This window comes from Biomphalaria glabrata, chromosome 18 (assembly GCF_947242115.1).
Source record: "Biomphalaria glabrata chromosome 18, xgBioGlab47.1, whole genome shotgun sequence".
NCBI classification, from domain to species: domain Eukaryota; kingdom Metazoa; phylum Mollusca; class Gastropoda; family Planorbidae; genus Biomphalaria; species Biomphalaria glabrata.
This window is the reverse complement of record NC_074728.1, coordinates 2083556-2202341: the sequence shown is the minus strand read 5'-3', so window position 1 is coordinate 2202341 and position 118786 is coordinate 2083556. Positions and strand designations below refer to the sequence as shown.

Genomic DNA, 118786 nt, shown 5'->3' with positions numbered 1-118786 from the left:
GGCCGGGAAAAGCGATGACATACAGTTACTGGAACTGTCACAGCAGATCTACGACGAAGGTCAAGTGTCAGATGATGAGGCTTCCAGAGACAACGATTGTTAAAACCATGGTGTGAATGTCGCACGATTGAAGTTTTCATATTTGTCTAATAGTCGTATTTTTTAGGTGTACGCATTAGTTAGCATCGAGCGTGTTTTGTTGTCAAGAATAGTGTGTGTGTGTGTCATTTACGTCAAGCTTAGTTTCCCGTATTGTTCTTTTAGCGGAGAGGGGGGCGTCCTGGCTGTAGGCTCCTTCTCCGATACACTTTTCACTTGTTTTCTCGTTTTAACAGTATCTTTTTTTTATCTTATCCTTAAAAATACAGACGTTACTTCAAAAAAAGAAGATGATTACGCCCTACGCGTTATGCATCTAGTCATACATGTTAACCAATGATTTAAATTCTGCCTAGGCATTGGATTTCCTTGCTGGCTCAGGCAACCCATTACATGCGTAAGGGCATAAATTACGTAGTAGGTAAAGACATAAATGTATTAATTAGGTTGATATTTCAGTACGGCTGTCGTTACTGAAAGTTTTGTGATTTAGCGACATCGCTAGATCTAAGTTATTCTTTCTTTTTTTTTTTTCAGGGTGTTAGGCTCGGGGCTACGAAGGAGTGTGTGGTTTTGAGTTCGCCCTTGGAGCCGTGACTGACCACTTGATTAGTTTGAGCCTTGCATTTTCGTGCTGTGGTATTTGGAGACACCGGGCCGTATGGCCGGAACTGAGTGCGTGTGCGTGAAGTGTGTTCATTAGTACAATTAATAATTCATTAACTTATTATCACATTATTTGTACATATTCTGAATATTAAGTATTTGTATTTAGTATTAAATATTGCTATTATTCAACGATCGTTGAACAGTTTTTTTTACAGTTCGGTTATTATGCAACTTGGTTTGCTGCTGTTTTTTTTAATGAATACATTAGCCTGACGAAGTGGGGAACCCGATTAATTTCATCTCCTAGCTAAATCCGTAAAACCCATCTTGACAGTGTAGGAGCTCATTACGCCAGGGCCATCGATTAAAACAGGCTCCTGTACGAATTAAAAAAAAAATACATATTATATGTGTTGTTCTTAAATAATACCTATGTTATAAACGTAACAATGAATGGAAATGAATCGAGATATGCCGTGTATAAAATCTTGTAAAAGTCGGTGGCTCTGAAATTGTCACTGATACGTTGCATTTAACACTGGCGAGCCAGGTTTTTAAATACTAATAAATAAATAAATAAAACAATGTAAAAGGTACTCTAAATGATAGTATGTATTTTCTGTTTAATTATTAATTACAAATTCCAGATTTGGGATTATATTTACCTGTTAAGATTCATGAATTTATAATATAACTTGGTAATTTTAAAAATTAGTTTCATTCTGAGATAGGTATAGTTGTTCTCTAAACAAAATAAAAAAAAAAGAGGAGATTGACGAGTTAGAGATGCATGGATACAAAATGGACGACATCATCGAAGAAGGGTTTAAGCAGTTTTTTCCCAGAGTTTTTGATAACGCCGAGTGATGTATTATACAAAATTGCACCTGGAGTTGGATCTGTTTGCTATGGTTATTCTCTCTTGCTTGCATGGAGCAACAATTCAACAGAGCTTTTGGAGATGTCCATAAATTAGTCAACAACGTATTCTGGTTCCAAGCTCACTGTGGCATTGGCTTGTACATTTACTCTCGACGACATATTAGAAAGCTGCTAGCAAGCAGAGCCTTTTTCTACAGTATTTTTGGCACAGTAGTGTTCCATTTAGGTTCTTGCATGGTCTTGGGGACTTGGTCAAGCTCTACTTCCTCGTTCAACAACATTGAGAGTAGCATTCAGTCTGTTAAGCAGTTCTATGTTGCTCAAAGCAGGTCAAGACTATTTACAGTATGTGGACAAGTGTTGATCAGAACTGGATTAAATGTTTCTTTTTTTTTTAATGTGCAATTACTACAAACATTTATGATTTTAAATTGGGCAGTTGTTTGAGACAAACATCTATAAAAAAAGCTAACAAGATCCTCGAAATAAAGAATCACCCTTTGTGTTAATATTTTGTGATTTTACCATCACAAAAGAGATACAAGACACCGATAGCAAAGACAAACAGACACAAACACTCTTTTGTTCCCCTGGCAATCAAATCATTAAATAAGAACAATCTGGTATAAACTTTGTCTTATGTAAATTATGAGTGAGTATGGTGTGAATGTACACTTTGGTTTCTTATAGTTATAATGTTTTTTGTTTGATGTAATGCACAAATTGTAAGACAAATTTCCATGCGGACAATAAAGATTATTATTATTATTATTAAATAAATGAAAATCATGAGGATTTAGGTTTTAGCTTTAAAGACTTAGGATAGGAAATTGACAAGACAGAAAAGGTTTTACCTGACATCTCAGACCACAACTGTATTTATGTGTATATACTGTTTATTTTGACCCTAAGCCTCAAGTATTGTGTGTACATATAAACTTTTTTGTTGAAATGGACATAATACAGTAACTGCTTAATTGATTATTAAAATGTGTATGAAATCTCAGCCATGTCATTTTAATATCTTTTTTTTACAATTTTAAAATGTATTACATTTTTGCATTAATTTACACATTTTAAGGTTACCTGTGTTTCAATTTTTTGTTATACAACTTACTAGTGGATGATGCTTTATTATATAATTTTTAAAAGTCATATGCACTGGTATTCAGTTTTAGATGTGTTAATTGATCATTTGAATAAAGCACATAGCCTCCACTAAAGATTTGTTGGACTAACTTATTTTTTAAAGTTTAGTAACATATAATCGAGGTCTATCAAAAAATATTTTAAAAAGCCAGTAAATTATGTAGTTAATATTATTATCAGTACTTAACACATATGTGTATTTTGTTATATTGTATGTATTTTAAAACATCTCAGTTGAAGCTGTATTGACGGTCTAGCGGCTGTTCCATTTCAGTGTTTTCTCAAGTTATACTGACAAAATGTATATCTCATATCTGGTCACTGTTGTTTTGTTTTATTTTGTTTCCAACTTGTCAATAAACAATGAACATGAAAAAGAAATATATTAAAAGTCTACTGCATCTTCATCTTACACCAACACTAGTTCAAAATATTTAAATATTGAATCATTATGAGTCGCTTTATTTGGACCTATACGAGGGGTACATTTCCTGAACCTAATATTATCATTTATATATATATATATAAATATATATATATATATTCTGTATTCTTAAAGCACTAGTGTGAAAATCAATATTTAAGACACTAAAAATAATGTGATATCCTTCCTTTCCCCCAATCAAAATACGAAATGGATGCATCATTCAAGACCCAGTGCCATTAGAGAATGGGATGAGTCATCCAGGAAGACCTACGACTTAGCAGAGCTTAAGTCACTGATTAGCATGCATGGCTACTAGATGAAACGTGAAATGCGTTGGGTGTAATAATCTTCTCTTTTGAAATAACGTCAGTAATCTATAAGATAAGAAAATTAGATAAATAGGTTAGCAGGAGTTTTGTGTGTGCGTGTTTTTTGTTTTTTTCGTGAGGTGGTTGTTAAAGTGAGCTGCTTGGCAGTTAAAGTAATAGCTTTTAGTTCCAATGAAGTGTAATAAATGGAAGTGTACCTATTATAACCTATGCATGTTTAGCAGCGCGGACCGAAGGGGTGTCAGCTCAAAGGAGGCTGTACAATTTCAAGAAACATTGTTATCTTTACTCTTTTCTCAACACGAAATTTCGATTTATAGGACTTAGACGTAGGCTAAAATAGACCATTGCCTAGTCTGATTTGAAAGCAACACACGACATCGATGTCTGAGGTGAAAAGTGCATACATTTAAAAATAAACTTTTGGAAATTTAAATAAGAGTCTAAGATTTTAATATTTAACTGCAAATGAAAATATTTTCCCCTACAGTAAACAATCATTCCCCAGCCTGTGTGACTAAACAAGCATTCCACAGTCTTTGTAACTAAACAATCATTCCCCAGTTTGTGTGACTAAACAAGCATTCCACAGTCTGTGTGATAAAACAATCATTTCCCAGTTTGTGTGACTAAACAATTATTCCCCAGTTTGTGTGACTAAACAAGCATTCCCCAGCCTGTGTGACTAAACAAACATTCCCCAGCCAGTGTGACAAAAACAAACATTCCCCAGCCTGTGTGACTAAACAAACATTCCCCAGCCTGTGTGACTAAATAAACATTCCCCAGTCAGTGTGGCTCAACTTAATAAAAAAATAAGTTTCCCACCCAGTCTTCGTACTGGCTCTACAACGCCCTAGTGGTAGTAGTAGTAAGTATGGCATTCGATTAGAAGAACCAAAATAATTAAAATATAACTCGAAAAATATTTGTCAAAAATGTATTATTTAAATTAGTAATAAGAAACAAAAAATCTGCCAGCTCATTCTTATCAAATATACACAAATAACAAAAGATATTAAATGAGCGCAAATACTGATGACGAAACTCTTTTGTGTGAGTGTAACTAAAGAGCAGCTTTACACGGCACGAATTATTCTAATTCGAAAGACAAACATTTAGAATGCCCTAGAGTTCAACATTTGAAGGCCCTGAAGGGAGGAACTTTGTTGTTAAAAGTGGCAGCCTAATATAATAACCTTATTAAAGACGCTACTTTAGAACGGCCTTATTAAACAGGTAACCTTAGGAAGCCCTAAAAGGGGGGTAAATCTAGAATGACCTAAAATGAGTAAAATTTAAAACGAACTGAAAAAGACTTCTTAAGTATACCCTCAAAGGGGCAACTTTAGAATGCCGTAAGTTCATTGAAATTGAACGCATGTACCATAGTTTCCATGCTCTTCATAAACATCAAGTTTGTGTGTTTCTTCTATAGTTGATAGATCAACTAGGTATCAACATAAACATCGAAACACAAAAAGAAAGATGTATTGCAATAGAAGCATGTGTGGCCGAGGGGCCAAGAACGCTTGAACTAGGCATGACTGCCTTTCAAGGGGGCTCGAGGCTCGAGACCCGACTCGAGAAAAGTTGTGTCTACTCAGCGCCTAAAGGCAGCACTGAAAATCCTGGCCCCTATACCCCTTCCGTCCCCTACTGGTCTAAGAAATTAGATTGGACCAGAGCGCTCTGATCATGCCATAAGCATGAAAGTTGAGCTAATATATCAAAGCTATTTTTTAAAATAGAAACAATTTAATAACAATAACAACAAAAGAACTACAATAAACATCATAAACATAATAAACATAATAAACATCACAAACATAATAAACTTAATAAACATCATAAACATCACAAACATAATAAACATCATTCACATAATAAACATAATAAACATCTTAAACATAATAAACTTAATAAACATCATAAACATAATAAACATCATAAACATCATAAACTTAATAAACATCATAAACATCACAAACATAATAAACATCATTCACATATAAACATCATAAACATAATAAACTTAATAAACATCATAAACATCATAAACTTAATAAACATCACAAACATAATAAACATAATAAACATCATTCACATAATAAACATAATAAACATCATAAACATAATAAACTTAATAAACATCATAAACATAATAAACTTAATAAACATAATAAACATAATAAACATCATAAACATAATAAACATAATAAACATAATAAACAGGAGTGTTTTCTTTCTGTCTGAAGGAAGCATGCACTTATAATGTGGTTTTAAAAACCCTGCAGTGACCTATATATTGTTTTCACTAATAACCTTATAATAAATACAAAAAGACACAGAAGACTGTAAGAACATGTTTACATTATACACACACGAAAATTGTAGTGTAGAAAAAGTTGATATCTTAAGCCTTTTTCAGCTATTGATTAAACCAGCTTAACGACAGGACTGATAAAAATGTTCATTCGCTGCATTAGGCAGCTAAAAGGTATGAATACAAATGTATAAAGCTGGTGTTGGTTTATGATATCACATTCCACTTATTACTTATGCATGACTAAAGGCATGACGTGTAGGACGTAATCATCTTCTCTTTTGAAGTAACGTCTGTATTATATAAGATAAAATAAGATAAGATACTTAGAAGAAGTATTTCCAGGGAGCCAGCACTGTTAATTTCTTCTTTACAATCCAGTTAAATTCTGATACGGAGGCTCTCTGGTTCGAATCCTGATGAAGACTTGAATTATTAATTTCGGAATCTTTAGGGCGCCTCTGAGTTCCCGCAGTTCTCATAAGTACCTGGCATTAGTTGGAGAAAGTAGAGGCGGCTGGTCGTTGGGTTGGCCACATGACACCTTCGTTAACCGTAGGCCACGAAACAGATGACCTTTACATCATCTGCCCTATAGACCACATGGTCTGAAAAGGGAACTTTTTGTTTAATTTCTACACAAGATGGTGCGGAAAATGTACATGTACGTATATTTATTCATTTAAGTCAAGTGCAGGAATACCCGCTGAAAATGTGTTTAAAATAGCCCAATTTAATTTTAAGGCGATTATATTTTGAAAAACAATAATCATAATGGTCAAAACAGAGAGAGTTTTCACTGTGTGGCCAATTTGTTTTGTATTTTTTACCTAAACAAATTCTTGGAAAATCCCTTAAGCCTTTTTCGAAATGTCGAAGTATCCAGGTTCCAGTCAGTGTTCAACATTTTGAAATCCTAAAGAATTTGCAATCTTATAAGAGGAACTGTAATAATAGGGTGACGAGTTTGATACAATACTTAGCATCTTTCAAATAAGAGAAGTAGGCTAATTGTTAGTTCATCATTCACAAATTTTAGTGCACCTTTGACTTGCGTCCATAAAAGTGCAAATATGATGCGCACTTGTTCTCAACTCCTCTGGGACACAACTCCTCAGCAAGTTCGGACCTTCCAACTGGCATTAAAAGTTCACTTCCTGTCTCCTCTCAAAGTTCACTTCCTGTCTCCTCTCAAAGTTCACTTCCTGTCTACTCTCGGTCATACGTGAATCGACTGCTCGTATCCTTCTGGTGGCGTCTCGTTCACATTGATGGTGCTATGGTCCATCGCTAAGTTGGACAAATTCGGTATATTCATGGTCGGCTCGATGACGTGGATGGGCCCAGCATTAGCGATGTGGACATTGCTGTACATGTGGAAATAAGAGAAAAATATTAGTTAGTCAAATGTTTATAAACAGCTTAAACATTAAAAAAGGCATGTCAAATATGTGTTTATTGATGCCAAGTTTTTTTCGAGATGTAAAATGCTACAGAATTATGGACAAAGCTATATATTAACTCTTTCTCTCCGTAATTATTTTTCTCGTCCCAATAGTATTATTCATTTTGCTCATTTGTATTTCTCTATCCTGTTATGATTAAACTTTAATAACTTTTTTGTTTGTTATCACAAAATGTTATAGTTGGTATCGAATTATAGGGGAATGCATGAACTTTTTAGACAACGCAAATTAAAGTTTATAAATCAAAAAATCCATTTAGTTTAATGGGGGTCAAACCAACGTTGGCATCGTCAATTAGGGGAGAAAGAGTTAAGTTAAAAAGATAACGTTAGTTTTCGTTCAAATTTTATTAGTTTCTGAAAACTATCAGCATGTCATTATAGATTAATTTCCTTGGGATAATATTGAACTATTCACAATTTTACCAGGCTAGCTACTTCAGTTGTCCAAGGTGTAATGTTAACTTAGTAAGTCAAGGCCTGTACTTACAAATGGTACGGACGACTTCCATGTGTGAAGGTGTGATCTGAGCTCCGGCCAAAAGTCGTGCCATTCGTATCATAGCTACCACCGCCATTGCGATTATTTTCTAGCTGCTGTCTGTAGATTAAATCACAAAATTAAACAAGTAAAATATTTTTAAAAATTCTTTATTAGAAAAAAAAAAAAAAAAAAAGTATCTAAAGGGGAAGAACTCCGTCCTTAAAACTACTGATAATCTGAACGTTATTTCCCTTAATCGATATCAAACAAAATAATTATTACCTATAATTAATTCACTAATTAAGTATTTGTGTGTATTGATTTATATTTTGTTAGGTACCATAAATAACTGTATCAACTTGGCTGTACCTAACGGATGGCTGCCTGGTCGTGCGGTTTGCGCGCTGGACTGTCGTTCGGATTTATCGACGGTCGAGGGTTCAAACCCTGCCCGCTCCCATCCCCCGTCATCCTGCGGGAGGTTTGGACTAGGAAGTAATCTATCTTCAACTCTGCAGAAACATCTGCATTATGTAAAACAAAACAGATAGACAAAACGAAAGACAGACAGAATGAGTTGATATCGGCTTTGCAAAAATAATTAAATAATTAGAATCAAATCTGGAATACTATTATCTTCTTTGATATTTATTTCCAACGAATGTATTAGGAGTTATTTCTATTGTAGTATTAAAATGCTTTCATTGCTATACAATGGGCCAACTTGACTAAATCAGCTGGGCTCCCCACTACTAGAATTTCCATTTAAAAGGATAAGAACTTGGCTGTACCATAAGGGACTGTCGTTCAGATTTATCGGTGGTCCAGGGTTCAAACCCTGCCCGCACCCATCCCCCGTCGTCCTGCGGGAAGTTTGGACTAGGAAGTAATTATCTTCAACTCTGAAGGAACATCCGAAACATGTGAAACAACATTTTACAACAAGAACTTGCCCTCCGTGGAGAAGATAGCCAACCCCACAAATTAACATGTCCCTTATAGGGCAGGAGGGAGCCACCAAGAGGCGATTAACACGTGCCAAATTTTGGCATCAGCTAAACTAAAATCCTACCCATCAGATGCCATTTTCTTTTATACCGATGGGCCGGTATTGAGGGACCCCGATAGATCTGGGCATGGGGCCCTTATAGTATACCCAGACCAGCCAGAACCAGGCCGGCTCTCTGGTCCATGCGGCTTCGCTCCATGCTCTATGGACGCCAAATTAACAGGGATAACTGGTTTACTGGAAGAAACTGTTATTTTTTTCCCTCGCTTATGTAATGTGTATGTACAGTTGACCTTTAACCGGTCAGTCGACTGTGCTCTGTCAAGCGTGAAATTATACAAACTTGTGGCCAGCATAATCTCCCTTTGTTTACACACTAGATTGTGACTTACTGACTAACTCTTTGATTTAAAACTAAAAGTCATTAATGCAGTGGTGTAAATGGTGTTAATATCAAAGGTGGATTTGAAAACGATAAGTTTTAATTATTTTATATCAGTGGTTCTCAACCTGTGGGTTGCGACCCCTTTGGGGGTCGATTGAGGATTTGCTAGGGGGTCGCCTAAGACCATCGAAAATATGGATTGTTGTCTACTCTTCTATTGCTGTGTGTTGGGATAGGGGGTCGCGGCAGAGTGGGGGATTGTTAAAGGGGTCGACGAGCATAAAAGGTTGAGAACCGCTGTTTTATATAGACACTCCGCCTTCTTTCCCTAGCCCACCCCACCCTATTGTAGAAAATACGTATCTAATAATACCTATCTAATCAGCGTTAATAAAACATAAAAAAAATTCCCCACCAACACAAGGTCTTGCTACGCACCTCAATGACAAAACTTACATTTGGCCAGGTCTCTGTCCCCTCATAAGGGCGGTAACTTCACTGTTGCTGTTGCTGCTGCGACTGCTGTCGCTCTCTCGGTTGTAGCCCCTTGAGGTCAAAGGTAGCACGGGGCTCTGCCAGAATTGTTTCCTGCGGGAATATTAATGAAATAATTTATTTTATGCAAAAGTCAAGAAGCGATTCTGAACTTGGAATAAAAATAAAAGCTTTAGAAAATATTTTACTTGCAAATCCTAGACAATCATAAGTATATAAAGAACTAATATTTATATGATAAATTTGCCTACGGTTTACAAAGGTGTCACTCAAAGGCCAGAACAAACTTTACATCGCTAGTAAAACTTGATGTCAGCGCTAGAGCACGCCAATTTAGACATAACCAGAAGTGCTCCTATTCGATTGAAAGAGCGATTCAACGCGATGACCCCTTTATGTCTTCAAAACAGGCAAAACGATTGATTGTACGTCAAGAGTGTATCTATGCTTAGAAAAGGAAAGAATTACTAACAGCAAAACAAATAACAAACAAGCAAAACATAAAATACTAGTCGACCGGCGGCGTAGCATACGCCGCTATTTTGCAGGGCCGGTCTTAGGCCACTGCAGCCTATGTGACCGAAGGATCCGCACTTTCATGGAACCCGCGCTAATTCAAGGTGTATAAATTATTGAATTAAACCATTTTATAACTTAAAACAGATTTCCCGCGCACTCCTGTCGATTTAACAGGAGGTGCTGGAAATCTCCCGAAATGGCAAAATATACGAAAAAAAACTTAAAATATACGGAAATACATAGAAAAAAATTGTCATTTTGGGGTGTCATTCAATATGGGAAACGTCAATCCTACGCGCTATTAATAAAACGGCTTTATGCATTAGCCGAAATTGTGTAATCAGGTGAAAGAAGCTTCTCACGCCTCGAACTAATGAAGAATTACTTGATGTCAACAATTCTCAAAGATAGATTGAAACATTTGGTATTGAGCGGGATCTATGTGGGAAACAGAATTATTATGACTTTGATACACGCATGGCTCGTAAAGTAATTATGAATTTTGTACGTATTAAAGAATGAATAAAATGCAGAGACGAATTTATTTTCTAATACAAACTCTTAAATTTGACTTATTGTCCGCTTCCCTACCCAAACTTGGCCCCGCGAAATCCGTTTCGAATAGGGCCCCACAATGCTTAAGTCCGGCCCTGCTATTTAGTGTTTGTAAAATGTTTTACATGTTTGGGGTGTTCTTTCAGAGTTGACGATAGTTTACTTCCTAGTCCAAACCTCACGCATGGGATGGGAGCGGGCAGGGTTTGACAGTCCAGCGCGCAGCCATCCGTAACGAGCTGTGGAAACGTGTTCCCCACCCCCCCCCCCTTTTCTTGTTTTTTTTCGTGGGGTGACTATCCGCAGAAATAAGAGAGTGATCTTTCTTTTACTTCTTATTTGACCTGTTTAGGGAAGAAGAGAATTATATATATATAGATACTTAAAAAACAACAACAAAGCTTTAGGGTACCTATATTAATTCGTTTGGATCAGTCATGTAATTATATTTGCAATAGATCTAGACTAACAATATAAATAAATATTTTTAAAAAAGGGAAAGCCCTGAATTCAAACTCATGAGCCAAGGCGCTAACCACTCTGCTACTAGAGTCTATTACCATGAACATGGAAGATCGTATGGTTATCAACCCTAACCTATTTCATGTTCATGTTTGTGTTCACTAAGCCTGAGACGGCAACCTAATATAAAGGGGGAAGCTCGGTTTATACCACCACTTCAGTGAAGTACTATTTCATCCCCTTGTTTGTAAAACCAAATTGTTAATTACAAATTGTTAATTAACTAATTGGTTAATTTTTTTTTTTATTGATTATTGACTTCTCAGGTAAAAGAAATAATTGTGCGAAATTTCAGCTTGTTTCGAGATCGGGTGTCGGAGAAATAACGTGTATAATCTTTTGACCATAACAGACTGACAGACAGACAGAGTGAGTTGATATAAACTTTGTAAATAAAAGAGAGAGAGAGAGAGAGAGAGAGAGAGAGAGAGAGAGAAGCTTTAAAAAATTAAAAAATTAAACAAGCAAAATATTTTTTTTAATGCTTAAGAAAAATAAAACAAAGCTTATATAATGGGAACATCTCTGCGTTGACAATTATATCAATAATGTAGAATTTTTCACCTTTTCTCGATACCAAGATTAATATATATATATATATATATAATTCTTTCTTCCCTCAACAGGTAAGACGAGAAGAAGAAGCAAAGGAAAGATCACTCTCTTATTTCTGTCTATTTTTGTCTATATATTTCAGGAGATTTGTTTGAGTTTTCTAAAGATTTTAATAATTTCCGGATATTTCCAGGACTTTTTCGTATATTTTGCAATTTCAGGAATTACACAATGGTTTAATTCAATAATTTATACACCTAGAATTAGCGCGGGTCCTATGAAAGTGCGGGGCCCTCAGCGGTCGATTAAGTGCGGAGCCTACTGCGGTCACCTAAGGCCGGCCCTGCAGAATAGCGGCGTATGCTACGCCGCCGGTCGACTAGTAACCTATAATTGACTAATTCGTTGATTTTTTATTTTTCTGTGTGTTATTGTCTCGTGTTTTGCAGGTACAAGAAATAATTGTGTGAAGTTTCAACTTGATCCGAGAATGGGTGTAGAAGAAATCACGTGCACGACATTTGTAGCAGACAGACAAACAGACAGACGGAGTTGATGAAAGCTTTGTGAAAATTCAAGAACCAAATCACAAGTAGAATCAAACTAACAATCTTCAGGTGAATATTTACAGACTTTATAGATAGCATCGTCCGCATAGAAAATATGTAAAATAAAGGTCCCCACTTTCCTGACCTTGCGATCTATTGTAAGGGGGAGGGGAAGGGGGGGGCCACATGATGAATTGGACATTTGTGTCTAGGGACGTGAGGGTCAGGTCGCCAGAACAACGACCACATCCGCTGTTACTTTCCCAAAAGTATGTCTGGTGCTCATTAGAGTTGTGGATCAAGTCCAGGGCGCTGTCAAATAATTTGCATTCCCTTTTTATAAACTCTTCCTCACTTTAATTCTCTCTCCCTCTCTCTTTCTCTCTGTCTCTTTCTCTCTCTGTCTCTTTCTCTGTCTCTTTGACTCTCTTTGACTCTCTTTCACTCTCTCTCTCACTCTCTTTCTCTCTCTCTGTCTCTTTCTCTCTGAGTCTTTCTCTCTCTCTCTGTCTCTCTCTTTCTCTCTCTCTCTCTCTCTGTCTCTCTGTCTCTTTCTCTGGGTCTTTCACTCTCTCTCTTTCTCTCTATCTCTGTCTCTTTCTCTCTGTCTCTTTCTCTCTGTCTCTTTCTCTGTCGCTTTCACTCTCTTGCACTCTCTCTTTCACGCTCTCTTTCTCTCTCTCTCTCTCTGTCTCTTTCTCTCTGTCTTTCGCTGTCTCTTTCATTCTCTTTCACTCTTTCTTTCTCTCTCTCTCTTTATATCTTTCTCTTTTTATCTATCCCTATTTTATCTTTTTCTCTAGATCCCTCTCTCTTTCGATCTCTCTTTCTATCTCTCTATGTCACTCTTTCTTTCTCTCTTTCTCACACTATCCCTCTCACTATCTCTCTTTCTATCTATTTCTTTTCCTCTATATCACTTTTGCTCCCTCTTCTTTCAATCTACATCTCTTCTCTTCATTTTTCTACCTTCTTCCCTCTAACGGCTAACACTAAAAAAAATATAATGCCCTCTCAAAAAAAAAAAAAAGCTGAATTTCAAAAATCATTCCTAGACCCTGAACCCGTCCCCTTGCTATGACGCGTTTAGTTCTCAAGTCTTAATGTCAAATATTTGTTCATGTTGAATAGATCTACTTTCTTCAGCGGTTTCATAACCCTTCTAACCACCACACATTTGTTTGACAAGTCACTGAACTAGATCTATTGTATAGTGCAGTCTCTTGACACCCAGCAGGCTAGTTATGACGTAATCAAAAGCGTTCAAAAATAGTTTCATGACACTCAGCAGTGAAAACTAGAAGACCTATAATATAAAATATTTTAAAAAATCAATTTTCCGCATTATGTTCTAATAATCTAGTGAGCTAGACCTTCAATTGTTAGTTGTACTTCAAAAAAAAAGAAGAATATGGATGCTGTTGACTAGTGTATCCAAATGTATCAACGCTCGCTCTGTGTGTGTGTGTGTCTCTCTCTCTCTATTTCTCTCTCTCTGTGTCTGTCTCTCTCTCTATCTCTTCCCGTCTCTGTCTTTCTCCGTCTCTCTCTCTGTTTCTCTGTCAGTCTCTCTCCCTGTCTGTCTCCCTCTATGTGTCTGTCTCTCTCTCTGTCTCTCTCTTTCTTTCTCTCTCTCTCTCTCTCTTCTAGCGCAAAGTAATGTTTGATTATCAAGTTGTCAACAATGACCTTTCAAAGTGGTGACCTTCACGTTGTTCATACATTTTTACAATCTTCCTCTTTTCATTTTTTTTTCATGTATTGTCTCTATGTTCCATTACATCGCCTCCACGTTTCCTCATATCGATCTTTTACTGAATTTCATCATATGAAAAATGTAAAACTAAAAGTGTAAAGAGGAGACTACTCTTACTTATCTCACTAATCTCACGTTTTAGCGTCCTTGACATTGTTTAACTTATCGTGAAAATCTCCGCTGCAGACGTTAAAATGCGATATTAGAGTGTGACGAAGCAATTTAGAGGATTCTGGAAGCAGAAGTCAGAGATTACAAACATGCAAGAATGCTTCCAAATAAAATCTCTCACTGCGCAAGTCATCAAAAATACCGAGAGTGAATAGTAACTAAAAACCTAATGTATCTCAAAGGGACATGCGCAGTGACCATTACACAAAGTAAACAAAGTAAAGTTTCCCTTTCAGACCTTGTGGACTATAGGGCAGATGATGTAAAGGTCATCTGGTTCTGTGGCCTACGGTTAACGAGGGTGTCACGTGGCCAGCACAACGACCAACCGCCTTTACTTTTCCCCAACTGATGGCAGAGCTGGGTAGACTCAGAGGCGCCCAAGGATCCCGAAATAAAAAATCCCAGTCTTCACCAAGGATTCGAACCCGGGACCCCCGGTTCAGAAGCCAAGCGCTTACCACTTAGCCACCGCGCCTCCGTTACATAGCAAAGGGGAAAAAAATGTAGTTCAGTATCCAAGACCTTAAAACATATATTATGACAAATCACTTCTGTAGAAGGGGAGGGAGGGGGGAGGGAGGAAGGGAGCGAGGGGGTATGTTGAGAGTGAAGGACAGCAGTATTTATTCGTTGTGGATATAAGAGTGTTCTTTTATTTGGTCACCGTCGAGCCTATTATAGTGCAAACAGAGCGTTTGGGAAACTGGGAACTAGGATTGTGTCACGAGGAAGTGTTTAAACAAGTTTAGTGTTACAAATACTGTGCTTATCCTGGTTGAAGACTGAGTCTATCTTATCATCTAGATAGGTCTGACGCCTTGATGAGTAGATACAAACTATTACAACTATTTGAATTACATACTTTGGATTCATTGCGTTTAAATTGATATACATTTTTTACATCAATGTAGACTTATGTTTAAAGATTTTAATAGTAAATATTTAGTTCTTGGAGCCTTCATTTGTCATTAAGTCTTCCGGACCGGTGAGACACCACTAGTGATCCGCTGACAAATTCTTCCCTCTTTTTTTTCTTTTACCTCCACAGCAGCATCACATCTAGCGTAAAGCACGTTCCTACTTTTTATGCTGCCTGACATCAGTTCTATTACCTGCTTCTTCCTCGTTCCTAGTACTGTCCCTTGTAGGAATGACTTCGCAAGTTCAGATGATATTGTACCATAATCGCATGTTTGCGAGAGGCCCCAGTTTTATTTTCTTTTGTCTTTTAATGCAAACTTCTTCATTCCCAATGCTGTCTCCTAAAATGCTACACTGAAACATGCATGAGCATCCCATCTCCATGTTTCACAGTCTGGTTGAAAAAGAATGGAGCCAACACCGAGGAGTGTATCAACACGTTGACATTGAAATACACCATAAATAATGAACATCTAAACGTCTTTTAGGCAAAGCCGTTTGATCAGGTATCTATGTATTGTATAGTTTATATCCCAATGATTAAAAATTAATGATAATATGAAAGAAGTTAAACATAGAAAAGCTTTCCGAAAATCTCTTAAGATTCTTTTTTATCTCAGGTGACTATCTTACATTTTTTTTTTTTTTGGTTGCGTGATACGCGAGTCGAATATTAAAGCGCTTGTCTTTTGGGCCAGAAAGGTCACAAATTCGATTTCAAATAAAGATTGGAATTTCTAACTTTGGAAATTTTCGGACTTTATTAGGTACTCGACATTAGCTGGGGATAGGCAAAAGTGTGTTGGTCGTTTTGCTGGACACATGATACCCTTGTTAACCATGGGCTGTAGAAAAAATTAGCATTACGTCAACTTCCAAATGGTAGGCAAGCCCTGTTCGGAACAGTACTACTGAACATTTGAACTGACCAAGATTTTTCGATCTATACGTTCATTGATTGTAGGCCAGTGTTTCTTAAACTGTGTTCCACGAAACCCCTAGTGTCCCGCCTGACTTGAATGGGGGTTTCCACGAATTACTGGAATTAAGAAGTGGGTCACCACTTGAATTTAATCTCTCTAAAAAAAATTATCAAAGTGTCCCGCTAAATACTCTGACGGTGAGAAGTTCCGCTAAATACTCCGACTGTGAGAAGTTCCGCTAAATACTCCGACTGTGAGAAGTTCCGGTAAATACTCCGACTGTGAGAAGTCCCGCTAAATGTTCCTACTATGAGAAGTCCTGCTAAATATTCCGACTGTGAGAAGTCCCGCTAAATACTCCGACGATGAGAAGTCCCGCTAAATACTCCGACTGTGAGAAGTCCCGCTAAATATTCCGACTGTGAGAAGTCCCGCTAAATACTCCGACGGTGAGAAGTCCCGCTAAATACTCCGACTGTGAGAAGTCCCTCTAAATACTCAGAATCTGAGAAATGTTCCGTTACGGAAAAGGTAAAGCCAAACACCGTTGTAGGCCATCCATTAAAATATTGTATGAACAACTTAATGAGAGTACTTACACGTGTGTTTCACCAGCAGCGAGATTCAATGGAGTGCTATTGCTGCTCGGCAACATATTGGACTGGTTTACCACAGGTACACTAGGGGGGAAAAAAAGAAAAAAATTGAATTGTTTTCATAAAAAAAAAACATTAATCAATATATAAGTCTTTGTTGGTGCAGGGATTTACAATCGAATCGGATATCTAGTTATCTAAATTCAATATGTCTGTGTTAGGTATGTAGCATAAATACAAGATTCTATAATAAATACATGTTTGTAGAATAAATACATGTTTGTAGAATAAATACATGTTTGTAAAAAAAATACATGTTTGTAGAATAAATACAAGTTTGTAGAATAAATACACATTGGTTGAGCAAATACATGTTTGTAGAATAAATAAATTGCAATAGTGGATTAAAGATTTTCTGATAGGGAGAGAACAAACTGTAATAATAAATGGCTCTAAATCAACACCAATAACTGCAAACTCAGGTGTACCTCAAGGAACAGTCTTAGGTCTACTACTATTTTAATTTACATAAACGATTTACCAAATTGCATTAGTTCAGGAACAAATGTCAGATTATTCGCAGACGATTGCATAATAGATAGAACTATAAAAACAACACAAGACACAGATATTTTACAAAGAGAATTAGATGAATTACAGAAATGGGAATCAAATTGGAGCATGTCTTTTCACCCAGTAAAATGTCAGTTATTAAGAGTAACAAAAAACTAAAACAAATTAATTCCACTTATCTTATTCATGGTAAACTAGTAACACAGACTAAAAACGCAAAATACCTAGGTGTTATAATAAATGAAAAACTGTCATGGAATCCCCATATTGATTAAACAATCAAAAAGTCAAACAAAGCATTAGGGTTTATTTAAAAAATTTCTATAAATCAAATAAGAACATCAAACTAAAATGTTATTTAACTTTGGTTAGGCCAATAATAGAATATGCATATTCTGTTTGGGACCCCTCAACTCAAGAAAACATTAAGAAACTGGAACAGACACAAAATAGTGCAGTGAGATTCATAACAGACGAATATTCACATTTGACTAGAGTAACACCTTTAGTAAAATCATTAAATTTAGAAAGCCTTCAGGAGAGAAGGCTCAAAAGTAAAGTAGCAATTATACATACAACACTGAACCATAATCTTCAAATACAAAAACAAAATTTAATAAAATACTCATAAAGACACAAAGATAAACACACATTCCTCGTTCCATATGCTAGGACAAATTTGTACAAATACTCCTTCTTCCCTAGTGCTATTAGAGCATGGAATGGGTTGCCTGAGTTAGCCAGGAAAACCAGTGACTTGGCAGAATTTAAATCATTGGTTGGTATGCATGACTGAATGCATAACGCGTAGGGCGTAATCATCTTCTTTTTTGAAGTAACGTCTGTATTATATAAGATAAGATAGAAGAAATACATGTTTGTAGATTAAATACAAGTTTGTAGAATAAATACAAGTTTGTAGAATAAATACAAGTTTGTAGCAATAGAATTATTTTAAAAGCAACTTCATGGGTTCTCTGGGATTGCAAAGACCTTCCTTCAGGGAACAGTACCAGAAAAATAAAGAAGAAACAGACAGACGAAGCGATGGGAAGACAAAATCAAAGAACGGACGGGGCTATCATTGAAAGAGATTCATATCAAAGTGAAAGAAAGAGAAGTGAGAAAGATGGTCGACAGAGATCATATGTGGTGCCCCAACAGACTAAGCCACTAAACGATATGTAAAGGTATGGACAGCATAAACCATAAACTTTTTTGTGACCCTAATGTTATAACGGGAACGAGTCAGGATGAGACTAATAGTTACAGAAAGCCTGAATACAGACCTTCATCGTCACAACCTGTGGGCATGTTAGACCAATAGCTCGTTGCCACGTCACATGTCTGTACGATCTAAAATGCCCACACGTTGTAACGTTGCAGGTCAGTGTTCAGGCCTTGTGTAATGATGGGTCTCGATCAGGACAACGCGATGAATGTAAGACTTAATAAATACTTACATAAAATTAACATCTTCTAAGCTCTTGGCACTTTTGACTTCAGATGGATTCAGTGGAGTTATCCTTTTAAAAAAAAATTGACCCATTGACAAGAAAATATTTCATTGAACAAGTAATACAAATAAAACATCCGTTCAGAAATAAACATTACAGGAGATGGTTTTTGTATTAGGGGAGGGCATGATCTTACCGAAACAAGAAAAAAACTTTTTAAAAATATATGCAGTGTCTTCGATTCCGAAAATCAAGTATGAGTGCAGTGTTTCTCATGACTAGCCAAAACCAGTAACGACCCGCATATTTTCCCACATCTAGTGCAGACAAAGCATTTGCACTCTGGCGGCCAGTATAAGTTGTTGTTTTTTTCCCCGTCTTTCGCACCTGACCTCTTTTGTTACAAAATTTGAAAATCCCCCCCAGGCCCCCATTGGGTGTCTGAAATTTGTTTTTACAGTAAATATTACGCCATTATCTCATGTCATGATGTCGAATGTCAAAATGCAGGGGCCCCAAAAGAGGTAAATTCCCCCGCGCCCTTAAAACCCCTTGCTACGCCACTGGGTTATGTCTTTGCTTGAGGTGGCAAAATATGTAGGTCATAGATTCGATTACGTGACCACTTGAAATACTGCACTCCGAAATAATCTTCGGACTTGAAATCAAGTCTTATTATTATTATGATAACTTTATATTAAGTCTAGATCTATATCCAAGCACTTAAAAGCCAGGAATGAGTCAATCTCTCGTGGTATCATTTATTTTCCTTGAAGGATTGTTCATGAATCAAATGTTTGAATTCAATGTCAATGTACGAAATAGTTATGGGCCCTCGCTGTTTACATTAAGATTTATTGTAAGAAGATTCTATGTAATAAGCTTTTAATTAAGATTTTATGCAAGAGCATTTTTTGTAAGACGATTTTGTCGACCAATTTTCACTTATTAATTTGGCTTTGAACTAGACAGATTAAGAACACTTACAATGACAAAGTTTCTGAGGCAGACTTGAGGTTCTCTGAGGACAGAAATGTATTCAATGGGAATAAATGTATATAATATAGAAATGCATTTTTATAAAGCTTATATCAACTCACTCTATCTTTCTGTCTATCTGTCTGTCTGTCTACCTGGTAAAATGTTTGTACACTTCCTTTCTCCCTCACCAAATCTCTAATCAAGTTGAAATTTCCCAGAATTATTTCTTGTATCAGAAAAAAAAACAAGATTCGATTATAAAAAAAAAAAAACTTTTGTTAATTAGTTATTGATAATTATTCTGTTTAATTTCGAACAAAGGAAAGAATTCGTAGCCTTGTTAATTGTCGAAGTGTATAAAACAAATCGAACAATGTAACGCCAATGCGAGTTATCACCAATGTGTCCAACAGCATCACGTGTTTATTAAGATAAAACATGTAAATCTGACTAGTTATGGGAGTTTTCAATCATCTTTCGTTAGCTCAACACTTGCCAACATATAGTCAATATGTCAATTGTCCCACAAGGCACGATAAAACCTTGGACATTTGTTATAGCAACATACAAATGGCCTACACATCTCGATCGTCATTTCCCCTCGGAGAGTCGGACCACACAATGATCCATCTTACACCCACGTACAAACCGGTTTTAAAAACAACAAAACCCGAAGCACAGTCCATCCAGTCACGGTCTGACGACGCTGTTTTTAGAACTACAAAGTTGTCTGGAGCAGGTTGGGACATGTTTGTAAACAACCGCCCAGACAGATTAACATAACACAACTGTTAATTCGTACATCCAGTTCTGTGAGAACATAATGATATCAAAGAAGAAAATTAAAAACATTCAGTAATAATAGACCCTGGATGACCAACATTAAAAATTAACATTCTGTCATCATCAAGAAGTACATAGAAGTCTATTTATAAGCGCTGGTTATGAGTGTCTATGTCGATTGTTTATGTGTGTGAATGTTGTTCTCATGTGCATCTATATCGTGCATCTATATTGTTATTGTACAGTAGTTACGCTGAGGTTGTCAATTGTAGTCAAAATGAATTTCCATTTGTTTGGATAAATAAAGTTATATTATCTTATTGTAGTGTAACTGAGTTGATTTTCTGCGTGCGTCCAGCGTGTCTGAAGGTCATGGCCATTGTGTGTGTTTCATGTCCAGTGTGTGTGTGTGTATAGACTGCATCAGTGGTATGCTAGACGTGCTGGTTTCATTCACTGTTTACTGTAGTCTAATTTTGTCGAATAAAGCCATGCTATTGGTATTCTAGTCGTTATCATTTCATTACACTTATCTCATCTTAAATAAGTATCTGTGAATGTTTTGCTCCATTTTCATATAAGGCCAAAAAAAAAAAACGTAAATTAATAGCTTTTTTGGTGAATCCGGTCTAAGGAGTAGAGGAAGTGTGGATGGACTAAATTTATAAGACCTATTGTTGTTGTATCTGCTATGTCTTTTAGATTCTCTTATTAGTTCACATGTTGAGCTTCGCTTTTGTTGGACTGGCCAGGTGACGATCCCCAATCGCCCTGCAGGAGGTTTGGGCTGGGACGTAATACTCTCCCTTTCTAACGTAATAACCTCCCTTTCTGACGTAATAATCTCCCATTCTGACATAATAATCTCCCTTTCTGACATAATTATCTCCCTTTCTGACATAATTATCTCCCTTTCTGACATAATTATCTCCCTTTCTGACATAATTATCTCTCTTCCTAAACGAACATCTGAAACATGTATGAAATAAATATAACTTACCGCTGGATGCACGGGACTCAGTCTCAGACAATGACTCGTCAGGTTTCTTATCGTTAAAGGACGAGGATGGAGTCGGCGTGCGATCCACGAAGACTTGTAATGGCGCTGCAGTAGAAAGCGACAAAGTCGTGCCCAGAAATGGGTCTTTGCCTTCGACACTTGAGAAAGACGGCTCGCTGGCATCATACGTTTTGAGTATCTCCACCGTCTTGCTGTATCCATGTCTTCTGGCGATCATCATTGGGGTCGTGCCGTAAGTGTTTCTCTTGCTGGCGTCAGCTCCTATGGAGAGAAGAGTCTTGACGCAATCGTCGTGCTGGAAGTAGACAGCCACGTGGAGAGGTATCATGGAGATAAGGTTCCCTGCAGCCAGCAGGGACGGCCTCCTGTTATTCGGCGCAATGCTGTGTGGTCTGTCGCCGGGTGAGACCGTGACGCATTGACCTTCGCAACGTTCAACTTTGATGTTCGCGTCACCTCCGTGGTTGACCAGCTTCTGGATGACCTTCTGGTGACCTTGGGCTGCAGCAAGAATCAGGGAGTTGTGACCGTCCGTGGAGGTGAAATTGACGTCCACGCCGTTGTTGCAGAGGACGTCAACGACGTCGGTGTGGCCGTAGTATGCCGAAAACAGAAGCGCTCGTCGTTGTCCTACAGGGTTGAAGGACCTGGCCTTGCACCACTTAAGCAGCATCTCTACGACCTTGGCGTGTCCCATCTGAGCCGACACAATGAGGGCCGTCTGCTGGTTGGCGTTTATGAAATTTACCTCCGCGTCCTTTTTCAGAAGAACATTGACAATTTCATAGTGACCTTTCTTAGCTGCCAGCATCAAAGCGGTAAATCCGGCGCCGTTCACGACTTTAGGGTCAGCTGAGTTCTTTAGAAGCAGCTTTACAGTCTCAGAATGACCGTTTTGTGCTGCCAGCATCAGCGCCGTCCATCCGTTGTTCTCGTTTCTGTAGTTGACGTAGGCCCTGTCTTGTATTAAGCGGCGTACTACTTCTAAGAGTCCTTTCTCTGACGCGATACAAAGTGACGTCCAGCCATCGCTGTTTGATTCCTGAACGTCAGACCCACTGCTTATTAGCTGCTTCACGTTGCAAATCTCGTTGACTTGGCACGCGATCATCAAAGCCGTTGAGCCGGCCTTGTTTTTCGCAAACACGTTCGCCTTGGAGCGTATGAGGAGGCTGACTGTTTCCCTGTGTCCCTTGTGGGAGGCAAACATGAGAGGCGTCCAGCCTATGTGGCTCTGTTCATTGATAGTGCTCTCGTTGCCTTTCAGAAGAAGACTAATGATGGAGTTGTGGCCGAATTCCGCCGCAAACGAAAGCGCGTTTCGGCCGTTGTTATCTTTCAGCTCTTTTTCGGCACCACTTTTAAGCAGAAGAGATACAGCGTTTATGTTGCCTTTAACTGAGGCTGTCATTAGAGCGGTTTTTCCTTTCTCGTTTTTGTGATTCACCAGGGCGCCTTTCTCTAGCAAATATTTCAGCATGGAAATATTGCCATTATCTGTTGCTAATAAAAGAGCCGTGGTTCCGTCTGTTGACGCGTGGTTGACGTCTGCTTTGACTTTGTTGTTCACTAGAGCTTTTACTGTGTCCAGATGGTTATTGGCTGCAGCATTAAGAAGTGCAGTAAACGTTTTGTTATTCATTTCGTTAACGTTGTCTGATTTCTGGAGAAGCTTCTTCACGACGTCGCAATGTCCGTTCTGAGCAGCCAGCATGAGCGCAGTGTCTCCTTCTATATTGTGCACTCTAGCATCAGCGTTTCTGTTCAGAAGCAGCTCAACCACCTTATTGTGTCCGTGGAAGGAGGAGACCATCAGCGCTGTCCAGCCAAACGTGTTTTTGTGGTTGACCAAGGCGCCCTTCTCTAATAACGAGCCTATGATTCCCTTGTTCCCAGAGATGCACGCCACCAGCAAGGCGTCGGATTCATAATCATCCACAGCTAGGACCGGGGATCCCTTCTGAAGCAGAATCTTGACCGTCTTCTCGTGGCCATGCTTAGCCGCAATCATCAAGGCCGTGACGCCGTGGACGTTTTGGGAACCTACATTGGCAGATCTAGAGAGCAACAGCTCGGTGAGAGAATCGTGTCCTTCCTGGGCAGCTATCATTAAGGATGTCCATCCTCTGTCGTCAGCATAGTTGACCAGGCCAGGGACGTCCAGCAGTTGTTGAATTCCACTGATGTCCTTTCTTTTTGTCAACTCCAGCAATTTCTCTCCTTTTTCCAGCCATTGTGATGAGTCTAGTGGGTCCGCCATCTCTAAAGCATCCACTTTTCTTTATATCTTTTATTGCATTCTTGTTGTATTGAGTTGGTCAACCTCAATTTTAAGGAATAGAAAAAAAACAACAATTTTACTGTTAGCAATACTGTTCAATCATACTGGAGGTTAAGTACTCTTGACCTTGGCTTGGCTACCTAACGAGAAGGCTTGAGGTTCAACACCCGAATCAAGCAGAGTTGTGTTTAATGAGCGCCTGAAGACAGCACAAAAAAAACAACTTCTCCCTGTACCCCTCCCCCACTGGTCCACAAATCTGATTGGACCAAAGCGCTCTCAGTACGATATAAGTATGAACGTTGCGCTATAGAAGATCTATAGATATAGATATTCTTTTAACATTCTAGTAATATTTATCTATAATTAAATCAGTATTAAGGAATATGTTTCTTACATAAACGTTAATGCACAATAAAATAAAATGTCTAAATAAATAGGTGTGCTTGTATTTTTGCCTTGAATTAAAACCTTTAGAAAATAATGGTACTCTTTTTTTTAAAATTATATTAACTTATTTATATAAAACGGAAAATCTTAGGCCTACTTATCTTATATGATACAGACGTTACTTCAAAAAAGAAGATGATTACGTCCTACGCGTCATGCATTTAGTCATGCATGTTAACCAATGACTTAAATTCAGCCAAGTCACTTATACTGGTAAAGTTTAAAATCTCATTAAATAACATAGATTTAGAATTTCAAATTTGGATCTAGTATCTAAAGAAATAGAAATGAAATCGTTAAAACATTTGGCCTGTATAACTATTTTATAGTATAGTATATGCTTGACTAACCATGCCGATGTGCTATTTTCTTGTCTGACCACTAAAAAATACAACTAACACTATATTGCATAACCGTTAAACGCGCAAGGGAAAAAAAACAGGGTGGTCTTGTCATTATGGACTGCACACTCAGTACACTGTATAGACCTACACGTGTACGTCTATCTGGCCAGGTTGTTAAAATCAGTCGGACACACTGTCTATTTACTTTCTGGGCAGGGAGGGTGTATAACTATTTTAGTGTAAAGATATATCTACGAACATGCTTGACTAGCCACGCCAGTGTGTTATTTTCTTGTCTGACCACTTCACATTAAGCAAACAGTATTGCATAAGGCTTAATGCAGGGTAGTCTTACAGTATTATCGACTACACACGTACAGTACACTATAGGAATACATGTGGTCATGTGTATGTCTAGCTGACCAGGTTGTTAAAATTAATTGGACACAGTCTATTTACCTTATGGTCAGAGAGGGTGTGGATTAAGATTTTTGTTCTAGAGTTGGTTACCCTAATGCTTTTAGATCTATATAGGCCTAGCTGTTGATTTAGACTAAATAGATCTCAATAATAAGTCTTAAGACTATAAAAGGGTGTACTTGATGTTCCTGCAGTTAAAAAAATAAATAGTGTTTGCCGCAAATGAATTGATTAAAACCACTGAATATTAATTCACTAATCAGATTCCCACTAGAAACAGAAATTAAACACCTCCACGTGGCTCACAAAAAAAAAAAAAAAAAAATTCGGAACAACCTCATTCATAATACTGCATAGAAGCTTTTGCAAAAAAATGTTTAACATTTTATAATACTGCTACTTTCAAGTGCAAATATATACTCCAATAACTTCTACCAGGATCTTACTTACCCTCTTCAAATGCAGACTGTCTAAATAGTTGTTAACTGCATCATTTTTTTTTTTAATAATCAAAGTTATTGATATCACATGACCAGAAAACAGGGAGTGCGTTTCAACCCTGACCACATGTTGAAAAGTTTTACAAATTTTAATTAAACTTTTTAGTTAGTAACTGAAAAAATTAATTAAACTACGATTTTAAGTAAACTTTTTTCTCTAGTTAAACAATGGCCTCAACTAATTTTTTTATAGTTAAACTAAAAGTTTTTAACTTTTTTAGTTCACTTTTGCCAATCACTACTAACCATTCGACATCTGCGCTTTATCAGAATTTTTTTTTTTTTGCAATACCTCTGTTCAAATCAGAATTCATGGAGGAACCTTGGTGAAAAGTAGACTTGGATTTCAAAAACGGCTATAACAATTTTTCTAAAAAAATTAACAGTTGATGTATATCGTTGAGAAAAGAATGACTAGCTATACACTGGAAAAACTCTATTTTGACCTTTATATGTTTCGACTTAAAAATAAAAGAAATAAAAATTTAAAATTTGGCTAGAGAACTAGGCCTAGATCTAGATCAAACATCGGTTTTGAAAGGACTATGGCGTTCTAGAAAGGACTTTTGCATTCGGGAATTTCCTAATGTAAAGCATTATAGATTCAAGAGCTTAACTAATTAATGTTCAGAAACATTGTGCGCCTCGTCTTCCAAGTCTAGATCTAAAGGCCTGACATTGGAATATTATAAAAAACCGATAGCAGACAACATCATATCAGAAGAACAAGCAGGTTTTAGACAAGGTCGCAGCACAACAGAGCAAATCCTAAACCTCAGAATACTCTGTGAGAAATATCTCCAACACCAAGAGAATCTTTTCCATGTCTTTATTGATTTCAAGAAAGCTTTCGATCGAGTATGGCACGGAGCACTCTGGGCGACAATGGAAAAGTACAACATTAATAAAAAAAATAATCAAAGTTATCCAGAACCTCTACAAGGAGGCCACCAGTGCGGTGTACTTCAACAATAATATTGGGGACTGGTTCAAAACCACAGTTGGAGTAAGACAAGGCTACCTACTGTCACCAACACTCTTCAATATCTTCCTTGAAAGGATAATGGAAGATGCCCTCGAGGGCTATGAAGGTACTGTTAGCATTGGAGGAAGAAGAATTACTAACTTGCGCTTCGCAGATGACATTGACGGCCTAGCAGGGACAGAAGAAGAACTAGCTGACCTGGTGATGCGCATTGACAAGACTTCCGCAGCATATGGCATGCAAATAAATGCCGAAAAAACTCAAATTATGACCAATAGCCATCAGGGCTTTAAAAGAGGCATCAGTATTGGAGGTTAAAAGCTAACTAGAGTTAACAGCTTCAAATACCTCGGAGCTATTGTCTCAGATGAGGGAACAAAACCCCGAATTATACATTCTCTTAACCAGGATTTATTCTCGGGGAGAAGGGGGGGAGGGTTAAAAACTGTTCCATGGTTATTAATCTAACATACTTTAATTACTACGAGAAAAATAATCGCTCTATACATTGCATAAAGGAGGTAGTTTAAAAAAAAACACATATTGTTCTTGTTTAAATTCCTACCGCATAGCCGCATCTTCTAATGCTAATTGCTTTTATGTTTGTAAAATGTTTTACATGTTTCGGATGTTCCTTCAGATTTGAAGATAATCTGCTTTGTATTCCAAATCTCCCACAGGACAATGGGGGGGGGGGGAGCGGGCAGGGTTTGAATCCGGGACCATCGATAAGTCCGAAAGACAGTCCAGCGCGCAAACCGCACGACCAGCCATCCTACAATGTCCAAACGCCTGCAAATAGTCCAGCTTTTGTTCCAAAAGTAACGCAATTATTGAGTTTGAATAATTCCATTTTTATTTTTGGTCATTTATACTGTGTTATATTTTTACTTTATTTCTTGGTATTTTCCTGACCAGGGCCGGTTTTAAATAATTTGAGGCCCTCGGCGATGTGAATTTAAGTGTTTTTATTTTTAATGCTTTTCTTGTTTTTATTATTTCAGTAGTTGGTACCTCAGTACTGACAAAAGTATTGCGGTAAATATTTGTGTTCATACCTTCAAGAATACAGTCCCTTGATAATTACTCTCCTCAATGCCTAACTAATTATCAATGTAACCAAATGAACATATTGGCGGTGAACACACTTCAGCGTGAACTTTTTCCAATGTAATATATCCTGAACAATGGAACGTTTCTGTCAAGTCACTCTTAGAAAAGTGTTATACAATGATCCAGGCATTTACTGATCTGGGTTTTTTTCTGCCCTGTATATAGAGCGCTGATTCGTTCTGTTACATCTGTTTGATTAAGGGGCGTGTTACCTATTTACATCCTGATATTTCTTGTTTTTTTTTTTCGCAAAATGTGCAAACCTCACTGTAACATGATGTCTGTTACTTAGTAACTGTAACAATGTAACTCTTGCCTTGTGACTAGCATTGAGAATATATTTAGATTGTAACCTTGTGTATGTAACACTAGGAATGTAACATTAAGAAAAAAAAAATTACCCTTTCAGACCTTGTGGTCTATGGTCTATGGCAGTGGTTCCCAAACTTTTTTGTCTCGTAGACCCCTTGCCATGTTTTCTGATTTTTGGTAGACCCCCTGCTTAACTTATATTGCATTTTTGCATATTCACAAACTAAATTTTTAAACTAATTTCTAACTGCATTGAGTCAAAGAGTGAAAAGTAGCGTAAAGCTACATCATAAGTTAGATAGATCTATCTTTTTTTTACAGATATAATTTAAAATTTAAACCTATTAAAATAACAATTAATATGTATTGCTGAAATCACCATGCACATTGGAAATGTTTTTTTTTGTATGTTCATCATCCGTTTCTACGGATATTGTTTCATATAGGATTTCGTTGTTCTATGAAGTAGTCCTTCAAACATTAAATATTAATTTATTAATTTGCTTTATGTATTATTGTAAAGGTTTTCACAAAGAGTTTCTCGTGTTTTTCTGGATCTTTCACGTTTGGCTCAAATATTGAGCCTGCGGAGCTGTTTTCACTAACAGGAGAAAGGGCAAAGGTGAGTTACTGGCGCCTAAACCAGTAAGCTTCGGGCAGGAGGGATTCATTAGCCTTGGCTAGCAGCCTACCTAGCCGAAGGAAAATAGAATTCAAACCTCTGCTGCTTTGCAGCTATGCATCCAAACATGGGAAAGGTTTCGTGGGTCAGCCCTGGGGAAAAATATGGAGCTGAAGACCATTAGGCAGTTTGCAGCTTTAATGCTCATCCCACTGAGGTGCCCTTGAACTGCAGTGTTACTAAAAGAAATTCATTTCATAATATCCGATGAAGGTTTGTGTAAAACAGTTTTTAAAACTACTCCAAGAGCTGGTAAAATCAATGTTTTATCTACAGTGTTTTCCGTATTTGGCTATAGGTAAAGAGATCTTGTAAAACGCTAACAAACCACCATCTTTTCTATAGGCTGTTGAAGAAAGATTTTGTGAGTCTATTCTGAACTTTTTTCTCACTTTTCTCTTTTTATCAGGGTGGCATCGTCTCAAATAATCAAATAATAATTGGTTTCTTATGGTCATAAAAAGACTCTTATTATAGACAATCACTTATTTAACAAGGAAATAAATAATCAACGCTTTGAAATCAAGATTTCTTTTTGTTAAACATTAGTTACATGTAGACAAAATAAACTATTTAAGTAAGTATTGAAATTAAATACAACTATTTTACTTTTGAGAATAGTACTGGATATTTATAACTAAGGTACAAATCATTTATAAATGTTTGAAATAGTTACATTAATAGGGTGTGAACATTAAGGTCATAGACCCCCATGGACATCTCATAGACCCCCAATTTACTTTTTCACTTTCGTAGACCCATTGGAAGTCTTCGTAAACCCCTGGGGGGGTCTATATAGACCACTTTGGGAATCACTGTTCTCTAGGGAAGATGATGTAAAGGTCATCTGTTTCTTTGGCCTGAGGGTGTCATGTGGCCAGCACAACGACCAACCGCCTTTACTTTTTCCCAACTAATGTTAGGTACCCGTTAGAGCTAGACTCAGAGGCGCCTAAATATCGCAAAATAAAGAATCCCAGTCTTCACTAGGATTCAAACCCGTACCCAGTTCGGAAACCAAGCGCTTTACCGCTCAGTCAATGAAACATTATGTGGGTGATATTGTGAATGTACTATTGACAATTCAAAATGTTTTGTAAAATGTCTTACGTGCTTAGAATTTCTTTTCAGAATTGAAGATAATCTACTTCCTAGTCTATACCTCCCGCAGGACGACGGGGGGATGGCAGGGTCAGGGTTTGAACCCTAGATCATCGAGAAAACCGAACGCCACTCCAGCGTGCATAACAGCACGGCCAGGCAGCCATCCAAGAGTATTACAATAACATTATAACAGTAACATTGTAACAGTAACATTATGACAGTAACATCATAACAGTAACATTATGACAGTAACATCATAACAGTAACATTATGACAGTAACATCATAACAGTAACATTATGACAGTAACATCATAACAGTAACATTATGACAGTAACATCATAACAGTAACATTATGACAGTAACATTATAACAATAACATTATAACAATAACATTATAACAGTAACATTATGACAGTAACATTATAACAATAACATTATAACAATAACATTATAACAATAACATTATAGCAATAACATTATGACAGTAACATTATAACAATAACATTATAACAGTAACATTATGACAGTAACATTATGACAGTAACATTATGACAGTAACATTATGACAGTAACATTATGACAGTAAAATTATGTTAGTAACTTTGTGAATAGATCATTTTGACAGCAACATTATGCATGTAATTATACGTAAAGGTATTCGTACCTAATAATAGTTATAATCATTATTTATTTTATTTATTTGCTAATGGCAGTTATACTAATGATCAGACCTTTGGCTTCTTTAAAGTGAATGATTATTTAACAATTGATAAAAGAACAAATACACTTTTGAAATTTACAGCTGTTAGGAATTTAAAAAAAAACAACACAGAAATATTTACTTTATACACAAATGTTTAGGTTTTATTGAAGACATTTTAGTGAACTGGACACCAACTCTATGTTTTTTATTAACTGAGAAGTCGTTGACAATGTTTTGTGATTCGGTATTGAACAATGCCTTAAAGGTTCTCTCCACCTACAAAAAAAATAAATAATATTGAACTCTATGACAAGGCGGTTTAATTAATTTGTAACTCTAAGCAAATAGTGGAATAGTACCCTGATGTATCAATACATACAGTCCGTAAGTAGAACAGCCTCGTTGTAAAGAAACGCTAACAAGTTACAATGTTCGCCCCTTTACAGATCGCATTTGAATTCTAAATGCGAAAACTTTACTCACTTTTATATACAGAAAAACACACACACACACACATATATATATATATATATATATATATATATATATATATATTATATTATATATATATATATACACACACACAAAACGATGTTGGTTCTACGAATTAAATCGTACAATTTATTCTTTGTTAGCCTTGAATTGGGTGAGTCTGTATTTCGATAGTTGAGCTTTATTTTGTGACTGCTGGCTATTAATAGTGTCATGTGTCTGTCTGTGTCAACATAGTTGGGCTCTATTTATGACTGCTGCCAATTAATAGTGTCATGGCTCAGTCTGTGTCCAGATAGTTGACCTCTATTTATGACTGCTGCCAACTAATAGAGTCATGTGTCAGTCTGTGTCAACATAGTTGGGCTCTATTTATGACTGCTGCCAATTAATAGTGTCATGGCTCAGTCTGTGTTCAGATAGTTGGGCTCTATTTATGACTGCTGCCAACTAATAGTGTCATGTGTCAGTCTGTGTCCACATAGTTGGGCTCTATTTATGACTGCTGCCAATTAATAGTGTCATGGTTCAGTCTGTGTCCAGATAATTGGGCTCTATTTATGACTACTGCCTATTTATAGTCTCATGTGTCATATTCAACTTTCGCTATCGGCGTCGACTTACCTATATTGTTGGCCTTTGGCTGTTATTTGATTTCTTTTTTTGAGAGCTACCTCCGTTTGACTTATCTACATAAGACAGCTCAGAAGCGCCTAAGGCTATTCATTTTTTTTTTCAAAGTAATTGAACGATATGTGTAAATACCAAATCTGTAACATTTACGTGTATATAAGATTAAGAAGCGATATACAATGATGGAAATGATGTATGAACATTTAAAGACGTACCCAACAGGTATACGTTTACTAACAACAGATCAAAGTTATGGAGAGTCAAGAACCTTTAGTATCATTTAGTAAAAAAAAAAAAAGACAATGGTCGAATTTCGTCCCTTGACATACATGCACACATACACACACACACATACACAAACACACACACATACACACTAAAACACACAGGTAGCGCTTTGATAAGATTTTTTTTTCCCGTGATTCTGAGTAGCGTACTCACTGTGTAGCCTTTGACCTTTCCGGGGGGGGGGGGGCATGTCTCTCGTTTATTTTTCAAAAGATTTTGAAAGAGAATCTGCTGAAATGAAATAAGGTGAAAGAATATAAATGATTCGTCTTGTCAATGGCGTAGATAGGAATTGGCCATCATTTGATGGGCCGGAGGTGGGGGGGGGCGCTTGACCTCTTTGGCCCTCTTGCGTTTTGCGTAATATTCAATATTTAATTAAAAAAACAAAAAAACTTTTAAACACTCATTTGGGAGCAACCATCAAGTGGGCGCTCGGGGGATTTTCAAATTTTCCCCCCTCCGCCCAACCTAGCTACGCCACTGCGAGTAGTTAATAAGTGTTCAGGCTACTAATTTAATGCCCAGGAGAAAAATGTAACATCTTAGGTTTAAACAATTTCTTCATGGCATTATGTTATTGGGAGGCGCAGTGGCCGAGTGGTACAGCACTTGGCTTCCGAACTGAGGGTCCCGCTCTCTTTCCTTCTCTCTCTCTCTCTCTCTTGTTCTCTCTCTGGAACCCCCCCCCCCCCCATTTTGTTTTGTTTTTTAAACCTGCGCATTGTAATTTTTTCTGACATAGACTTTTAACTTCATTTGGAAATACTCGCTTCATAATGCGTTCCCGTCTGTAGCTAAACAAAGTTACAAGTGTATTGAACAAACATACTGACCTATAAATGAACTTTTTAAAATATTATTTTTCGGCTACGACCCTCGAAGCGTTAATCTTATTCTTTGTGGCATTTTTTATTTTCAAAGGGAAACAAAATCAGTTGTATTTGCAATGTAGTTATTTTCTATAAATTCATATTAGAATATTTTTCAAGTAAAACATTATTCAAAAAGTTCATAAAAAATTAGACAGTATGCGCGAGTCAAAACAGTTGAATATCTTAAGAGCGTTAAACCAGAGTTCTGTTGGCGTCTTATTCGGACCAAAACAGGCCTACTACATGAGGTCTCGCTGGACATACAAATAATACTACGATAGATATGCCTAATAAAGAAATACTTACACTAGTTGTGTCCTAATTGTCAGTCACACTTCAGTATCGGCCATTGCCCCAACGTTTCTTTATTTCACTTAATTTGACCTGCCTTTTTAATAGGAGGAATAATGACGACCTGCCTTTTTGAAAGGATGAAGAATGAGCTTTAGATGTCAGAAGAAAGCGTTTCTGCAGTGAAGAATGCTAGAAAACGCGTCGGGGCTCCAACGTTTAAGCATAGGGTTAGTGTTTACTTGGTGTCAGGATTAGGGTATGGAAGAAACAACACTGGACTGCAACAATTCAGCATTTGAACAAGCAAACGTGTTTGATTTATTGAAGACAGCTTTTGACAAAACTGCGCCATTTTAAAAGCTTTGTAAATCTTACCACGCAGGAAAAGGGTACACGGAAGATTTTTAAAATGATAAATGATTGATGAAATGCGATCCATTAGAAGATCATCTCATCTCATCTTGGTGTACCGTCAGGGGCATAGACCACCTACCAGATTTGTCCAGATTTTTCGGCACTGGGCGAGTCTCCCTGTTCACCTCCCTTACGTTAGGCATCTTTCCATCAAAAGAGACTCAGATTTTCGTTGTCTGTTACTCTGACATTAAGAATGCAGCTCAAGATGATGTGATGTGACCTACTTCAATAGGGATTGAGTTTCGTAATGACATGTCCGTGTTCAGCAGAAACCAATAGTTATAGGAGGCCTGAACACTGTTCCTGTGACGTTGCAAACAGCAGTTGTGACTGTCGGTGCGTAGGTTATGGTATTATAGCACCAATGTTTAATAAGTGCACAATTTTTGAACGCACTTTCTTTGTTGGCTTGCTTGTAAGTTTATGGAGTGGTTTTGTTATGCTGGTGAAACGTTTTCTTTGAGATTCTTCTGTGTTCCCCTGTTTAGGATGAGTATCTAAGGCATGACTGCATTTCGCAGTTGTTTCGATGCCATAGTGATAGTCTACTAGACCTTTTTAGTTTGTCTTTACTTTTGTCTTTACAGGGAGTTAGTATGGGATTCGAAGTCGACACTAGATACTTATCATACTAGAGTCGAGTCAGCAGTGTGTTGTGTTGTGATTGTGAACATTAATGTGCTACGTAGTGGGACAGCAAGGTGGAGAGATGATTATTGAAGTAATACAACAATTATGTTGTAAAACATGTAGCTACAATGATATTACTTCATCACTTTGTCATCATAAAGTCTATTCATCTCATTAAACAGTTATATTGTTAATATCTCGTTGACTGTTTATTGCAAGCACGAAGGCGCCTGTTGAATGTCAGGAGCCCGGTCAAACGAGCTAAGGCTTTAACACAGCCCTGAAAGTGACCAATAGCTCGTTGCCACGTCACAACGGTTGGGACGTTGGACCTATGACATGGCAACGAGTTATTAGTCGCAACGTCGCAGTTCAGCGTTGACGCCTTCTAACAACTGGTCTCGGTTCTACTGGACTAACTTAACGAGCCTGTTTTTTTGTTTTTTTTTCACGCACAAGACGTCAATAGAACAAGGGTACGTCACTCGAAAGAAATTATAACAGTTCTGACGTACGAACAATTTGAAAGAATCTAGAACCTCAATAGGTCAATACGTATTGAAATGAACAGAATTTTTTATCTTGTTGCCGACGGCTCTCATTAAAGTATTAAGAAAGATTCAACTTAGGCTATAAAATAAAGGTTGTTTAATTTAATCTGTGTGTAAACATTGGTAATGTTGAGGAGAGCGCTGTGGCCGAGAGGTTAAGCGCTTGGCTTCCTAACCTGGGGTCGTGGGATCGAATCTCGGCGAAGACAGGGATTTTGAATTTCGGGATTCTTAGGGCGCCCCTGAGTCCACCCAGCTCTAATACGTACCTGACTATAGTTGAGGAAAGTAAGGGCGGTTGGTCGTTGTGCTGGCCACACCCTGCTCGTTAACCGTTGGCTAAAGAAACAGATGACCTTAACATCATCACAAGGTCTGAATGGGAAACATGACTTTTATTGCTTTTACTGACAATATTCAAAACTAGATTTACAAGAAAACATTAGAAATACCTTTTTTTTAAAAAAAAGACAATACCATAAATAAAATTATAGCTTTTACATAGCACTATTTTCATGATTGCATGCTCAGAGCGCTTTGGTCCAAACTCCAATGCCTTTAGGCGCTCAGTAAACACAACTCTGCCCGAGTCAGGTGTCGAACCTCGAACCCCCTTCATAGGTAGCCAAGCCAAGCTACGTTCAAGCGCACTTAGCCTCTCGACCACGTTTCCCATTATAATTAAACTTATACATATTCAGCAATTTTTTTTTCTCTTAATGAAGGTTACGGTAAAAACACAATGGAGCATTTTTAAGCCGCTCCATTCACCCTCCCCCCCTCATAGTCTACAAGACTACACAGTTATAACAAATACTACCAAAGAAGAGGCTTACAAAAATAGACATTCATAATTTTGGAGTCTCTACATCATATAGATTTACAATTCGAAAATTTACAAAATAGACATACAGCCTAATGATTTACGACATAGTGATTTTACAACATAAACCTAGAGAATTGTAACCTACTTGGTCGGTTCTTCCATAGGCACAACCTGTGGGTCAACCTGAAAACAACGCCAGTGTTAGTCATGTATGCAATTATTTAAAGACCGCATCGCAAACCAAGAGATTAGAGACAGGGTTACTGTAGTGACCCCATGATGACCTGCAAACTGTTGTAAAAGACTCAAGCTAAAAATCTATGGCCATATTTACAACGTCTTCGGGGCTCGCAAAGACCTTCCTTCTGGGAACAGTACCAGGAAAAAGAAGAAGAGGCAGACAGAGAAAGCGATGGGAAGACAAAATAAAAGAATGAACGGGTCTGCCATTGAAATAGGTTCTAACTAAGGCAAACAAAGAGATGAATGGAGAACGACGGTTGCCAAATCTTGCGTGGTGCACCAACGGTCCAACAGACTGAGGGATAGGTGGAGGTAAATGTAAGGTAAGGTAAATGTAAGGTAAGGTAAGGTATACAATCATTAACATGTGTGGTGGCACTAGTAACCTTTAGCTCCTCCAAAGACATCGCTGGGGAGAGGGGTACGAGGGGTTGCAATAACAATGAAATGTAAGAAAAATAAGATTTAAAAAAAAAGAGTTTGTGTTATCATAAACTCAGAAGCGGACCCCGAAGAATCCGCCCAGGCACAATGAATATTAACGCCATGATCTTGTTTTTGGTTGATAACAGTAGTATCGCAAAGAAATAGAAATTGATCTAATCCTAGATCCTTAATAACATAACCCACGGGGAATTAGAAAACGATTCTAAAACAGGAAAATATATTTAAAAATACTATTAAAAAATCAAAACTTATATCTAGCATATTTGTATCAATTAGTTTGGATCAGTTATGTAATTAAATTTGTAACAGAGCTAGACTAACAATATAAAAAAAAGAATTAAAAAAAAAAGTCGAACGACCTAAATTTGAACTCATAGCTTAAGCCTTCTCAGGCTTCTAAAGTCAACACGGTAACCACTCTGCTAGTGGAGAGCTTATGAATATGGAAGATGGTATAGTTATCTATTGTTTCTATAGTCTCTTTCTATTTTATCATGTTGAAAGACGCAGATGACGACCTATAAAGTAGACTAATTCAGCTTACACCACCACTTCAGTCAAGTACAATTTCTTTCCCGTGTTCGAGATACCAAAACAAAGTAATTAATTACCAGTAGTTAATGAACTCAAAAGTTAATTTTTTTTTATTGATTCGTATGTTGTCAGGTAAAAGAAATAGCAAAATTTAAATTTTTATTCGAGATTGGCTGTGGAAGAAATAACGTGTACAAACTTTTTACCGGACGGACAGACAGACAGACAGACACAGTGAGTTGATATAAGGTTTGTAAAAATGTGCCTGATATGATGTACTTACAAATTGCGTTCTTACACGATAAAGAGACTTCTGGATCTTCTGGCAAGATAAAAGTCTTAATGGGAGAGCATTACGATGGAACAGAAGGAAAAAATAAAAGACAGAGAAAGAGTATTTGTTATTCTATTTTTTATTTTTGGCACATCAGCACAATTTAGGGAGGCGCTGTGGCTGAGCGGTAAAGCGCTTGACTTCCGAACCGGGGACCGGGGTTCGAAGACTGGGATTTTTTATTTCGGGATCTTCGGGCGCCTCTAAGTCCACCCAGCTCTGACCTGACATTAGTTGGGGAAAAGTAAAGGCGGTTGGTCGTTGTGCTGGTCACATGACACCCTCGTTAACCACAGAAACAGATGAGCTTTACATAATCTGCCCTATAGACAGCAACGTCTGAAGAGGGAACTTTACTAGCACAATTTAGGCCATGTCGTGCCCGTAATCCCTCAGGGGTTATTTTCCCTTCGTACCACAAGAGCTAAATGTATACAGTTATGTCATTAAAAACACGGTCTATTCACAGTTTAGAATGATTGATTTATAAATGGATCTTTTTAATAAATGGATGGTTTGATTGATAGTTAGATGAATGGATGGTTTGATTGATTGTTAGATGAATGGATGGTTTGATTGATTGTTAGATGAATGGATGGTTTGATTGATTGTTAGATGAATGGATGGTTTGATTGATTGTTAGATGAATGGATAGTTTGATTGATTGTTAGATGAATGGATGGTTTGATTGATTGTTAGATGAATGGATAGTTTGATTGATTGTTAGATGAATGGATGGTTTGATTGATTGTTAGATGAATGGATGGTTTGATTGATTGTTAGATGAATGGATGGTTTGATTGATTGTTAGATGAATGGATGGTTTGATTGATTGTTAGATGAATGGATGGTTTGATTGATTGTTAGATGAATGGATGGTTTGATTGATTTGATTTGATGAATGGATGGTTTGATTGATTGTTAGATGAATGGATAGTTTGATTGATTGTTAGATGAATGGATGGTTTGATTGATTGTTAGATGAATGGATAGTTTGATTGATTGTTAGATGAATGGATGGTTTGATTGATTGTTAGATGAATGGATGGTTTGATTGATTGTTAGATGAATGGATGGTTTGATTGATTGTTAGATGAATGGATGGTTTGATTGATTGTTAGATGAATGGATGGTTTGATTGATTGTTAGATGAATGGATGGTTTGATTGATTTGATTTGATGAATGGATGGTTTGATTGATTGTTAGATGAATGGATGGTTTGATTGATTGGATTTGATGAATGGATGGTTTGATCGATTGATGAATGAATGAATTAATAGAAAATTTGATTGATTGGTTTTCTATTAACTTTTACATCATCAACCTCATCCAGATAGTCCTCTCCATACAAATCCAGATCGTCGATGTCAAAATCATCCAAATCATCGTCCTGAAAAACATAAAGAAGACATTTTAGCAAAAGTAGGCTTTGAATAGTCCAGTCGAATAGGAATAGAGTTTAAGTTTGAGTTTAGGCACATCGGCACAATTTAGGCCATGTCGTGCCCGTAATCCCTCAGGGGTTATTCACCAATCCATCCATTTATAAATCAATCAATCATTAGGAATGGAAAACATTGTAGTGAGGGTATACTTTGAATAGTCCAGTCGAATAGGAATAGACAACATTGTAGTCAGGTATACTTTGAATACTCCAGTAAAATAGGAAAAGAATATTTAAGCAAAATAGGCTTTCAATAGTCCAGTGGATTAGGAATAGACATCATCTACCATCTCTTGAAGAACTTTTTCATGAAAGATGCCTTGCCAAAACACACACGATTCTCAAAGACAACCTGCACTCATTAAACCACTTTACATCAGATCTGTACGAAGTGGTCGTCTCCTTTTCATTAGGACTAAAACAGAAAGATTTAAAAACTCCTTCATTCCATGTTTGGTTAGAGTATTACGAGATCATCTGTCATCATCGAGAAGTACATAGAAGTCTAATTCTTAAAAGCGCTGGTTGTGAATGTGTATGATCCTTCAATGTGAATGTTGTTCATATTTGCATCTATATTGCTATTGTTACAGTAGCTACTTTATGGTGGTCAATTTTAGTCAAACTGAATTTCCATTTGATTGAATTAATAAAAATTATCTTATCTTATTTTAGCGAAGGTAGGCTTTGAAGGGTCCAAAGGAGACGACACGCCTTTTACAGAGAATGAAGGCATCACCTACAAAGACCGCATCACAAATAGATTCGAAATAGGATCAAAATGGTCATTTGGGCCCCATGGTGACCCCTTTATAAAAAAAAACGCAGACTAAAACTTTATTGCCACTTCGCTAGGTCTTCATGATTGTAAAGTTCTTCATTCAGGGAACGTACCACGAAAAAGAAGTGGAGGCAGACAGAGAAAGCGATGGGAAGATAACATCTAAAAAATTGACGGGCCTGTCATTGAAAGAGATTCTATTCAAGGTAAAAGACATAGAGGAATGGAGAAAGATGGTCAACAGATCATGTGTGGTGCCACACCAACAGACTAAGCCTTAGGCTAGGGTTAAAGATTGTCTTTGAACTAAAAAAACATTATATTGAACTGTAGAATACGACCAGCTTTGAGCTTTGAGGCCGCCAACATGTTCGACAATTGATGTTGGTGGTTAATCGAATAGATGCAGCCAGGGCTGGATTTAAGTACGTGGAGGTAGCGGGGCAGGATTTTCGTGGATCCCCCTGCAATTTTTCGAAAGCTTTAATAATCCACTTATGATTGAAAATAGAAGAATTTAGAAGAAAGAAAAAGAGTTCTAAATTTAATCTCACTTTCAATATATATATATATATGTATTGTTAAGGTTTCCGCGCGGTGTTGATTCTTGGAAATATAGCCTAACTAGTGTAGATCTACGTCTGACTGGGAGTAACACTGAACTCAAACTACTTCAGTAACACCGGCGAAAGGCCGAAACAATCAAAATATGTAGTCGACGCTGATGTTGGTCTACAAATATATTTAATAATCAAGAAGGGAATCGTCCGATGTCAGCTATGTCCGTAAATCCGTATCTATTCTTCTGCTCTACAAGAAGCGTCTTCTTTTTAGCGTCACTTAGAGCGTTCTTGTTTTTTAAAGATCTGTCACGTCACTTGTCGCTAAGTAAAACTTTCCCCTCATTCCCGAAACAAATAACTAAATCCTAATCATGTCATAACAACTTAAATATAATATCAATATTTATGTTTAAAGAAGTGTATATTTGTTTAGTTCGTGGAGAGTAAGGCCCTTTATAGACGCACTGTGGTATGTCCGGGGCTGTATTTATTTATTCCGAGCATAATACAAGCGTTCACTTCTAAATCACGAAATTTTTACCAGCCGAAAAAAAAAGGGGGGAAAATAAAAATATTACAAAAAAAAAAGCGTTTCTGGCCCATCAGAATTTGGATATATTTTTATATCTTTTGTGGAGGCCCTTTTCTTGTGGAGTCCCCCCGGGGCTGTAGCAACGCCCGCCCTCACTTAAATCCGGCCCTGTATGGATATCGCTACTCACGTCGTCACGGAAGTCATCCAAGTGGTCGTCTGGATAGAACTTCCTTGTGGTCTCGCTGGCCCGACGGTAGAAAGGGTAGCCCCAATAGTCCTGGACATCCTCGCCGTCATCCACACTGCCCGATGTCTTGAGCCTGAAAGCAGGACCAGGACAACGTGTTACATTAAATGGAGTCTGGCTTATCGTCAAGGGGGATCTAAAGGCTTCTCACTAAAAGATATCTTTCAAACGTCATTTGAATCATCTATATCAGTGCTTCCCTGTGCTCCGCGAAACCCTAGTAATCCTGGGGGTCAAAATAGGTGTTCCATAGCTTTAACTAGCAGACCACCACGCGAATTAATCTCTCTAAACCAGCGGTTCTCAACCTTTTAAGCTCGGCGACCCCTTTTTACAATCCCACACTCTGACGCGACCCCTCCCCCATACACAAATACAGAATTGTAGGATAGACAATAACAATCCATATTTTCCATGATCTTAGGCGACCCCTGGCTATTGGTCAATCGATCCCCAAAGGGGTCGCGACCCACAGGTTGAGAACCCCTGCTCTAAGCAAAAAAAGGAAAGAGTTCCGCTAAATACTTAGAATGTGCGAATTTTTCCGTCGAGGAAAACGTCTGGGAACCACTGATCTATATCTATAAATAAATAAATGATTATGTTACTGGCAAAGTACGACGTTCGTCATTCTAGAGAACTTATCTAATCTAAAGGACTTCAAGCCCCATCCAAAGTTACAAAATTTACACACACACACAAAATACACAGCTTTTTACTACACAAGATTATTTATATAGTTCGTCCATCGTGGTTCGATGATGACCACTTTTGTCATCCAGAGGGCTGAGGGCCCTGCACTGGGGTTCTATGCCTTTACGTGGCTGGCGTTGAGACGGCCCGTGACTGTCCAGAGTCCAGCTTGCTGGCTGGTCACTAAGGACGTACCTGATCAGCTCTGAGACGACGGTCATCACGGGAATGATGAGCAGCACCAGGAAGTAGTAGTGGTAGGTCGCCACCAGGAAAGGAACTCCAGTCAAAGTAGCTGGGAAAGAAAACTGTTTGTGAAACAATTAAAATGTATACAAAGTTGATTATAATACTGCTTCCATACTCTAATACTGCTTCCATACTCTAATACTGCTTCCATACTCTAAAGTACTGTCACTGTATTTATCTATATATATATATCTGTCTCTCTATTTTTCTCTATGTCATCTATCTATCTATCTATCTATCTATCTATCTATCTATCTATCTATCTATCTATCTATCTATCTATCTATCTATCTATTTATCTAGCTGTCTCTTTCTCTCTTTCTCTGTGTCTCTTTCCACGTCCCTTTCTCTCTTTCTCTTTCCTTCTGTCTCTTTCCCTGTCTCTTTCTCTCTTTTTCTTGCTTTCTTTTACTCTCTGTCTTTCTCTCTCTCTGTCTCTTTTTTTTTTGTCTCTTTCTTCTGGTTCTCTATTTCTCACTATCTATGTCTCTCACTTTCTCTCAGACTCTATCTTTCCATCTCTACATTTTTCTCTTTCTCTATCTCTCTCAATGTCTCACTTCTCTGTCTTCAAAAGAATGTTTCTACAAAATGTTTCGCATGAATCTTCAGCGTTGAAGATTGTCACGAATCGATGCTATGACCTCATACTAATTTATTCTAGAAACTAAAGGTCATAGATTAAAGAAATATTTAGATTAGAAGTTTCTGGGGTTCTAGAAAAGACTATTTAAAAAAAGTATAAATTGGGGGAGAGTGAGTTAGTTGTGGTCCTTGAGCTGTTGCAGGTCCTTGAGCTGTTGCAGGTTCTAGAGTTGTTGCGGGTCCAAAATTGTTAAGTCTATGAGTACCAAATATCTTTAAAGTCGATTGTTAGTGAAATTAAAGTTTACGTTAAGAAGATAGAGAAGCTCAAGCCGTTCAGTTGTATCTATATAGTCAAGTGCTATTACGTTGTGTATGTATTATTTCAACAGTTTTGTGAGAATGTATGCCAAGTAGTGCTGTAGAGTGAATGTATTATTTCAACAGTTTTGTGAGAATGTATGCCAAGTAGTGCTGTAGAGTGAATGTATTATTTCAACAGTTTTGTGAGAATGTATGCCAAGTAGTGCTGTAGTGTGAATGTATTATTTCAACAGTTTTGTGAGAATGTATGCCAAGTAGTGCTGTAGTGTGAATGTATTATTTCAACAGTTTTGTGAGAATGTATGCCAAGTAGTGCTGTAGAGTGAATGTATTATTTCAACAGTTTTGTGAGAATGTATGCCAAGTAGTGCTGTAGTGTGAATGTATTATTTCAACAGTTTTGTGAGAATGTATGCCAAGTAGTGCTGTAGTGTGAATGTATTATTTCAACAGTTTTGTGAGAATATATGCCAAGTAGTGCTGTAGTGTGAATGTATGTTTGAAAGAAAAAAGAAGTCTAGAAGTTTCTTCAGTGTATTTGAGTTGTTTTATATTTCCCCCGGCTGGTGATTATGTTTGTGTCATTATATACACATATTGGAAAAAAAAGCGTTGTATCGTAAACACACTATGAGGATAAAGTCATTTCGAAAGTAGGCACTAAAAACAGGAATTGTCTCAAAAACAATTTGCTTCCTTGTCCAAACCTTCTGCATGATGAAGGGGTGGGGGGGGGGCAGCGGGGAGGGTTTGAACCCGGGAACATCGACACGATGGAACCACAGTCCAGAGCGCATACCGCACGGCCAGACAGCCACCCTACTGCCTACTTTCTTCCCTCCCTTTCTTCCTCTAACACTCTGTGTACCTATCTTCCTACTTTCTTCCCTCCCTTTCTTCCTCTAACACTCTGTCTTCCTCTCTTCCATCCTCTCCTGTTCTCTCTCTCTCTCTCACCTTCGATATATCTTTTATCTACTGTTTTTTTCTCTCTCTCACTCAAGCCACCTTCGATATTTCCGATTTTTGTTTTCAGAACTTACAACACGTGCCCAGCTGTTTGTCCAAACATTCTTTGCTGCACTTGCTATAGCACGATCCCCGGCATTCAAAGCCATAGGTCATAGCTGGACATTCTACGAAAACACAATGAATGGTCATAGGTCATAGGTGGACATTCTACGAAAACACAATGAATGGTCATAGGTCATAGGTGGACATTCTACGAAAACACAATGAATGGCCATAGGTGGACATTCTACGAAAAACCAATGAATGCTCATAGGTCATAGGTGGACATTCTACGAAAACACAATGAATGCTCATAGGTCATAGGTGGACATCCTACGAAAACACAATGAATGGTCATAGGTCATAGGTGGACATTCTACAAAAACACAAGGAAAGGTCATAGGTCATAGGTGGACATTCTACGAAACCGCAATGAATGTTCATAGGTCATAGGTGGACATTCTACGAAAACGCAATGAATGGTCATAGGTCATAGGTGGACATTCTACGAAAACACAATGAATGCTCATAGGTCATAGGTGGACATTCTACGAAAACACAATGAATGGTCATAGGTCATAGGTGCCATTCTACGAAAACACAATGAATGGTCATAGGTCATAGGTGGACATTCTACGAAAACACAATGAATGCTCATAGGTCATAGGTGGACATTCTACGAAAACACAATGAATGGTCATTGGTCATAGGTGGACATTCAAACAAAATACAAGGAAAGGTCAAACGTAATATGTTGACATTATGAGAAAACACACGGAAAGGTCAAAACTCAAAAAACATTCTGGACAGACAAAGACAAAACCCTCGACATCAGACTGATGCGCTCCCTGGTCACGGCCACATTCTTATATGCTTGCGAATCTTGTACGCTGACTGCAGATCTTGAGAAGATGATCCTAGCAATGGAATTGAGATTTACAGAAAGATTTCAGGAATCACAAAGACCGCACCACGAATGAAGAGATTAGAAACAGGATGAATACAGCCATTGGACCCCACGATGACCTACTAACCACTGTCAAAAAACGTAAACTCAAACTCTATAGCCACATCACAAAGCCCTCGTGGATCGCAAAGACCTTTCTTCAGGGAACAATACCAGGAGGAAGAAGAAGAGAAAGACTGAGAAAGCGATGGCAAGATTACATCGAAGAATGGAAAGGCCTGTCAGAGAATGAAATTCTATCCAAGGCAAGAGACAGAGAGAAATAGGGAAAGACAGTTGACAGATCGTGTGTGGTACCCCAACGGTCCAACAGACTAAGGGAAAGGTGAAGGCGGTTAAAGGAAACTTATTCTCAAAGGAAAAGTGGGTATATGCGAAGGTAAATTGGCGGGTCTTCCATGGTGTATCGGATACGCTCTTGTGAGAGATCAATAGAAGCTTTGAGTCCCCCTGAGAATATGGATTATACTTAGAGTCTTTTGTAAAAGCTATCTTGGCGGCAGCTAGAAAAGCGATACCGCGGACCAGTGGCAAGCGCCGGTATTTTTAATTCTTAACAACAGTACAGACAATAGTAAAGAAACAGACAACAGTACAGAAACAGACAACAGTACAGAAACAGACAACAGTAAAGAAACAGACAACAGTACAGAAATAGACAACAGTAAAGAAACAGACAACAGTACAGAAACAGACAACAGTACAGAAACAGACAACAGTAAAGAAACAGACAACAGTACAGAAACAGACAACAGTAAAGAAACAGACAACAGTAAAGAAACAGACAACAGTAAAGAAACAGACAACAGTACAGAAACAGACAACAGTACAGAAACAGACAACAGTACAGAAACAGACAACAGTACAGAAACAGACAACAGTACAGAAACAGACAACAGTAAAGACAATAGAACAGGCAAGACTACAGGCGAGGTAAAGACAAAGATAAAGGTGTACAAACAATGTTACAGAAGACAGACAATGTTACAGAAGCACTACAGACAATGTTACAGAAGCACTACAGACAATGATACAGAAGCAATACAGACAATGTTACAGAAGCACTACAGACAATGTTACAGAAGTCAGACACTGTTACAGAAGCACTACAGACAATGTTACAGAAGCACTACAGACCTGTAGAACAATTGAAGGGCCCGTAGGACGGGTTGTAGTAGCCCGGCTCGCAGGTGTCACATCTTCCATTCAACTTGTTGCAGTCGCTTTTACATTGATTACACCTGAACTTGCAGTTGACCCCCCAGGTACCCGGCCAACAATCTGTGGAGAGTTTTATTAACTCTGTGATGTTTTAAGATCTTGAGCAAAGAGAAATAGTTTCACATCAATCAATTCCGTTGGTAAATGAACGAATGGAAGAGTATGTTAATAATCTTTGCAACAAGAAAAAAATCATATTTTTTTAACAATGCATATATTAACTAATTAAGCATACTTGCATCAATTAGTTTGGATCAGTCATGTAATTAATTTAGTAGTAGATTTAGGCTAACAATAATAACTCTGTGCGATTAGAAATATTTGTATCAATTGTTTTAGCTTTTTCAATTTGCTATGATCCTATCACTTGTGTGGGCTAGTTGGAAAAGGAAGGGGGGGGGGGGAGAAAGAAGTAATAATTGTGCCAAATTTCGGCTTGATCTGAGATTGGGTGTGGGAGAAATAACGTGTAGGCTACAAACTTTATACCAGAAAGACAGAATAAGTTCTTAAAAGTTTAGTAAAAATAGTTCTACATCCCTGACAGTTTCACTGTTGAAGCCGAAGAGTTGTGTGTCTGTGTGCCCTAACTTATAGAATGGGGAGACCCTCTCGAGTTTCAGCTGACAAAATAAAAGTACTCTATTGTCGGATTGAGAACACAAAAGATAGTATCCCATAATAGTAAGTGCCATGGTTGTGGTCGTACTTCTATTCAATTCGTACCTTCGTGGAAACTGGGTGGACTTAGAGACCTGGACACGGATCTCGAAAACGGCTCGAACGATTACCCCAGAAACTTCTCAGTTGTTGGGAACAAAATTACTCGCTCGTTGGTCAAACTCAAGTTTGACCGTTAAAAATAGTTAAGGAAAAATTTTAATAAATTTAAATTTGGCTAGAAAACAACAAAATATTTATCTTGAACGGACCGCTAATAAATACTTTGAATGAAACAATTGTTACGTCTCTTTTCATTAGGACTAAAACAGAAAGATTTTAAAACACCTTTATCCCACTTTCGGGCAGTGTTATAAGGTCATTTGTCGTTATCGAGAAGTACATAGAAGTCTAATTCATTGAGCGCTGGTTGTAAGTGTGTATGTGTTACGTGTGTGAATGTTGTTCGTATTTGCATCTATATTGTTATTGTTACAGCAGTTACGCTGAGGTTGTCAATTGTAGTCAAACTGAATTTCCATTTGATTGGATTAATAAAAATTATCGTATCTTAAATGATTCACCGCTATGAAGTAAGCGGATGTTGTTGTTTTTTTTTTTTTGTTTGAAGGTTTCACTTCTATTAAATAGTTTGAAAGTTTCACTTCTATTAAATAGTTTGAAAGTTTCACTTCTATTAAATAGTTTGAAAGTTTCACTTCTATTAAATAGTTTGAAAGTTTCACTTCTATTAAATAGTTTGAAAGTTTCACTTCTATTAAATAGTTTGAAAGTTTCACTTCTATTAAATAGTTTGAAAGTTTCACTTCTATTAAATAGTTTGAAAGTTTCACTTCTATTAAATAGTTTGAAAGTTTCACTTCTATTAAATAGTTTAAAAGTTTCACTTCTATTAAATAGTTTAAAAGTTTCACTTCTATTAAATAGTTTGAAAGTTTCACTTCTATTAAATAGTTTGAAAGTTTCACTTCTATTAAATAGTTTAAAAGTTTCACTTCTATTAAATAGTTTAAAAGTTTCACTTCTATTAAATAGTTTAAAAGTTTCACTTCTATTAAATAGTTTGAAAGTTTCACTTCTATTAAATAGTTTGAAAGTTTCACTTCTATTAAATAGTTTGTTTCACTTCTATTAAATAGTTTGAAAGTTTCACTTCTATTAAATAGTTTGTTTCACTTCTATTAAATAGTTTGAAAGTTTCACTTCTATTAAATAGTTTAAAAGTTTCACTTCTATTAAATAGTTTGTTTCACTTCTATTAAATAGTTTGAAAGTTTCACTTCTATTAAATAGTTTGTTTCACTTCTATTAAATAGTTTGTTTCACTTCTATTAAATAGTTTGAAAGTTTCACTTCTATTAAATAGTTTAAAAGTTTCACTTCTATTAAATAGTTTGTTTCACTTCTATTAAATAGTTTGTTTCACTTCTATTAAATAGTTTGAAAGTTTCACTTCTATTAAATAGTTTAAAAGTTTCACTTCTATTAAATAGTTTGTTTCACTTCTATTAAATAGTTTGAAAGTTTCACTTCTATTAAATAGTTTGTTTCACTTCTATTAAATAGTTTGAAAGTTTCACTTCTATTAAATAGTTTGTTTCACTTCTATTAAATAGTTTGAAAGTTTCACTTCTATTAAATAGTTTGAAAGTTTCACTTCTATTAAATAGTTTAAAAGTTTCACTTCTATTAAATAGTTTAAAAGTTTCACTTCTATTAAATAGTTTAAAAGTTTCACTTCTATTAAATAGTTTGAAAGTTTCACTTCTATTAAATAGTTTGAAAGTTTCACTTCTATTAAATAGTTTGTTTCACTTCTATTAAATAGTTTGAAAGTTTCACTTCTATTAAATAGTTTGTTTCACTTCTATTAAATAGTTTGAAAGTTTCACTTCTATTAAATAGTTTAAAAGTTTCACTTCTATTAAATAGTTTGTTTCACTTCTATTAAATAGTTTGAAAGTTTCACTTCTATTAAATAGTTTGTTTCACTTCTATTAAATAGTTTGTTTCACTTCTATTAAATAGTTTGAAAGTTTCACTTCTATTAAATAGTTTAAAAGTTTCACTTCTATTAAATAGTTTGTTTCACTTCTATTAAATAGTTTGTTTCACTTCTATTAAATAGTTTGAAAGTTTCACTTCTATTAAATAGTTTAAAAGTTTCACTTCTATTAAATAGTTTGTTTCACTTCTATTAAATAGTTTGAAAGTTTCACTTCTATTAAATAGTTTGTTTCACTTCTATTAAATAGTTTGAAAGTTTCACTTCTATTAAATAGTTTGTTTCACTTCTATTAAATAGTTTGAAAGTTTCACTTCTATTAAATAGTTTAAAAGTTTCACTTCTATTAAATAGTTTGTTTCACTTCTATTAAATAGTTTGAAAGTTTCACTTCTATTAAATAGTTTGTTTCACTTCTATTAAATAGTTTGTTTCACTTCTATTAAATAGTTTGAAAGTTTCACTTCTATTAAATAGTTTAAAAGTTTCACTTCTATTAAATAGTTTGTTTCACTTCTATTAAATAGTTTGTTTCACTTCTATTAAATAGTTTGAAAGTTTCACTTCTATTAAATAGTTTAAAAGTTTCACTTCTATTAAATAGTTTGTTTCACTTCTATTAAATAGTTTGAAAGTTTCACTTCTATTAAATAGTTTAAAAGTTTCACTTCTATTAAATAGTTTGTTTCACTTCTATTAAATAGTTTGAAAGTTTCACTTCTATTAAATAGTTTGTTTCACTTCTATTAAATAGTTTGTTTCACTTCTATTAAATAGTTTGAAAGTTTCACTTCTATTAAATAGTTTAAAAGTTTCACTTCTATTAAATAGTTTGTTTCACTTCTATTAAATAGTTTGTTTCACTTCTATTAAATAGTTTGAAAGTTTCACTTCTATTAAATAGTTTAAAAGTTTCACTTCTATTAAATAGTTTGTTTCACTTCTATTAAATAGTTTGAAAGTTTCACTTCTATTAAATAGTTTGTTTCACTTCTATTAAATAGTTTGAAAGTTTCACTTCTATTAAATAGTTTGTTTCACTTCTATTAAATAGTTTGAAAGTTTCACTTCTATTAAATAGTTTAAAAGTTTCACTTCTATTAAATAGTTTGTTTCACTTCTATTAAATAGTTTGAAAGTTTCACTTCTATTAAATAGTTTGAAAGTTTCACTTCTATTAAATAGTTTGAAAGTTTCACTTCTATTAAATAGTTTGAAAGTTTCACTGCTATTAAATAGTTTGAAAGTTTCACTTCTATTAAATAGTTTGAAATGTTTCACTGCTATTAAATAGTTTGAAAGTTTCACTGCTATTAAATAGTTTGAAAGTTTCACTTCTATTAAATAGTTTAAAAGTTTCACTTCTATTAAATAGTTTGAAAGTTTCACTTCTATTAAATAGTTTGAAAGTTTCACTTCTATTAAATAGTTTGAAAGTTTCACTTCTATTAAATAGTTTGAAAGTTTCACTTCTATTAAATAGTTTGAAAGTTTCACTTCTATTAAATAGTTTGTTTCACTTCTATTAAATAGTTTGAAAGTTTCACTTCTATTAAATAGTTTGTTTCACTTCTATTAAATAGTTTGAAAGTTTCACTTCTATTAAATAGTTTGAAAGTTTCACTTCTATTAAATAGTTTGAAAGTTTCACTTCTATTAAATAGTTTGAAAGTTTCACTTCTATTAAATAGTTTGAAAGTTTCACTTCTATTAAATAGTTTGAAAGTTTTACTTCTATTAAATAGTTTGAAAGTTTCACTTCTATTAAATAGTTTAAAAGTTTCACTTCTATTAAATAGTTTGTTTCACTTCTATTAAATAGTTTGAATGTTTCACTGCTATTAAATAGTTTGAAAGTTTCACTGCTATTAAATAGTTTAAAAGTTTCACTTCTATTAAATAGTTTGAAAGTTTCACTTCTATTAAATAGTTTGAAAGTTTCACTTCTATTAAATAGTTTGAAAGTTTCACTTCTATTAAATAGTTTGAAAGTTTCACTTCTATTAAATAGTTTGAATGTTTCACTGCGATTAAATAGTTTGAATGTTTCACTGCTATTAAATAGTTTGAATGTTTCACTTCTATTAAATAGTTTGAAAGTTTCACTTCTATTAAATAGTTTGAATGTTTCACTGCTATTAAATAGTTTGAATGTTTCACTGCTATTAAATAGTTTGAATGTTTCACTGCTATTAAATAGTTTGAAAGTTTCACAGCTATTAAATAGTTTGAATGTTTCACTGCTGTTAAATAGTTTGAAAGTTTCACTGCTATTAAATAGTTTAAAAGTTTCACTTCTATTAAATAGTTTGAAAGTTTCACTTCTATTAAATAGTTTGAAAGTTTCACTTCTATTAAATAGTTTGAAAGTTTCACTTCTATTAAATAGTTTGAATGTTTCACTTCTATTAAATAGTTTGAAAGTTTCACTTCTATTAAATAGTTTGAATGTTTCACTGCGATTAAATAGTTTGAATGTTTCACTGCTATTAAATAGTTTGAATGTTTCACTTCTATTAAATAGTTTGAAAGTTTCACTTCTATTAAATAGTTTGAATGTTTCACTGCTATTAAATAGTTTGAATGTTTCACTGCTATTAAATAGTTTGAATGTTTCACTGCTATTAAATAGTTTGAAAGTTTCACTGCTATTAAATAGTTTGAATGTTTCACTGCTGTTAAATAGTTTGAATGTTTCACTGCTATTAAATAGTTTGAATGTTTCACTGCTATTAAATAGTTTGAAAGTTTCACTGCTATTAAATAGTTTGAAAGTTTCACTTCTATTAAATAGTTTGAAAGTTTCACTGCTATTAAACAGTTTGAAAGTTTCACTTCTATTAAATAGTTTGAAAGTTTCACTTCTATTAAATAGTTTGAAAGTTTCACTTCTATTAAATAGTTTGAAAGTTTCACTGCTATTAAATAGTTTGAAAGTTTCACTTCTATTAAATAGTTTGAAAGTTTCACTGCTATTAAATAGTTTGAAAGTTTTCCTGCTATTAAATAGTTTGAATGTTTCACTGCTATTAAATAGTTTGAAATGTTTCACTGCTATTAAATAGTTTGAAATGTTTCACTGCTATTAAATAGTTTAAAAGTTTCACTTCTATTAAATAGTTTGTTTCACTTCTATTAAATAGTTTGAATGTTTCACTGCTATTAAATAGTTTGAAAGTTTCACTGCTATTAAATAGTTTAAAAGTTTCACTTCTATTAAATAGTTTGAAAGTTTCACTTCTATTAAATAGTTTGAAAGTTTCACTTCTATTAAATAGTTTGAAAGTTTCACTTCTATTAAATAGTTTGAATGTTTCACTTCTATTAAATAGTTTGAAAGTTTCACTGCTATTAAACAGTTTGAAAGTTTCACTGCTATTAAACAGTTTGAGAGTTTCACTGCTATTAAACAGTTTGAAAGTTTCACTGCTATTAAATAGTTTGAAAGTTTCACTTCTATTAAATAGTTTGAAAGTTTCACTGCTATTAAATAGTTTGAAAGTTTTCCTGCTATTAAATAGTTTGAATGTTTCACTGCTATTAAATAGTTTGAAATGTTTCACTGCTATTAAATAGTTTGAAATGTTTCACTGCTATTAAATAGTTTGAAATGTTTCACTGCTATTAAATAGTTTGAAATGTTTCACTTCTATTAAACAGTTTGAATGTTTCACCGTTTGATACTAGAAGAAAACAAGACTGTTAGGGCTGGGAGAAAGAAGGAGATTGATAGAGACTGATAAGATAAACGAGTCTAAACCAGGGAGACAAGACCAGCATCCCATTTGTGAATGGCCCTTATTCACCAATCTTAAACAAACAACATTTAATCACGTGATCTTATTGATAAAACAATGGAAAAAACTGTCACGGGACAACCATCATGAATTAAACATGAGATCGTAAATTATATAGAAGAGATAGAGCACCACGTGGCTAAATGTTGTTTGTTTACGATTGGTGAATGAGGTCCATTAACAAATCATTGAAGTATTCAGAAGTCTTGATTTCTTATAGCATTGTTCATTGTGATGTCCCTTGACTAGCTTAGACTAGTGTACGGAAATAGTGTCGGATTTACACAACACACAAGTGGCGACACAAGATCCTAGCCAGGACAATAGACAGAAAAAAATAAATAAAAGAAGTGAGCGACAAACTAATGTACCTTCAGGACATATTGATAGCCTGCAGTCATCGGGACTAGACTGTATATTGTCTTTAGGAGGTTGACAATTCAGTCCACCCAAGCTTGGGATCGGGCTGTCACATAGCCTTTAGTGTGGGGAGGACATAGAAAAGAGACATAAACATAGTGAGTCATTACTCGTGTATAATGTTGCATTTGCAAATAGTGAAACCTTCTAACTAATCTACATATCAGAAATCGAGATTTCATTGCTGAAAATTTTGTTTTTTTAAATTTCGGTTTGAATTTTTTTTGTTTTTTTTTTTGTTTCAGTTTACATGGCTTAATTGTTGTTTTTTTTTTTTTTTTGTTGTTGTTTCCTGAATTATTTTTATTTTCCCCTTTTTTAAAGATTCATTTTCTTTCCCTTTTTTTTTTTTTAAAGTGGCTTATATAATTATTTATCTCAATGTCACCACCTCAAAGCAAGAGCGTGCCAAAAGAATGGCGACGAGCGCTTGACGATGAGTTGTGAGGACACTACGGCGGCTGTTGGTGCTGGATTGATAGGATGTGCTACGGCGGCTGTTGGTGCTGGATTGATAGGATGTGCTACGGCGGCTGCTGGTGTTGGACTGATAGGGTGTGCTACGGCGGCTGCTGGTGCTGGACTGATAGGATGTGCTACGGCGGCTGCTGGTGCTGGACTGATAGGATGTGCTACGGCGGCTGCTGGTGCTGGACTGATAGGATGTGCTACGGCGGCTGCTGGTGCTGGACTGATAGGATGTGCTACGGCGGCTGATGGTGCTGGACTGATAGGATGTGCTACGGCGGCTGCTGGTGTTGGACTGATAGGGTGTGCTACGGCGGCTGCTGGTGCTGGACTGATAGGATGTGCTACGGCGGCTGCTGGTGCTGGACTGATAGGATGTGCTACGGCGGCTGCTGGTGCTGGACTGATAGGATGTGCTACGGCGGCTGCTGGTGCTGGACTGACAGGATGTGCTACGGCGGCTGCTGGTGCTGGACTGACATAATGTTCTACGGCGGCTGCTGGTGCTGGACTGACAGGATGTGCTAGGCGGCTGCTGGTACTGGATTAATAGGATGTGCTACGGCGGCTGCTAGGGGCTGGACTGATAGGATGTGCTACAGTACGGTACAGATGTTGAGGAGGTCTCTTTTCACCCACACAAGCATTAGGGTCGTCTACACCCGGGTACGCTGTCCTGCCTCATCGTGGCACCCGGGTGGAAACGACCATTAGAGTAAGTGGTTAGGCTAAATGAATGGCGAAACAAAACTACCGTGGGGGTGTCCTCGGGTAGGCGAGAGCTTACCCATTGCACGGAGCGGAGTTGAAAGAGAGCCCTCATGACCCTGTCGATAATCCATGCGCCGTTCCTCAAGGGACTGTTTACACTAATGGCGAGTCCTCCACGGTTAGCTTTGTACAACAAAAGAAAATGGCGGAGGTTCCCGGTGTTCTCGGCCTTCGGCCATGTCTAGCCCATGCGCTCGGGGACCAGATGCATCGGAAATAGCAATGCTTTACATAGGCATTGATTTGTGTCTCTACCAGACAGAACTGTGCGTTCACAGAGGTTTTTTTGTTTTTTTACTGTTTGACGCTCAGATTTTTTTTTTTCAAAATTAGAGCTCGAAGAGCCTTCGGCTCAGCTCCTAGACGATCAAACGGGTCGTCAACAATCTTCAATTTCAATCTTAGTAACACGCAGGCAGAAGTGTTGGACTGATTAGACATCTGTGTTGACTTCATCAAGAGGTACAAATTAACAAACGTCAAGGCAAGATCTCTTGAAATATTTTACGTGTGTCTCAAACAAAAATTGCCAGTTAAATACATTCTACAAATGGCTGGTCCACCTAGTGTGTCATCTTGTCCTGGTACACATTAAAAAAACAATGTCTGTAATGCACGTTAAAATAGTTGCGGTCTTCAATACGAGTGTGAAGCTATTCTCTAGCTTTAGTTATGTACTATGTTCAACTATTCACTTTTCTTCTCGAAATCTCTCTGGTTTACTGTTTTGTTTGAGCTGCTTGCGGCCTGTTTGTGTGTGTGTGTGTGACGCTCAGGTCACTTCGGTCAAGGCAAGACCATGTTGTCCTTTCTATAGCTCTGGTTCACGTTACACCAGAGGTGGGCAAATTACGGTCCGCGGGCGACATGCGGCCCGCCGAAGCGTTTTATGCGGCCCGCGGACAAATAAAGAAATCAGGTGTTCCCACACATTACATATATAAAAAAATCAAATATATTAAAAATAAATAATTATTTATTTATGCGGCCTCCCAGTCCCCAAATTTTATTTTTTTATGCGGCCCTCGGCCGGGAAGCGTGGTCGAGAGGCCAAGTGCTCCTGAACTTGGCTTGGCTACCTAGAAGGGGGCTCGAGGTTCGACACCCGACTCGGGCAGAGTTGTGATTACTGAGCGCCTAAAGGCAGCACGGAAAACCAACTTCTAGATACCCCCTCCCCCCTCCCTCCCCTGCCACTGGTCCACAAATGAGATGGGACCAAAAGCGCTCTGAGCATGGTATAAGCATGAACGTAGCGCTATATAAAAGCTATAATAATATAATAATAATAATAATAATAAAAAGGTTGCCCACCCCTGCGTTACACCGTTGTCATTATAGAGTAAATTGCCGATTGCGACCCATCTCTGATGGGTACCTGACATTAGTTGGGGAAAAGTAAAGGTTGTCGGTCGTTGTGCTGGCCACATGACACCCTCGTTATCCGTGAGCTAACTGAAACAGATGGCCTATAGGCCTATGCTAACGCTAACAAGAAAAGTCGTTCCTGTAAATGTAGTTATCCAGTCTACGCACTGTGTCAGAGAGGCTAAGAAATTCAGGGAGAGATTAGAATTAGATGCAAGTCTGAAACCAAACCTGGTCCTTACCTTGTCCTGATTATTTTCCCAAAACCACAAGGCTTGCTACAGGTCCAGACTGACCACTGACCCCATTGTCCATTCACTAAACACATACAATATTTTATATTATAACATTGCAAAACCTAATACTAGACGCTACATGAATAAAATTTTCTAAAACAATAAAAAAAAAATTATAGATCTACATACTTTTTAAAAAAGCAAAGCTTATATTGTATGTAATTGGCACTAGGAAAGAAGGAGCACTTGTTAAATCAAAATATCTACTTCTTAATACCCAACCTATATAACTAGTAGGAGTAACAGCCATAGAGAGCTCTAGCTCTGAATTAAAGTTTGAAATTAATCTAGATCTAGATCTAGATAGATTCCAATTATGGGCTGCTTCTGACTTCTGAGTTCCTGTTTTCGCCAAGTTAAAGCAGTGCACTCAAGTGCTGGACCTGGTGGATATTTGATGTGGTGTGCATGTGAATAATTGTTGACTTGAATCGCACCATGTATATTGGTCGCACTAAAAGTTCCCACCTTGCGCTTTACAGGGCACATGATGTTAAGATCATCTGGTCGCTCTGGGTGTGTGTGTTTGTGATAGGAATTGATAGGATAAAATACTCAAAATGACACAAAGATAAAGGCACATTGCTTGTTACAAATGTGTACTTAAATATTGTCTTAGTTGATTCAATGTATGGATGACTGATCGTTGTCATGGATGACTATTTGAGTGTTTCGTTACTCTTAATAACTGACATTTTTCTGGGTCGATAGACATGCTCCAATTTAATTCCCATTTCTGTAATTCATCTAATTCTCTTTGTAAAATTTCTGTATCTTGTGTTGTTTTTATTGTTCTATATATTATGCAATCGTCTGCAAAATAATCTTAATCATAATAAGCCTTGGAAAAATCTAGTAAGATAGCATCTATTTGCTCACTATCATCTTAACCTTTTGAAAAATCATCAATTAGTCCAGTTAGTTGTGTTTCATATGATCTACATTTCCTAAAGCCATGTTGGACATTATGTTTGTCTTAGTGGTTTATGATGTTGCTACATATAATGTGTTCTAAGATTTTACATGTGATGCTGGTCTGTAGTTTCCTGGGTCAGATTTTTCTCATTTTTTAAATAAGGGGGGTGACATTAGCTTCTTTCCAGTCCCTTGGTACTCTGCCCTGGTTAAGAGATGCCTGAAAATGTATTTTGAACACTGGGGCTAGCTCATTGCTTAGTTCTTTTGAGTAATCTAGCTGGAATACCATCAGGTCCTGATGCTTTATTCGGTTTGATGTTGACTAATAGTTTTTGGATTCCCTTTTCTTGTACTTCTGTTGGTTAAGAAGAGATCTAATGTGTTTTTTTATGATTTGATCTAAACTTAGGTTGTGTAAAGTTTCTATGAAAAGCTCATTTATGTCCTTAAGGTTTTGGTGTTTATCCATGGTTAGTGTTTTCCAATTGATATCAGGTAGGTTGAAATCACCCATAATCCAAAAAAACTGCATTTTTATTTTTTTTCTTACTTACCATGTATAGACTCTGTTTTGTATATTGTAATTCGAAGCCTGGAAGGATGTCAGATTGAAGTTGAAGAATACTACTTTGTAACTTTGATACTACTGTTTTATTTGATACAATACTTTCATTTTATTATTTATTTTCATGGAAGTAAGCACTTTAATGTTATGCTCACAAAAACACCCCCAGGTGTCAGTTATGATTGTATTTCTTTTTTTTTTATGTGCCTCTCTCTTGATATCCTGCTTAGAACAGCAGCTGATCGGGAAAAGGGACGGGATTCGGTTACACGAGCTATCACAGCAACTTTACGAAGATAGTCAAAGGAGAGAACAGAGCGGTGGTGAGATAGTGAAAAAAAAATTATTAAATCACACATGTATGTATTTTATTAATGAACTCCATCAAGCAATGTAAGAGACTTGATTCTGATACCCTTTTGTGGCCTTCACCGTGACTGCCAAAAGCTAACATCACCAAGGCAATCAAAAATTGCTCTTGACTGGGATAAACATAGACTCTATGTATTCCTAGAGCCACGGAGTCAACATTCTAGCGTTATGGGATCTAATCAGTAGGCCTACGAACACCTCAAACAATAAGAGCTTGGGCCTTAGGCCTACAAACTTGGGAATACGAGTATATAACGTAGACACTTGAAAATACAGTTTGGGTCTTAGGCCTACAAACACAGAAGAGAGGTGCAAGGTCATCGGTCAGAAGACAAGGGCCATCACTCTCAAACTTATGATCCTGCAGAAGACAACGGTCATCACTCTCACACATTTAGACTGTCAGATGTTAGTTACATTCAAACAAACAAACCAAAAAAAAAATGAACACAAAATTGTTTGGTTTCTTTGAAGGTAAAGTTAATATGCATTCAAATTTAAACAATACATTTCCTTCATGATGAAGAAAAAACAAAAGGACATTAATTAGTTGATACAAGTTATAACTTAATACAACAAACAATTGAAATGACTTGTTAAATGAATCAAAATAAATAGCAACAAGTCGTCAGGTATGCAAAATACTTTTTCAATTAGTTTCCAATAAGATAATTGTATAATCATTTTTGCTTATGAAAGAAAATTTGTTAATTTGAAGTGATTTATTGATTTAATGCAGCGTTTCTCAAACTGCAACCCTAACCCGCACTAAACATGCATGCTCTACTGCCTTGAATGACTCATAAAAATTTCAGTATTGACCTGCTCCTTTCCCCTTCTTACTTTATCTGAGCTGTGCAGTTTTCAAAACGAGAACTACTGCATTGTAGACGCCAGGAGAATGCATGGAATTTCTATAGCTCACAATACTGGAAAACAATATGCGCTGAGGCTCCACCCAAGGCCCCTTATCTGGCTGGTCGAAAGTTGAATGCAATTTTTTTTTCGTTTACATGGACAAAAGTTTGAGAAACACTGATATAAAGGGATACCCTGGATGACAATGAAGAAACACCTACAGCTCATTACTAAAGCAAAATACAATTAATAACATAACAGACAGGATGTGAGTTCATAAGACGAAGTGTTGTGATTGCAAAATATCAAACCCAAGTTACCAACATTTAACTAGGGTAATGATGTCAGATAGCAATCAGTTTTTAGACATAGTAATAAGGGGCATTGCCTTTCATTGACCAGGTAGTCAGACAATAAGCTGTAGCCTTAAGTGTAATGGGTCAATATCACATCATGTTCGAAACAAGAGGTATATATAATTTAAACAGAGTTAAGGTCATATCACTGGTCCAATGTAATCATGGGAATGATAATAAAAGAAAGAAGAAGAGGACTATATGAACTACAGTTTTGCCAAATAAAAAGTCTTTCAAAAAAACTTTACTATATGAATACCACATCTTCATCAGCAGCTTTTTTCATATCTTTGGCTTGAATCTCTTGAAATGACTTGAAATTCCCTTTTTTTTTTTTTTTTTTTTTTTTTTTAATTTAAAAGGGATTTTAAAGTTGGCAATTCATTCCCAAGACTCACAGAGATGGCGGTCATGGTGGCTGAGTGGTAAAACCGAGGGGGTCTATATTTTGATGGGTACCTGACATTAGTTAGAAAAAGTAAAAGCAGTTGGTCATTAAGCTGGCCAGATAAAATAGGCCATCGAAACAGGTGACATTTACATCATAGTAGCAGCTATTAAATGCATTCAAATACTCCTCAAAAGGGACTTAGCTCTTCTCATTTTAATAAGCAGAACATTTTTTTTTTTTAAATTAAACATTATAAAAACTAAAAAAAAAACAGCCAAGTCTACCAAATAACCAGCCAAATCATAGAGATTAAAATCTTTATCATTAGAGCGTCAAGCTAACACTTTCTTTGAAAAATACAGATTCAAATAAATTATGGACTAGATGAACATGAAACTGACTGATATATATATATATATATATATATATATATATATATATATATATTTTTGCTTTTACATTTGATACTGTAAGATATAACAAAACAAAAAATAAAACAATAGAATGGGTTCATGGCCATACAGATCTGGTTTAGGACTAAGCAACTATTTTATAAGACAACTACTAGTATCTAATGGTGAAGTTAACAATGATATCAAAATAACTCAGCCTTCTCTTCATGAGATGGTGTAATATCATTTACTAAATATGAGTTGGTTTTATGTCAGACTATCCATGATTTTATACAAAGGACTACAGAAATGCAGTTCAATCTTCATTTGAATAAATATTGTTGTCAGTGACTGGTAAGATTTTGATGACAGCCATATTTTGATCCATAGATTTACAATAATGTTAACAATACTCTAGGCTCAATGAACACAACTGTTTACATATTTCAATCAAGCAAACAAATGCGGATAATTATCTTAAATCTCTTATTAAAATATGGTTACCAAAACTTCTATCCGAGAAATGGTCAATGTTTTAAAAAAAAATTACTTTTTCAAGAATACATCAAATAAAAACATAATATCAGTGGAGAGCTTTCAAATGATACATTCAAAAGCTGTGAATTAAACAATTCTAAACAAAGCAACATATCAATGACATAGAACGCATAAATAAGAACCACAAACTGTCATGACTTATGGATCCTAACTCATCTCACGGCAAAAATACACAATTTTAAAATACAGACAGGCCTTTTTAGACATATTTAAACTATTGTGAAATAAAACCAAAAAAAAATATGCTTAAGATTCTCATCTGGTCAAACAAGCTCCACATACAGAATCAATGCAGAGTCTGGGAGACATGTCGTCATATAGAAATAATGCCAAAAGTCTTAACTACAGATGCAGGGTACAGACTTACAGATCCCGGGTACAGACTTACAGTTCCCGGGTACAGACTTACAGTTCCCGGGTACAGACTTACAGTTCCCGGGTACAGACCTGCAGCCAGGGGAATGGGGTCATCAAAAACAGGGCCCCCCTCTCTACATTTTTTTTTTTAAAAAACATCTTTTACATATGCATTTGAGGGATTTTGGCATGTGGTGGGAAGGCCGGGGGGGGGGGGGGGGGGCACACGAAGCCCAGCTGTCTGGGGTCTAAATTGAATGGCCTGCCTGGTATTACAATCAGTGGGCCACCTACACTGTTCATCAATGAGGCTCAAAACTTTCCTAACTCATACATCCTACACAAATAATCTCAAGCTCAGGATAGAAGAAATAAACAGTCTTTAGAATCTGATTCTGCGCCCTAACAATACAGTGATCGTGTGCAGGTCAAGGCTCCATGAGGCTGGAGGGACCAAATGAGCAAATAAATGAGAAATCAAAAAAAAAACATGGCCAGATATGATTAACATTCACAGAATGTCCAATATGCCAGCACACAAGTTTTCCCATTTTGGCCTTGACTAAGATCTTTAAGGTTTAAAATGACAATGTCTGATGGTAGATTTTGATAGCAAAGAGAAATAAGACGAATGTGCAGAATAAATTAAAGATAGGCTCTTCTTCCTCGTAATATTAAGAAGTTTGTTACATCAAGGTCTGGCAACACTGTTTGCCATTCATACACAAATTGACACACGTAAGTAGTGAAGGGTTAGTATTATGCCAGTAACAAGTGGCAAATGAGGTTCAGACACAATGGTGGTGTCAGAAATGGGCAAATGATCACATTCAAAATTAACATTCTGTCGTCATCAAGAAGTACGTAGAAGTCTATTTATAAAGCGCTGGTTATGAGTGCGTATGTGTTCTTCGTGTGTGAATGTCGTTCGTATGTGCATCTCTATTGTTATTGTACAGTAGTTACGCTGAGGTTGTCAATTGTAGTCAAACCGAATTTCCATTTGATTGGATCAATAAAAGTTATCTTAAACAAATTTTGCCTATGTTCTTTTTTTCTGTGAGAATAAATATTCTCAAATACAAATCTATTTACCTAGTCCTTTTTGTCTGGGTTTTTTTTTTTTTCTGTGGGAATAAAATGTTCTCAAATACAAATCTATTTACCTAGTCCTTTTTGTCTGGGTTTTTTTTTTTTTGTGGGAATAAAATGTTCTCAAATACAAATCTATTTACCTAGTCCTTTTTGTCTGGGTTTTTTTTTTTTTTGTGGGAATAAAATGTTCTCAAATACAAATCTATTTACCTAGTCCTTTTTGTCTGGGTTTTTTTTTTTTGTGGGAATAAAATGTTCTCAAATACAAATCTATTTACCTAGTCCTTTTTGTCTGGGTTTTTTTTTTTTTGTGGGAATAAAATGTTCTCAAATACAAATCTATTTACCTAGTCCTTTTTGTCTGGGTTTTTTTTTTTTTTGTGGGAATAAAATGTTCTCAAATACAAATCTATTTACCTAGTCCTTTTTGTCTGGGTTTTTTTTTTTTTTGTAGGGAATAAAATGTTCTCAAATACAAATCTATTTACCTAGTCCTTTTTGTCTGGGTTTTTTTTTTTTTTGTGGGAATAAAATGTTCTCAAATACAAATCTATTTACCTAGTCCTTTTTGTCTATGTTTTTTTTTCTGTGAGAATAAATGTTCTCAAATACAAATCTATTTACCTAGTCCTTTTTGTCTGGGTTTTTTTTTTTTTTGTGGGAATAAAATGTTCTCAAATATAAATCTAAAAACCAAGTCTAACGACTAGGCCAAAAAGACACAAGCAAACTTGTCCAGCAAGCAGATGCTGCACAAGGATAAGATATGTAAGGAACAATATGAGCCAGCTCACTGTGACTGTTCATGCAACTCAGAATTGTTTTGATATTCAACAAGGCAGGCAGCTTAGAAATAAGACTTAAAACTATGCTAGGCAGAGAGTCCTGGGAAGAGCTAGCTTCTAACGTATGAGACTTGATCATAGCCCAATAGTTTGAAACAAAATAATCATATGGGCTCGACACTTTTGACACACTGCAATGAAAATTTGACTTAAAATATATTTTTAAAAAATGGCACAGAGTACTTTATACTTTAAGTCATAAGCTCTTTTAGTAATTCATGGACTAGTTTATAGAATTTATTAGTGTTAAAAATGCTTTCAGATGAATTTTGGAAATTTCACATTTAATATTATATTTAAGTAACCTATTTTTTAATATATATATATATATATATATATTATATATATATATATCTATATATCTATATATATATATATATATATATATATATATATATATATATATATATATATATATTTTTTTTTTTTTTTCTAATTCCCTTAAAAAAATTAGAAAAAAAGGTTATTACACCCTATTCCAAACCTGCAGGATAGGAGAAATAAAAGGACAAGCAGGACTCAAATTAAGAACCACTCGGACCAAAGTCTTAAGCCTCGACAAAAAGACTCGTCAGACGCTGTAATGCAAAGTGCTGCCTATCATAGAATCTTTCTGAAATTGATGTCCACCTTTGTTTTTGGAAGCCAAAGGGAGCATGACAAATGTACACAAACAAAGAAAACTCTAAAACAACATGTGCCTGATGGAGAAAAGGATTACTGCTTAAACTTCATGCGCTAGTAAGAACTCTTTAGCGGCAATTCTATCATTTTATCTATATATTGTCAATACAATACTATAATGGAGAAAACAAAAAAAAAAAGGTTATCCACAGAAATCAAAACATTCGACTAGATTTTACATAATTTTAAAGAAATAAATTTTGTACTTTCAGTTTCCAAAAATAGTTTTTTAAAAATTCATACTTTAAAAACTAAGTTTTGAACATTAGAAGAAAAGAAGAAATGTTCATGATTTTAAAAAAATTTTCTTTACGGTGACCTTGGCATTTTTTCCGTGACAATGTCAACAATTTCATTCAGTCAGCAATGTAAAAATTTGGCATTTGATTTATTTACACATATATATATATATATTTATGAATGTCCAACAGGAGACAGAAGACTAACGGCATAACAAAATTATGTAACACCAATATGGAAGATCTTCGGCAAACAGTTTTTGTAGTCTGGGTGCAACATTTGGTTTGCCTCAGCCGATAGCGGCACAACATTACCCATCAGGTACACATTTGTAGAGAACAATAATGTAAAAGAAGTGATATCAACGTACATGTTTAAAGATTTGTCATATTAACATGCAGTGAGTGTTGATATCAGCATTCGATGGGTATCAATATCAACATTCAATGAGTGCCCATATCAACATACAGCGAGTGAAGATATCAACATACAGCGAGGAAATCAACATACAAAGTTAATAGTTAGAGATGATATCAACATACAGTGAGCGACAATGCCAGCTTACAGTGAATGGTGATATCAAGGAACTGCGTATGATCTTTGGGGAAAAAAAACAAACCAGTCACTCAATTAAATACAGCTGCAACCAAACACTAACCATTCGAACACCATGACTTTTCAATTATACACAAAGCTCAACAGGTTATCATATACATTATCAATGCATTTTTTTGTATCACAAATTATTCAAGAATCAAACAGCATAATGAAAACATAAACATACAAAAATGTCTGGAACAAAAAATAACATTCTTAAAAGAAAAAACAACAACTTGTCTTTCACACTTGGTTAAATTAGCTTCATGCACACACACAAATTGGACAAGAAATAGAATCTAGACAAACCGTTTTCAAATCTCATTTTTCCTAATTATAGCAAATCTTTGAACAATTAGAGAAATAGAACTGATACAATAGAAATCATTAAAAAAAAAAAATACAATAAATGCATTGGTATTCTTACATACCGTCACAACCAGACCATTGAGGCCCGCTATACACACATCACTTTAGCCAATGACAAACAAATACAGTGATACTATAAAATGAACTCAGTTAATAGGGTCAGCTCCAGGTCGTGTCATAGCCTGTCCAACCTGGTGGAGGTGCTAAAAACACTCTTCTCCCATTTAGCATGAAGCTGACGACACCTCTGTAGGCTGCCCGAGGTACACCAGCCTGACGAAAAAAAAATATATATGTTTATAAGTAAAAGCATTTTTTTTAAAATTCACATTTAAAACAAATCTCATTGTATTTTCATGTGTCAAAGTAAAATAATATCTGTGCAAAGTGTAGTTCTTAAAATTAGATCAAGATCTAGATCCTTTCGATCTTCTCTCATCTAAACATGGCCTAGATCCATGAAATAGTAATACTTTCATAGAGTTGGGCAACTTTTTATTTTTTGAAGGTCTTAAGTTTGTTTTAGGGCTATTATACATACATCACAGTTCCAGTTAGTACCCAAAGAACATTTATGCAACGTTTCATCAAGATTGGTCAAACAGTTTTGATTTCTATTGGGAACATACATACATATGCCTTACTTTCTGCTTTATATTGTTACGTATTTCTGAATCTTCTGGCTAGATGTATTAGTTGGCACACAAATAAAAACACAGCAAAGAACTTGACGACTATACTTTCAGTTTTATCTAACTTTATTGAATAATAACTATAACAATTCGTCACTGTAACATGTAGCGTATACGTCTTACATCGACTGTATCGACTGTAACGGCTCAAGTCCACTCTCTTCTACTGTCTCGCACAGTAGACCACAGTAACGATGACTGTCCTCCTCTTTTCACATGAACTCTCTGGTTTATATACAGTCCCTAATCGTTTGTCCATTATTGCAAAAACATTTCTAGTATCCTCTGGAACAACATGGGAGGAAACATCACATCCTGTCGTTGTTTATACATGTCGATTCCAGAGGACACCTACTGTCACTGTTCATTTGTCACAATGCCCCCCTTCGTAAATCTGTTCGTCCCCTGGAACAACACGTGAGGCACGTCACATCCTGTCTTTGTTTACATGCATAGATTCCAGATAACACTCGGTGCTGTGTCATCTCGCCGGGGTCACACATAGTGACCTCTACCTGTCACTGTTCATTCGTAACAATATTATAGATAATCTATTCTTACCTTAAAGTCATCCATGATACCCAACAATTTGGCCAACTTTTTAAAACTATCTTTGCCGTTATATTCCACTCGGACAACTTTGTCCTGAGGCTGCTCTCCGCTCTTGACTTGTTGGCCAGTTAGGAGAGGAGAACTATACACTTTCTTAATAAACATCTCATCATATTTGGCCTGTCAATGGAACATTAGACAATGTTTATTAGACAAAGACAACAGACCATTGCTACTAATCTAATGTGAATGTACCAGCCTCTCTTAATATTTTGCTAAGAACAAGTTGGCAACTTTTTTAATTTTACTATGATTTATAGTTAAATCATACACAGAGGTATTTTATTTTAGTATAGTATAGTAAATCAGCTACCAATATTATCCACATAAATCCTAGTGTACTGAAGATAAATTAGCATTCATTTGAGTATGCTTGTAGAACTACATAATAAATAAATGCTGCTATACATTAAGATAACATCAGAACATTTAATTTTTCGTACACTTATATAACTATATAATAGTAGTTTTTCTACATGTGAAGAACTGGATAAAGTGACAGTGGCTTACTTTTGAAAGGTAAGAAAGATCCATTTTGGTAAAGGGAACAAACTCCGAGTTGAGCTTTATAAACTTAAGATGTTTGTCAAAGTACAGTCCCCTGAAACAGACGAAATAAATATTAAATTCCCATGTAAATCTGACAGCTAGAGAAAAAGAGTTCATCAATGTTTATAATTAAAATTTAATAAGGGTGTCTTGTGGCCAGCACAGACATCATTAGCAGAGTTTCTTCCATAAAATTCATATCACTAAAGGGTTTGACTAGTCTCATCAGCATTCTGAAATCTATAGACTAACTTACAGTGCAATTACTCTTAGTAAGCAAGAAGCATGTATAATTAGTATTTAAATCTCATACAATATACAGCTTTTAATTTAATCCATTAGCTCCTTCTACAGTCGGGGAATCTTTTCTCATTTTTGTCTTAAACTGTTTCTAAAATCCTCTTTCAATTCAATATACTTACTTTAAACTTATTAAATAAAAGATTTCTTCTCGATCCTAGTCTTGTTGAAAGCGTGATTACAAATCATTGTGGAGATTACCGATTTAATTTTTAGTAAAATTGGGAATATTTTTATTGCTTAATTAATTTTTCAAACAAACAGGCCCCCAAATCAGTGTGTTTAAGCCCCCACCAGGGAAATAAGTATTTTTTAAGCTTTTTTATATTCTAAAGGTATTAAAAGAACATATTTTTGTTTAAACTAGACGTATTCTATTTTTTACATTTATTTGTTTATTGTTATTTGTTAGTATTTATTAGTATTAGATCTTAAGTTTGATTATTTTTTTTAATTATTTATTTTTTAGGATTTTTAAAATTCAGGCTTATCCCTATTTGCTTAGGGCCAGAAAAGGTTTTTTTCCTTACAGGAAATAGGAGCTATGGGTTTAGTATCTTCCTAGAGTAGATCAAAATCTTACTTGCTAACACCCTTCTTGCCAAAAGTACTAGTTCGGCATATCTCTGGACGTATACATTCTCTCCCTTTCCTTTGTTCAGGATGCCGCATCCAATCATCCCAGAATCTAAAATAATAATGAATAGTGTTTGTATTCACCAGGCCAATGATGGCTAAGCTATCATGCTAACTAAGCACCTACAAACATAAGATTCAATGCTAACTAAACACCTACAAACATAAGATTCAATGCTAACTAAGCACCTACAAACATAAGATTCAATGCTAACTAAACACCTACAAACATAAGATTCAATGCTAACTAAGCACCTACAAACATAAGACTCAATGCTAACTAAACACCTACAAACATAAGATTCAATGCTAACTAAACACCTACAAGCATAAGACTCAATGCTATCTAAACACCTACAAACATAAGATTCAATGCTAACTAAACACCTACAAACATAAGATTCAATGCTAACTAAACACCTACAAACATAAGATTCAATGCTAACTAAGCACCTACAAACATAAGACTCAATGCTAACTAAACACCAACAAACATAAGATTCAATGCTAACTAAGACCTACAAACATAAGACTCAATGCTAACTAAACACCTACAAACATAAGATTCAATGCTAACTAAACACCAACAAACATAAGATTCAATGCTAACTAAACACCTACAACATAAGACTCAATGCTAACTAAACACCTACAAACATAAATCAATGCTAACTAAACACCTACAAACATAAGATTCAATGCTAACTAAACACCTACAAACATAAGACTCAATGCTAACTAAACACCTACAAACATAAGACTCAATGCTAACTAAACACCTACAAACATAAGACTCAATGCTAACTAAACACCTACAAACATAAGATTCAATGCTAAATTAACACCTACAAACACAAAATTCAATGCTAAACTAAACACCTACACACTTAGAAGTGTGAAGGCTTACGTTTCAGGCCACTTGGTACTCAGCTCCATCCAAATTTTCTTTTCTATCATCCAACCCAGACCTGGGAAAAAGTCTGTTCGATATAAAAGATCTGAAAGAGAAAACAAAAAAAATGGTAAAACAATACAGAAAACACTGAACAAAAAAAAGCCTATCAGTAAAACCATTTAAATAAATAAGTATAACACCATTTCTGACAACATCGTGTTTTTTTATCCAATAGTTTGTCTTCAAGAAAAAAGTTGTTTTAGTTTACAAATATTTTTTATAAGATAATGTCATATTTTTTTGTTTTATTGCATGAATTTCTGATTTTTCTCTCCTCTAAGATATACAGGCTATTATTTGATACATTTAATTTTTAGCTACCCCGAAAGGGGAAAAGACGCTATTAGTTTTGTGTGGAATGTCTGTCCATCCGTTTGTCCCGTTTAGATCTTGTAAACTAGAAAAGATAGTGAAAATCCTACATCATAATATTTTAGACCTTTCAAAGTTCTGATGCAACGGCTACTTTTTTCTTTTCTGAAAGCGAAAAATCAAATTTTTTAAATCACTTATGCAAGCATTTTTTTCATAAGAATACACCACTTTTACAACTATTCACTATTAATAGTAACAAACACCAAAGGCTCCTTGGTAGGTGAGATAAATATTTACCATATTTTTAACACATTTATGCAAACGGTTTTAGATTTTTTGTCAAAAAAAAATATTTTTTTTTACATTTGTATTGCTAACTTTAGTAAGTTCTGTTATACTAACTACTACATTTACACACAAAAAAATGTTTACTTTATTTTTAAGAGAAAAAATCTATTAAGTATGCATATAAGTTGGACATAATTTAAAACAACAATTAATAAGTAGTTTTTCATATTATGGCGTGACACTATGGTGATAGAATTGGAAACCAAAGGAATTTTTTTTTTTCGGAAATGTTTTTTTCTTGAGTAATAAGTGATTGTCCCATTACAAAACAATTAGAGCAATTATATATTCATTATAAGACATTAGTTATGCAAGGTTCACATCTAACTTCACATTCACTTTCGCCTATCCTTTGGTCTGTGGACCACTGGGGCACCACACAAATCTATCAACCTACTTTCTCCATTCTGCTCTGTCATTTGTCTTTGATAGAATTTCATTCTGATGTTCTTTCTGAAAATATTGAGACCTGCCTTTTTACCTGCCTGGGTGGACCACTTCGGGGGCTGATTTTGAGTTTGTGTCTCCACACAAACTGTCTTTGTAACCTTGTTTTTTTTTCTTCTTTTTAATGACACTTATTTTCAGAGTAGCTTTTCCTTGTAAGTTTATCCAACTCTCACTATAGCTTTTGGTCTTTTTGACCCTTTTCAAATAAAAATATCACAAGTTCTTTAGAATGAATCTGGAGGCCAATGATATCAACATTTGTTTGAGAATCTGGTTGCCTATTTTGTAAACGTTCCTGAATATGGTGGTCCATTTTGTTAATCATTTAGAATCTGATGGTGTCAGAAACTGCCTCTATATAGGTGTTGCCCAGGGTGGTTATGAAGGCCTCTATATAGGTGTTGCCTCTATATAGGTGTTGCCCAGGGTGGTTGTGAAGGCCTCTATATAGGTGTTGCCCAGGGTGGTTGTGCAGGCTCATTGTCTAGAGACTGGATCACTGGTGAGCCAATGCAAGCCCTAGAAAACTCTGAGAGACTATGCTTTCACTGCACACTTTCTCTCTCTCTCTCTCTTTAAGAATGGAACCAACTCATGCATAAAAGTAGTAAAGTTGTGTGACTAAAAACATATGTACATAAGAATCAATGTCTACCCTCAGATCAATCCAAAAAAATAAAACTCGTCACACACAGTTAACTACTACCACCTCCAACCTTGAACCTCTGCACTTGCTCTCCTACTCTCTAACCTTGAACCTCTGCACTTGCTCTCCTACTCTCTAACCTTGAACCTCTGCACTTGCTCTCCTACTCTCTAACCTTGAACCTCTGCACTTGCTCTCCTACTCTCTAACCTTGAACCTCTGCACTTCCTCTCCTACTCTCTAACCTTGAACCTCTGCACTTGCTCTCCTACTCTCTAACCTTGAACCTCTGCACTTGCTCTCCTACTCTCTAACCTTGAACCTCTGCACTTCCTCTCCTACTCTCTAACCTTGAACCTCTGCACTTGCTCTCCTACTCTCTAACCTTGAACCTCTGCACTTGCTCTCCTACTCTCTAACCTTGAACCTCTGCACTTGCTCTCCTACTCTCTAACCTTGAACCTCTGCACTTGCTCTCCTACTCTCTAACCTTGAACCTCTGCACTTGCTCTCCTACTCTCTAACCTTGAACCTCTGCACTTGCTCTCCTACTCTCTAACCTTGAACCTCTGCACTTGCTCTCCTACTCTCTAACCTTGAACCTCTGCACTTGCTCTCCTACTCTCTAACCTTGAACCTCTGCACTTGCTCTCCTACTCTCTAACCTTGAACCTCTGCACTTGCTCTCCTACTCTCTAACCTTGAACCTCTGCACTTGCTCTCCTACTCTCTAACCTTGAACCTCTGCACTTGCTCTCCAACTCTCTAACCTTGAAACTCTGCACTTGCTCTCCTACTCTCTAATCTTGAACCTCTGCACTTGCTCTCCAACTCTCTAACCTTGAACCTCTGCACTTGCTCTCCTACTCTCTAACCTTGAACCTCTGCACTTCCTCTCCTACTCTCTAATCTTGAACCTCTGCACTTGCTCTCCTACTCTCTAACACAAACATCTGACCTACTCTACGACTAAAATCCCACACTCCAGCTCCACCTACTCTCTGTCAGGAGCAGGTATGGCGAGAGTGAATATTTTTCTTTGTTGATATTTTGATATGATAGTTATATCCCTTTGTTTATGTACTCCCAGGTTATGAATGTGAATAGTCTTGAAAGTGTTGTGAACTGAATGAATTAGTCTTCCTTGAATGTGAGAGAAAGTGTGTTAGTCAGTGAGGTCTTGTTCTCAGTTCAGAAGGTTGGACAATTGTTTCCTGGACTGGTGTTTGTTAATGTAATTAATATTTCCTGAGAGTTTTTGTCGCAGTTATCTATGTAGTTGTACAGTGGAATTATTTCACTATCTAATAGCGCCACTTTCATCAATAGGCGATGACATCATTTTCAGTAATTTTATTTTGTGTACTAGCTGCTATCCCCTTGTCTCTTCGTCTTGATTTCTTATGACGTAAAAGAAAACTTGCGTAGTAGATCGTTTGGTTCTTTTCACTCCATCTTGAGCTGTAGAGCCAAGCGGTATTTTGTGAGGGCTTGAATTTCTCCTTGGATCTGATATTGGATAGCCTTATCGTTGTCCTTGGTAGATATTCTTAAAGGATTATCTTGACACCTGTTTAGGGTGAGTTTTATTTCATATTGTATAGTTAATTTTTATTTGGATTCAATCATATTCATATTTTGTAATTAGATTAGAAGATTAGAAGAATCTGTTCTTTATCTTTCTATAGGGTCTCAAAGTCAAGTTTCAGTTTCATGTTTCAGTGGTGAAATCGCAAGTCTCAATTCTAGGTTACAGGATTGAGGTTTTTCATCTCAGGTTTTCTGTCTGATGTTTTACAACTTACAAGTCTGAGGTTCCAGAGTCCAGACTGCGAGTTGCTATATCCAGACCTGGTGGTGCTTTGTGTAGTTGTGAGCTTTGGGATACTACTATAAACTTTTATTTGTGGATCGTCGGTGAACAGTTTCTTGGCTGGAATATAGATCTACGTGTATTGCCAGTTGTTGTCTTGAAAGATTGTCACCACGTGGACAATATTACTGAACCTTATATTTAAGGTGATTATTTTATTTTAAAATACTAATTAAGTATTACTAGAATCTTACTCTAAGTATTGGTTTTGCATACCATACTATATGCACTCCTATTTCTTTATTCTTATAGTTGATCATATGTCATTGTCACTCCAACACAAAAATATGACCTTCTCTATAACTAATAATCATATCACACACTCCAACTCTCCCTTACTATTCCCATGAGCACGTTGACCAGGACCTCACCCCATCATGATACCCGTGGCCACCTTCACAATAACTAGGTACTGTAAAACAGGCAGAATTAAGCCCTTACTAAATACTAAACAAAGAGGGTTTGTGGTAGGTGGCCTATGCTGTAAACATTAAAAAATCTGTTAGCCTGTGTTCTTAACCTATCAGAATCTGGTGATGCTGTTATAGCCTGTGTTCTTAACCTATCAGAATCTGGCGATGCTGTTATAGCCTGTGTTCTTAACCTATCAGAATCTGGCGATGCTGTTATAGCCTGTGTTCTTAACCTATCAGAATCTGGTGATGCTGTTATAGCCTGTGTTCTTAACCTATCAGAATCTGGCGATGCTGTTATAGCCTGTGTTCTTAACCTATCTGAATCTGGTGATGCTGTTATAGCCTGTGTTCTTAACCTATCAGAATCTGGTGATGCTGTTATAGCCTGTGTTCTTAACCTATCAGAATCTGGTGATGCTGTTATAGCCTGTGTTCTTAACCTATCAGAATCTGGTGATGCTGTTATAGCCTGTGTTCTTAACCTATCAGAATCTGGTGATGCTGTTATAGCCTGTGTTCTTAACCTATCAGAATCTGGTGATGCTGTTATAGCCTGTGTTCTTAACCTATCAGAATCTGGTGAAGCTGTTATAGCCTGTGTTCTTAACCTATCAGAATCTGGTGATGCTGTTATAGCCTGTGTTCTTAACCTATCAGAATCTGGTGATGCTGTTATAGCCTGTGTTCTTAACCTATCAGAATCTGGTGATGCTGTTATAGCCTGTGTTCTTAACCTATCAGAATCTGGTGATGCTGTTAACACAGTGCAAGGGTACCTGCTTCTTCAGAAACCATTCCATCTTTGCCATTGTCATTCCAAGCTGACACACACCACAACAGAGGATCTTGTTGTAAGATGGGATATGTAGCAGAGAAGTATTCAAAAAAGTCTGGGGATATATCCAGGTCATCTGGAAATAGAACAGAAAAATCCTTCATTTAAACAAAGACATCATAATATCAGTTAAACAAAGAACCAGCTATGCAGTTTTGGTTTTAAAAGTATAAAACCTAACTAAAGATAACCTAGTACATCCATTTTTGTAACACTAATTGCAAGTTTTGGTTTAAACAGAAAAAGTGTGACGCTCTGGAGAGTATCTTGGCACCAAAGAAGGTATTCATCCCATTCTGATAAACATGATTAAAACACCAATTCTCTGGTGTTATTTTGAAAACAATTGATGCCTTTCTTTAGTGTTATTCAATTTTTTAAACCAATTTGACTTAATCCTTTCGACCCCAGTGGAGCATAGGTCCACAAAGTAGGTCGCCACCAGACTCTTGTGGTTAATTCCCTTCAGTTGGGTCCACGTCCATCCTGTCATCTTTGCTTCTTGGTCTACTGTTCTTCTTCATGTTTGCTTTGGTCTCTAAGCCTTTGCCTTCTCCAGTGATTTCCAGCCTAGAGCCAGCCTTGCTATGCTGTTCTTCACATTGTGTGCCCAATCCAACCCCATTGGCGTAGTTTGTTTTATCGGTGTTTGCTGAGTTGTTTCCCTTAAGCTGTAGTTCAATATTTTGATTGGCCATCTTACATTTGTTAGTGAATAGTTCCCATTTCAGACCTTGCGATCTATAGGGCAGATGATGTTAAGGTCATCTGTTTCTTTGGCCAACGGTTAATGAGCAGGGTGTTATGTGGCCAGCACAACGACCAACCGCCTTTACTTTCCCCAACTAAAGTCAGGTACCCATTAGAGTTGGGTGGACCCAGGAGGGCCTTAAAGATCCTGAAAATCATAAATTCCAGTCTTCACTGAGATTCAAACCCAGGACCCCAGGTTAGAAAGCCAAGCACTTAACCACTCAGCCACCACGTCCACTTATTAGTGAATACTTGGAGCTTTATTGTTAGTTGTTACTCTCCAGGTTTCTACCCAATACATGTTTGTGTTGAAGATTTTAAATTTCATTGTGTTGAGACAGTGTTTTTGACCACCAGATCAGCAAGTCTAGCCTTGTTGGTCTGATTTTTGACATCAGTATGTGCTCCCTTTCTTTGTTTATAATGCTTCCAAGGTAGAAAAAGTTGTCGGTTACTACTAGGTTTTCTCCTTGGAGCTGTGCTGGGTGTATCCTGGGTATTATTTATTCTCATCACCTCTTTTTGTTGATTTTTTCAAACAGTTTCTCCCATTGTATTCCAAATAGAGTATAAGCATTTATTATCACACTAGATCTATACATGTACAAATGATAATATTGCTTCAAATTGAATTGATACATATGAATGACCTGCATATGGTGAGTGCAACATGCTAATGAAGTAAATATTTTATCAGTGACACTATATTGTCACACTACACACAGCCTACACCCACCTTCCACAATGATGACTGCTGAATAGTTGAAAGTAACAAATATCTGGTTAAGTGCCCACTTGTAATGCCTTGCAATCTTGTAGTAACCCAAAAACTTCTTCTGTGGAGTTCCGAGGACTATTTCTCGCAAGTCAGGTTGCTGAAAGCAGAGGAAATGAGACAATGAATCTCAATGTGTCACGAAAAATCTCACAAAAGTATCCATATATCATTAGCATACAAAAGAACTTAAGTCTGGGATAATTTGAACATTCAAGTGTACAACACTTACACAAGAAGTGGTTTGAAAATGTGACATTTTTAAAAAATGTAAACAAAAATCTTTAATTATGTTGTTACTGAGCTCTTTTATGTGGAAGATAACGCCCTTCTTGCAAACACTGAGCAAAGAGAATCAACAAATTGGCTGAAGCTTAAGCCTCATTTGGTCTGTCTATATACACATATTTTTAACAAATTTGGATTAACTTAGAAAAAAAAAACTTAAAAAAAAAAAAAAAAGAGAATCTATTACTAAGAGTGGGCCTAGTCATGTGGTATGCACTTTGAAGTGCGGTCATGATAGTCCTCAGTTCAAACCTCTGCAACCCCTCTCATCCTGCAGAAGGTTAAGGCTACGAGGCAATGACCTTCACTTTTGAAAGAACAAAACTAATAAGACATGTAAAATTAAGGATTATAAATGAGACAGACATGTATCCATCTAATAAAATACTTCAATACCAGTCTGTTACTTAGACTACGTTGTACTTGTCAATATGTTAAACAAATAAGTTTGTTTTGTTTTACATGTTTCGGATGTTCCTTCAGAGTTGAAGATAGTTTACTTCCTAGTCCAAACCTCCCGCAGTACGATGGGGGATGGGAGCGGGCAGGGTTTGAACCCGGGAACATCGATAAATCCAAATGACAGTCCAGCGCGCAAACCGCACGACCAGGCAGCCAAATGGAAATGTTAAATAAAAATGTTAAATGGAAATGATGTATAACTATCATCTTATATTTTCTTGACCAAAGACCAACATGTTCATACCTACATGCGTACACATTAAGGCTTCTAGTTGTAAAAGAAGATTCAGTCATGCAAAACAGAAACGCAAGTTCAATCTGCTAATAACCAGAAGAGCCGCTAGGAAAGACCAAATTCAATTAACTAATGGCTTCATTTTTTTTTTCAGATTTTCTCAGCTATTGATTATTATAGCCTTATAACCTAGTGCTGGCTTTCTTTCCAGCTAAAAACTCATTTTCTTTCCCACACTTAAGAGGCTTGAAAAAAAACAAACAAAAAACATTTGATAAGTATCACTCCAATTATATATTCATTTATCTCCTAAAATAATAATAACCTATTATTCATGTAGATTTCTTGAAATAAAGATTTTGTATATAATTAATGTATAAATTTTGATCTACTTATATGTGTTTATATTGGGATAATAAATGTGAAATAAATTTTTAATGGAACAACAACAACAAGTGTTATGTATATGGTTTTCTTGTTTTTTTTTAAGCTGTTGTTTAAATGTTGTATTTCAACTGATGATATCACAAATGCTCCAATCCTATCTTATAAATAACATGTTCATTTAAAGAAGAAGATAATTATACCCTGCATGTATCTACGCTTCAATATAGTTGTGCATGCTAAGTAGAGAATTAACCTATACTAGCTTACATTGATTTTCTTGGATATTTAACACAACCCAATCCATGCACTAATGACACAAGTGAAGAAAGAGCTGCACTTATAATATGTCCCAGCATATGATATCAGAACTATTTCTATCAACAGTAAAACAAGCTAAGTACTAACAGAACATCTCACAATTTGGACTGACACAAATTTATAACTTTGGAAAGTAGAAAAAAAAAGGTAGTTTTAGAAGAACTCTTCATGAACTATGTTCTAAATGCAAACAGACTAAATCTAGTGTTGTCAATGACTCACTTTACATTAGATCTTAGTGCTTGGACATGAAGCTCACTCACCTTCAAATGTGTTATATTATGAGACACCACGTATTTCTGTATCACCTCAGCAGTCGGAGCATGGCCACAGTCTTGACTTACAATTATCGGGAACTTTGCAGCAGAAGGGCGATATCTGCTCAGATAAAAATACACCAATCACCGACATATTTTAATTAAGTTAAACTGCTTAGTAAAAGTTAACTAAGAAGGAGAAGGGAGTATGGTGGCTGAGTGGTAAAGGGCTTGTCTTCCGAACCAGGGCTCCTGGGTTAGATACTTGAAGACTGGGATTCTGTATTTCGAGATTTTAGAGCACCCCCTGATTCCACACAAATCAAAAGGGGTACCAGACATTAGTTGAGGAAACTAAAGGTGGTTGATTGTTGTGCTGGTCACATGACACCCTCCTAAACAGTGAGCCACAGAAACAGATGACCTTGACATCATCTGCTCTATAGATCACAAAGTCTGTGGGGAAATAATTTCTTAGTCAGATGAGTGGAAACATTAACCACGAAAAAAGAATTTGTTGATAAATGTCTTTGATTTTAACAGTTTACTTTAGGACTTAGGAGGTAGCCATGCATTGAACACATACAAAATTTTGATGCCTTTTATTTGCCTATTTATTTAAACTCTTAGAAAAAAGGTTTTATTTTCTATTTACTTCTAAAATACATTTACTAAGAAAATAAAGTTTGAAGGCAAAGTCACCCCATTTTTTTACAAAATGGCCTTTAGGCCCTGAAAAAAGTAATTTCCCTATAATGTAATGACTTTATTTAATGATTTTATCAAAGTACAGGCATGCACTCTGTGGGAAAACAAGATGGTAGTAGTTTAAGTGTACTTTAAATATGGTGAAATTCAGAAGTTGAAAAGTGGGCAAAAGTTTCACGGTACTTTACTTGTACAGTTCACAAGCATCAAAGAAGTCAAAGTATACCAACTTCAACAGTTGATCCAAGGCTCTGTTGACTGTTACTCTGTCACATGCAATCATCAGAATGGGAAGAACACCGTCTTTGGTGCCAAGATACTCTCCAGAGCGGTACACTTTTTCTGTTGAAACCAAAACTTGGAATTAGTGTTACAAAAATGGATGTACTAGGTTGTCTTTAGTTAGGTTTTATACTTTTTAAAACCAAAAAAAAGCTCAACACAATATTTTAGGCCACAATGAATAGCTGTGTCATGCTGAAAGTATTATTCAGCCACATCTACAATGGCACCAGCTGAGAAGTAATCAAACTCATGGCTTGAAGAGGAAGACTGTTGGTTGTGTGTATGGTTTAAAAAAGAACTATCCTGGGTCATACTTATAGTTTTGAAGAGAAAGACCATGGGGTAATTGTGAGTTTAAGAAGAAAGATTTAGGGTTTGCATTAGTGATTTTAAAAAGTAAATAGAGGGTGACACAAACTGGAACCAACTCCTGGGCAGCTGATCAGTTTTGTTTTATCCAACCATTTCTACAGAGGTCACAGTTTCAATGTTTCTCCACTGCTTTTTACTTCAATATTTATTAGCATGCTTAATGACCTTTAGTTTAAAAGTAGTTGTATAGACTTTTTTTTTCTGCTTGGACATTTAAAGTTAGTGGGAGACCTTGTTTTTAAGACCCAATAATTAAAGGACATGCACTAACCACGATATATATCAATTGTATCAAGACCCACCAATAGTGAACGAAATAAAAAAGAACAGACTACGTTGGGCAGGTCACTTTGAAAGAATGTCAGATAACAGAGGAGCGAAAATTGTATACAGGCAAAAACCAAAAGGCAGACGACCCAAAGGCAGACCCCGAATGTGATGGATTGATGATGTGGAAGCAGATCTGAAGCAGCTTGCGGTTAGGGCATGGAGAAGAAAGGCCCAGGAGAGATCTGAATGGAAGGATGTGTTGAAGCAGGCCAGAGCCCTCCATGGGCTGTAGTGCCACTGGGATGGATGAAATGAAATGACACTTAAACATTTTATCATATCTGCATCTACCTCCTCTTCACCTGCATACAGGTTATGTCAGAATAACAAAATGTATCAAGTAGCATATTCCTTTTGGAATCAAGTTTCAGTGAATTTTTCAACCTTTTTTTTGAGTGTTTAAAAAGTGCTTATAATGGTAAGAGAAAACACTCTACACAATTTCAAATGACAAATAAATGACAAGAAAATAGTGTGATGTCTTCTTTTTGTTTTTAAATTTAAAAAATTGAATAAATCTATAGGAATAGGAAGAAGGAATAGGAAGCTAATTTTGATCTCACAATTCTAAAGTAAATCTGATAAGTAATGGATCTCTTGTTTATTCTTAATTAATACATTGTTTTACATATTATAGATATTTATTTATAAATATATGTAGGACTTAACTGAAGCTACAAACTAAATGTATAAATCATATTCAAACCAAGTCACAAATAAAACAATGGAAAAAAAAAAAGAGAAACTTATTAAAAAAGCGTGACCATAGACCAGGAAACAAAATGGTGTAGACTGGCAGTAACATTAATAATACAAATTGGGTATATCCACAAAGAAACAGACATTTGGATTTTGAGATTTCCTTCTCCTTGGTGGGTAGACAGCCAAAGGTTTATGAGCCCCTCCAGCCCAAAGCTTACTGGTTTAGGTTTAGAAGTCAACTCTGAGAAAAAATTACGAACCGGTGCACCTTATTAGGAGCTTGCACCGCGCAGTGCTTCACCCTAAAAGAAACTGCAATGCCAAAGACCCCAAACTATATCACAGATCTGTTGTTCCTTTGGTCACACCAGCTGGCATTACAAGGGAGAACTACTGTGTAAGCAGCATCATTCTGACCATAACTTATGCCCAGCCATAGTCAGCCCATGACTAAAGGAGGCTAGCAATATTAATTAGGGACTTAGAACCTTCAATATGATAAACATTATCACATTAAAATCAAGCCACAGAGAGGAAAAGAATTTAAAAAAAATGATGATTACAGATAAGAAAAAAAATATATATATGTTAAATTGGATGTTTTAAGAGCATTTTGTTTTTCAAACGAGTTTCAAGAGTTTCTCCATTTTAAACTTTACAACTCTTTACTCTCACAGGCATGAAATTACTTTTTCTATTTAAAAATGTACACTGCCATTACCAAAATTTATATAAAAAACACCAACCAAAGGGCATATGTTCCTTAAAAGCATACATATCTTATAATTGAGAAAGGTTGATATTGTAAAATAGATCTTTGACATTTAAAAAAAAGTAAAAGTTCTCCAAATAATATTGCCAATAGTAGTTTTTCTTTCTATACAAACACTGAGTATTTTTTAACATAATTAGTTCACTATTCAACCAAAGTTCATAAAACTTTTTTTCACTTGGACATTACAAAATATTTATCATTACTTTTAAACTACCTATAAATGCATGTCAATTGCAAAAACAAAATTTAAGTTACTAGCAAGTGTTGAATTATACCATTTAAAGCCCTTTCTGTACAGACTTTTCTTAAAGAATCCTATTTCAGGCAATTCCTTTTGTCTCACTCAAATGACAATGCACATGTTTCAAACCCCAAACTAATTTTTAGATGTAGAAGTAAGACAATGACATTTGCCTCAAGTTGGCAGATACATTTTCTGTATCAAATTCTCAAATGATGTACCAGCTATCACTTTAGTTCATCTATTCTAGCTCTCATTACACTAGATTTATGTATTTAATTGTTTTACAACTTTTCATTATTCCTTCAGAAATGTAGACTATTCTATACAAGCCCAGACAGCAGGGGATGGTAACAGGCAGGGTTTGAGCTCTGGACTATCGATACAACAGGCCCAAGGGCATACCAAGAGACCACATAGTCAGCCATTTTAAGACAAGATTCATAAATATCTGACTGCAGACCATGTGGTATAGAGTTTGGATAACCCCTGCTCTGAAGCCGATGCCCACTTGGTTACATTACCTGTTGCCATGCTTGTACTGAGGGCCTGGGTGAAAAGGCTATTGGTATAATGTGAGTTAAATTTTGAAAAGTTCTAAGACAGTGCTAAGAGTTACACTTACATCTAATATCTGTGAAAAGTAATGGATAGCATACTTTTACCATATTTAAGCTATCAGAGTCCAAAGCCTAATGCAAGCAACAGTTACTTCAAAGCAGTCAAAGATACCAGATAAAAAAAAAAATCCAACTAATGCCCATTAAAAGAAAAAAATCTATTTTAAAAATAGTAACAGAAGTCTAAGACTTACAGATCTTATAACACCTTATTTCTAGCAAAAGTAAAAAAAAAAACAAAAAAAAACAAACCTTAGCCCAAAGACCTTTAAAACCCTTATCTCAGTAATATTAACAAAAGACCTAGGCCCACAGATCTTTAAACCTACTGTCTTTTATGTCCTTCAGAAGCTTCAGACTCTCCAGCAGTTTTTTGTTCTCGGCCAACTGCTTACCCATTTCTCTTTCCAGTGACATCAGCCTCTCTGTCAATTCTCTCTCTTTGTCAGCACCCTGGAGAAGAGAAGATATGAAAACACCAGGATTGTTACATTTGTTTCTCGTAGCATAAGCCAGGGCAACAAACTAAGGCAACAAACCAGGGCAACAAACTAAGACAACAAACCAGGGCAACAAACCAGGACAACAAACCAAGGCAACAAATGGCAATGGACAATGAATACCGTACAGCAGAAGATCTCAAATCAAGGGAAAGTATCAATTCTAACAAGCTTGTGAGGGAAAGTTGCGCAATGAGAGTTTTGACATCGTTAACAGTGATATATTCTTGGTACCCATGTAGCCATGTTGGGTGCTTAAATTATTATTATTGTTATTATTTCAATCTTCCTCCATTATTGATACTACTTTGTGCTCCAGATGGAAGACATTTGATTTTTGCAGGGCTAAAAAGGGCAAAACAATAATCCTATACCTTTTAAAAATAAGCAGATTATCTTCAGTGAAGTCCAGTAGAGCGCTGGAGGTTAGAAAGGCTTTTATCCAACCACCAGGCCTGGACATGGGGCTCTTCACCCTTGTCCTGTAGATTATCAACCCCTTCTATATTCTATAAACCAGAATACATCTAATAGCTACATAAAGTTATCTGCCTCAGATAAAAATGTCAAATGGACAACATCAAAAAATATGAACACAGGTTCCACCAGCAAATGATCACAACAGCAAGCTAGCAAAACTATTTCCAATAAAGATAAATGTGCAATAAGGCTGTACGCTGTTCTTGCTATTAATTTGGCCATGCAATGTTTTAACAACAAATCATTTGGAAGAACTTAAACGTCAGTCTCATCTCCCACACAAGAAGCCAGATCAATTTAAACTGACAAGAAAGCTACAGATGAATATATAAAGTAAACACCTTCAACAGAGCTTTCTTAAGGGTTACTCAATGGAAAAGAATCTTGACAATCTAGGAAGTGTTATAAGAGATCAGTGGAAGACACTGGGAATCATAAACCTTAAGGATGGAAGCAACCAGTGAAGCTGAGGCTACTAGAATTACATAGGATCAAATAAACTGAGGTACCCCAAACAACATCTGTTGGAAATGTGGATCTAGGTTCCTCGTAGATGAATAAATAATATGACTGTGGATCCAGCTTCCTCATGGATTAAAAAATAATGACAGTGGATCTATGTTTCTTGTGGATTAATAAATAACATGACAGTGGATCTAGGTTCATCATGGATTAATAAATAATATGACAGTGGATCTAGGTTCCTCATGGATTAATAAATAATATGACAGTGGATCTAGGTTTCTCATGGATTAAAAAAATAATATGACTTTGGATCTAGGTTCCTCATGGATTAACAAATAATATGAATAAATAATATGACAGTGGATCTAGGTTTCTCATGGATTAAAAAAATAATATGACAGTGGATCTAGGTTTCTCATGGATTAAAAAAATAATATGACAGTGGATCTAGGTTTCTCATGGATTAAAAAAATAATATGACAGTGGATCTAGTTGGTGTGTCTATATTAGTAATAGTTGACACAAAGTCTATAGGACAAGGTCTACTTTGAATTCTACCATAGAGTCAGAAGTTTTACAACATAGCAGATGCAAGTTCTACTGCCTAGCAACAACAAGTTATACCACATAGCAACCACAAGTTCTACCAAATGGAAACAACAAGTTATACCATATAGCAACCACAAGTTCTACCCCACAGCAGACACAAGCTCGTTTTACAAGAAAACCCTGAGTTCTAAATAACAGAACCCATATTACAAGAATACATCCCTCCTCATGATTCTAAAAATGCATTCACAAAATATATCTAGTCTATGTTAATTTGATGTGGGTTTTGTTGTTTTTTTTTCAAAATTTCTATAAACACATTTTAGTTTCAGTCCAAGCTTCGGTCTAAAATCAATATCCCACTGAAAAACCCCAACTCCCAGACCAACCGAAGCTCTAATCCTTTATGTTGATCCAAAGCTATAATATATTGATGTGGCTGTTAATGTCAAACATCAATCAATAAAAGCTCAAAGTTATCTTCACAACTCATGAAGTGACTTTCATGGTTTGTATTGTTTTCATCATTGCAGCAGTTAACATAAACAATCAAACATTACAATAGGATTTTAATTGTAATCTAATTTAGAACAAGAAAAAACATTTAAAAAACAATAATTTTTTGAAAAGACACCACCTACTTTACACAATTTGTAGAACGATTTCTTTTGCTCTTAATAGTTAATGAATGTTAATTTAAAAAAAAAAAAAAAAAAAAGAAAGGAAAATTTTTTTTACTCCGCTCCATTTACTCATTCCCTAGCAAAATTTAAATCAATTTCATTTTATACTTTAAAAAATGTTAATGGTCAAACTAGGGTTTTCCAAGCGTGATCAACGAGCTAGTAATTTTTTTCCCAATGATATAGCCAGTTTCCTCGTCTCGTAGTTAATGCCAACTATCAAATTTCCGGGATAATCTTTAGAGCCTTTTTCGAGATCTGTGTCCATGAAGGGGGTGACTTTTTTTTTTCTTTTTTTTTTACAATACCTGTATTTAAGTCACTCCTTCACGGCCACGAATCTCATATAAGATAAAATATACATCAACTGTCAAATTTCTTGAAAAATCATTAGAGCCTTTTTTGAGGTCGGTATCCAACATAAATATAAATATAATGTTCTAGAATGATTCATTACAAACTTTGTTTCACTTCATATTTGTTGTCTCTTCTTTAAAGTTAGAATATAATTTGTAGAATAATTCAAAGCTTTGCTATATGGTGGCCTGTTGGAAAGTCTGCCCACAGAGCATAATGAAGCCAAAAAGAATCATTTACAATAGACCATTTGTTTGAGGTGATGTGAGCTGCGGTGATGTGGCATGTGACACATGAGGTAAATGTTAGTGGAAAAAAAAAAGGTTTGTTATTCTGTATACACTGTAATATCTTGAGGAATATTACAAATACTCGTCCTTAATCTTTAGAATCGAAGACATTGTCATTATTATTAATACATTGATGAGTATAACCCATATAAATTTGTACCAATTTTCTTTAAGTATTGCCGTAAACCTGTCCCCCCCCTGACTAACCATTTTTTCCACGTGAGAAGTAGGGTGATTTATGTTTATGCGCTAATGACCTGAGCTAGTGAAACTTGAGTGATAATTTTGGATTTCTCGACTGAGGATTTTTTTCCTTTGTGTTGGTGAATCAGGATATGTAAATTTCATTTGGAGATTGTGATATTATTTCTTTTTACCGGGAGTATTGATTGATTATAGTTGGATCGGGCTTCTGCAATCAGAGAGATACCAGCGACATAAGAATCGGTGAGTTATTTTCTTTAGTTCACTCCCATGTCTTAACAGTAATTTATATTTCAGGGCACATTAAAAATCATACTTCAGAACAGCAGTGCAGAGTACAAATTATAGTTCAGATGAGCAGTGGACATTAAAACTAATTTCAGAATGGCAGAGCACTGAAAGATTAATGAAGCAAAATATAGCTCTATACTTCTGTTGTTTTTGGCATCCTTCAATAGTATCGACTATCATCAAACCGAATGCCACCTAGAGCTATACTAATGCAACTACTTGTTTGGGCTCAGTAAGCAGATATCAAAACTGAAGACCTAAAACCAAACTTAATGCTACTTAAGATTTAATAAAAGTCTGCTAGCAGGTTGATTATCCATAAAATGTTCTATACTACTTGGGGGGAATGTAGGAGGTAGGCTTTCATTGTGGGAAGCGTGGTCGAGAGGCTAAGTATGCTTGAATTTGGCTTGGCTACGTTTAAAGGGGGCTCGAGGTTCGACACCTAACTCGAGCAAAGTTGTGTTTACTGAGCGCCTAAAGGCAGCTAGGAAAACCTTCTCCCACATACCCCCCCCACACACACACACACACCTGGTTTATAAAATGAGATTGGACCATAGCGCGCTATAAGCATGAAAGTAGCGCTATATAAAAGCTATAATAATAATATGTGCGAAGTTTAACAAATTATGAAAGTAGAGTATACAAAAATAGGTAAAAAGTAAAACTTAAAAATAAAAATGACAAACGTCAGAAGACACACAAAAAAACATGTCTATACTATCACAACACTGCATTTAACAATGCAATGCTATATATAAACACAAACACGGTACTGCCTATAACAATACAACGCTATACAATATATCTACCTTTGGTTTTGTAACAATAGTGTAGTATGTGATAAAGTTCCATAGCAGAAAGACAATCCCAAACAGCAGCAAGAAATGCAGCCTTTTAATCCTCATGCTGATTAGCCTTGCAGTAAGGCTTGGCAAGGTTACTTTACTTCATACTTGAGACCTCACTAGACAGTCAGTCTACAGAGAAAAGAAAATACTATATTAATATAGATTCACACATTTTTTTTTTTGGACAAAGAATACATTTTGGTAGTCCAAGAATTGATAATCTGAAAAAAAAATGTAGTTTTGATAGTTTGTAGACAGTGACCATCTGAAAAAAATGTGTACATTTTGATAGCCCAAATATTGTGACACTAACTTAAAAAAACAAGTGTAGGTTATATTGTTCATTCTATTTTAAATTCAACAGTAAAAACTTGATGACAATGTCTATAATATGAGTGGGCAATGAAATGTGTTTAATGCAACACTGTTAAAGTTTAAAATATCTAATATGGTCATAGTTATGATGACAATAACACATATATAGATGAGCTCAGACATCATTTAGAAACACGTTTTAAAGCAAAGAAAAATAAATTGCAGTCTTGGGTTTGATTTTTTCTTTAAGATGTCCAATTAGCATGTGAATTTATCTGTTATGGAAGGTGTAGTGGCTGAGAGGTAAAGCGCTTTGCTTCCGAACCGGGGGTCCCGGGTTTGAATCCTGGTGAAGACTGGGATTTTTTATTTCAAGATCTTTGGGCACCTCTGAGTCTACTCAGCTCTAATGGCTACCGTAGGCCACAGAAACCTCTGTCTTCCTCCTCTTAAAAAAAACAACAACTGCTGCTTAACAATGTCCATTAATGATAGTTTTGTAAAAAGAACTTTATGTTGGTCCCTTTCAGACCTTTACTTTTCCACAACTAACGTCAGGTACCCCCATGAGAGCTGGGTGAAGTAAAAATCCTAAAATTAAAAATTCCAGTCTACGCCAGGATTCGAACCCGGGACCCTTTAGTTCAGAAGCGGATTGCTTTACCACTCAGCCTCTGCACCTCACAAAAAGAACTAACAATACTAAATAATCTACTTAAGTAACGATGAACAAGTTCAAACATTTATAAAATATGCACACACAATTAATCTGTTAAAATAGACTGCAGTTATTCAACTTTTCAAGATAAAGTATAACTCTGAAATATATCACGAAATTGATTTATTTTTTACGAAATTGATTTATTTTTTACGTGAGCTCTAAACTTGAAACCTTTGCATCTGTGCACAAAAATTACAATAACTAGATTCAAAGCCAAACCAGGGCTGGAAAACCTCCAACTCAGTTCATATCAGGTGAATTCAGACAGATATCCCAAACATTATGGCCAAAAATGACTGTTATCCTGCTGTGCTTAAGTGTTAGGGCCAATCAAATATAGATTCACATCTATCTAAAGTAAAGATTCAGCAGACATCTGTTTCTTTTGTACTAGGTGTACAGCCTGGGGAGGTGGGGGGACTGGATGTATTGATTATCTTGACAGTAACAGGCAATGGTAGCTTGCAGTGTTTAGTCAACATCCACTTTCAACTTAGTCCAAAATCTACCATTGATTGGTTTGCTTCTTGTTTGCACAACAATCTTATTAGTTAGAGACCTACAAGCTTCAATTTGAAAAACAATAATAATAATAGAAATTTAACTTCATTTAGAAAAGATAGAGACAGAGAATCTGTCTCAAAAAAGTCTTGATTTTAAAACATTTAGTTCTAGTTGTATTTTTTTTTAAAGTATTGAAAACTGATTTCCAAAACTAATCAAACATCCGAGTGCTACTATCTTGGTTCTAATGGTGAAAAAATTCAAAGAATCCACTTGTGGTGATCTAGTTTCAGACCAAGTGAAAAATTGGAATATGTTCAGAATCAGATGGAAAATTGCACAAAGTCAAAGCTAAAGAACTTTTTTAGGGACACCAGACTACTCTGCATACTTAAGAAAGTAACAACTGAAACCTACAGATATATGTCATCTTCATTTACAGAGAATCTAAATCAACCAGACATGACCGCAGTGGACGTGGCAAGATTAAGATTGGTAGAAGCTGGGCTGCATTGGCCATGGGAAATACAGCACTCCTCATTAATTTTCAGACTCAAAGGCAAGCCTTATTATTATTATTATTATCATCATTATCTCCATTTACTCCATTAACCTCCAATATAAAGGGTAGATCAAAGGGGAAGGTAAAACTTTTCTAAAAAGATTCAATATCCAGTCTTAGACAGTGTACAAGGTGTAGATCTAAGCGTCTACAAACTCCACCACTTTTTATGACAACAAAAAGCATCATTCTCTAACACAGTCGACTCAAAAAGTGATCCAATGTGAGCAACAAGCAAAACGATGTCTTTTATAATAATAATAAAAGGATCAATATTTTTTTAGCGCAGCGGCTGAGCGGTAAAGTGCTTGGCTTCTGAACTGGGGGTCCCGGGTTCAAATCATGGTGAAGACTGGGATTTTTTATTTCGGGATCTTTGGGCTCCTCTGAGTCCACCCAGCTCTAATGGGTACCTGAAAATAGTTGGGGAAAAGTAAAGGCAGTTGGTTGTTGTGCTGGACACCCTCTTTAACCGTAGGCCACAGAAGCTGATGACCTTTACATCATCTGCCCCTATAGACCACAAGGTTTGAAAGGGGAACTTTACTTTACATATTTTGTTAGCACTAGAGTTTATCAATTGTATTTCTCATGTTACATTTCAATGTCTGTTATCATTGTGGTATCAAGCACAACTACCCTCCCCCAGTTGTATTTTTAGAGTGTCTTAGAGAGTAAAAGTGTGAATGATGGAAGATAAGACAAATGGTCATTCTGCCGACACCTTGAACAGGTGTTAGATCAGAATCAAGAACAAACATGCATGAGAACAAACAACCAGGAAAAAAATGTTTTTAAAACAAAGCTGAGAGTCCGGGTGTCAAATCCTGCTGAAGACTGGGATTTTTAATTTCAGGATTTTTATGGGGCCTTTGATTCCACCCAGCTCTATGGGATATCTGAAATTAGTTGAGGAAAAGTAAAGGCGGTTGATCACTGTGTTGGCAACATGACACTCTCGTTAACTGTGGGCCACAGGAACAGATGACTTTTACATCATCTGCCCTATAGACAGCATGATCGGAAAGTAGAACTTGTTGTGTAAGGCAAAGAACCACACAATTACTGTCATATCTCACAATACTGCAATATTTATCTCCATTAATTTGAATAAAAGTAAATCACCACTAATTAATTGACTAATGGGTCTACATATTGGTCTTGGACAATAAATAATTGTACAAAGTTTCAACTTGATCCACAGAATGGGAAGTGGGACCAATAACTTTAACAAAATTTGTACCAGAGTTGATATAAGCTTCGTAACTAAAAGAAATAGTCATGGAGTTTGGACTCTAGGCAGCATGACAACATTACCTAAGGAGGAGGGGGTGCGTTATTTGAAAAGTTTCCTCTAAAGTCTAGTTTTTTTTCCCTCATGCAACAAACGTGTGAAGTCAAATGGTAGGAAGCCCAAGATTATAAGATTGTGTGAAGTCAAATGGTAAGAAGCCCAAGATTATAAGATTTGGTGAAGTCAAATGGGAAGAAGTCCAAGATTATAAGATTGTGTGAAGTCAAATGGGAAGAAGCCCAAGATTATAAGATTGTGTGAAGTCAAATGGGAAGAAGCCCAAGATTATAAGATTGTGTGAAGTCAAATGGGAAGAAGCCCAAGATTATAAGATTGTGTGAAGTCAAATGGGAAGAAGCCCAAGATTATAAGATTGTGTGAAGTCAAATGGGAAGAAGCCCAAGATTATAAGATTGTTTAACAAAACAGAACGCGACCTACACAAATACAAGTGTTGAATTTTATCCCCAAACCAGTGTCACGTACTTATAGCCAAGCTATTGGCTTATCCATGTGCGACGGTTTGTCAAAACGATGTCTCGGAATGTTATTGATTTCTATTCTTCATTGAATCTAAAGAGAACAAAATATGATCCGCTCCTAAGCCTTCCCCACCCCGGCCTCTCTTTCTGCGTCACACACACACATACACATCTTGACCTGATATTTTAGCTCCAATATATCCAGTACACAAAGCACAAAAAAAGGGCAGGCTGAAAGCTAGATCAAAACAACACAGTACACGTATGCTAGTTTTCAAGTCAAACAGTGTGTGTCCACACAGCAACTCTTACTAGCCGTACTAACCTTATCAATCAAGATAATGGCGATGGCCCGATACTGGATTTAATTTAAACTCCATTAGCGCTCTACGGCCAAACCAATAGTGTGGTGCCAAGATAAGAGGACACAATGAAGTATCAAAAAAAACAAAAAAAGGTTGATTCCTAACCGAAACGAAATATGTATTTGTAATGCAAATTAAGACCAGACGTAGACTTTGTTTGAACGCAGACACACACAGCCAAGTGCAACACATCTTTAGTGAGAAAAGAAAGAAAAAAAAGTTAGTGAAACCATCAATGACTGCTTCTAAAAACAAAAACAGGCCCAGTTGATCTAAACATCTCTACGAAATAAAAACCAGTTTTGATAGTTCCTCCATGAACGTTTCGCGAGACTGTCTCAAGACCAAACGAAGAACTTTGATGTTGAAGAGAAGTAGAATAGGTTGTTATCAAACCTCATTTAGATTGAGGGGGTGCGGGGTGAGGTGAATCTCTGTTTTTTTTTTTTTTTTGGATTCAGTGTCAACCTTTTCTACTAAGCTTTAGACAATCGATGACCCTAGGTCACTTGTAGCCTACAACAACAAGAACTTTACCTGCGTTGTGAATGTCCACTTCTTTACAAAATTGGGGGAGGGCAGGAAGAAAGAGAACAGTATTATTAAGGTCCAATCTTATCAAGGTCCAATATTATCAAGGTCCAATAGACATGAAAAAGGCAAGAGGACAGGGTTGTGTCACAAAAGAAATCTCGAAGAAATGTTTCCAAACACTTGAAGTGCAAACATTCCTTTGATAATGGACCTCATTCACCAAGAGTAAACAAACACCATTTAGCCACGTGGTTCTCTATCTCTTCTATACAAATTACCCAATCCATAAAGCCTGTCACGTGTTACGTTTTTTCCCCATTGTTTTATCAATATTATCACGTGGCTAAATGTTGTTTGTTTACGATTGGTGAATGAGGTCCATTGATTGCTGTCATTACAAGTCCGCAGTAGTTACTAGTCGTGACTACACTCGACAAATAAGACAAAATATACATTATCTTATTTGAAAGATGAGGGCTCAGCCCCCCCCCCCCCACACACACACCCAACCGAGATTTGCTTCAGACTGTTTCAACCCAACTAAACAGGCTCTGTTCCTAAGGCTGGTTTCTAAACCAATAGTAACAGGTTTAAAGGAAGACGAGAACTAGGAACATCTACAATACGGAAGCTGCTAGCGGCGGAGACCTTCAAGTTAGTCCTGGAATATGGGGGCCCTAGGACGAGCCCACTAGAGGTTGTACTTGTGTCGTAATTAGTGAAGCTCGAGCGGGCAATAAGTGGCACGAAGACCTGTCCAAGTGACAACGTTACGATTTGATTTAGGCCATGTCGTACAACGTTACGAAAGGGGTTCCCTACATGGCATAGAATCCAAGCGCACTTAGCATGCTTTAGATTAGAAGATGCTTTTCATAGAACTACTTCAATAAGGTCGTGTACTGCAATGAGAATCATTTGTCTGTTTTAAAGAGCATCTGAATTGCTCTTATCTTTTACTCTAACCAACAATGCAGGACGTGTAATAATTAGCTCAGTATCCCGAGCCTGCGGTACTTTAAATATCAGACTTACTAGGCGTGAACAGACTCAACAATAAGACAGACAAAATATAGATTAGTTCATTTGAAAGATGCGGGCTCAGACCCACTTCTCCAATCGAGTTTTGCTTCAGCGTTAAGGGCATTAGTGCAGTCTAATGAGTGTCATCGTTGGGAGACGGTTATATGTGAATTTAATGTGGCAATTAGACGAGTAAGCTTATTGGGCTAACTGGTTATGTAGCTAACATCGAAGTGTTTAGTGAACCAACTGGTTATGTAGCTAACATCGATGTGTTTAGTGAATCAACTGGTTATGTAGCTAACATCGATGTGTTTAGTGAATCAACTAGTTAGATAGTTAGCCTCGAAGGGCTAAGTAAATCAACTGGTTATGTAGCTAACATCGAAGTGTTTAGTGAATCAACTGGTTATGTAGCTAACATCGATGTGTTTAGTGAATCAACTGGTTATGTAGCTAACATCGATGTGTTTAGTGAATCAACTGGTTATGTAGCAAACATCGATTTGTTTAGTGAATCAACTGGTTATGTAGCTAACATCGATGTGTTTAGTGAATCAACTGGTTATGTAGCTAACATCGATGTGTTTAGTGAACCAACTAGTTAGATAGTTAGCATCGAAGGGCTAAGTAAATCAACTGGTTATGTAGCTAACATCGAAGTGTTTAGTGAATCAACTGGTTATGTAGCTAACATCGAAGTGTTTAGTGAATCAACTGGTTAAGTAGCTAACATCGATGTGTTTAGTGAATCAACTGGTTATGTAGCTAACATCGATGTGTTTAGTGAATCAACTGGTTATGTAGCAAACATCGATGTGTTTAGTGAATCAACTGGTTATGTAGCTAACATCGATGTGTTTAGTGAATCAACTGGTTATGTAGCTAACATCGATGTGTTTAGTGAACCAACTAGTTAGATAGTTAGCCTCGAAGGGCTAAGTAAATCAACTGGTTATGTAGCTAACATCGAAGTGTTTAGTGAATCAACTGGTTATGTAGCTAACATCGAAGTGTTTAGTGAACCAACTGGTTATGTAGCTAACATCGAAGTGTTTAGTGAATCAACTGGTTATGTAGCTAACATCGATGTGTTTAGTGAATCAACTGGTTATGTAGCAAACATCGATGTGATTAGTGAATCAACTGGTTATGTAGCTAACATCGATGTGTTTAGTGAATCAACTGGTTATGTAGCTAACATCGATGTGTTTAGTGAATCAACTGGTTATGTAGCAAACATCGATGTGTTTAGTGAATCAACTGGTTATGTAGCAAACATCGATGTGTTTAGTGAACCAACTGGTTATGTAGCTAACATCGAAGTGTTTAGTGAACCAACTGGTTATATAGCTAACATCGATGTGTATGGTGAACCAACTGGTTATGTAGCTAACATCGATGTGTTTAGTGAACCAACTGGTTATGTAGCTAACATCGAAGTGTTTAGTGAACCAACTGGTTATGTAGCAAACATCGAAGTGTTTAGTGAACCAACTGGTTAGATAGTTATCCTCGAAGTGTTTAGTGAACCAACTGGTTATGTAGATATAATTGAAGTGTTTAGTGAATCAACTGGTTATGTAGCTAACATCGATGTGTTTAGTGAACCAACTGGTTATGTAGCTAACATCGAAGTGTTTAGTGAACCAACTGGTTATGTAGCTAACATCGATGTGTATAGTGAACCAACTGGTTATGTAGCAAACATCGAAGTGTTTAGTGAACCAACTGGTTATGTAGCAAACATCGAAGTGTTTAGTGAACCAACTGGTTAGATAGTTAGCCTCGAAGTGTTTAGTGAACCAACTGGTTAGATAGTTAGCCTCGAAGTGTTTAGTGAACGAACTGGTTATGTGGCTAACATCGATGTGTTTAGTGAATCAACTGGTTATGTAGCTTACATCGATGTGTTTAGTAAACCAACTGGTTATGTAGCTAACATCGAAGTGTTTAGTGAACCAACTGGTTATGTAGCAAACATCGAAGTGTTTAGTGAACCAACTGGTTAGATAGTTAGCCTCGAAGTGTTTAGTGAACCAACTGGTTATGTGGCTAACATCGAAGTGTTTAGTGAACCAACTGGTTATGTAGATAACATTGAAGTGTTTAGTGAACCAACTGGTTATGTAGATAACATCGAAGTGTTTAGTGAACCAACTGGTTATGTAGCAAACATCGAAGTGTTTAGTGAATCAACTGGTTATGTTGCAAACATCGAAGTGTTTAGTGAACCAACTGGTTATGTAGATAACATCGAAGTGTTTAGTGAACCAACTGGTTATGTAGCGCAAAAATCGAAGTGTTTAGTGAATCAACTGGTTATGTAGCAAACATCGAAGTGTTTAGTGAACCAACTGGTTATGTAGATAACATCGAAGTGTTTAGTGAACCAACTGGTTATGTAGCGCAAAAATCGAAGTGTTTAGTGAATCAACTGGTTATGTAGCAAACATCGAAGTGTTTAGTGAATCAACTGGTTAGATAGTTAGCCTCGAAGTATTTAGTGAACCAACTGGTTATGTAGCTTACATCAAATGTTACAAACAAGGTCATGAAGACTAAGAATTAAACAACTAAAAAATGACGAGGGGGGATAACTAACAATGTGCTTGATTTTAAAATAATACTTTAAGAAAAACAAATCTTAGAAAAATGTTTCCACTCAATGGACGAATACTTGACTTAATCCTGTGCACTCCCAGGGGAGCATAGGGCCGCAACCACACCTCTCCACCGAACTCGGTTCTGATCAGCTTTCTTCATCCATGCCATTCCAGTACCCTCAGCTTCACTGATGACTGACCTCTTCCAGGTTTCATTGGGTCTGCCCACTTTCTTCTTTCCTTGTGGGTGCCAGTCAAGCGCCTGCCTTGCAACATTGGTAGCTGGTTTTCGCAGGGTGTGTCCTATCCAGCTCCATTTTCGTTTTGTGATGTCTTGGGCTATGGGCTTTTGTCTAGTTCTCTCCCACAAATCGATAGCAGTTATCTTTTCTGCCACCTAATTTCTAACATCCGGCGTAGGCATCTGTTAACAAAGGTCTGGAGCTTTTCCATATTTGTTTTAGTGACTCTCCAAGTTTCTGAACCGTTTAGAAGGACAGACTTAACGTTTGTATTATAGATTCATATCTTGTTGTGTAGAGATAATGCCTTAGAGCGCCAGATAGTTTGGAGAGTTGAAAAGGCAAACCTAGCTTTATTGATCCGAATTAGTATATCATCATCAGCTCCGCCATCTTTGGACGAATACGTCCGTGCATATTTATTGAATCAAACCTTCCCTATAGTAAAAGAAAAGTTAGGCGAAATCACGCATCCGGACCCTCCACCCACCTGTCCACAAAAGAGATAAGACGAGAGCGCACTGAGCCGAGACCATACTCAAGGCCTCCACACTGACAGCTTGTTGCCACGTCACAGGTCTGTGCGCCGTGCTAACGGGCTATGCGTTTAAGCTGCCCACAGGTTGCGACGTAGCAGATCGAAATGCAGGCCTATCACGATTGGTCTCGACTGAGCACGCCATAAGCAGGATTAAACGCGCTATACTAAAGATGTTTTTAAAAAAAAATCATTAACTAAACAAATAGGCTTGAGCCTACAAAATGTGGACAACACCGACACTAGACTCCTATGTTTTAAAGTACCCAATTTCGTATCGACACAGATCTAAATAGTATTACACAAAACTATCAGATCATCAGCACCAAGGCATAGCTTGAATAAAAGATTGACACCGTGAACAAACTTAGCCCATTAAATGGAACACATTCGACACTTGTGTACGCATTCAACTAGGATGACTTTCAGTAACAATTATCTTTCCAATAGGAATCCCATTCTATTCTGAAGAGACTCGCGAGCAGGATTAGCTACTAAGATATTTTACTTTCACGATATATAATCTCATTTGTTCGTGCTGTAAAAGAGGAAAACCCACTTGACAATACACAGAGAGAGAGAAAAAACACTTGTGGATAAAGCCAGGCAAGTGACACTGAATGTTTTTTGTAAATAAAATAAGAGGTATAAAACTAATATATGTTTAAAGCACTGCTAACATCGTCATACCACTATTTGAATACGACAGAAGACAAGCAAGTGAAGTTGCCCTTTCAGACATTGCGATCTATAGGGCAGATGATGTTAAGTTCATCTGTTTCTTTAGCCAATGGTTAACGAGCAGGGTGTCATGTCGCCAGCACAACTACCTTTACTTTCCTCAACTAAAGTCAGGTACCCATTAGAGCTGGGTGGACTCGGGGACGCCCTAAACATCCAGAAATTCAAAACTCAGTCTTCACCGAGATTCGAACCCAGGACCCCAGGTTCGGAAGCCAAACGCTTAAACACTCGGCCACCGCACTCCCGACAAAGGAAAAGCAAGAGTAAAAATGTTCATTTTCAATGTAATACGTTTTTTGTTTATTTTGTTACTGGGCCCAATCCATGGCACGCCCACTGTAAAGAGCTTTCAGCTCAGCCCCAAAGAGCAGGCTGGAGGAAGAAGTCTAAGCTCAGCAGGAGCGAATTCCAAACCTCTATGATGAAAAAGTCTGCAAACTGTTTTGAATTAGTGAGGGGAAAACGCGGCACCACTAGAAGCTTGAGAGGGCTCTCAGAGGCGCACGTGAGTAATCAGTTCACTTAGGTACAATGTCTGGCCACCACATTTTGTAATTGTCGAGAGTTGAGTCATAGACGCTTGAAACCTTTGGCCAAACGAAAGCTTCCTTCCTTTCATCATTATGGATACACTGATGACAAAGTCGCAGAGGGAAGGCCGAAGGCCGAGCACACCGAGGACATCCAACGTTTTCCTTTATGTATCACACTGACCTTGCGGGTGTCCTCAATAGAACTGCCCCTTGTTGTCGGGGGCTCTCTTTTCATCCCCGATCAATGTTTCCAGGCAACAAAACGGAAGTCTTATTTTGTCACCATAATGGCTTAAAGGTCTCCTCTTAGGGTCATTTCCACCCGGGCGCCACGTTGCGACTGGGTAACGTAGCTCAGTAGTCTAGCCACCAGAGAACTATAAACGACTTCCTGGGATGCGCCCAGGCTGTCGTCACTGCCACACACAGAATGCAGCACTGTGGTCCTGACTTCGAACCCTACCAGCCGCTGTCCTCTGGAGCCATGCGTAATAACAAGACATTATGAATGTACATCTATCTTTTAATTTAATCTAACGCTGATATATTAATTCGATTTAATAGATGCATATTAATTAATTAATGAAATGGGGCGCAAGCCACAGCGTTAGCGCTGTGCTTCTATTCCTAGCGGGAAAAAACGAGAAAAAAAAAACATACATACGATGATACTGTGTGAGACATGCGACTCATTACTTAAATGGCATGCCTAAATAGTCAACTCATTTAGTCATTTAGCCTGGCCAGCGGGCACGGTATGTGTGGGTAGGGAGGGATGAGCGTGCAATTCAAGTAAGTACCAACAGCTTAACTGTACTAGCAGCCCCATCTCCAGGCTGTCTTAGCCCTAATTACTATTGTGTGTGTGTGTGTGTGCGTATGTGTGTGTGTATGTGTTCATGTGTGTGTGTGTACAATACGTGAGTGAGGTGAGTTTAAACACGACCTACGACGAGGGTTCCCGTCTTTAGCACGAAATTAGGTGACCCGAGGGAACTGACTGACCTAGATAAAATCAGTTTTTTTTTTTTTTTTTTTTGGGGGGGGGGGGGGGGGTTCGTTCAATAGGGAAACCAAAAAAAATAGCAAACGGTTGAAATCAATATCAAAATATATAAATTAAAGGCAAAGTTCGAAATATCTTGTGGTAGATTAAATGCTTAGAATTTGATGTAAATTGGGAAATTACTTATCAATTATCTACTTGTTTAGGCATTATCTCATAAATTACAAACCGTTACTTAAAAAAAAATATTTTTTTTTAAGAAATGGCGAAACGTGTACCCAATGTTGGAGGACACTAAGTTTTTTTAAGAAATGGCGTAATTTTATTTTTTCGCTGTTCATTTTTTGTTTACTTCATAAGGGGTCATCAAATTCACTTCGCCTGGGGCATCCAATTGCCCAAGGCCGGCCCTGTTCGCGATGACCCATGCACGTCGAGGCGCTTCAGCGTAAGACAGCATTCCATTTGCTTATTGTTGGTCTTTCTCCATCCCTTTAATGTGATCCACTTTGTTCAAATATCCTAGATACTATCGGCTTGACCCAGAAGATCAGAAAGCCACTTCATCGATAACAACGAGCCATCTGTTCATTAACACGGCCATGCGATAGGAGGGTGCAAAAGAAAACGGCTAATTAAGTAACTTGAATCTGCAGCACAAATATCACTGCGTGGTGGAGGAGTCGTGGACACTGCCGGTATCCAGCAAAGACTGATAATTAACATTGAAAATCGATACATTCAACAAGTTTTGCTTTAAGGGGAAACAAAAACCAAGTGTATTGCGTAAACAAAGAAAAACGTATATAGTGAGCTGTGACCATGAGACCTAACCAACAAATGAAAGACATGTAAACTAGAGTAGTTCTAGAATGTCGATACAAATGATGACTAGTAAAAGTCAAGATTGTTCGCAACAAGAAGATCCCCAACCATTTTCCCTTTTCTTCCTGATGTAGATTATCTTCAACTCTGAAGGAACATCCGAGACGTAAAATATTTTACATACATTTTTATTTTACTGTCCCTGGTGTACATACAAATATCCACTGTCCTTCTCTGAGAGATAGCTCTATAAAACTTAGTGCAGCAGTTAAAATATATTTGACAATTGGATAGCTGCCCGGTCGTGTGGTATGCACTATGGACTGACGTTCGGTGGTCTCGAATGTCCCGGGTTCGAACATTGCCCGCTTCTATCCACCGTTGTCCTGCGGGATGTTTGAGCTAGAATGTAACTATCTTCCGAATCTGAAGGAACACCCGAAACATTCAATTCAATACAATTGTTTCTCGAAGTGTTCAGTAATGCACAAACTACGACCCGCTGGTTACATCCGGCCTCTAAACTTCTGCCCACAATCGCGTTAGGAAAACGAAGAGCTTCAGTTGCATCCTACAAGACGACTATGTTGTTTCAGATATGTATATGCCCTGTGGCTCTGTTCTAAAGACAGTCGAAACACGTAGAGACATTTGCATCAGTTCTTCTCCAGGGCACTGCCTTAAAGTGAACCTCGTTAAAGCCAAAAGTCATACAACTATATGTCAGTAACTCGAAACATGTGTTACTGCAGTGGTGCTCAAAGTACGACCCGCGGGCCGCGACCTGGTTCTATCCGGCCCGCTGAGACGTCAGCACAAATAGTAGACAATCCCCCCTTTATAAAAAAAAAAGGTTAAAAAATGTATTTTTACAAATGTTAGGGCTCTCACTTTTCTCTGATAGGTTTGTAACATGACCTTTATCATTTTCCGTTTACGAAATGGGACTCTAAATGTAGAATTTACCAGCAAAAGTGAACGGATCTTTGCTATTGAAACACGATAGTATGCCAACATATTTGATTTGTAAAGAAAATGTGGCTGTTTAAAAAAAACAACCACATGTATAACAGTATTATGAACAAATATGACGGCACTCTTGGTATGAGCCGCAAATAAAAGATTGTTTAACTACTTCTAGAGAGTGGAGGATTGATGGGGAAAGTTATGAAAAAGAGAAAAGAAAATGAGTTGGTGGTAAAACTAGCTACAATGTTGCTCCCATTTCAAGTAGAGAAATGAAGCCACTTCCCGAGGCGTAAAAAAAAAGAAAAACTTCCAATGTCTACTCATTAATGTAAGTTTCTAATCAAATAGTTTCAAGTCAACTTCATTTCGTTTTTTTTTTACAACTATGGGGAGCGTGCGTGTGGTGGGGGGAGGATTCCTCCCACACTTGACGCGTCTTCAGTGACAATATTTAGATCTAACAGGCCCTCGAGGACGCGAGAGTGCAGGCTCGTGCTTTTGACACGTGTCTGAAGAGCCCCGCTTACAAGGACAGTGTGAGCAATCCCTACACCAGGGGTTCTCAACCTGTGGGTCGCGACCCCCTTGGGGGTCGATTGACGATTTGCCAGGGGTCGCCTAAGACCATCGAAAATATGGATTATTATTGTCTACTCTTCTATTGCTGTATGTGTGTGTGGGGGGGGGGGTCGCGTCAGAGTGGGGGATTGTAAAAAAGGGGTCGCCGAGCTTAAAAGGTTGAGAACCGCTGCCCTACACCAACTCAAAGCGATGAGAGTAACACGCCCGGGAAGTTCATCATAAGACAGCCATCATGTTTATTAAAATACACAGAATCTAGCTCTAAATCACCAATGGCCTGACAAACAAATACCCCTGCTTTAATGTTCGGTCGAAATCATTATGTAAGGCTGTGTTGTGTTTTTTTTTAGTTCAACCAGAAAAATCCAGATCTAGCAAAATATACCTAGCGATCGAAACAAAGGATTTGGGAAGCGCTGGAAAGGTTTGATAGCTCATTTCACACAGACAGACACATAGACAAAGGACTACTTTTTTTTTTGATCGAGATGGCTCTCTGTGGGACAATGACAACTCCACAAGCAGAAATCGATGCCACACAGTCTACATCAAGGGAGATACCAGGAAGTGATTGTGTGAATATGCCAGCACTAAATTAATCTAGCAAGGTAAATATCACCGCCCAGACACGCACATGCCATAATAATAGTTTTTAAGGGGGTTAGGGTTGTGCCAAAAAAAATGAATTAAGTTTTATATTCTACAAAAAAAAAAAAAATTTTTAGTCCTAATGTCATTCTGTCATCTAAAAAGCTTTAATGGAATCATGGATAGGAATAACACATGGCTAGGATTTCACATGTTTATCCTTATAATCTAGACCAGCGTAGCTTGAACTGTGTGGCGCACCCCTCCCACACCCTATCACGACCTGACAAAAGGTGCGCGACACCATGACCAAAACAAAAGGTGGGGGCGAAGACGGTCAATTTATTTTCAAGGCCATAGAAAAAAAAAAGTTGTTCGTAGTAGTTAAAAGTCTACGTTTGGAGATTAGGAAATAAAATGACATTACCACCACCAATCACCTATCACATAGTCTGTTGAACGGTTGGGGCACCACACATGATCTGTTGACCGTCTTTCTCCACTCCTCTCTGTCCCCTCCAAAGTTTCATAAATTTAAAATATTTGAAGTTTATCTTCTAAGTAGGGCCTTAATAAAATGTGAACCCTTTTCGCCAGATCTGAATGAAACCAGATCGGCTAAAAACTTTTTTCTTTGAAAAAACAATAAATGAAAACGTCTCCTCTAACGTGATTATTCTAGACTTTCTTATGCCAGAGCGGTCGAATTTCTCCCGACAGTGGAACATTGTTGTGTTAACTATTGCGCAACAACAACAAAAGTCCACGATAAGACGTCTTCCTAAACACATGACGTCTTAGTTAACATGAAGATAATCTTCATCGATCACGCCCATTACAGATGTACGTATGCTATATGTAGCTAGACTGTACCTCGCATAACAGTATTGGTCAGTGCTGCCTCAGTCTTTACTGAGAGACCTATCTGTTTAAAACTTTTTTGTTTAGATTAGTTTGTCCTTTTAGCTGTCGTGTTTGTAATGTTATTACAGCGCCTTGAGCCTACATTTTGTTTGTTAACAGCGCTTTATAAATAAAATTATTATTATTATTATTATTACTACACTCAATTTGACCTGGGTATTTTTACAAAGCTTATATCAACTCTTTCTCTGTCTGTCCGTCTGGCTAAAGGTTTCTACACGTTATGTCTCCCACACCCAATCTCAGATCAAGCTGAAATTTTGCACAATTATTTCTTTTATTTGGAAACACAAGAATCAATAAAAAAAAATAATTAACTAATCAATTAACTATTGTAATAAATTACTTTGTTTGGTATCTCAAACAGGGCAAAGAAATAGTACTAGACGGAAGTGGTGGTATAAGCTGAATAAGTTCCCTTTATAGATTGTAGTTCATGACTTTATTACACATTTAATTACAGGACTGATCCAACTAAGTGATACACTTAACATAAGATTTTTTTTTCTTTTTTTTTTTTTTTTAAGTTTTTTATTTTATTTTGCTTGTTTTTGTATAGGAGATGAATAGACGACGGGAGACACGTCCATAGCGGCGAGTACCACACCTTTTGTTTAACCTTTATTCACATGCACTCTTCTTGCTATGGGACAACGCGAGATGTATACGCCAGGAGAAAGAATTCCTGAAGCTGAAAACTTAGGAAAACACTTGGCGAATGGCTCATGGCTGGCTGAAAGGGGAGCCTGTTGCCTCAATAATACTAGTTTACAGAAAGAGCCTTTACACTACAAAAACACTTTACCATTATCTACCAAGCACTATTTCCTAAAAATAAAAAGACATAATGAACTAGCTGAACAAATTATCAAAATCTGGATTTCAATCATATGGTGAATTTATGTGAAGAAAAAAATACAAAAATTGTATGTCTTTTAGTTTCGTATCTTTTTCTTCAGATTTTTTAAAACCGTCCCAGGCTCCACTGTGAGAGCTTACAGCGTCACCACCAGATGGCTAACAGGAGGGGGGGGGGTGATTCTGTTCATCTCGGCTGAGGGGAAAAAAGGGAGGACAATACTGATCTATGGCGGAGAATTGGCATATGTATTGGGAGCCATTTGCAAAATAATTGGTCTTTAACACAAAGAAGGGGGAGGGGTGAAGAAGTACATAAATTAAGCACTTAATCAACAGATTATATATCTCGTCTGTTTCTTCTAAAGCCAGTAATTCAATTTTCAAAAAGATGAAAAATATTCAAATTAATCAAACCATAATAGATTTTATGATAATCCTTATTTCAATTCTCCCGAACGAATATTTCAACTATATATATAAAGGCGGGGTTCTCAACCTTTTGTTTTGTCACTATGCGATGTGGTCAGAGTAATAACACTTCTCACAGAATAATCCTCTCTATTTGATTAATTCTGTTTTATTTTAGTATCTCTAAAGAAGGTGTAGCCTGGTATGAGATTTCATTATCAGAATATGAGATGCCTTGTATGTCTAAGTACCGGTAAGTCTACGATTATTTTCTATCCTACTCTATAGTCCTTTGTTTTTGGTAGGGTTCAGGCGAAAATAACCTTAAACTGTTGCCCCAGTGCACCAAATATGTTAGACTCGAAGTGAATACATGGCTGGAAAAAAACTCAATTCAGTTCCAAGCAGGGGAAAATAGTTAGCTATCCCAAACATGGAGGTAAATGGCTGCTATCACGTGACAATAAAAGCATGTATTTCAATAAAAAAAGAAGGGGGAGGGGGGACGACCTGAATTCGAACTCGTGGCTCAAGCTTCCTCAAACCGACAAACTGCTAGTGAGGTGCTTATGAAAATAGATGATTGTATACATTGTTTATTTCGAACTTACTTAAAAGCGGCGACCCATAAATTGGACTAATACAGCTTATACCACCACTTCAGTCAAGAGCAATTTTCTCTCCAAAATAAATAATTACCAATGGTTAATTAACGAACTGGTAAATATTTGTTTGTATTGATCTTGTGTTGTCAGATAAAAAATAATAATTGTGCGAAATTCCACCTTGATCCGAGATTTCGTGTCGGAGAAATAACGTGTACAAACTTTTTACCAGACAGACAGACAGAGTTGATATAAGCTTTATAAAAAAAAGATACTTGTTTATGTGTTAGGATCTTTGTAACATACGGATGATTTTCATTTCAGTCAACGTAACTATTAAACTCTAGACACGTCGCTCTTAACTCTTTCTCTCCGTAATTATTTACCACATTCTGGTGGAATCAACGCTGGTATCGTCAGTTCGGAGAGAAAGAGCTAAGTTATAACCTAAACACATAATCAATACGAAATCCGATTGAGGCGAAGCGCACAGTTACTTTGCAATGAAGACACCTCGGGAGGATGAAGAAAAAAAGGAAGGACTACAGTAACTCTTTCATGAAAAGAGTTACAAAGAAGGAAAAGAGAAAGACGATGGGGGAAACCAATTGGATAATGTTACAAGAACGTAGGAAGCAGTAGGCGCTAAGAAGAAAGCTGGACATGTTTTATTTAAAGCCTGTAAGGCATTAGGTAGAAAAAAAAATGAAATAGATCCCATAAGTAGATTGTCAATGATCCCCGAGTGATAAGTAGAGAGGATTGGCCAAGAAAGGGGTGAAAAAAGACAGCTTAAGTCAACTTCAAGGCAAAGAATCAACGAAAGTAAACATCAATTATAGTTTATCAATTCAATAGAAACCAATCTTCTATTACATACGGTATCGAAAACAAAACAAAAAACTTTCGCTGTATGGGGAGGGGAAGAGAGGGAGACGCCGAAAACAATACATACACACACATACAAAGTCATTGCGGATAGAACAAACTATAATTAAATAATACACACACACACACACATACAAAGACATTGCGGCTAGAACAAACTAATTTGGAGATGGAAAGGTGAACAATGAGATTTTCTTGCCAAAGTGGGTGTGTGATGTGGCCAACAGTAGTAACCCACCGCAATCAGACCAAATGTACGGACTGAGAGGTAACCGAGAAAGGAAATCTCAGACCCAACAGGCTGAAGTGTCACACCAAGCCCCAACAAAGAGAGTGTGTATCCATAGATTTGTGATAGCATCCCAGTCTAACTTCGAGACTTTGATATTCAAACACGCGTACACAAATTTCTGTCTCCGTTAGTGAACTTTGTAAAGCACAGACCAAAGAAAGTGAGCGGTCGACTAATCGCGCGTTATCCGCGCCACCTACTGTGTTAGGAAACCGCGTGACCTACCTTTGTCCAGGTCAGATGACTATCACCGAAAATGACTGAATTATAAAGCACCGTAAATCACCAACATAAACACGCCAGGGCCAGGCATGAGAAGTCCTTCCAGCAGCTACTTTAATATGGTCTCCCGGCGTGGAGGGATATCATTGGTCATAGAGCTAGGGGACAAAACCAAGGGTTCTCAAAAAAATATAAGAAGGTCGTCCTGAAATTATTTGCCACTGATATGTCACATCTTTTTGTAAGCGAAGAGAATGCGCTGTAACAGTGTGAGTGTTGGAAGAATGTTAGTGTTACAAGTGTGTTAATGTTAGAACAATGTCAGTGTTGGAAGAATGTCAGTGTTGCAAGAATGTCAGTGTTAGAATAATGTCAGTGTTAGAATAATGTCAGTGTTGCAAGAATGTCAGTTTTGGAAGAAGTAAGTGTTAGAAGAATGTCAATGTTAGAATAATGTCAGTTTTGGAAGAATTAGTGTTAGAAGTATGTCAGTGTTGCAAGAATGTCCGGGTTAGAAGAATATGTATTAGAAGAATGTAAGTGTTGGAAGTATGTCAGTATTGTAAGAATGTGTTAGGTGTGTCAAATTGAAAGACTGTCAGTTTTAGAAGTATACATCAATGTTGGAAGAAGGTAAGCGTCAGCATTATGTCAATGTCAGAAGTATGTCAGTGTTGGAAGAATTAAGTGTTAGAAGAATGCCATTCCTGGAAGTATATCAGTGTTATAAGTACATGTCAGTGTTGCAAGAATTATGTCAGTGTTATCTTATCTTATATAATATAGACGTTACTTCAAAAAAGAAGATGATTACGTCCTACGCTTCATGCATTTAGTCATGCATATTAACCAGTGTTGGAAGAATTAGTATTAGAATAATGTCAATTTTTGGAAGAATTAGTATTAGAATAATGTCAGTTTTGGAAGAATTAGTATTAGAATAGTGTCAGTTTTGGAAGAATTAGTATTAGAATAATGTCAGTTTTGGAAGAATTAGTATTAGAATAATGTCAGTTTTGGAAGAATTAGTATTAGAATAATGTCAGTGTTGGAAGAATTAGTATTAGAATAGTGTCAGTTTTGGGAGAATTAGTATTAGAATAATGTCAGTGTTGGAAGAATTAGTATTAGAATAGTGTCAGTTTTGGGAGAATTAGTATTAGAATAATGTCAGTTTTGGAAGAATTAAGTGTTAGAATAATGTCAGTTTTGGAAGTATGTCAGTGTTGGAAGAAGGTAAGTGTTAGAACTAAGTAAGTGTTAGACCTATGTCAGCGTTAGAAGTATGTCAATGTTGGAAGATAGTGCAAGAAGAAAGTATTTGAAGACTAGCAGAGTGACTATAGGAGACAAGGACTTAGCCTTTGCATTTCTTGTCTCAAAGATATTTACTAAAAAAAAATGCAAGCATTCTTTAAACAAACTTCTTAAACCTTACACACCAGTGAAGGGATTAATACTAGAATTAAAGGCTCATACAAACCAACCCATTTAGTAGTAACCTTTAAACCCGTCTCATAATCTAGATCTGCCATTGTGCTAAACATTCATCCATGTTCAACAGCTCAAAGGGGAGCAATGAGATGGGAGTGGACCTGAAAGAAGTCTTGACTAGAATATTCAACTGTGAGCAACTCCCCCATCTCTTTTCTTTTATTCAGTCATTAATTAACAACCAATGAACATCAGGATACACAGGCCAAGCTATTTAATGTATATATATATACATATATATATATATATGGCTCCTTTTGTCTCGAAAGGCAATGGATGCGCCCAAGTGAGTCACTGGTTTTGGCATAATCTTGAGACGGGGCAGAATCTGGTGTGGCTAATTCTAGAACGGCAGACTTTGCCACAATTCGTACATGTGTATGCCTCTGATTTAGGGCTAGCAGACAGGGCAGCTTTCTTTTTTTCCCTCTTGATTAAAGCCGCTTCAATTCTTTTGTTCTCAGCAAGGGTTGTCTCAGCACGCACAGTCTGTCTCCATGCACTCCGGTCTTTGGCTATGTTTTCCCACATACTTTCACTGATGCCTGAGGCTCTCATGTCTTGCTTGCAGACATCTCTATATGTTAGTCTTGGGCGGCCCTTGGGTCTGACTCCTTCCACAAGCTCAGCATATAAGATATCTTTCGGGATTCTACCATCTGGCATGCGGGTGACATGTCCGAGCCAGCGTAATCTCCTTTGTGTCAGGAGAGCATACATGCTGTTCATATTGGCCAATCTCAAAACTTCCTGATTGGAGACATGGTCCCTCCAAGAGATGCCCATTATGCGTCTCAGGCAGTGCAAGTGGAAACTATTCAATCTGTGCTCTTGGTACATGTATGTTGACCAGCTTTCACTGCCATAAAGGAGAGTGCTCACAACACAGGCGTTGTAGACTAGGATTTTGGTCGCTGTGGTCAATTTACCATTTTCCCAGACGCGCTTGGAGAGTTTTGCCAATGCTGTGGTAGCTTTTCCTATCCTTTTTGTCAGCTCGATGTCTAAGTCTAGGTTACTGACAATTGTTGAACCCAAGTAGGTAAATTCCTGCACCACTGAAAGGGTGTGGTTCCCAATTTGTATTATAGGTATTTCTGCGACGTCTTGTGCCAGGATTTCGGTCTTGGAGAGACTTATAGTAAGGCTAAACTCTTGACAAGCAGCTGCTAAGGCGTTCACTAGCTTCTGTAGACCTCCTTGTGAGTGAGATACGAGTGCCGCGTCATCGGCAAACAGCAGCTCCCTTATCAAGATACGACGCCTTTTCGTTTTGGCTTTAAGACGTGCCATGTTAAAGAGCCTTCCATCGGATCTGCTATGGATGTATATTCCGTCTTCCAGGGATTTAAAAGCACTGGATAGTACGACTGAGAAGAAGATGCCAAATAGTGTAGGGGCCAGTACACATCCTTGTTTTACACCGCTCTTAATGGAGAATGGCCTGGAGGAAGAACTTTCAAACTGAACGGTGCCCTGCATATCTTCGTGAAAAGCTGACACTAGTTTTCTTAACTTATTTGGGCAGCCGATTCTCTCTAGTACAGCAAACAGACCGCTTCTGCTAACAAGGTCAAAGGCCTTGGTCAAATCAATAAAAGCTATGAAGAGGGGCTGCTTTTGTTCTCTGCTCTTCTCCTGTAGCTCAGAGCTGCACGTAACAATGTCCAAAGAGTAGCGAGACAATGTGCTAACAAATACTGGCTGGAGCTATGCGAAGATATTCAATCTTGTGCCGACTGTGGTAACATAAGAGGACTATATGAGGGCATGAGAAAAGCCTTTGGACCTCACACCAGCAAGTGTGCTCCGCTCAAGTCAAAAGATGGCTCAATCATCAGCGATCGTGCGCTGCAAATGGAACGATGGGTAGAACACTATGCAGAACTCTACCAGATTGAAAACGCCATCTCACCAAATGCTGTTTCCAACTTCCCATCACTTCCAGTTTTGACGGAATTAGACGAAACGCCCTCAGTAAAGGAGCTGAGCATTGCCATTGACATGCTTGCACATGGGAAAACACCCGGAGGAGATGGCATTCCTGCTGAAGTAATTCTGGCTGGAAAACATGCCCTAATCAAACCACTCCATGAAGTGCTAAGCTTGTGCTGGGAACAAGGAATGGTCCCCCAGGAATTGAAAGACTCCAACATTGTTACAATTTATAAAAATAAAGGCGACCGCTCTGATTGTAACAATTACAGAGGCATCTCACTGCTTAGCATAGTCGGAAAGGCTTTTGCTAGAGTATTACTAAAGCGATTACAGATCCTGGCAGATCGTGTTTATCCAGAGTCGCAGTGTGGCTTTAGGGCAGGAAGATCTACAACAGATATGATTTTCTCTCTGCGGCAGCTACAGGAGAATATATACATACATATATATATATATATATATATATATATATATATATATATATATATATATATATATATATATATATATATATATATATATATATATATATATATATATATATATATATATATATATATATATATATATATATGGTATATACACACAATATATCTAGACTAGATTTATAGATCTTTCTCGATATCTAGATCTAGTGATATGTATAAAGATCATGATCTCTAGAATCTAGACTGAAGTTGAGTAAGGTAATAATGTTATCGATATAGATCTATCTCTAATTTATATTAATAATTTATAATTAAATAAATAATTATAATTAATAATTTGGCAATGTCTTTGATTCCGAAGATTAAGAATGAGTGAATTGATTCACATGACTATGCAAACCCAGTTATAACCGGAATAATTTTCCACATATGATGCAGACAAATCTATTTTTTAATCGTCTTCTTTGCCTGTCTTCAACTTGTAGGTAAGGGGTTTTCTTAGGCCCCCAAATGTCAAATGTGGCTTTTGCGAGAGCTGTGGCTTTTGTGAGAGCTCTCCAACTGTCTCTTTCAGAGGTCATCTACTAACAGCTATTTTCCTCTATACCAGTGAGGGAGAGGATAAAATGGTGCTTGCAGGAGGCACCATTATTAATTATATATATTAGTAATACTTTAAACACATCAAAACCTAGAATTCTAGGTCTAGATTATAATAAAAATATGAATTTTAATAAAAAATCTGAATCTATATTTTAATATTAAAATAGATCTAGATCTATAGTATGTATCGTCACCTAATATATAATATATTTATATTATATATATATATTATCTAGATCTAGAATCTTAATCTAATGACAGTTTATTCTAGATCTCCATTCTTACTATGTAACTAGTCTTAGTTTACTGTATCTGTACTCTAGACTCTAGATATCTATCTAGCTCAGATCTAGTCATTCTAGTCTTTAACGACATTTCTACTGTCTAAAATAGTAGAATGTAGATCTATAAATAATATTCTAGCTAGGTCTATAATCTAGATCTCTATATTAATATTTTTGTGTGTGAAATTGTGTATCAGAAAATGCTGGTACTTGAAATAACCTCTGAGTCCTGAAAAAAGTATACTGTTATAACCCTAGTGGCGGACTGAAAGGGTTAATGTGTGTGTGACCTACTGACACACGAGCCTTTAATAAGGCGAATCACACAGGTCAAGGGACAGTACTGCTAATACATGCAAATAGGGCCTGTGCTGTGGTCATGTGACGAGAGCCTTCACGGACCAGAGACAGAGCGTGTTAGAAAGGAGACAGTAGAGTCCAGACAACAAGCAGTAAGGACTGTGTGCTATGAAGTGAGTCCTCGAAAATGTAGCTGTACAAGCAAGAGAGACTTGTAGTGATTAGTTAGGCAGTTCTGTTGTGTAGCAAAGCATTTGAATTTAGTGTAGCCAATTGTGTTTATTGGCTGTTGTTGATGTAGTTGTAAATAAACCACCACCTTGTTACTTGAAGCTCTTGTTGTCAAGTTGATGTTTTAGATGTGTTGTGTTGTTGGGCAGTGTTTGCAGAAGGCCTGATAGAGAAGAACGTAACAATACAGATCTTGAGTAAAAACCCGTCCAATTAAGTACTGTAAATGTATAGATTCGCACTCTTAATTCAGGTCTACTTTTTATAGATTTCTCAATTCCTGTATTTTTGTCAAGAATTTTCTTCTCTATTAACTTAAATTCACAGCCTAATAATGTCAGTTCAATTAAAAAGAGAACTGAAAAATGCAAAACACAATATATTGGTACATTTGGCCCATTCTAGTTTTAATTTTAATCCAAGAAATGAAACGCATCCATGCAAATTACAATATTGACCATTGGAATATTCATGTTATAAATCTCACTGCTCTATTTCGTATTTGTTCTAGATAGTGTCTTAATGTTTTGTTGAGTTGAGGAATCCCAAACGGCGAATACTATTATAATATATATATTGAAAATAGCTCTAGTATAGATTTATTATTATATAATGAATTCATACTGATCTCAAAACTGCTGCATAAAAGCCTGCTTCCGGTAACCAAGAAAAAATTGCTGTGACTGGAAAATCGAAGTACCTACTTGGTCCTAGGGCTATCATCTAGACTCTACTAGTTAACTATAACTAATCTAGATAATAGACTTAAAAGACTTAATATGACTTATAAATTATTATTATTTATTAAATATACAGTTACATATTATATTATAATACAGATCTAAATAAGTTTAATAAGAGTTAAGAGTCTCTAACTCTCTTCTCTCTTCTAGTAACTTCTACTGTTATAATTAGATCTAGATTCTAGTCTAGATTCCTAAATCTAGTCTAGATGATAGATCTAGATCTAATGATCTATGTCTATGATACTATACTAGTACTACAGTATAGATCTGGACTAGGACTTGTGACTAGTGTCATTGGAGCTAGGGCCTGTAGGAGATGTCACAACTTGTGACACAAGGCACAATCACAAGGACTAGAGTAGACTGGTAGACTCAGACGGTCCTAAAAATGGACCTATCTTAATGTAGACTAGGGAAGAGATGGGTCACTACGAAGCTCAGGACACTGTCACACTTGGACTCGACTTGTTGAGTTTGAGTGGTGACTGAGATTACTGAGTCGTGGCTAGTAGACTAGACTACTAACTTTAAACTTAGTAACTAGATTATTTATTTTTTATTATCAATCTCTAGATTTGTTGATTTGATTTGAGGCACATCGTCATCGGCACAATTTAGGCCATGTCGTGCCTGCCAATCTCTAGATCTAGATCTACTAATTCTACTATCTAGTAGACCTAGGACCTAGTCTAGATCTAGTAAGTCTAGTATCATAAGAATGATTATAGATCTAGTAAACACTTTAATTTAGTTTAAAAAACAGTAAAATAAACTCACCTAAATAATGAAGTTTCAAGTTATCCACACTAACACTTAATCAGTCAATGTGAATGTTAGATCTGAGCTTGGGCTGACTTAGCTCTAAGATCTGGATCTAATATAGACTAGATCTAGTCAATCTAGATTTAGATTAGATATATATTTAATCCACACACATACATGATACACAAAATAAATCCGTAAACATAGAGATCTAAAATCTATACAGATCTACGCCATGTTGAGGGGAAAATGGAAATAATCTATTTCCGGGTCACCACCGGTTTCAGAAAGAGATACTATTTTTTGCAGATTATAAAGTGATCTTCTACATCAGGCGTCCCCAAAGTTTTGTCTCAATTTTTAATGGCTTGGGTAGCTTTATGTTGCTTGGAATATTACGAATATATGGCTTGGTCATCTTGTTGTTGATTGGAATATTACGAATATAATTCAATATATGGCTTGGTCATCTTGATGTTGCTTGGAATATTATGAATATATATTTATATAGGTTATACTACTACATCAACCAAGATCAAAAAAGGATGCGGGTCGCACAGCCCCCCTCACCGGGTACCATCAGCCACTCACTCACTCAGGACCAATGCCACCAGAGACTAGAGTGGCAAGTTGAAGAAATATTGCAAAAGCGACTTCTTGATAAAAAAAAACAGTGACACCTATAATTTGCTAAATACCCGAACATGCTTTTGGTCCTATCTTATCTTATATAATACAGGGCAGCTTTCACGAAGGAAAGTGTTACAGCCAAGTGAATCACTCCAATAATAGGCCTAAATGTTTTAATGGATACTTCATATTGAAAAAACATAAATCGAGGACTGAATGGGTGCAGAAATTGGCCCTGGCATTAAATAAAAAACTAGCGGTGCACATATTGTGTGTCATGTGATTCATTCCCCATAAGCAGGTGTCCGGTTTTCTATGTGTTATTCAAACAATGTTGTTTAATTAAGGACGGAGCTATGTCACTGGCGGATCCAGGGAGGGGGGGGGCAAAACTCGGCCGATCCCCCCCCCCCGGAAGGTTGAAATGTAAACAATTAGTGCATTTTATTTGCATAACTAATAAGTCCGTATACAAATTGAGTGATTTCTTTACTAAAATTCGTCCTCCCTCCCCCTCGTCCTTCGATCGCTCCTATCTCCCCCCCCCCGCCCCCGATCCGCCAGTGATGGTGGGACTGTGTACAAAGCTTCTATAAAGGGTACGGCGAGGGCATATCACATTTTGCGGGACCTTCTGTCATGCAGCGCCCCCAACGGCCCGTAAAGTCCCGGTCCACTGAATATATGCCCGGATGCCCTTAAAGCCAGTCTGTTATGTTAGTTTTCAATAGCAGGAAGGGATTGAGTACAAGGTTTTTGTAAGACACAAGAAAGTTATGTATGAAGCATTCTTTAATGGAGTCACCTCCCTTACATTTAATGCTTTGATTATTTAATGATTATCTCCTTTTGAATATTTCCTCCCTTTCGATTTATGCATGTACAATTTTCTTGCATTATTTATAAACATGTTTTTCTTAAATCCTAAATGATATATTATGCTATTCACTTGCAATATTAACATTTTTTTAAAAGTCTCTTATCTTATATAATACAGGCGTTACTTCAAAAAAGAAGATATAATCAATAATAAACTGCAGACCTCTGAAACTTTAATACCATAATTAGACAGTAAAGGTTTGAAATCCCGACAGGAAAAGTGACACATGATAACCCATGATCAATTTAAACCCATGATCCATTGATGGCCAAGGAATGTAATCTATTACCATTATCTATTGTCATATGCTAGGACAAATTTGTACAAATGCTCCTTCTTCCTTAATGCTATTTAGAACATGGAATGGGTTGCCTGAGCTAGCCACGAAAACCAGTGACTTGGCATAATTTAAGTCATTGGTGAACATGCATGACAAGATGCATGACAGGTAGGAGGTAATCATCTTCTTTTTTGAAGTAACGTCTGCATTATATAAGATAAGAATCCATTCTCTTGAGACAGAAAGAACCATAAAATCAACAATCATCGTATATGATGCTTTGCACATTTTTAAAGTCTATTTCATACAAAGTTTTGTTTTAGTAAACAGTAAACACAACTCTGCCCGAGTCGGGTATCGAACCTCGAACTAGTGCAAATTAGTCTGTTCAAAAATGGAAAATTATTTTTTAACTAAACAAAACCCCCATTTTTCTATTTTATTAAGAACTACAAATAAATAATCAAAGTCATTTATCATTTATAAGCCCTTCTTTATTCCATAGTGCATCTATGTCATGCTACATTGTCATTAAAATTAAAAAAGAAAGTAAAACGCCAACACCATTCACTTTTATTGCATTCCATATCTGATTACTATTGAAAGAATATTGACTGTTGAAAAAAAAAACTCAAATATCTAAGAAACAAAACAAGAAGCATTTTTTTTCTTCAAATATTGTGTATTTCATTTTAAAAGTAAAATAAAGTAAAATGCTTAGTGATTATTGGATCATTGAAAACAAGAAAAAAATATTAGTTTAAAAAATAAATCTTATCAAATTGAATTTCTTTATAATAATATTTTTTTAATGACAAGAAAAATCTATTGTAATAAAAGCTCACATGCCTAATACAGAAATACTTTAAATACGGTATCTAAAATGTAAAAAATTTAAAAAAAAACTAACTTTAATAAATAGCAATCATAGGAGGTGTACACAAGTTTTCTATTAGTTTATTTTTTTTGTAATTTTGAAAGTTAGTAGACTAGTAGTAAATTTAGATTCTAGTTAAGTCAGCAATAAGAAAACATAAACATATAATCAATTCTAAAACAATTTCTGTAGCATGTTGTTATAAAGTCTTGACAAGAGCCCCTTAAAGTAAGAGAAATGATGTTTTAGTTTTGGTTTTGTTTTACACATTTGATTTGTTCCTTCAGAATTACAGATTATTACTTCCTAGCTAAAACCTCCTACAGGACCGTGGAGAATGGCAGTGAGCAGGGTTTAAACCCAGGACCATCAAGATGACAGTCGAGAGCAAATACCACAAGACCATACAGATTATCACGTCATATGGTCAAAGCTTTCAGAGGAAAACAGATTCTAAAAAGATTAAATGTTTTTGGTGTTCCAGATTTGACAAATTGTTTAGCAAGATGAATTGAACTAAGAAGCTTGTCTTTTATTTTTATAAAATATTTACTTTGCACAAAATATGTGGTATAACCTCCAAATACACACCATCCTGTTAATGTTTTATTATTGCATAGCAGATAAACTGTATTTTAATAACTATATTATGGCCCCATAATTGAGATTGTGATAATAATTTTGAAAAAAAAATTTAAGCAAGTCTGTCATTGCCACACTTAGATTACAAGAGAATAGTCATACCCTTGAAAAGCTCAAATATTTTTACCTTTTAAAAATGAAATAATTAGCACATGCTGTTCTAAAAGAGTTAGTGCATGTAAATATATGGCCTGTTATCAAACTTCTATTTTTAATGTCTTTACAACTCAGAAATCGAATCACATTTCGATGTTGCTAATGTTAATATGAATATGGCGGGCTACAATAGTTGCAGGGCCTAAAAAAAGAGACATTTACTTTCTGAATCTAAATTGGTTTGCAAGTGCCTAAATAATGTTGTAATTTAAAATGCTTTATTCATTGAATCACTGATATACTCAAAGCTTAATAGAAGTGGCAATGTAAAACAGTTTACAGAGGTTTAAATACTTTATTAAAAGGGAACTTATTCTCTGTAATGAAAAAAAAATGTAAGCATTTATTCCCCTTTTGTCATACTTGGCTTTTCTAATTTGCATCCAAACCTGATTCCCTAAACAAACATTGGCTAGACTGTTAAGTGCTGTTTTTTTTTTCACTAATTTATGAACAATGCAGCTGATTATAGGGTTAAGCCACAGTTGGTTACATGTTTGTAGTTTGTTATCATTTGCTGATAAACCATGTAAAGATTTTGAAAAATGACTTTTTTGATACTTAAAACAAATCATCCTAGAAAGCAATTAATATTATAATTTTGTATATGCTTTCCTTTCCTTTAAAACAAAAAAACTAAACAAAATTTATTATGTTAAAGATTTCACTTGCAGTAGACAAAGAAGACAAAGTTGATGGTTAAAACTTGGTCAGCAAGATATTACCACCAATGTCATATAGAAAGAAATGGTTAACTATGGCCAGCCCAATAATCAAATTATTAACTTTGAACCAGGACCTATAGGATTATAATCCAAAAACGTAAAGTTTTTGTATAATTAATAAAGTATTATTGCAAGAGTACCTAGAATTTGAAATATTTTAACTTTGCAAATTAAAAAAAAAAACATGGACATATATATAATGTGTTACTTCTATCAAAAACTGCAATAAACTATAATAAAATGTACATTATAAATTATTATAAAAAACTACCTCCTATGATTTAGAAAAAAAAAAAAAGAGAAAAAAAAGGTTAAAATCCACTATGATCATTTCTCCTTGGTCAGATCTCTAAAAAAAAAAATTTACAAAGTTAATATATCTGTTTAAAAAATAGGTGTTGTTGTTTTTTTTTACATTGAGTAAAATATATAAGAAAGACATAGGTTGAACATCAGAGACACTTAACAATGTGGGTATTAGCAAAATATAGATCTATATTATTTATATAGTCATATCGTTAACACCAATACTAAATAAACAAAATTTATCTCCATATTACTAATATGAGATTAATTTGTAAAATAATAAATGCATGGATGAAGCCTATATTAATTTATGGCCTAAAAAAATGAATTAGTCCAGCTTCTTAGAACGAGAGTGTCTATCAAGCCAGTTCTTAAAGGATATCACTTTAAGTCATGGGTTCTAGAACCTTTTTTCATTGTGACATGCAAGAGACTAATTAATATTGCAATTATGCTTCATATGGCCCCTGTTTATTTTTCTTCAAAGTACAATAATGTCAAAGACTAACTTAATCTTCATTCACAAAAAAAAAAAAAACACTTTTTTTTCCTTTAAAATTCAATATTTATGTCTTATTTCATTTAATAAGATTTTGTGGTTTCTTCCAACCAGAGTCTCAACCTGGGGAATGCTTGAGCCCAGGCTGACTTGGTTTGAGACCAAGACCTGCGATATTACAACCTGTGGGCAGTTAAGACAAATAGCCCACTGCTAGCCTGTGATGTGAAAATGAGCTATTGGTCTAAACTGCCCACATTTTGTGATATGGCAGGTCAGTTTTGAGGCTTACTATAACAATTGGTATCATTTGGTTACATTTATCTGGAACCATTTGTAATTATTGACAAAATATGATTTTAAAGGAGTAATGTTTGTTGTTTTTATCTTGGGAAAAAGGAAGATGAATACTTCATAAACCTACTCAAGAGTTTTTTCTGAGAAAAAGATAAAAATGCCTTTTAAACATTTAGTCTAGTGCATCAATTCTAAATTTATTTGTTATAAGCAAATAATTGAGCTCTTTGGAATAAACAATGTTTCTTATAGTCTCATCACATCAATACCTGGCCCAATTCTAGATTTATAAATTATAAACAAATATTTGAGCATTTTTCAATTTGACATTGTTTGGTATATTTTCATCACATCAATATTTAGTGCAGTAGTTATTAATGCATGCACAATTTTCTCATAGTGGCATAAGAAATGAATATTTTATACTATTTATTTAGACTTGTTTAGGTCTGACATATTCATGGGAAAGATAGTTCAGCATAAATAGCAAGCAAAGTCTGAAAAAACTACTGAGTGAAGCACTGAATCATTCCAGCCTTCTTAAACAGTTATAACAACACATTTAACCAGACAAACTAACAAGTACATATAAAAGTTACTTAAACATAATAATGAATTAATACTGTTAAATAAAATTGTATGCCCTAAAATACATTTTCAGAGTATAAAAACAACCAATACAACTTACTAGTACATTTAGTGTTATTATGTACTAACTGATATAATATATTTTACTAAATGTTTTATACATGTTTTGGACATTACTCTAAAAATGAAAATAGCACCAAGATCAGATTTCAATCAAGGCACAATAGCCAAATGGGTTTCAAATCAGAGATTTTTTAAGCTCCTAACCACAAGACCAGACAGCCAGATATATATGAATGTTGTCTTGGAATGACAGCCTGGTCAAGTGGTATTTTCTTTGGACTGCCATCACAATGGTCCTCACAGTGTAAAGCTGCCTGATCTGGAAACCACTTTGGAATTCATCTCAGAGATATAGGACCAATTGTCTGAACTCCCCAACATAACAATGAAGAACAAGAACAATGGACCTAAGTGGAACTTGCCCACATCTATCCCTTGCCATCCTGCAGGAGGTTTAAACTACAACCAGTGGTGTAGCTAGGGTGGGGGGAGAATTTGAAAATCCCCCGGGCCCCCAAACTAGTGTTTTTTACATTAAATATTGTGCAAAATGCAGGGGACCCCAAAGAGGTAAAGCCCCCAACTGCAAAATTCCTAGCTTCACCCCTGACTACAACTTAATAATCTTCATTTCTCAAGGAATGTCCAAAATGCATAAAACAAAAGACATAAAACAATGTTACATTTTTATCAAAATTATGTTTTTATACATAAAAAACATAATAAGATAGTATTGTTTTTGAATGGTATACAGTAAGATAACATGCAGTACATAAAATGTAATTAAGAAAGTTGAATGAAGATGTACATTATTTACAAAAAAAGTGTCAAATTTAAATTTTGGAAAAAAAAGAATATTATAGATTTTGTGCTTTCTAAAAAACAACTTAGGTATATAAATTTTTGTTAATTTTCTTTCAGGCACTTCAGTTGTTTGTTTTTTTTTTTCAACAAATTAAAAATTTTTGTTCTAATTATAAAATTGGATATTCGATAAGCAAAGCTTTATATTTTTTTTATTGTTAAAATATGTATGGAAGGCACAATGTAAGATAAAACAAAAATCATGTAGACATAGATGCCTAGTGAATACAAGCTAAAAACTTGTATAACAAAAAATATAAACTTAATCCCAAGAACACCCAGTTACAGCTATATATTGGTGAAATAATTTTGGCATTAACCTAAGCAATGCCCTTTTGTTAAAGTCCTCATTGAGCTATATTGTAATACAAAACAAAAACAAAAACAACTTTTCTCTTATTCAGCTGTTTATTCTTTGGTCACACTGTGATGGTCTAGTTATTTTCAATGACACAACAGCCAGCCTCATCTGGATTACGTCCCTAGATTAAAAGAAAACAAAAAAGTTAATTTGAAAAAAATAATAAAAAAAAAAAATGAAACTATTTTTACCATTTATTTATATGATTACTTTTCATCAGTGACTTCATCCCAAGTGTGCAGTAACATTAAGCATTATTATTATGATAATATTATAAAAGTGAGTCAACTTGCTAGAAACATCTTTGAAATAGCACCTCAAGAAGGTCCAGAAAACACTGCACTACATCATGTTATTTATTAAAATGTTGTCATCAAACAGTACATGTTCATTTTTATTACTCTCTAGCATGCCAGGAACCAGAAACATGGAGGTTGAGCGGTAAAGCGTTTGGCTTCCGAACCGAGGGTCCCAGGTTCGAATCCTGGTGGAGACTAGGATTTTTTTATTTTGTGATTCTAGGGTGCCTCTGAGTCCACCCAGCTCTAATGGTTACCTGACATTAGTTGGGGAAAAGTAAAGGCGATTGGTCATTGTGCTGGCCACATGACACCCTCATTAACCGTGGGCCACAGAAACAGATGACCTTTACTTTTTTTGTAATGGTCATTATAATCTCATTTTCAAGCTCCTCATTTGAGAACCTGAGATCTGAGAACCTATATCACCAAGATTCAACACAGAATCAAGAAAAAGAATCAAAGTGAAAACAATAGAAATGTGAAAGTATTTGATCTTCCATCTGACACCAAGCAACAGATCATGTTCCCTAGTACAAACAAGGAATTATTATTGTCCTTATTTCTTTTGTTTGGCAAAACAATCATACTCAAGTATGCATGCTCTATGCGTTCTGGTCCTATCTTCTTGGTTTACATATGCTGGAGGGGGTATCAGAGACAAGATTTTCATGCTGCCTTTAGCTGCTCACCAAAACACAGCTCAGCTTGAGATAAATTTCAAATAAAAATTCCCTAGCCTATATTGGAATTCAATACTATCAGGTGGTCTAGTGGATAAGCCCAGCCAACCACACATCCCACAAAAGAGAAAAGTAATCAATCTACATTAGCTATAGGTTAAAACAGTTATTCAGTTATTTCAGCATTGACTAAAAGACGCAACAGTTATTCAATCATTTTAACATAAGCTATATGCCACATGATCTATGCAGCCATTGTAGCATTGCAAGTCACAATGTTATTCTATCATTTATTGTGGACTTCATATCTCAACAGTCATTCAGCTATCATGTTATTTTTTAAAGTAGTTTTGTCTAAAAATTACATCTGGGTACTAACCAT

At 36.2% G+C, this 118786-nt stretch overlaps 4 protein-coding genes across 16 annotated transcripts in view; all 4 read right to left on the bottom strand.

Moving 5' to 3' along the window:
- Nucleotides 1-5541: 5541 nt before the first annotated feature.
- Nucleotides 5542-27802, bottom strand: LOC106066610 (ankyrin repeat domain-containing protein 50-like). The gene is made up of 8 exons (XM_056017245.1): nucleotides 27582-27802; nucleotides 21523-23843; nucleotides 19746-19779; nucleotides 18765-18827; nucleotides 16732-16812; nucleotides 9621-9752; nucleotides 7777-7887; nucleotides 5542-7188 (listed from the first exon to the last, which is right to left on the bottom strand). The coding sequence occupies exons 2-8, from the start codon at nucleotides 23801-23803 to the stop codon at nucleotides 7041-7043; spliced, it is 2850 nt and encodes a 949-aa protein (XP_055873220.1). The 5' UTR covers nucleotides 23804-23843; nucleotides 27582-27802; the 3' UTR covers nucleotides 5542-7040.
- A 4200-nt stretch (nucleotides 27803-32002) lies between these two features.
- Nucleotides 32003-55769, bottom strand: LOC106066612 (platelet endothelial aggregation receptor 1-like). Of its 9 annotated transcripts, none has more exons than XR_008775903.1 (11): nucleotides 55653-55769; nucleotides 55377-55452; nucleotides 52479-52585; nucleotides 45541-45684; nucleotides 43469-43561; nucleotides 41463-41562; nucleotides 40515-40647; nucleotides 38314-38394; nucleotides 35591-35628; nucleotides 33034-33146; nucleotides 32003-32083 (listed from the first exon to the last, which is right to left on the bottom strand). XR_008775903.1 is itself a non-coding variant. In XM_056017252.1 (10 exons), the coding sequence occupies exons 1-10, from the start codon at nucleotides 55678-55680 to the stop codon at nucleotides 32059-32061; spliced, it is 825 nt and encodes a 274-aa protein (XP_055873227.1). In that variant the 5' UTR covers nucleotides 55681-55769; the 3' UTR covers nucleotides 32003-32058. The 9 variants fall into 9 exon arrangements, 5 of the variants coding, with proteins under 5 accessions (XP_055873227.1, XP_055873229.1, XP_055873230.1 ...); XR_008775904.1 differs by having other exon boundaries at nucleotides 32003-32080; XR_008775905.1 differs by having other exon boundaries at nucleotides 38320-38394.
- A 6758-nt stretch (nucleotides 55770-62527) lies between these two features.
- Nucleotides 62528-89003, bottom strand: LOC106058142 (alpha-1,3-mannosyl-glycoprotein 2-beta-N-acetylglucosaminyltransferase-like). Of its 4 annotated transcripts, none has more exons than XM_056017247.1 (12): nucleotides 88892-89003; nucleotides 84797-84964; nucleotides 80492-80615; nucleotides 77068-77179; nucleotides 76136-76250; nucleotides 74144-74282; nucleotides 72596-72730; nucleotides 67724-67814; nucleotides 66764-66868; nucleotides 65842-65932; nucleotides 65281-65451; nucleotides 62528-64300 (listed from the first exon to the last, which is right to left on the bottom strand). In XM_056017247.1, the coding sequence occupies exons 2-12, from the start codon at nucleotides 84890-84892 to the stop codon at nucleotides 64187-64189; spliced, it is 1293 nt and encodes a 430-aa protein (XP_055873222.1). In that variant the 5' UTR covers nucleotides 84893-84964; nucleotides 88892-89003; the 3' UTR covers nucleotides 62528-64186. The 4 variants fall into 4 exon arrangements, with proteins under 4 accessions (XP_055873222.1, XP_055873223.1, XP_055873224.1 ...); XM_056017248.1 differs by lacking the exon at nucleotides 88892-89003 and adding an exon at nucleotides 86091-86231; XM_056017249.1 differs by lacking the exon at nucleotides 88892-89003 and adding an exon at nucleotides 86023-86229 and having other exon boundaries at nucleotides 80558-80615.
- A 28105-nt stretch (nucleotides 89004-117108) lies between these two features.
- Nucleotides 117109-118786, bottom strand: part of LOC106060631 (cysteine dioxygenase type 1-like) — a 31945-nt gene continuing 30267 nt past the window's right edge. For both annotated transcript variants that reach the window (XM_056017260.1, XM_056017262.1), the window contains exon 8: nucleotides 117109-117543. In XM_056017260.1, the coding sequence (XP_055873235.1) occupies nucleotides 117496-117543 (48 nt within the window). In that variant the 3' untranslated portion in view covers nucleotides 117109-117495. The remainder of the gene's footprint in view (nucleotides 117544-118786) is intronic.

Bases quoted from the DNA above. Each gene is read 5' to 3' on its own strand.
- LOC106066610 (XM_056017245.1), bottom strand. From the start codon at position 23,803: ATGGCGGACCCACTAGACTCATCACAATGGCTGGAAAAAGGAGAGAAA. The intron at 18,828-19,745 runs GTAAGTGTTCTT...TTTTTTTAAAAG, and splicing joins GCCTCAGAAACTTTGTCATT to GATAACTCCACTGAATCCAT. The intron at 16,813-18,764 runs GTAAGTATTTAT...TTTCCCCCCTAG, and splicing joins TTAGAAGATGTTAATTTTAT to TGTACCTGTGGTAAACCAGT.
- LOC106066612 (XM_056017252.1), bottom strand. From the start codon at position 55,680: ATGGCTGTTACTCCTACTAGTTATATAG. The intron at 40,648-41,462 runs GTACGTCCTTAG...TCCTGCTTTCAG, and splicing joins GTCGTCTCAGAGCTGATCAG to GCTCAAGACATCGGGCAGTG. The intron at 32,084-35,590 runs GTAGGTTACAAT...ATTTCATTTCAG, and splicing joins CCTATGGAAGAACCGACCAA to CAGATTCTCTTTCAAAATCT.
- LOC106058142 (XM_056017247.1), bottom strand. From the start codon at position 84,892: ATGAGGATTAAAAGGCTGCATTTCTTGCTGCTGTTTGGGATTGTCTTT. The intron at 76,251-77,067 runs GTTGGTATACTT...TTATCTGAGCAG, and splicing joins GCCTTGGATCAACTGTTGAA to ATATCGCCCTTCTGCTGCAA. The intron at 67,815-72,595 runs GTACCCTTGCAC...TTTCTCTTTCAG, and splicing joins AATGGTTTCTGAAGAAGCAG to ATCTTTTATATCGAACAGAC.